Below are 144,179 nucleotides of genomic sequence, written 5' to 3' on the forward strand. Positions count from 1 at the left end.
CAATAAGTGATAGTTTGGGGAGCCATGTCATCTGCTGGTGTAGGTCCACTGTCTTTTATCAAAACCAAAATCAGCGCAACCGTCTACCAAGAAATTTTAAAGCACTTCATTTTTGGAGTTAGCAAACTTAATTCTCCAGCAGAACTTGGCACCCGTCCACACTGCCAAAAGTACCAATACCTGGTTTAAAAAAATAGTATCACTGTGCTTGATTGGCCATCAAACTCGCCTGACCTTACCCCTTAGAGAATCTATTGGACATTGTCAAGAGGAAGATGACAGACACCAGACCCAACAATGCAGACGAGCTGAAGGCTGAGTTCAAAGCAACCTGGGCTTCCATAACACCTCAGTAGTGCCACAGGCTGATCGGCTTGATGCCACCTTGTTGCAGTAATTGAGGTAAAAGGAGCCCTGACCAAGTATTGAGCGCATTTACTAAACATACATTTCAGTAGGCCAACATTACCGATTTTAAAATAATTTTTCAAGCTGGTATTATAAAATATTCTAATTTACTGAGATAATGACTTTTGAGTTTTCATTGGCTGTAAGCCATAATCATCAACATTAACAGAAATAAACACTTGAAATAGATCACTCTGTTTGTAATGACTCTATATAATATATGAGAGTCACTTTTTGTATTGAAGAACTGAAATAAATTAACTTTTTGATATTCTAATTTTGTGAGAAGCACCTGTAAGTGATTGCCTTAGTGATATTATTGTGCTTCTATGTGCTCATGCTCAGAGAGTTGGCAGTAAAAACGCTGTGTATTTTTTCCCCCATTAATTTGGGTGAAACACATTGCAAACACACTGAAACAACTGCTGTTTTTTCAGATTTGAAAAAACAATGGTTTAAATCTGCAAGTAAAATAATAAAGTCTTGGGAAAGTATTCGGCCCCCTGGAACTTTTCAACCTTTTCCCACATATCATTCTTCAAACATAAAGATACCAAATGTAAATTTTTGGTGAAGGAATCAACAAGTGGAACACAATTGTGAAGTTGAACGAAATTTATTGGTTATTTAAAATTTTTGTGGAAAATCAAAAACTGAAAAGTGGGGCGTGAAAATTGAGTGCCGATTGCAACAATGAAACATGGAGATTACTTCAGATCACTGGATCTGTATTAGGGTATGTCCACATGGTGTCTTCAGGAAGCCAAAAACGTCCATTTTTCAAGCAGAATACACTTCAGGAAACGCTCTTTTTCTGTGACGTTTTGCAAATCTGAAGCCTCTTTTCTAGTGTTTTTCAGTAGTTTCTGAATGGTTTTTTTTGACCCTCTGGTGGCTTTTTTTTAGCTTTATTTCAATGTTTTGGAGGTGCCTTTAGTACTGGTGTTTTTTGGATTTTTTTTTAAACTCCATTTAGCAATTAAGGAACTGCTAATATTTCTTTTTTTAATTAATAACTCTGACGATATGCTGAAAAAGATGTGTAGGTGTTCTTTTTAGCCTTCTCATTGACTTGTATTGTAAGTAGGGAGCGTCTTCATAGCAAACGCTGCCTGAAGAATGATTAAGTCACTTGACCTCTTTGCGTCTTTGGAAATCTCAAGTGGTTAAAACACTCTCATGGACAGGAATTAATTTTTACATAGAAATTAATATGTTCATTCTTTAGAGCAGACCTGGGTAAATAGTGGCCTGCAGGCTACATCTGGCCCTCTGTCTATTCCAGTCCTGATTATGGATCAAGACAGCCGAAGGGCTGAAAATGGTGACTGAAGGGCCGCACCGTGCCCTCACCTGCTGCCAGTCCATTGCCACCAACGTCTATAAGTTATATAGGGGATGACAGTATACTTAATTCTGTTCAATATTAACACCTTCGCGTCGCAGCCCATTTTCATGCTTCTGTCAATATGGCTATGTGAGGGCTGTTTTTTTTCTGAGACAAGTTGTACTTTTGAACGACACCATTGGTTTTACTATATTGTGTACTCAAAAACGGGAAAAAAATTCCGTGTGTGGTGAAATTTCAAAAATAAGTGCAATTCCACAACATTTTTTTTAATTTTTTTTTACCATGTTCACCAAGTGCTAAAACTGACCTGCCATTTTGATTCTCCAGGTCATTACGAGTTCATAGATACCAAACATGTCTAGGTTCTTTTTTATTTAAATGGTGAAAAAAAATCCAAAGTTTGTTAAAAAAAAAAAAAAAATTGTACCATTTTCAGAGAACCGTAGCGTCTCCAATTTTCGTGATCTCGGGTTGGGTGAGGTCTTACTTTTTGCATGCCTAGCCGACATTTTTATTGATACTCTATGGGTGCAGATATGATCTCTTGATCATCCGTTATTGCATTTTAATGCAATGACGTGGTGACCAAAAAAATGTAATTCTGGCGTTTTGACTTTTTTTTCTCGCTACGCCGTTTAGTGATCAGGTTAACCTTTTTTTATTGATAGATAGGGCGATTCTGAATGTCGCGATACCAAATATGTGTATGTTAGATTTTTGTTTAATTGTTTTATTTTGAATGGGGCAAAAGGGGGGCGATTTAAGCTTTTATATATTTTTTTTTATATAATTTTAAAAACTTTTTTTTTTTCTTTTGGCATGCTTCAATAGTTTCCATGGAAGACTAGAAGCTGCCATAACCCGACCGATTCTGCTACATAGAGGCGATGATCAGATCTCCTCTATGTAGCAGAATACCTCACTTGCTATGAGCGCCGACCTCTGGGCGGCACTCACAGCAATCCGATAGTGACAACCATAGAAGTCTCCAGAAGGCCTCTGGTTGTCATGCCAATCCACCGATGACCCGCGATCACGTGATGGGGTCACCAGTGGGCGGATTTCCAGCCCGATGGCCAGAAGCACGTGTTAAATGCCGCTGTCAGACTTTGACAGCGGCATTTAAAGGGTTAATAGCCGTGGGTGGATCGCGATTCCATCCGCGGCTGTTCGGCGCACATGTCAGTTGTTCAAAATAGCTGACATGTCCTGGGAAAGAAGCGACATGCGCCGTACTAGTATTAAGTGATACAATTAGTAATATGAAATAATAATTATAATCATGTTAATATTAATTTTGTCAGTCTATTGGTTCGACAGTACATAACAGCCATGATCTCTCATTCTCTGGAAAATTAATTGCTCAATCCAGGCTCAGAGCATTTTCTGAGCACTTTTTGGGCAGTTTTCAAGGAGATATGCTTCAAATCCACCTCAAAAAGATCTATGAACATATCCTTACTGTGATAGTTACTCCCTAGTGGAGGAAACTCATTACCCCTTTAATGCCATCTTGACATCTGCCATACATGTACGGCATAGTAGGTAGTAGGTTCCCACAACTGTTTCAGCTGTGCACCATTGTTGAAATCCTGTTGTAACGGCTGTGATCTGTGATAGCATCGATCATGGCAGTTCAATTCCTTCGACACTGCTGCGAATTCTGACAGCGGCATCAAGATGCACATTTGAAGGAGAGGGTGCTTTATCCCCACCAACCCAACACATTAGCGATTGTGCGGTACCGATGATAGCCGTGTTGACACCAGTATGAATAATTGCCTCAACAGGTCTACTGTCCTGCAATGTATTTGTTATCAGATAACTGGACGTTGATGTCACATACTTGGACTGAGTAAAAAAGTTTAATAAATTTTGCGAAGATATGAAAAAGTCATAATAAAAAAATGAAATTTTCAGCAAAAACAAAACTGAACAAAAAAAGTACACAACTGCAATGGCCGCTTCCAGATTGAACCAATCAATTAAACTGTCCTATTATTTAACCAGTACGGTGAACACCCCCCCAAAAAAAGAAAAAATTATTTATATAGCGCCAACATATTCCGCAGCACTTTACAATTAAGTGGGGACATGTACAGACAATAAATTCAATACAAGTTAAGACAATTTAAACAGTGACATTAGGAGTGAGGTCCCTGCTCGCAAGCTTACAATCTACAAGGCAATGGGGGGACACAATAGGTGAAAAGTGCTTGTTATTTCAGGTCTGGCAATAATAATACATAGGAATTTTCATATAAAGCTGCACGATCCGGTCATCAGCCCGTGTGTTTAAGTGCAATAGTCAAGTATCAAGTGCAGTTATCGTGTGCATGGAGGGTGTGGAGACAGATGAATAGTAGGGTGCAGATTCAGAATAATATTTGGAAGGAGGGAACAGGGCAAAGTTAGTTTACCGAGTAGTTGGTGTGGTAGGCTTGTTTGAAGAGATGGATTTTTAAAGCGCGCTTGAATAGGTCGGGGCTAGGTATCAGTCTGATCGTCTGGGGAAGTGCACTCCAGAGAGCTGGCGCAGCACGAGAGAAGTCTTGTAGACGGAGGTGTGAGGTTCGGATTACGGGGGATGTTAGTCTTAGGTCATTTGTAGAACGGAGGGCACGTGTAGGGCGATAGACAAAGATGAGAGAGGAGATATAAGGCGGTGCAGAACTGTGGAGAGCTTTGTGGGTGAGAGATGAGTTTATACTGGACCCTGTAGCGAATGGGTAGCCAGTGTAATGAAAAAAACCCTCATTAAAAATATGACTTTTTCATCATAGAGAAACACAAAAATGTAAGTAAAAAGTTATCAAAAAGAATAAATGTATATATAAAAAATGGTAACGTTGAAAATGTCATCTTTTCGCACACAAAAACGAATACTTGTATGGGTCTGTTGGCAAAACGATAAAATAGGATATAACTAAGAAAAAAATAGTAATTTTATTAGTTTTTTTATGTTTTGCACATTAAAAACTATGTGGCATAACTGTAATCGTCCTAACCCGAAGAATAAAGTTTAATTATTTTACTGCAAGATTAATTGCTTTTTTTTTTTCAGAGACTATTGGTGAATTGCTGGTTTTTCTTCACTCTGCCGCTGAAAAAGAAAATAAAAAACTAGTTGGCCCGTGCTAAATTTTCGCACATTGGTCGTCGAAATATAAAAAATTACAAAACTTTTAGTCCAAAATGATATCAATGAAAACTACAGTTCATCATGCAAAAAAACACATCTTCATAAAACTCTTTCGTAAAAAAAAATAAAAATGTTATAGTTCTCAGAAATATCGTGATCAAAAAAGAAGTTTTGGTAAAAAGTGCTTTTAGCCCCTTGACAGAACCAAGGACCAACAGAACAGTGATAGAACCAATTTTGTACTTAATGAACAAGCCAATTTTTACAATTCTGAAAACTATCACTTTATGAGGATATAGCTGTGGAACGCTTCAACGGATCCCATTGATTATGAGAATGTTTTTTTCGTGACATATTGTACTCCATCTTAGTGGTAAAATTTCTTCGATATGATTTGCATTTATTTAGGGAAAAAAAAGGAAATTTGGCAAGTATTTTGAAAATTTTGCAATTTTCAAACTTTTAATTTTTGTGCCCTTAAATCAGAAAGTCATATCGAACAAAATAGTTAATAAATAATATTTCCCACATGTCTACATTACATCAGCACACTTTCGAAAACATAATTGTTTTGTTAGGACGTTATAAGGGTTAAAAGTTGACCAGCGATTTCTCATTTTTCCAACAAAATCTTTACAAAACCATTTTTTAGGGACCACCTCACATTTGAAGTTTGGGGAGGTAACAGAAAATACCCAACAGTGACACCATTTTAAAAACTGCACCTCTCAAGGAGCGCATAACCACATTCAAGAAGTTTATATTAACCCTTCAGGCGCTTCAGGATAACTCAGGCATTGTGGTAGGAAAAAATGAACATTTTCCATTTTTCACTAAACATTTACTTTGGAACCAAACTTTTTTATTTTCACAAGGGTATCAGGAGAAAATGGACCACAAGATTTGTTGCTCAATTTCTCCAGAGTACGCCGATACCCCGTATGTGGGGGAAAGCCACTGTTTGGGTGCATGGCAGGGCTCAGAAGGGAGGGAGCCCCGCTTTACTTTTTGAACGCAAAATTGTGTGGAATCGATGGCGGGCGCCATGTCACGTTTGGAAACCCCCCAATTCTAATTCCAATCCTAACACAGCCCTACAGCTGACCCTAATCCCAACCCTAACTATAACCCTAACCCCACCTCCTACACCACCCTAACCCCAACACAAACGTATCCCCAACACAACCGTATCCCCAACACAAACGTAACCCCAACACAACCCTAACCCCAACACAACCCTAACTCCAACCTTAACCCCTAACCTGAACACAACCATAACCCCAACACAACCCTAACTCTAGCCCCAACCCTAGGTCCAGCCCCAACCCTAGCCTCAATTCTATCCCTAGCCCCAACTCTAACCCTACCCTCAACGCTAACCCTAGCTCTGACCCCAACCCTAGCCTCAACACTAACACCAGCTCTATCCCCAACCCTAACTGCAAATAATGGAAAAAAAGATCTCGGCAGGTGCACTGCACATGCTCCCTCCATTTTTTTCCCAGAAGATGATGACGGAGGGTCCAGGGACACAGGAGGTAATGGGGGGGGGGGCACGAGGGACCCCATTTCTCTCTCCTCTGGTATGATAGATCATATCAGAGGAAATGAATGGTTAATCTGACTTTTTTTTTGCGATTGCCATTTGATAAATAACGGTGATCACAAGACTAGGGATGGTAAAAACCGACCTGAATCATGTTCTCCAAGATTTTCCAATGCTGGGGGGTGCAATAACCTTATTTCTCAGCGCCGTTAAAAGGAATAAATACCCTTAACTGCCGCAGTTATCGGTGGTTGTTAAGGGGTTAATGGAGAGTCCCTTTACGTTTATATTTAACTTGAGAGCATGGGTGCTATATGGATTTACTCCAGGGGGGTAGATAGACATGCTCCGCTTGAAGGCTGTAAGCACAATCGATACTGTGAGTGTCACAAGCACAACCGGATTCAGATGATGCAATCATGGTTGCTATGGAGAAGCGTATATCATAGGGTTCCAGAGTTGTGAGAACACATCACATCCAGCCGCATGCGCTCCAGTGTGACCCGCAGAGAGTCACGGACATGTGTCTCGGAACATCATTTCCTGTTTCCCAGATACCTCTACTATCTTTGGGATAACGCATGTGCAGACAAAGAGGAGACAGGAGACACCCACAGGGCAGCGTACAATGTTTATGACTCGCACCAATTACCTTCTTGGGAGGGGAGGAGTGGCTTTAATGAAGCAAGGGACACTTAAAATGGTTCCGTGGACATGAGAGCATACCATATCAGACATCAACATGACCTGACATCCTTATCTAAGCCTCCTGATGAGCCAAATGGTGAAATGTGTAGAGGCAGTCTAATCTACCATTACCAACAACCTACAGTCTAGATGAGTTCTACCTACCTTACCAGGTTTCTTTGCTTATATTGTTACCCTGTCTATTTATGACCTATCTCAATATGAATAGTCCTGGACAACTTTTAACGGTTTAAAGAATGCATGTCTCCAGAAGCACAAGCTGGGCACTATGTATTAGGCACTTAAGTGGCAAATTACATTTACAATTTTCAGCCACTGCACACTAATTTCTGCAAACTGCCAAACAGGGTTGCCGAGAATTTTTCTCACCACTAAAAGAAGTTAGGTAGCCTGGCATTGTAAGCATTTTTTGTCTAATGTGAGAAACAACGAGCCATCATATCACAATGCTCTGTATTTCCGTGGTCGGTCTAGGTATTTTATAATTATGTAAGGAAAATTTATATTCCGACCACAATCATATGGCTTATTTTGGGTTAAATTGATGTCTTTTGTCAGATTGTAATAATAATAATAATAATAATTTTATTTCTATAGCGCCGACATATTCCGCAGCACTTTACATTATACAGAGGACTTGTACAGACAATAGACATTACAGCATAACAATAAACACAAAGATCAAAACAGATACCAAGAGGAATGAGGGCCCTGCTCGCAAGCTTACAATCCATGATTCCATGAGAAAAAGGTGGATGGTAACAATTGCTTTCATTGTTTGGACCAGCCAAAGTGTAAGAATCAAGTGTTCATGTAATACTGTGTAGGGGACAGGGACCTGGTGAGCTGTGCAGACGGGTGGAACCATTGTTGCCGGGAGTCGGGGTTCCGGGGGACGGATTTGAGGGGTGCATGGGAAGCCAGGCTCATGTGACAGGAGGCAGAGTGACGCAGGGAGAGGAGAGGATAAAAAGAAAAACGCGCGAAAGCAGGGGCAGAGAAGCGCGGGAAATCTCTGAGGAGAGGAAACTGCAGCGCAGTTGTTGTGAGTGTGCAGGCCGCAGTGAGACTTGCTGGAAGCAGGGGGAAAACGTGCAACAGACACTGTGGGCAATTACTGGAGCCCCCAAAAAGAGGCGCATTCGTCGTCAGCGACCCCCCAGGCAGAGGGGTAGTGCTGATCAGCTCAGGGACAGTATTACCGCGCTCCCCGGGAGCATCTTGCCACAGAGTGCTCCGGACCCTCCTGAGTTTTTCTTAGCTGTGACTGATACTGATAATTCTGCTAATTCTCCTCAAAAAGACTCCTCTCTGGACGTGGAAACGGTTATCCCGGATCAACGTCCGCCTGCGGGAGGTAACGCAGCACCGCAAAAGACATTCTGGACTCGAATCTACACCTGGGCTCGACGTCGGAGGACACCGCCTTCCCTCACCACTAGGACTACGTCACTGACGGAGCCTCACCACCGGGACTACATCGCTGAAACAGCACTGATAAGTGAACGTTGTTGACTTTACCTTAGTAGGGGAGGTATTAGTGAGGCGCTGCCGCGTTCTTCGGGTATAGTTCAGGCCTCCTATATAGTAGTTAGGATTTACTGTGATATTGTATTCTTGTACTCAAGTTCCCTGCGTGGAAAACTGTTGTTATATTTTTGGTTGGAAGTTAAAAGAAAAGTTAAAAACGCTGTTTGCTTTCTGGCTCCCATTTGTCCCTGCATCCTTCTTTACCTGCGGTCTCTACATTTGGCGTAGTCGGCAGGATGCAGGATCCAAAGAGGGAGCCAGAAGATACGGAGGATGGGGCTGGGCCGAGAGCGTCTCTCTCATTGGGGGCCATGTTAAATAATCTGCCCAAGTTTAATGGGAGCAACATGTTGTTGTGGAGCTGGACTGAAAGGATGCGGGGGCTGCTGAGAATGCATCCTATGACCCCAGCCCTGGAAGCAGAGGTGGCCATTATGGCCTTAGACGGAGAGGCTCGGGATTCAGTGATGTTGAGACCCCCCACAGAGCGGAATACTTTTACCGGTGTGTTAAATGTGTTAGAGGGGACACACGGGGATCCCACCGACGTGGGAGAGCTGCGGGCCCGGTTGTTTGGACGGCGACAAAAAGAGGGCGAGTCTGTCACTCAGTACATGAATGCTCTGCAAGAACTAAACATTGCAATCGTGCGGAAAGATGGTATGGGGATGGGACATGTTGACGTGACCCTGCGCGACCAACTGGTGACGGGACTGCGAGATGAATTGACCAAACAGGCTCTACGTGAACGAGTGCGGGTCGACCCGCGCCTGACTTTCTCCGACATAGGCAATGAGGCCCGCACCCGGGAGCAAGAGAGGGGGGTGACGGTCCTGACAGGAGAGACTCGGGTTATCCAGACCGCTGCACCAGGAGGGGGTGAGCCGTCGTGGGTTCAGGAGATGCGGCAGGAGCTCAAACAAATCAGAGACGAACTGGCTGAAGTTAAAAAGAATGCGCGAAGCCCAAGGGAGCTACCCCGGGGGCAAGGGTCTGGGAGTCCAGCTCGTGGCGCTCGTCCAGGATATTATCCGGTCCCCGGTGCTTGCTATGGTTGCGGGGAGGCAGGACATTTCGCACGGGAGTGCCCCCGGAGAGGGAGGGCCTCGTCCCGTCAGGCGTTAAACTAGAGGGCTCCGAGCTAAGGGGACGACGCTCGGAGCCAGAGTCCCCGCGGATGGGTGGTGAAAGTCCCGGAAATTTGGTGGCCAGCTGCCCCCTGGTTTGGGCAGAGTTTGAAGGGCGGGCTGTCCGTTGTCTGGTGGACACCGGGTCCCAAGTCACGACTATGCCCGAGGCTTATTTTAGAAAACACTTTCCTTTGACAGTCAGACCCCAATGGGGTCCCGTAATTCGGTTACAGGCCGCCAATCAGCTGCCCATCCCAGTGGAAGGGGTCACCTGGATGCAAATATCTTTATGTGGGAAGGACCTGGGCCGCCGGGGGGTTGTGTTAACACGGGGAGATCCCGGCCCACAACATACTGTGACCTTAGGGATGAACGTATTGAAAGATTTTGGCAGTTTTCTATTAGGGGAGACTACGCAAGAGACACTCAATCAGTGGGGGACCAGTACACCTCAGGGCTCCGTGTTCAGACAGTTAGTGAGGGAAGTCCGGGTACAAGAGACCTGTCAGGAGGGAGACATACTAGGGAGAGTAATTACTTCCCCGACAGCAAAGGTGACGTTCCCTCCAGGACAGACTGTTATATCCCTGCCCATACGAGCTCGCATCCCTCTAGAAGGAGTACAAGTACAGATTGAGCCCACCTTTACATCCCCTTTGCCCACAGGACTGCTGGTGGCCCGATCCCTGGCTACTGTTAAAAATGGGGCCGTACCAGTGCGATGTGTGAATGTGGACGAACACGATGTCGTGCTACGGGTCCGAAGTGAGATGGCCAAAGTGTTACGACCTTTAGAAGTGATGCCCCCTCCAGATACTTTGCAGTTAACGGTGGATTCCCCTGATCCCTGGATGGTCAGTGTCCGGTCTACGCAGGATCCTGAGCCAATAGCGTTTCGAAAGGGTCAAACTATTCTGGAGCACATGCGGACGGAATTGTCGGGCCTGGATCCATCACAGATTTCACAAGTGCAGCGACTCCTTGGACATTATGCTAAAGTGTTCGCACAACATGAAGATGATTTTGGCTGTACCACGGCCATCGAACATGGAATTCCGACCGGAGATACAGTGCCCATCAGGGAGCGGTACAGACAGATTCCCCCGCAGATGTACCAGGAAGTAAAGACGTTGTTAGGCCAGATGCTACAAAAGGGAGTGATCCGCGAGAGTCAGAGCCCGTGGGCTGCCCCGATCGTGCTGGTGCGGAAAAAGGACGGCACGCTCCGGTTCTGTGTGGACTATCGTAAGCTAAATGCATGCACCGTCCGAGACTCTTATCCACTTCCCCGTATCGAGGAGTCTCTCTCCGTGCTGGGTCGGGCCAAATATTTTTCCACCTTAGACCTAGCCAGCGGATACTGGCAGGTCCCGATGACAGAAGCAGATCGTCCTAAGACAGCGTTTATCCTTCCCATGGGACTATTCGAGTTCAATCGAATGCCGTTTGGGCTGGCCAACGCTCCAGGCACCTTCCAACGATTAATGGAGCGGTGTCTGGGGGATTTGAACTTCGAGGCCACTCTCATTTATCTGGATGACATCATCATCTATGCTCCAACATTCGAGGAACATCTGTGCCGACTGGAGCAGGTACTAGACCGGTTGCTGAAATACGGGCTTAAGGTGAAGCCCCAGAAGTGTCACTTGTTCCGGGAACAGATCGAGTACCTGGGGCATGTGGTGTCCGCCGAAGGAGTCCGGCCATCGCAGGAGAAGATTGCCGCAATCCAGGAGTGGCCCACACCGGAGACCGCCAAGGATGTACGGGCGTTCTTGGGCCTCGCTGGGTACTACCGGCGCTTTGTGAAGAACTTTGCTCGCCGTTCTCACAATCTACAAGTCCTGCTGAAAGGAAGCTCCCCCAAGGAACGGGGAAAGAAGATACAATGGCAGGAGCCACAAGAAGCAGCGTTCCGGGACTTGAAGACAGCTCTCATGGAGCCGCCGGTGTTGGCTTATGCGGACTTTTCGCAACCGTTCATCCTACACACCGACGGCAGCTCTCAGGGATTGGGGGCTGTGTTGTCTCAGGTTCAGGATGGGCGGGAGAGAGTGATCGCCTATGCGAGTCGGTCTCTTCATGACTCTGAGTTGAACCCGGACAATTACAGTTCTTTCAAGGTGGAGCTGCTGGCCGTGGTGTGGGCTATGACGGAGCGATTCGCTGAGTACCTGGCCGGTTCCGAGGTGCTGATACGCACGGATAACAACCCATTGGCACATCTGGAAAATGCGAAATTGGGTGCCCTGGAACAGCGCTGGGTAGCCCGGATGGCCAAGTACAGATACCGTATCCTCTACAAGCGAGGAGCGGAGAATGTTCATGCTGACGCATTATCTCGTCTGCGGAAGAACCCCCCAAGAACTAACCGAGATGAGGAGCTGGAGGGAGAAGAAATCCCCTACGCCATCGGGGGCGCTACTCGGACGGCTGTGAGCCGGGAACAGACCGGGAACGGAACGGCTACAGGACTGTTGGTTCAGAGTCGGGACGAATGGATACGGCTGCAACAGGAAGACCAGGAACTAGCTCCATTGCGACAGTGGATAACGAATGGTCTATTGCCCGTGAGAAGCCCTGGACAAACTCTCCCGTCAGACCTGAACCTTCTTCTGCGGCAGTGGGAGCGCCTAACTCTTCAGGACGGGCTCTTATGCCACTTAACCATGGCTCAGGCAGATTCCGAACCGACCTGGCAGATGGTCTTACCAGGGCCCATGGTGGCCGCAGTTGCTAAAGAAGCTCATGAGTCCGGGGCACACTTCGGAGTGAAGAGGACGTTTAAGTGGCTGCAAACTCGGTTCTATCATCCTCGGCTGCTTGCAGAAGTACAAACTGCCTGTAGACAATGTCGACAATGTGAGCTAACCAAGTCACCGGAGGAAAGGGCGCCTGTGCAGAGCATCACGACGTCTGCCCCTTTTGAAGTATTAATGATAGACTACATTACCATTGGAGTAGCGCATCAAGGCTACGAACACTGCCTCGTTATGGTAGATCATTTTTCAAAATTCGCGGTAGTCACCCCTACCCGTGATCAGACAGCTGAGTCGGCGGCGAGCGCTATCTGTAAGAACTTTATTCAAGTTTACGGCTGTCCGAGGCGAATACATTCGGATCAAGGCGCCTGTTTCTTGGGCAAAGTCATGGAAGAGCTGCATTGCCTCTACGGCATTGATAAGTCACGCACCACACCGTATCATCCCCAGGGAAATGGGGCTTGTGAGCGGTTTAACCGGACTTTGCTTCAAATGCTGCGTGCGCTAGAACAAGATCAGAAGGCCCGCTGGCCGGAGTATGTGTCGGACCTAGTGTGGGTCTACAACAATAGAGTTCATCAAGTCACAGGACGCACCCCGTATGAAGTGGTCTTTGGGCGCCCAGGAAAAGGCATGACAGATCTGGAACTGTCTTCGGAGGAAGAAGGCCCCCGAACAGGGATGGCTTCGTGGGTGCGTGATCATCGGCATCGGCTGCAGACCTTACACCGACTGGTACACACTCGAATTCGGGAAGTGGAGCATCGGAGCATCCCTACAGCAAAACCCCCAGAGTTCCGGCCAGGTGATCGAGTACTCGTTCGAGAGCAAAGACCGCAAAACAAGTTAGACCATCGTTGGGAAAAAACACCCTATCGGGTGCTTCGCCGTATAGACCCGCATGGACCTGTATATGAAGTGCAGTCTGAGGCCCTCGGAAGTACAGGTACTCGCATTCTTCATCGCAACATGCTCCGGTTGTGTCGCTCTGTTGACTCGGACACCCCGGAATCCGCAATCAGGGAAGAGCCACCTACGACTGAGTCCCCCAACAACCATTGGTGGGATGAAGAAGATGATGAAGAAGAAGAACGGCGTCAAAATACTCCCCCTATCTCGACTACTACACTACCCCTGACCAGTCACCCTTCCGCTGACGACATTCCCCCAACACCCCCTACACAAGGACCCGAGCCACGACGTTCTGAACGTTCTACTGCCGGTAGACCCCCAACTCGCTACAGTCCTGACTTACACACTAGACAGACCCAAGTGTGGAACAATCCGTCAGGTGGGCGACCTGTCAGTGCGAAGGCCTCGCCCAGGGACTGGCGAGCATACAGGGTGGGGGAATGTAGGGGACAGGGACCTGGTGAGCTGTGCAGACGGGTGGAACCATTGTTGCCGGGAGTCGGGGTTCCGGGGGACGGATTTGAGGGGTGCATGGGAAGCCAGGCTCATGTGACAGGAGGCAGAGTGACGCAGGGAGAGGAGAGGATAAAAAGAAAAACGCGCGAAAGCAGGGGCAGAGAAGCGCGGGAAATCTCTGAGGAGAGGAAACTGCAGCGCAGTTGTTGTGAGTGTGCAGGCCGCAGTGAGACTTGCTGGAAGCAGGGGGAAAACGTGCAACAGACACTGCGGGCAATTACTGGAGCCCCCAAAAAGAGGCGCATTCGTCGTCAGCGACCCCCCAGGCAGAGGGGTAGTGCTGATCAGCTCAGGGACAGTATTACCGCGCTCCCCGGGAGCATCTTGCCACAGAGTGCTCCGGACCCTCCTGAGTTTTTCTTAGCTGTGACTGATACTGAAAATTCTGCTAATTCTCCTCAAAAAGACTCCTCTCTGGACGTGGAAACGGTTACCCCGGATCAACGTCCGCCTGCGGGAGGTAACGCAGCACCGCAAAAGACATTCTGGACTCGAATCTACACCTGGGCTCGACGTCGGAGGACACCGCCTTCCCTCACCACTAGGACTACGTCGCTGACGGAGCCTCACCACCGGGACTACATCGCTGAAACAGCACTGATAAGTGAACGTTGTTGACTTTACCTTAGTAGGGGAGGTATTAGTGAGGCGCTGCCGCGTTCTTCGGGTATAGTTCAGGCCTCCTATATAGTAGTTAGGATTTACTGTGATATTGTATTCCTGTACTCAAGTTCCCTGCGTGGAAAACTGTTGTTATATTTTTGGTTGGAAGTTAAAAGAAAAGTTAAAAACGCTGTTTGCTTTCTGGCTCCCATTTGTCCCTGCATCCTTCTTTACCTGCGGTCTCTACAACTGCATGAACTGGTTATCAGCCTCAGTATGTAGCAGTACAGACACAGAGGGCTATTAAATGCATAAAGTATGTGAGAACATGATGCGAGGAACCTGGTTATGGTAACATTTTTTGAATGGGCAACACAGGGATAGTTAATGTGTTGAGACGTAGGCCAGTCTGAACAAATGCGTTTTTAGGGCACGCTTAAACTTGTGGGGATTAGGAATTAATCATATTAACCAGGGTAGTGCATTCCAAAGAATTGGCGCAGCACGTGAAAAGTTTTGGAGACGGGAGTGGGATGTTCTGATTACTGAGGATGCTAACCTGAGGTCATTAGCAGAATGGAGGGCACGGGTAGGGTGGTAGCAGGGCCGGACTGGCCATAGGGCACTTCTGGCAAATGCCAGAAGGGCCGGTGCCAGTGGTGGGCCGCTCAATCCGCCGCCCCCGCCGTCGCATTCAACTATACCGGCGTATAGACGCCGGTACAGTTGAATGCAATGATGGAGGAGAGAGCGTCTACAGACGCTCCTCTCCCATCATTCCCCGCTCTGCCTCTGACACTGCGGGTGCGCGATGATGTCATATCATCGCGCACCTGCTGTGTCCCGGGCAGACTGCAGCTGCTGAGACAGGAGCAGGAACCAGGAAGCAACGCTGGGCACGAGGAGAGGTGAGGAGAGTTTTTTTTTTTCTGGACTGTGGGGCCATTCTCGGAGGAGGTGAGGGGAGGAAGAGAAGAGATGTGGGCTGTATATAGTTCTCTGTGGGCTGTGCTCTGTGCTGTATACTGCTGTGGGCTGTATATAGTTCTCTGTGGGCTGTGCTCTGTGCTGTATACTGCTGTGGGCTGTATATAGTTCTCTGTGGGCTGTGCTCTGTGCTGTATACTGCTGTGGGCTGTATATAGTTCTCTGTGGGCTGTGCTCTGTGCTGTATACTGCTGTGGGCTGTATATAGTTCTCTGTGGGCTGTGCTCTGTGCTGTATACTACTGTGGGCTGTATATAGCTCTTGTGGGCTGTGCTCTGTGCTGTATACTACTGTGGGCTGTATATAGTTCTCTGTGGGCTGTGCTCTGTGCTGTATACTGCTGTGGGCTGTATATAGTTCTCTGTGGGCTGTGCTCTGTGCTGTATACTGCTGTGGGCTGTATATAGTTCTCTGTGGGCTGTGCTCTGCTGTATACTACTGTGGGCTGTATATAGTTCTCTGTGGGCTGTGCTCTGTGCTGTATACTGCTGTGTGCTGTATATAGTTCTCTGTGGGCTGTGCTCTGTGCTGTATACTGCTGTGGGCTGTATATAGTTCTCTGTGGGCTGTGCTCTGTGCTGTATACTGCTGTGGGCTGTATATAGTTCTCTGTGGGCTGTGCTCTGTGCTGTATACTGCTGTGGGCTGTATATAGTACTCTATGGGCTGTGCTCTGTGCTGTATACTACTGTGGGCTCTGTGCTATATATAGTACTCTGTGGGCTGTATATAGTTCTCTGTGGGCTGTGCTCTGTGCTGTATACTGCTGTGGGCTGTATATAGTTCTCTGTGGGCTGTGCTCTGCTGTATACTGCTGTGGGCTGTATATAGTTCTCTGTGGGCTGTGCTCTGTGCTGTATACTGCTCTGTGCTGTATATAGTTCTCTGTGGGCTGTGCTCTGTGCTGTATACTACTGTGGGCTGTATATAGTTCTCTGTGGGCTGTGCTCTGTGCTGTATACTGCTGTGGGCTGTATATAGTTCTCTGTGCTCTGTGCTGTATACTGCTGTGGGCTGTATATAGTTCTCTGTGGGCTGTGCTCTGTGCTGTATACTGCTGTGGGCTGTATATAGTTCTCTGTGGGCTGTGCTCTGTGCTGTATACTACTGTAGGCTGTATATAGTTCTCTGTGGGCTGTGCTCTGTGCTGTATACTGCTGTGGGCTGTATATAGCTCTCTGGGCTGTGCTCTGTGCTGTATACTACTGTGTGCTCTGTGCTATATATAGTTCTCTGCGGGCTGTGCTCTGTGCTGTATACTGCTGTGGGCTGTATATAGTTCTCTGTGGGCTGTGCTCTGTGCTGTATACTGCTGTGGGCTGTATATAGCTGTCTGTGGGCTGTGCTCTGTGCTGTATACTGCTGTGTGCTCTGTGCTATATATAGTTCTCTGTGGGCTGTGCTCTGTGCTGTATACTGCTGTGGGCTGTATATAGTTCTCTGTGGGCTGTGCTCTGTGCTGTATACTGCTGTGGGCTGTATATAGTTCTCTGTGGGCTGTGCTCTGTGCTGTATACTGCTGTGGGCTGTATATAGTTCTCTGTGGGCTGTGCTCTGTGCTGTATACTGCTGTGGGCTGTATATAGTTCTCTGTGGGCTGTGCTCTGTGCTGTATACTGCTGTGGGCTGTATATAGTTCTCTGTGGGCTGTGCTCTGTGCTGTATACTGCTCTGTGCTGTATATAGTTCTCTGTGGGCTGTGCTCTGTGCTGTATACTGCTGTGGGCTGTATATAGTTCTCTGTGGGCTGTGCTCTGTGCTGTATACTGCTGTGGGCTGTATATAGTTCTCTGTGGGCTGTGCTCTGTGCTGTATACTACTGTGGGCTGTATATAGTTCTCTGTGGGCTGTGCTCTGTGCTGTATACTGCTGTGGGCTGTATATAGCTCTCTGTGGGCTGTGCTCTGTGCTGTATACTACTGTGTGCTCTGTGCTATATATAGTTCTCTGTGGGCTGTGCTCTGTGCTGTATACTGCTGTGGGCTGTATATAGTTCTCTGTGGGCTGTGCTCTGTGCTGTATACTGCTGTGGGCTGTATATAGTTCTCTGTGGGCTGTGCTTTGTGCTGTATACTACTGTGGGCTGTATATAGCTCTCTGTGGGCTGTGCTCTGTGCTGTATACTACTGTGGGCTGTATATAGTTCTCTGTGGGCTGTGCTCTGTGCTGTATACTACTGTGGGCTGTATATAGTTCTCTGTGGGCTGTGCTCTGTGCTGTATACTACTGTGTGCTGTATATAGTTCTCTGTGGGCTGTGCTGTATATAGTACTCTGTGGGCTGTGCTGTATATAGTACTCTGTGGGCTGTGCTGTATATAGTACTCTGTGGGCTGTGCTGTGTATAGTACTCTGTGGGCTGTGCTGTATATAGTACTCTGTGGGCTGTGCTGTATATAGTACTCTCTGGGCTGTGCTGTATATAGTACTCTCTGGGCTGTGCTGTATATAGTACTCTCTGGGCTGTGCTGTATATAGTACTCTCTGGGCTGTGCTTTATATAGTACTCTGGGCTGTGCTGTATATAGTACTCTGGGCTGTGCTTTATATAGTTCTCTGTGGGCTGTGCTGTATATAGTTCTCTGTGGGCTGTGCTGTATATATTACTTTGTGGGCTGTGCTGTATATATTACTTTGTGGGCTGTGCTGTATATATTACTCTGTGGGCTGTGCTGTATACTACTGTGTGGACTGTGCTGTATACTTCTACGTGGGCTGTGCTGTATACTACTGTGTGGTCTGTGCTGTATACTACTGTGTGGTCTGTGCTGAATACTGCTGTGTGGGCTGTGTTATCTACTACGCGAGCTGTGCTATAGTATGCAGGCTGTGCTGTATACTATGCGGTTTGTGCTATATAATATGCGGGCTTTGCTATATACTATGGGGAGTATATTATATTCTATGGGGGAGGCCATGTTATGTACTATGTGGCTGTGTTATATACTATTGTGGGGGTATATTATATTCTATGGGGGAGGCTGCGTTATATACTATGGGGGGCTGCATTATATTCTATGGGGGGCTACATTATATATTATGGGGAGGTGGGCTGTATTATATTCTATGGGGGTTACATACTCTAAGGTGGCTGCATTATACTCTGTGGGGTGGCTGCATTATACTCTGGGGTGGCTGCATTATACTCTGGGGTGGCTGCATTATACTCTGGGGTGGCTGCATTATACTCTGGGGTGGCTGCATTATACTATATGTGGGCTGCATTATACTGTATCGAGGACTATGGGGAATATGTTATACTATATGAAGAACTATGGGGTGCATTATACTATGGGAAGTGAATTGTACTACATGGATGACTGTGGCGGTGCATTATACTATATGGAGCACTATGAGGATTGTATTATGCTATATGGAGGACTATGAGGATTGTATTATGCTATATGGAGGACTATGAGGAGTGTATTATACTATGTGGAGGACTGAGCAGTGTATTTTAATATATGGAGGACTATAGGGAGTGTATTATACTATATGGAGGACTATGGAGCACATTATAATATATGGAGGACTATGGGGTGTATTTTACTAAACAAGTAAAATGCTGCATATTCGGATTGTTTTTGCTGGAACAAAAAGCCTTGTTGTCAGCAGCACATTGCCAGTGTAAACTGTAGATGTGCTGCTGAAAACATGATACTGTATGGTGATCTATTAGTGATCGTTCTGTCTCATCATTATTCCTCAGCTGGTGGAAAGAGGCCGGGAAACAAGCGTTGAACAACTTCAGTATTGTCGATCAAACTCGTTTAGCGGCCTGAACTCAGCGCATGTAAATACAACAGAAAGGCTTCTGTGTGATGTGCAATATGTTAGCATTTGGGCCCCATTTTAAACTTTGCCTAGGGCCCCACTTTGCCTAAAACCGGCCCTGCCTACAAGTGTACAAAGATATTATACAGTCACCATGTGACAAGTGGGCCTGTGTAACTTCAAATGCCAGGGCTGAATTTTAGTCCCAGTCCGGCCCTGGGTGGTAGACTGAGGCGAGGTAGATGTAGGGTGGTGCTGAGCCATGGAGTGCTTTGTGGGTGAGGGTAATAAGCTAGTACTAGATTCTGGAGTGGATGGGTAACCAGTGTAATGACTGACACAAGGTAGAAATTGTGTATGCACTTGGATAAATAAAAATGCCTTTAATATTTGCAAATGTATTTGGTGTGACAGTGTCACTGGCATGTGTGTAAGGGGAGATACAGTGGGGCAAAAAAGTATTTAGTCAGTCAGCAATAGTGCAAGTTCCACCACTTAAAAAGATGAGAGGCATCTGTAATTTACATCATAGGTAGACCTCAACTATGGGAGACAAACTGAGAAAAAAAAATCCAGAAAATCACATTGTCTGTTTTTTTTTATCATTTTATTTGCATATTATGGTGGAAAATAAGTATTTGGTCAGAAACAAAATTTAAAGATTTCTGGCTCTCACAGACCTGTAACTTCTTCTTTAAGAGTCTCCTCTTTCCTCCACTCATTACCTGTAGTAATGGCACCTGTTTAAACTTGTTATCAGTATAAAAAGACACCTGTGCACACCCTCAACAGTCTGACTCCAAACTCCACTATGGTGAAGACCAAAGAGCTGTCAATGGACACCAGAAACAAAATTGCAGCCCTGCACCAGGCTGGGAAGACTGAATCTGCAATAGCCAACCAGCTTGGAGTGAAGAAATCAACAGTGGGAGCAATAATTAGAAAATGGAAGACATACAAGACCACTGATAATCTCCCTCGATCTGGGGCTCCACGCAAAATCCCACCCCGTGGGGTCAGAATGATCACAATAACGGTGAGCAAAAATCCCAGAACCACGCGGGGGGACCTAGTGAATGAACTGCAGAGAGCTGGGACCAATGTAACAAGGCCTACCATAAGTAACACACTACGCCACCATGGACTCAGATCCTGCAGTGCCAGACGTGTCCCACTGCTTAAGCCAGTACATGTCTGGGCCCGTCTGAAGTTTGCTAGAGAGCATTTGGATGATCCAGAGGAGTTTTGGGAGAATGTCCTATGGTCTGATGAAACCAAACTGGAACTGTTTGGTAGAAACACAACTTGTCGTGTTTGGAGGAAAAAGCATACTGAGTTGCATCCATCAAACACCATACCTACTGTAAAGCATGGTGGTGGAAACATCATGCTTTGGGGCTGTTTCTCTACAAAGGGGCCAGGACGACTGATCCGGGTACATGAAAGAATGAATGGGGCCATGTATCGTGAGATTTTGAGTGCAAACCTCCTTCCATCAGCAAGGGCATTGAAGATGAAACGTGGCTGGGTCTTTCAACATGACAATGATCCAAAGCACACCGCCAGGGCAACGAAGGAGTGACTTCGTAAGAAGCATTTCAAGGTCCTGGAGTGGCCTAGCCAGTCTCCAGATCTCAACCCTATAGAAAACCTTTGGAGGGAGTTGAAAGTCCGTGTTGCCAAGCGAAAAGCCAAAAACATCACTGCTCTAGAGGAGATCTGCATGGAGGAATGGGCCAACATACCAACAACAGTGTGTGGCAACCTTGTGAAGACTTACAGAAAACGTTTGATCTCTGTCATTGCCAACAAAGGATATATTACAAAGTATTGAGATGAAATTTTGTTTCTGACCAAATACTTATTTTCCACCATAATATGCAAATAAAATGATAAAAAAACCAGAATGTGATTTTCTGGATTTTTTTTTCTCAGTTTGTCTCCCATAGTTGAGGTCTACCTATGATGTAAATTACAGACGCCTCTCATCTTTTTAAGTGGTGGAACTTGCACTATTGCTGACTGACTAAATACTTTTTTGCCCCACTGTATGTGTCACAGAGATTGCTTTCCTCCATGATCTAGAAACCCATAAGTTAATTTTCAGCATGCTATGTGCTGAAGGAATATAGCGGCCAAGTTATGGGCGGCTTTTTAGGTGAGTAGGTAAGAGATGGGCGGCATGACTACTCACCATATCTCCACCTCAAGGGTGAGACTGGGTAAATAAATGTCCATCCAGGTTTTTTTTCTGTCTGTGTTGTGTGGAGATAGGAAGCCTCCTGACTGCTAGCTCCTGAGAGAACTGACATACGTGTTGTCCCAGAGGACCTGGGCAGGACTGTATATGAACTTTTTATTTTCATTTGAGCCAGACAGGCTGTTTTCTGTTACCAGTTTGTTTTTTTGGTTTATGATGCAATAAGCCACCCAGAGACATTAACCACACATGTGCCTGGGTCTACCTCGAGGAGCAGCTAAGTGAGCCGACCTTCCACATTGGATAGTAAAATATTTATATTAAGAAAAATAATACTTCCAACAGGAGATGTCTTTTATTACAATGAAGGGAAGAGACCAGGTTTTAGTACAAACATCCTCGGCTTGCCGGTGGCCTTAGTTTATAGGCCATTTTTGGGGTGACAGATTCCCTTTGTTTTTTTTACAACACGCTATGAATCTAGAGTTGTTATCCTCTATGGAGGAGTTACAGGGCTTTTTAGCCAAACTTAATTTGCTTAAATTGACAGTAGAACAAATTAATTTGTTAGACACTCTCCTTAATGTAGATGAGCTTGAAATGGCATTGAACTCGATGGCCAACAATAAATCCCTAGGGACAGATAAGATTACCGGAAGAAGTATTTAAGGAATTCAGTGATATATTAACCCCTTCCCGACCCATGACGCCTATGTGGCGTCATGGAATGATCGCGTCCCTGTAGATCGGGTGAAGGGGTTAACTCCTATTTTACCCGATCTGCAGGGAGAGGGGGAGTGGTACTTCAGCCCAGGGGGGGTGGCTTCACCCCCCCGTGGCTACGATCGCTCTGATTGGCTGTTGAAAGTGAAACTGCCAATCAGAGCGATTTGTAATATTTCACCTAAAAAACTGGTGAAATATTACAATCCAGCCATGGCCGATGCTGCAATACCATCGGCCATGGCTGGAAAACCTGAAGTGACCCCCCCCCACCCCACCGATCGCCCCCCCAGTGCTCCGTTATGGGGTCCGGTCCCCTCCGTCCTGTGCTTCTCTCCCCCGTCCTCCTGCCCGCTCTCCCCCTGCTCCTATGTCACCCCCCGGTGCTCCGACGCCCCCCCCCCGTGCCCCGATCTCCCCCCCCTTATACTTACCGAGGCTCCCGGTGTCGGTCCGTCTCCTCGCTGGGCGCCGCCATCTTCCAAAATGGCGGGCGCATGCTCAGTGCGCCCGCCGAATCTGCCGGCCGGCAGATTCATTACAAGTACATTTTGATCGCTGTGGTAGGTTCTATCACAGCGATCAAAATAAAAAAATAATAAATAAACCCCCCCCCCCCCTTTATCACCCCCATAGGTAGGGACAATAATAAAATAAAGAAAATATTTTTTTTTCTTTTTCCACTAGGGTTAGAACTAGGGTTAGAACTAGGGGTAGGGTTAGGGGTAGGGTTAGGGTTATGGGTAGGGTTAGGGTTATGGGTAGGGTTAGGGGTAGGGTTATGGCATGTGCACACAGAGCGGATCGGCCGCGGATCCGCAGCGGATGGGCCGCGGATCCGCAGCGGATCGGCCGCGGATCCGCAGCGGATCGGCCGCGGATCCGCAGCGGATCGGCAGCGGATCGGCCGCGGATCCGCAGCGGATCGGCCGCGGATCCGCAGCGGATCGGCCGCGGATCCGCACCGGATTGGCCGCTGCGAATTCGAAGCAGTTTTCCATCAGGTTTACAGTACCATGTACACCTAAGGAAAACCAAATCCGCTGTGCCCATGGTGCGGAAAATTCTTTGTGCGGATTCCGCAGCGTTTTACACCTGTTCCTCAATAGGAATCCGCAGGTGAAATCCGCACAAAAAAACCACTGGAAATCTGCTGTAAATCCGCAGGTAAAACGCAGTGCCTTTTACCTGCAGATTTTTCAAAAATCGTGCGGAAAAATCTCACACGAATCCGCAACGTGGGCACATAGCCTTAGGGTTAGGGTTGGAATTAGAGTTAGGGTTGGAATTAGGGCTAGGGTTTGAAATAGGGTTAAGATTAGGCTTGTGGTTAGGGTTACGGATAGGGTTAGGGGTGTGTTGGGGTTACAGTTGTGGTTAGGGTGGGGATTAGGGTTACGGTTGGGATTAGGGTTAGGATTAGGGTTGGAATTAGGGTTACGGGTGTGTTGCGGTTAGGGTTGTGGTTAGGGGTGTGTTGGGGTTAGGGTTGTGATTAGGGTTATGGCTACAGTTGGGATTAGGATTAGGGGTGTGTTGGGGTTAGTGTTGAAGTTAGAATTGAGGGGTTTCCACTGTTTAGGCACATCAGGGGTCTCCAAACGCAACATGGCGCCACCATTGATTCCAGCCAATCTTGCGTTCAAAAAGTCAAATGGTGCTCCCGCCCTTCCAAGCCCCGACGTGCGCCCAAACAGTGGTTTACCCCCACATTTGGGGTACCAGCGTACTCAGGACAAACTGGGCAACAACTGTTGGGGTCCAATTTCTCCTGTTACCCTTGCAAAAATAAAAAATTACTTGCTAAAACATAATTTTTGAGGAAAGAACAATTATTTTTTATTTTCACGGCTCTGCGTTATAAACTTCTGTGAAGCACTTGGGGGTTGAAAGTGCTCACCACACATCTAGATAAGTTCCTTCGGGGGTCTAGTTTCCAAAATGGGGTCACTTGTGGGGTGTTTCTACTGTTTAGGCACATCAGGGGCTCTGCAAATTCAATGTGACGCCCGCAGACCATTCCATCAAAGTCTGCATTTCAAATGTCACTACTTCCCTTCTGAGCCCTGACGTGTGCCCAAACAGTGGTTTACCCCCACATATGGGGTATCAGCGTACTCACAACAAACTGGGCAACAAATATTGGGGTCCAAATTCTCCTGTTACCCTTGTGAAAATAAAAAATTGCTTGCTAAAACATCTTTTTTGAGGAAAGAAAAATGATTTTTTATTTTCACGGCTCTGCGTTGTAAACTTCTGTGAAGCACTTGGGGATTGAACGTGCTCACCACACATCTAGATAAGTTCCTTGGGGGGTCTAGTTTCCAAAATGGGGTCACTTGTGGGGGGTTTCTACTGTTTAGGCATATCAGGGGCTCTGCAAACGTAACATGATGCCCGCAGACCATTCCATCAAAGTCTGCATTCCAAAACGTCACTACTTCCCTTCCGAGCCCCGGCATGTGCCCAAACAGTGGTTTACCCCCACATATGGGGTATCAGCGTACTCAGGAGAAACTGGACAACAACTTTTGGGGTCCAATTTCTCCTGTTACCCTTGGGAAAATAAAAAATTGTGGGCTAAAAAATCTTTTTTGAGAAAAGAAAAATTATTTTTTGTTTTCATGGCTCTGCGTTATAAACTTCTGTGAAGCACTTGGGGGTTCAAAGTGCTCACCACACATCTAGATTAGTTCCTTGGGAGGTCTAGTTTCCAAAATGGGGTCACTTGTGCGGGAGCTCCAATGTTTAGGCACACAGGGGCTCTCCAAACGCGACATGGTGTCCGCTAAAGATTGGAGCCAATTTTTCATTCAAAAAGTCAAATGGCGCTCCTTCCCTTCCGAGCCCTGCCGTGCGCCCAAACAGTGGTTTACCCCCACATATGAGGTATCAGCGTACTCAGGACAAATTGGACAACAACGTACGTGGTCCAGTTTCTCCTTTTACCCTTGGGAAAATAAAAAATTGTTGCTAAAAGATCATTTTTGTGACTAAAAAGTTAAATGTTCATTTTTTCCTTCCATGTTGCTTCTGCTGCTGTGAAACACCTGAAGGGTTAATAAACTTCTTGAATGTGGTTTTGAGCACCTTGAGGGGTGCAGTTTTTAGAATGGTGTCACTTTTGGGTATTTTCAGCCATATAGAACCCTCAAACTGACTTCAAATGTGAGGTGGTCCCTAAAAAAAATGGTTTTGTAAATTTTGTTGTAAAAATGAGAAATCACTGGTCAAATTTTAACCCTTATAACTTCCTAGCAAAAAAAAAATTTGTTTCCAAAATTGTGCTGATGTAAAGTAGACATGTGGGAAATGTTATTTATTAACTATTTTGTGTCACATAACTCTCTGGTTTAACAGAATAAAAATTCAAAATGTGAAAATTGCGAAATTTTCAAAATTTTTGCCAAATTTCCGTTTTTTTTCACAAATAAACTCAGAAATTATCGACCTAAGTTTACCACTAACATGAAGCCCAATATGTCATGAAAAAACAATCTCAGAATCGCTAGGATCCGTTGAAGCGTTCCTGAGTTATTACCTCATAAAGGGACACTGGTCAGAATTGCAAAAAATGGCAAGGTCATGAAGGGGTTAATGCCTCAGTTAAGATCTGTTTTTAATACCAACCTGGAAGATGCTGGAGTGCCACCCTCTAAGAATGAAGCCACTATTGTGGTTATTCCTAAGCAAGATAAAGATCCCCAGCTCCCAAAATCATATTGTCCAATTTTGCTACTAAATATGGAGATTAAAATACTACCTAAAGTCCTTGCAAACTGTCTTGCTAGAGACATTACGCATATCAAACATCAAGATCACACAGGATTCATGCTGAATAAGTCGACAGCAATTAATATCAGACTCAGTGGTGTAATTTGCAGCGAAGGTGTTTGACATTATAGAGTGGGAATACTTATGGCTGGTGATTTCAAATATGAGCTTTGGTGAGAGATTCATTTCATGGGTTAAGTTACTATACTCCGCTCCACAGGCTAAAGTAAAAGCAAATGGGTTAGTATCCGGTAGCTTCTCTTTGCACAGGGGAACGAATCAGGGTTGCCCCCTCTCTCCACTGTTATTCTCAATAGCAATTGAGCCTTTGGCAGCAGCATTGAGAATATCAACAATTTAAATATGGTTCTTTAATTGAAAAAGTAGCTTTTTATGCTACGATATATTACTAATTCTAAATGATTGGCCCATTTCATTAAAGGAGGCAATCTCCATAATAAATACTTTTGGAACCTTTTCAGGTCTTACAATTAATTGAGATATGCCAATAAGCCATGTCGTGACATTCCCCCTGACGAATCATGTGTAAAACGCGAGTTGGGGCTGGGACTATACACTACCGTATTGCATCACTTGATGTAAGTATTATGCCTGATCTGTGGTCCTTTTATCCTTAAGGTAGCTTCACACTAAGCGACGCTGCAGCGATACAGACAACGATGCCGATCGCTGCAGCGTCGCTATTTAGTCGCTGTTTGGTCGCTGGAGAGCTGTCACACAGACAGCTCTCCAGCGACCAACGATGCCGAAGTCCCCGGGTAACCAGGGTAAACATCGGGTTACTAAGCGCAGGGCCGCGCTTAGTAACCCGATGTTTACCCTGGTTACCAGTGTAAAATGTAAAAAAACAAACAGTACATACTCACCTTCGCGTCCCCCGGCGTCCGCTTGCCTGCACTGACTGAGCGCCGGCCCTAACAGCAGAGCGGTGACGTCACCGCTGTGCTGTACTTTTACTTTACGGCCGGCACTCAGTCAGTGCAGGAAGCGGACGGCGAGGGACGTGTGACAGACATCAGAGGGTGAGTATGTAGTGTTTGTTTTTTTTACTTTTACGATGGTAACCAGGGTAAACATCGGGTTACTAAGCGCGGCCCTGCGCGTAGTAACCCGATATTTACCCTGGTTACCATTGTAAAACATCGCTGGCATCGTTGCTTTTGCTGTCAAACACAACGATACACGGCGATCTGACGACCAAATAAAGTTCTGAACTTTAACCAACGACCAGCGATATCACAGCAGGATCCTGATCGCTGCTGCCTGTCAAACTCAACGATATCGCTATCCAGGACGCTGCAACGTCACGGATTGCTAGCGATATCGTTTAGTGTGAAGGTACCTTTAGTACATGCTACCCTATTTGTATAAACTAAAGGTACCTTCACACTAAACGATATCGCTAGCGATCCGTGACGTTGCAGCGTCCTGGATAGCGATATCGTTGAGTTTGACACGCAGCAGCGATCAGGATCCTGCTGTGATATCGCTGGTCGTTGGTTAAAGTTCAGAACTTTATTTGGTCGTCAGATCGCCGTGTATCGTTGTGTTTGACAGCAAAAGCAACGATGCCAGCGATGTTTTACAATGGTAACCAGGGTAAATATCGGGTTACTAAGCGCAGGGCCGCGCTTAGTAACCCGATGTTTACCCTGGTTACCATCGTAAAAGTAAAAAAAACAAACACTACATACTCACCCTCTGATGTCTGTCACACGTCCCTCGCCGTCCGCTTCCTGCACTGACTGAGTGCCGGCCGTAAAGTAAAAGTACAGCACAGCGGTGACGTCACCGCTCTGCTGTTAGGGCCGGCGCTCAGTCAGTGCAGGGAAGCGGATGCCGGGGGACGCGAAGGTGAGTATGTAGTGTTTGTTTTTTTACATTTTACACTGGTAACCAGGGTAAACATCGGGTTACTAAGCGCAGGGCCGCGCTTAGTAACCCGATGTTTACCCTGGTTACCCGGGGACTTCGGCATCGTTGGTCGCTGGAGAGCTGTGTGACAGCTCTCCAGCGACCAAACAGCGACGCTGCAGCGATCGGCATCGTTGTCTGTATCGCTGCAGCGTCGCTTAGTGTGAAGCTACCGTAAGAGTTCTGGCTGAAACTTTGTTGTCTGTGTACCTAGCACATTCTTTACAAATCATCTATGTATAGTTGTGGATACTCTGCATTTATTCACATCTTTATTTTCCTTGTATAATTTTAACATTTTCAATAAATTGTATATTTTATGAGACTTCTCAGCACTTGTGTTGCTTTCTGTTGGTATATGTGATCATAAGTGCCTTTACTGTTACAATGGTATGTTGTTTTTATGTACGCGGCAATGATTATCCTTATATTCTTATACAAGGATGTGGTTCCTAAAAAAAAAATGGTTTTGTAAATGTTGTTGGAAAAATTAGAAATTGCTGGTCAAATTTTAACCCATTAAACCCCTTCATGACCTTGGGATTTTCTGTTTTTCCGTGTTCGTTTTTCGCTCCCCTCCTTCCCAGAGCCATAACTTTTTTATTTTTCCGTCAATTTGGCCATGTGAGGGCTTATTTTTGAGGGACGAGTTGTACTTTTGAACATCATTGGTTTTACCATGTCCTGTACTAGAACGCTCTCATTTTTCATATTTCTAGTGCAGTAATGCAGTTCAGTTTTCATGTTTGCATGTTTCAGCGCTGCAGTGTACTGCCTTATTTACTTGACTGTACTTGAGTTGGTGACTCTAGGTTCAGCACCTCTTTACACTTAGTCTATGTTTGGATGTGACGGTCAGTTTTTTGAAACGTGTACTAGAAAACGGGAAAAAAATTCCAAGTGCGGTGAAATTGCAAAAAAAGTGCAGTCCCACACTTGTTTTTTGCTAGGTTCGCTAAATGCTAAAACTGACCTGCCATTATGATTCTCCAGGTCAGTACGAGTTCATAGACACCTAACATGACTAGGTTATTTTTTATCTAAGTGGTGAAAAAAAATTCCTAACTTTGCTATAAAAAAAAAAAAAAAAAAAAAAAAATTGCGCCATTTTCCGATACTCGTAGCGTCTCCATTTCTCATTTTCATGATCTGGGGTCGGTTCAGGGCTTATTTTTTGCGTGCCGAGCTGGCGTTTTTAATGATACCATTTCGGTGCAGATACGTTCTTTTGATCGCCCGTTATTGCATTTTAATGCAATGTCGCGGCGACCAAAAAAACGTAATTCTGGAGTTTCAAATTTTTTTCTCGCTACGTTGTTTAGCGGTCAGGTTAATGCTTTTTTTTATTGATAGATCGGGCGATTCTGAACGCGGCGATACCAAATGTGTAGGTTTGATTTTTTTTTTATTGATTTATTTTGATTGGGGCGATTTAAACTTTTATATTTTTTTAACTTTTGCCATGCTTCTATAGCCTCCATGGGAGGCTAGAAGCAGGCACGACACGATCGGCTCTGCTACATAGCAGCGATCTGATGTTCGCTGCTATGTAGCAGAAATGCAGGTGTGCTGTGAGCGCCGACCACAGGGTGGCACTCACAGCTACCGAGGATCAGTAACCATAGAGGTCTCAAGGACCTCTATGGTTACAATGTAGAAGCATCGCTGACCTCCGATCATGTGACGGGGGTTGGCGATGCGCTCATTTCTGGCCGGAAGTGCCGGTTAAATGCCGCTGTCTGCGTTTGACAGCGGCATTTAACTAGTTAATAGGCGCGGACAGATCGCGATTCTGCCCGCGCCTATTACGGGCACATGTCAGCTGTTCAAAACAGCTGACATGTCCCGGCTTTGATGCGGGCTCACTGCCGGAGCCAGCATCAAAGCGGGGCTTCTGACCTCAGACGTACTATCCCGTCCGAGGTCAGAAAAGGGTTAAACTCCCTAACAAAAAAATAATGTTTCAAAAATTGTGCAGATGTAAGGCTGGTTTCACACTTGCGTTTTTTTTTTTAAAACGCTGCAGATCAAAACGCAGGTGGTGAAAAAACGCATGTAAACGCGTTTACATGCGTTTTTCCTGCGTTTGCGTTTTTTAAACGCATGCTGAGAAGTGTGTGACAGCTGCCAATCATCAAAATCAACTAGAAAACCCACTATAAACAGAAATAGCTAGGGTTAGGATCCCTAGTAACCCTAGGGATCCTAACCCTAACCCTAGGGATCCTAACCCTAACCCTAGCTATTTCTGTTTATAGTAACCCTAGGGATCCTAACCCTAACCCTAGGGATCCTAACCCTAAGGGTTAGGATCCTAACCCTAAGGGTTAGGATCCCTAGGGTTACTAGGGATCCTAACCTTAGGGTTGGGATCCCTAGTAACCCTAGGGCTAGGGTTTTCTTGTGTTTAGGGTTAGGGTTTTCTTGTTTTTTCTTGTGCTTAGGGTTTTGTTTTTTCTTGTGTTTTTCTATAAAAACGCATGCGTTTTTAACGCAAGCAAACGCATGTGCTTAAAAACGCATGCGTTTACATAGACAGCAATACATTTTTTTGCCGCGAATAAACGCATGCGTTTTTTTTTGCGGCAAAAAAAACGCCGCTAGAAATTACTACAGGTTGCATTTCTGCAACTGAACGCACGCGTCAAAAAACGCATGCGTTGCCGAAAACGCGTCAAAACGCATGCTAAAAAACGCATGCGTTTTTTAATGGTAAGTATAGAAAAAAAAACGCATGCGTTTAGCGCTAAAACGCTGCAGATCAAAACGCAAGTGTGAAACCAGCCTATAGTAGACATGTGGGAAATGTATTAACTATTTTGTGTGACATAACTCTGATTTAAGGGCAAAAAAAAATGTAAAGTTTGAAAAATGCCTAATTTTAGATTTTTTCAGAAATTAACAAGTCATATCGAAACAAATTTTACCACTATCATGAAGTTTAATGTGTTACGAAACAAAATCTCAGAATGGTGGAATCCGGTAGTCTTCCAGAGTTGCTACCTCAAAGTAAAACTGGTAAGACTCGTAAAATTTGGTTTGGTCAGGAAGGTGAAAAATGAGAGAAAACTGACATACATTGCCTATAAAATATACCCTAGCTCATGACTGGTGAATATTTAATTTTTTATCTTACAGGTAGCCCAAAGATGTGTTAAACTTCGGTATGTTTCCTAATTTGGGGCACCTTAATCCGGCTCGCTTTTGATTCAAGACTAGCATGCATGAGAAAGCATTTTGGATAGATTTGTAGTGCTTCTGTGGGTTCTTCAATAGAAAAATAGTAAATACATATATGCAGTATGGTTTTGTATTGAGGGTCAGTGAACACATGCATGAATTTAGATATAGAATACGTAGCCATTACAAAAAAAACCTTTATTGCATTTAATTATTTCACTCAGTACATTTAACGGTTTCACAATAAAATATCGCTCACATTTCATCATTATATCACAGTCCACAAACATCCTGGAAGTAATCCATGTACAATCCACAAGTATTGAGGTAGTTTGATAATTCAACAATTGTAAAGTCAGAATTTTATGATAGATGCTAAATGTCTTCACTTTCCTCTTTGCATTACAACATTCTTCAATACATTCGTGCCTTTTATAAGTTACCCTTGACAGCGTACTTACATTATATTTATACAATGGGTGCACAAATTATTAGGCAAGCGAGTATTTTGACAATATCATTTTTAGGCCAAATTCACAAGACTGTATTTCTGGTGTGAGTGCTGTCTGTGAAAAAGCGGACAGCACATGGACAGTACTAGGACCAATGTTATTCAATAGGGCAGTGCAGATGAGCAGCATGACCTAGTGTTTTCCGTGTGTCGGATGAAACTCGCCTATTGGAGTCTATGAGTGCCCCAAAAAAAAAAAAAGTAAATCGGATGTCATACAGAACCTCCATATACACTCCAAACTGTATAAATTTGAAGGATTGTATAGTGTATAGTGAGTGTATAAAGCAAAGCAGGTGATGTGTATTTGTGTAATGAGGGAGGTTGCGGCCTAATGATATACCATCCTTTATCAAGGTATGTAAGCTTATTAGGCAGCTTGAGAAGAATGAAACGTGAAGCAACCTGGAACCCATGATCCTCAAGTACTGTCATATTACAGATCTGCAACCTCCCTGGAGGCCCAGAAATACAAGGTTTTCAGAGACCTGGCCAAGGTAAGGCTGAAACCCAACCACCATCAAGAATGGGCCAAGAAATATCTAAAGACAGCTTTTTCAAAGATTTTATGGACTGATGAGATGAGTGACACTTAAAAAGACCAGATGGATGGGCTTGTAGCTGGATAAATAAGGCCGGCGTCACACTTGGCGTAAGACAATACGCCACGTATTATACGTCCGTACTACGGCCGTAATACGGAGAAATGTTCCCAAAATATTGATCCGTAGTCAGGGTGTGTCAGCGTATTTTGCGCATGGCATCCTCCGTATGTAATCCGTATGGCATCCGTACTGCGAGATTTTCGCGCAGGCTTGCAAAACCGACATCTAATGGATTTATGTGCTCAAATGTTCGGGAAAACATATATACAGTGTGTATATATATATATATATATATATATATATATATATATATCATTGAGACACATATATATATATTCTGTATTTAGATTTTATTCAGCGCGATATCTGTGAAAAGCCGGTAATTCAATTGCCGGCTTTTCATTTCTCCTTCCCAAACCAGACAGGATATGAGACATGGTTTACATATAGTAAACCATCTCATATCCCCTTTTTTTTTGCATATTCCACACTACTAATGTTAGTAGTGTGTATGTGCAAAATTTCAGCGCTGTAGCTGCTAAAATAAAGGGTTAAATGGCGGAAAAAATTGGCGTGGGCTCCCGCGCAATTTTCTCCGCCAGAATGGTAAAGCCAGTGACTGAGGGCAGATATTAATAGCCAGGAGAGGGTCCATGGTTATTGGCCCCCCCTGGCTACAAACATCTGCCCCCAGCCACCCCAGAAAAGGCACATCTGGAAGATGCGCCTATTCTGGCACTTGGCCACTCTCTTCCCACTCCCTGTAGCGGTGGGATATGGGGTAATGAAGGGTTAATGCCACCTTGCTATTGTAAGGTGACATTAAGCCAGATTAATAATGGAGAGGCGTCAATTATGTCACCTATCCATTATTAATCCAATTGTAAGAAAGGGTTAAAAAACACACACACATATGATTAAAAAGTATTTTAATGAAATAAACACAGCGGTTGTTTTAATAATTTATTGCTCTCTCAATCCATTTGCAGGCTCTCGCTTGGCAAAATAATAAACGCACAAGATACATACCCTCAGCTGAACCGTCACGTCCCACGATGTAATCCATCTGAAGGGGTTAAAATAATTTACAAGCAGGAGCCCTGCTAATGCAGCGGTGTGCTCGTGCTTGTAATTCCCCGGCGAATGAAGGAAATGTAGGTCATTGACCTACATTTCCTTCAGTCGCGGTGATGCGCCCCCTGGTGGATGTCCTCATATGACCTGGAGCGTGGGAAAAAGTTCCCAGGCTGCAGTTCATGAGAACATCCAGCAGGGGCGCATCACCGCGACTGAATGTAAGTACAGATCCAGCTTTCCTTTCAGCACCCGGGGGATTACAGACACGAGCGAGTGGTTTATCGCAGCTCGTGCCTGTAATATTAGTTAACCCCTTCAGATGGATTACCTCGTTGGACGTGATCGGACATCAGAAGGTATGTATCTTGTGCGTTTATTATTTTGCCAAGCGAGGGCCTGCAAATGGATTGAGAGAGCAATAAATTAAAACAACCGCTGTGTTTATTTCATTAAAATACTTTTAAATCATGTGTGTGTGTGTTTAACCCTTTCAAACAATTGGATTAATAATGGATAGGTGACATAATTGACGACTCTCCATTATTAATCTGGCTTAATGTCACCTTACAATAGCAAGGTGGCATTAACCCTTCATTACCCCATATCCCACCGCTACAGGGAGTGGGAAGAGAGTGGCCAAGTGCCAGAATAGGTGTATCTTCCAGATGTGCCTTTTCTGGGGTGGCTGTGGGCAGATGTTTGTAGCCAGGGGGGGGCCAATAACCATGGACCCTCTCCTGGCTATTAATATCTGCCCTCAGTCACTGGCTTTACCACTCTGGCGGAGAAAATTGCGCGGGAGCCCACGCCAATTTTTTCCACCATTTAACCCTTTATTTTAGCAGCTACAGCGCTGAAATTTTGCACATACACACTACTAACATTAGTAGTGTGGAATATGCAAAAAAAAAGGGGATATGAGATGGTTTACTGTATGTAAACCATGTCTCATATCCTGTCGGGTTTGTGCAAGAGAAATGAAAAGCCGGCAATTGAATTACCGACTTTTCACTAACACCGCTGCGTATTTCTCGCAAGTCACACTGCTGGTCCGTGTGGAATCCGTATTTTTCTCGCCCCCATAGACTTTCATTGGCGATTTTTTTTGCGCAATACGCTGACAAACGCAGCATGCTGCGATTTTGTACGGCCGTAGAAAGCCGTATATTACGGATCCGTAATATACGGCTGATAGGAGCAGCCCCATTGAGAATAATTGTGCCGTATGTTATGCGAGTTTTACGGACGTAGTTTCTGCGCTCTTATGTCCGTAAAACTCGCATGTGTGACGCCGGCCTAACAGGCACAGACCTCCCACTTCGTCTCAAAACACGAGCAAGGTGGAGGTGGGACACTAGTACTCGTTGGTATTATTAAAGTTGAGCTAGTTGGACTCAAAATCAACTCCCAAAGCTACTACCTACTGCTACATCGCATGCATCGAAGTTCTCCTCTACTTGGCTAGTAAAGGCTTTAAAGATGAAAGAATAATGACATAACCCCTTCCTTGCCTGATCTAAACCCTATTGAGAACTTGTGGGCACTTTTTAAACGGATCATTTATGGTGAAAGAAAGCAGTCACCTCTCTGATCACTGTCCGGGGCTGCCCAAAAAGTTGATTGTCAACAGATCAAGAAACTGACAGACTCAATGGATGACTGTATTGAAAAGAAGGGTGGCTATATTGATCACTGATATTTTTCATGTAAATGTCAGAAATGTATGTCTGTACATTTTGAGTTGTTCTTGAACTACCAGGAACCAACAGTGACAATATTACGAGTGTTGAGGTATATCATTCCCTATTCTATGGTAGATTTTCAAAAAACATGGAAATCCTTCTCTACTGGTAGCTGCAGGTAATTAGTAAGCTATCTTAAAGGGTTATATAATCACTATGATTCCACAGCTAGAACCCCCACCATTCAATAGAAAGGGTGTTTTATGTTCCCCATTAAAAAAAGAGAAGCAGGAGCTCATGTGAGAAGCTGCTCCATTTATTAAGTATGAGACTCCTAAAAATACATGAATGCTTTCAACTCTCTTGCAATCAGTCTCATAAATTCAAATAAGGAACACAAGATACCCATATTCTAATCACTGGCAGGTGTCCCAGGACTGGGAACCCCCAATAATCAAATAGTTATCTTTGCTGAAGATGAATGATGGGATTTAAAGGGAATCTGTCACCTCATTTTTCGCATATACTGTAAGCTGCGGCCACCGCCATTAGGGGCTTATCTACAGCATTCTGTAGATAAGAATCAGTCCGATGGGCGTCAAAGGTCCGGCGCCTCCCATCTTCATGCGATGACGTCCTCTTCCTTGCTTCTGCCGTGGCGCCTGCGCAGGCGTACTTTGTCTGCTCTGTTGAGGGCTGCCCTAAACAGGGCAAAACAGTAAGCCTGCGCAGGAGCCGTGACAGAAGCAAGGAGGATGACGACATCGTATGAAGATCGGAGGCGTCGGACCCGGATCTGTTACACCCATCGGACCGGACCGCCCCTGGGTGAGTATAATCAAACTTGTTTTTCTTATCTTTCAGGTTACATGGGGGGCTTATGTACAGCATTACAGTAGATAAGCCCCTAATGGCAGTAGCCGCAGCTTATATACGAAAAATGAGGTGACAGATTCCCTTTATTTATGGGACAACCCATTTTTAACTTAAATTGAATATCCCATTTTTATCATCATGTAGTTTTTAACATCTCTTGACACCATTCAGCCCTCAATTTCTTGCTGCTGTGGATCTATCGTCATTATCCTTGGTAAAACAGCTCCGCAACGAGCGTTAACTTTAAGCGAGGCCAGGTGATCCGCTCTAGTGTCTCCAATGTTAAGTATAGCAACAGGAATGCCCTTTTCTTTGGCTTTTATTGCAAACCGGTATCCAGAATAAACCTGAACAAAAGCAAAAATCAGATACAAGAGTCATTACATTATGTTTGAACCCAATTTAAATAATTCATGGCTGTTTTTTTTTTTTTTTTTACTTTGTTCAGCTTTGAAGACTCTTATTTTTGAAGGCAAAAAGTTACACTTTACAAAAGGTTCATGGGAACCAGACATGGGTGTACTCAGTCTGTCATCTGACTGTCAGCTGATATTCACATTTCAACACAAGAGCTGCAGGCATAATTATTTGGAAATTAAGTCTATAAAACCAATACTTGCTTGTCAAGTGATAAACATATCATAAGGCGAATGCACTCTGTGTCATTGTGCAGAAACCACAGATACAACATAAGCGTGTGTAAATAGGTCGCACCCCATTTCAGCGTACACTACAAGCCTTTTTTTACTGCTCTTTGCTGAGGAAAAAGAAAGTTAGCAGGAAACCCGTGCTAACCGTCCCGACTCCAGCGTGGGATCGGCCACGTGGTCGGCGATCTTGGCGCCAAAGTCGCGTTTTGTATGACGCCTTCCCCGCCATTTTTTCAGCCAATTAAGGAGCGTGGGAAGCGTGATGACATAGGGAGAGAGAGAGGGAGAGGGAGGGAGGGAGGGAGGGGGAGAGGGAGAGGGAGAGGGAGGGGGAGAGGGAGAGGGAGAGAGATCCTAAAAAAGCAAAAGTCGCTCAACCCTAGTATCCATTATAGTCTAAAGGATGGTTTACAAGTCTTGGTTTTTTTTCAGGCTGTTTGTCTGCAAAATATACCGTAATATGTGGAGATGTCTGTTTTCGATCCGAGTCATGAATACAATTCTAAGAATCCATGAAAAATCACTGACACATTGCCATCTGACATCTACTAAAAGCGCGCGTTACTGTCTGTGTTTAACATTACAATGGACAGGATAAGTTTTGCAATTTTTTTCTTACTTTTAATTCCCTAATGGTAAAAATCGGACTCACTGACTAAATACTGTTGAAAATCTGATCCAGCTCACAGATGAAAATTGGTCGGTTTTTATTTTTTCCAACTAGAAAAAAAAAAGGACATCTGCATGAGAGGTTACCGATTATTAACCCGACCTCGGACATACCTAGTAGGCCATTTTTGGTACTAACCAACCAAGAACGTACTGGGAACAAGGTGTCTGCTGATTCTCACAACAGGGTATCTGAGCTCATCATTACAGGGGTTTTCACGCCATTCCCCGACAACTATGCGAATCACAGCGTTTTCGGCAATGGAATTGCTTGACTCACTGATGTCTAGCCTATAGGCTGGAGCCTAGCAACATCAGAGTCACCAGGGCCAGCTTTGATTGGTGCAACACTGTCCGATCGCACCAATCAGAGTGCACAGAGGTGATCTGACCTCAGCATGGCTGCCCTGCACATACTCATTCTAGCTTACGACATGTGCAGGGCATACCGTCGTTCTATGCTGGGCCTTGTGGTGCCACAGACTTTTTCAAGCATGTGCTGTCACTCCTTGTGTTCCTGCTGATTTAGAAAAAAGACGTTCCTGATCATTCCGATTTCTGATTTTTCCTAATACACCCCAATCTCCCTCTTTCCCCCCCTTTTGCGGCCGAGCACTGATAAGTACTTGACTGCTTGATTTTTGGGATATTTTTTTGTTTGTGCGTTGCTGACCAGTGACACAAATCACTGATCAATGTCCGTGCTCACAGTATTCCAAGACATTTTTAGTCCCTGTCTATTCCCCATTCCGTTCGTGCATCCTACAGCCACCGATCAGATGCACGTCACTGATTGGCACATGTGCTTACTTTTGGCCAGGACTTTTTTTTTCCTATTTTTTTTAATCTCCATTTTGCACCACATACGTAGGTGTGTCTTACAGCAATAAAGCGGTGACACAAATTACTGATCAGACTCCGGTTGTTACCGTATTTTTTGGCATATAAGACGCACTTTTTCCCCAAAAAAATTGTGAGGAAAATGGGGGGTGCGTCTTATATTCGGAACGCAGGCTTACCGGCATTGTGGCGGCGACAGAGGTGCGGGCATGATGTGGCACGGTGAGCTGTATGGCGTGAGCAGGTCCCATCCATATTTGAGGTGAATCTGCGGCCCGGTATTGATGGAGAGCAGCAGCGCTGGTGAGTTACGGTATTTTCCGGTGGCGGCGGCCATCTTGCTGAGGCCGCGCGTGCGCAGATTCACTACTCTGCGTCCCAGGGCTTCAGGAAAATGGCCGCGGGAGGCCGTGCGTGCACAGATGGAGATCGCGGCGGCCATTTTCCTGAAGCCCTGGGACGCAGAGTAGTGAATCTGCGCACGCGCGGCCTCAGCAAGATGGCCGCCGCCACCGGAAAATACCGTAACTCACCAGCGCTGCTGCTCTCCATCAATACCGGGCCGCGGATTCACCTCAAATATGGATGGGACCTGCTCACGCCATACAGCTCACCGTGCCACATCATGCCCGCACCTCTGTCGCCGCCACAATGCCGGTAAGCCCGCCGCCACCAGGAAAACCACCCAGCTCTGCTGCTCTCCTTCACTACTGCTGTGGCGTCACCTCAAATGTGGAAGGGACCCTGGCCGCTGCCACCTGAGGAAGTGACCGCACGTCTGCCACCGCCACAGCAACCTCCCCATGGACACCAGGCCATGGCGTCGCCCACCTAAGCAGGATGGGATCCTGCTCAGGTGCACGCCGTTCCGCCCACCACACCTCAGCATCACCTCACCTCTGCCACCACCATGCCTCCTGTGACCCTGCTCTGCCACTGCCTGCCCTCAGGTAAGAGATCTTAAATTCGGACAATAAGACGGACCCCCATCTTATAAAAAATCTTTTTTTCTGCATTTTTCACCCCAAATTTGGGGTGCGTCTTATAGGACGGTGCGTCTTATATGCCAAAAAATACGGTAATTTTTGCTAATTTTTTGTTTGTGCAAAAAAAAAAAAGAATTGAATAAAAAATAATTTAGATTAGTTGATAGGACTAGATTAGAGACAGTAAAAATATACTGTAGTAATCAGTGTCTACTACAGTAATTTTTACTGAATTTAGTCAGGGTTAGTGTCAGATAGACCGGAAAAAAGCTGTTGAGCACCAATCAACGATACACATCAATGATCGGCCTCCAGTTGTTGCTTTTCTTTTTTTGATTTGAAAGAAGAATAAAAAAAAAGTGTAGAGTAGTTGATAGGACTAGATTAGAGACAGCAAAAAATATACTGTAATGTATAGTAAAATTAGTGATCGCTGGTCAAATTTTAACCATTCAAACTTCCTAACAAAAATATTATGTTTCAAAAATTGTGTTGATTTAAAGCAGACATGTGGGAAATGTTATTAACTATTTTGTGCCACACCTCTGATTTACGGGCATAAAAATAAAAAATTTGAAAATTGCAAAATTTTCCAAATGTTTGCCAAATTTCTGATTTTTTTCACAAATAAACGCAAGTCATACTGAACATTTTTTTACCTCTATCATGAAGCACAATACGTCACAAAAAAAAAACCACTCAGAATCATTGATCCGTTGAAGTGTTCCAGAGTTATTGTAAAATGTAATCTGCTCATGAAAGTGAAAACAGGCTTGGGGAGTAAAGGGGTTAAATATATGTCAGTTCTTTATTAAACATTATTAGCTGCTTATCTAGTATTAAAGGGGTTGTCCACGTTCAGGAAAGTTGGCCCAAATTGAGTAAAATTCCTAAAACACTGCCAAAACAGCAGCCAAAAACTGAGACTGGAGAAAAGTGGGGGTGCCGACACTGGACCTAGGATGTGATGTCATGCTGCAGCCAAAATACTGGCTCTGGAGTTAGGGTGCCAACATTGGATGTAGGGAAAGTGAGTACCTGCTGAGTTTGTTATTTTAAGTATTTTACAGTTTGAGGCGGACTTTCCTGAAAGTGGATAATACTGTTAGAGCTCTATACATCTGGAGCATTACTGTACTGTTGGGATTCCCTGTCAGATTCCATATGAATCCAGTACAAGATAGAATTGAATCTTGTGGAAGTATTTGATCATATACAGCCACAATTGTGAAACGCAAATTGGGTCGATGATGGGTGAGACACTGCTCTAAGAGTATGTGCACACATTGCAGATTTCCTAAGGATCCGCAGCGTTTTCTGCAGTGCAGAAACGCTGCAGATCCGCAAGTGATTTACAGTACAATGTAAATCAATGGTAAAAAAAAACAAAACGCTGTGCTAATGGTGCAGAAACGCTGCGGATTAAAAGAAGTAGCATGTCACTTCTTTTTTGCGGATTTGCAGCGTTTTTGTACCCATTTCATTATAGAAATCCGCAGGGGTAAAAAACGGAGTAAATAAGCAATACCGCACAAAAAACGCGTCAAATCCGCACCTGCGTTTTCTGCCAAGAGTTGCAGAATCCGCACCAGAAATTCCTGAGCCTAATCAGCAACGTGTGCACATAGCCTAATGCTCTACTTAGGCACTTAGGCTACGTTCACATTTGCGGCTAGCGCCGCAGCGTCGGGCGCCGCAGCGGCGCCGCATGCATCATGCGCCCCTATATTTAACATGGGGGCGCATGGACATGCGGTGCACTTGCTTTTTGCGCCGCATGCGTCCCTGCGGCGCCCGCGTCGGGGCGCAGAGGACGCAGCAAGTTGCATTTTTGCTGCGTCCAAAATCAATGGAAAAAAGGACGCATGCGGCGCAAAAAGCAGCGTTGTGCATGTGTTCACATTTGCGCTGTGCGTTGCGGCGGCGACGCTGCGGCGCACACCGCAAATGTGAACGTAGCCTTATAGAATAAGTATCTTACCAGGGTGATCTTTCTTGTCCACAGTGACCTTTATTCTTCACATTTACACCCATACTTTTTTATCCTGCACATCTTCTTCTTGGTTTATCATGCAGAGCCACAGTAACGCCTCCACCCAGGCTCTGGTCATAGGGTCTCAAACCAAAAACTTCTGTCTCTGATTAAACTTTCAGGGGACATACTCTCCTTAAATGGGTTTTCTCAGAAACAAAAGAAAGGATACAGACATTACAGCAGGGGATCACAGCTGATCCTTTCTGTCAGGTAAAACATTTCACTTACTGTTTTTAACCCCTTTCTGACCTCGGACGGGATAGTACATCCGAGGTCAGATCCCCCGCTTTGATGCAGGGCTCCGGCGGTGAGCCCGCATCAAAGCCGGGACATGTCAGCTGTTTTGAACAGCTGACATGTGCCCGCAATAGCGGCGAGTGAAATCGTGATTCACCCGCCGCTATTAACTAGTTAAATGCCGCTGTCAAACGCAGAGACCTCTATGGTTACTGATCGCCGGTAGCTCTGAGCGCCACCCTGTGGTCGGCGCTCATAGCACAACTGCATTTCTGCTGCATAGCAGTGATCTGATGATCGCTCCTATGTAGCAGAGCCGATCGCGTTGTGCCAGCTTCTAGCCTCCTATGAAGGCTATTGAAGCATGGCAAAAGTAAAAAAAAGTAAAAAAAAATGTGAAAAAAGATTAAAAAATATAAAAGTTTAAATCACCCCCCTTTCGCCCCATTCAAAATAAATCAATAAAAAAAAAAAAAATCAAACCTACACATATTTGGTATCGCCGCGTTCAGAATCGCCCGATCTATCAATTAAAAAAAAGCATTAACCTGATCGCTAAACAGCGTAGCGAGAAAAAAATTTCAAACGCCAGAATTAATTTTTTTTGGTCGCCGCGACATTGCATTAAAATGCAATAACGGGCAATCAAAAGAACGTATCTGCACCAAAATGGTATCTTTAAAAACGCCAGCTCAGCACACAAAAAATAAGCCCTCAACCGACCCCAGATCATGAAAAATGGAGACGCTACGAGTATGGAATTTTTTTTCACCACATAGATAAAAAATAACCTAGTCATGTTTGGTGTCTATGAACTCGTACTGACCTGGAGAATTATAATGGCAGGTCAGTTTTAGCATTTAGTGAACCTAGCAAAAAAGCCAAACAAAAAACAAGTGTGGGACTGCACTTTTTTTGCAATTTCACCGCACTTGGATTTTTTTTCCCCGTTTTCTAGTACACGACATGGTAAACCAATGATGTCGTTCAAAAGTACAACTCGTCCCGCAAAAAATAAGCCCTCACATGGCCAAATTGACGGAAAAATAAAAAAGTTATGGCTCTGGGAAGGAGGGGAGCGAAAAACGAACACGGAAAAACCCAAGGTCATGAAGGGGTTAAACAATGTTTTACATCAAAGAAAAATTGTGCTGCTATCCCCCGCTGTCCTATCTGTATACTCAGTTGCTTCCTCCCCTGCCCAGGAGCTGTGGAATGATCAGACCATGTCCCTGCACGGTCAGACACGGCCATTACACAGTACACAGCAGGGGCACATTTATAAGATTATCTCAGCACAGGGACATTTTTATTTAACACATCCAATTGTGGAAGTTATTATTCCAAGATCTATTGAGTAAAATAAACTTTGTTTGTGGGACACCACCTTTAAGTAGCACCAGTATCTGTGATAGTCTATGGGGCTGTTCACATGTAAATAATTTCTAGAGGAATGAGTGGTCAGTGCAAAATTGTGGAAACATGTTCAATATTGATCTAAGTTTTGGATCAAACTTAGCAATTAAAATCTGAGTCCGTGAAAAAAAAAAAATAAGACAGCACTTGGATGCTATCTGTGTGCTGTCCATTTTTCATTGACTGATTGATAAGAAAGAGAAGGTGGAAAAACCGTTTTCTTCTCATCAGTGAAAAAACTGATGAAACTCTGATGACATTCTGATGTAACGCGGTCCATTTTTCTCGGACATCATAAAATCTGACTTCTGAATGAGGCTAAAGGTACCTTCACATGGAGCGACGCTGCAGCGATAGCGACAACGATGCCGATCGCTGCAGCGTCGCTGTTTGGTCGCTGGAGAGCTGTCACACAGACAGCTCTCCAGCGACCAACGATGCCGAGGTCCCCGGGTAACCAGGGTAAACATCGGGTTACTAAGCGCAGGGCCGCGCTTAGTAACCCGATGTTTACCCTGGTTACCAGCGTAAAATGTAAAAAAAACCAAACACTACATACTTACATGCGTCCCCCGGCGTCCGCTTCCTGCACTGTGTGAGCGCCGGCCCTAACAGCAGAGCGGTGACGTCACCGCTGTGCTGTGCTTTCACTTTGCGGCGCTCAGTCAGTGTGGGAAGCGGACGCCGGGGGACGCATGTAAGTATGTACTGCTGTGTTTTTTTTTACATTTTACGCTGGTAACCAGGGTAAACATCGGGTTACTAAGCGCGGCTTAGTAACCCGATGTTTACCCTGGTTACCAGTGTAAAATATCGCTGGTATCGTTGCTTTTGCTGTCAAACACAACGATACACGGCGATCGGACGACCAAATAAAGTTCTGAACTTTATTCAGCGACCAGCGACATCACAGCAGGATCCTGATCGCTGCTGCGTGTCAAACTAAACGATATCGCTAGCCAGGACGCTGCAATGTCACGGATCGCTAGCGATATCGTTACAAAGTCGTTTCGTGTGAAGGTACCTTAATTGGACGGGAAATATGAATGCTGCCTCTCCCAGGGGAAAGAAAACAATCTCACTAGTGTAACCTAAAGGACCTAGTGAAATGTTCTTTCCTTCTCGGTGAGAGCCAATTTGCCCTAGTGCCAGTGGCACAATGCCGGGGGCGGGTCCGACCCAGAGAGGAGGAGGAGGAAGAAAAAAAAAAAAAAAAAAGAGAGACGCGGGCCCTTTAAATCCTCGGGCGGCGCCGACCGCCGCCACGACCAGCCCCCCCCCCCCCTTCCGATACCAGCGCTGGCATTGGGCCCCCCTTTTGATACTCACCTCTCCTGGTCCCTGCGGCAGCTGCAGCGTCTTCGGCGCCCTCTGACTCTGCGACGTCTCACGGCAGAGGGTGCGATGACGTCATCACTGCGCGCTCAGCCTCTCTGTCCTGAGCGTTGCAGAGCCGGAGAGACGCTGAGTGCACCGGACCTGCGCTGGGAACGGGAGAGGTGAGGATTTTACTTTTTTTTTTTCTTTATGTCTGACTCAGACACACTGGGGGCAATGCTGGACACTGGGGCAGATTGCTGGACACACTGGGGGCAATGCTGGACACTGGGGCAGATTGCTGGACACACTGGGGGCAATGCTGGACACGGGCAGATTGCTGGACACACTGGGGGCAATGCTGGACACTGGGGCAGATTGCTGGACACACTGGGGGCAATGCTGGACACTGGGGCAGATTGCTGGACACACTGGGGGCAATGCTGGACACTGGGGCAGATTGCTGGACACACTGGGGGCAATGCTGGACACTGGGGCAGATTGCTGGACACACTGGGGGCAATGCTGGACACTGGGGCAGATTGCTGGACACACTGGGGGCAATGCTGGACACTGGGGCAGATTGCTGGACACACTGGGGGCAATGCTGGACACTGGGGGCAATGCTGGACACTGGGGCAGATTGCTGGACACACTGGGGGCAATGCTGGACACACTGGGGCAGATTGCTGGACACACTGGGGGCAATGCTGGACACTGGAGCAGATTGCTGGACACACTGGGGGCAATGCTGGACACTGGGGCAGATTGCTGGACACACTGGGGGCAATGCTGGACACTGGAGCAGATTGCTGGACACACTGGGGGCAATGCTGGACACTGGGGCAGATTGCTGGACACACTGGGGCAATGCTGAACACTGGGGCAGATTGCTGGACACACTGGGGCAATGCTGGACACTGCGCCTGTGCGGCCGCCCGGCTTGTGAATCCCAGCCCCACACTCTGCATAATGCATAACACACTGCGGGGCTGGGATTACCAAGGTGGGTGGCCGCACACGCACAGTCTGCAAGCCTGGCTGTGACATCAGACGGCCAGAGCTCTCTGCGCCTGCACCAAACAGCGATACACAGCGCAGGCGCCGGATTTCATGGGTAAACAGCGCTGAGGGGGCGGCGCCCTGTGTTGAGTGACGGCAATGGGGAGGGCGCCAAACACGGGAACAGCCCCGGGCGGCAAAAGCTCTAGCTACGCCAGTGCCTAGTGCTCAAATAAAAGCTCCATTAGCATCATTAACAATGAAAAACCACAAAATATCACCACTAACAAACTATGTTATGGGCAAACAGATGCTCACCTCAAGTGACGACCCAACAATGAGCATTGCATCCGCTTCACCTAAACAATCAAACAGAGAGTCCACCAATTCTCGGTTTACGTTGTCACCAAAAAGAGTCACATGTGGTTTTAGCGCACCTCCACATTTATCACAAGATGGCACATGGAAGTATGATACTTGCTCATCTGTTAGGAAGACGTCGCCATCTGGTGCCACTCCATATGCTTGCTCTTTCCACGATGGATTCAAAGCTATGAGCTTTTCTTGAAGTTCAGATCTCTTGATCACTGTGTGACAGCAGAGGCAAATCACCCTGTACAGAGAATTAATATTTCCTTATAGAGTATAGTATGAGAAAACTGACACCATTGAGAGGATTTGCATAAAAAGGTAAACATGAAGGAAATAATGTGAATATGGCCAAATAAGTGCAAAATGAAGGAACACAAACACCTACCTATGAATACAGCCATGCAACTCAGTCATGCGACACTGTCCAGCCTTAGTATGCAGGGCATCCACATTTTGCGTCACTAACCAGTGAAGCTTCCCAGTTTTCTCCCACTTAACTAGGGCCCTGTGTGCCAAATTGGGTTGACGTGAAGAAAATTGTGGCCATGCAGCAAAGTTCCGAGCCCAGTACCGTTTACGTGCTGCCTGACTCCCAACAAACTCTGAATGCTGCACGGGTCTCCGATTAGTCCTGGCATACAGACCTACACCCTGTGAGCGATAATCTGGAATTCCTGATTCTGTGGAGATCCCAGCGCCTGTCATGACAAACAGTCGCTGGGAACGAAGAATAAAATCCTGGAGATTCTGAACAGCAGTTGGGTCTGTAGGTGGGCAGGTTGGCACATACTCTGACACACTAAGATGGGAGCTGTGTCTGATCAAACCTAGGATTTGTATTTGATGTACAGGGCAACATTTTGAAACATAGAACCACATTATTCAGTATCTTCTATAAATCCAGACTGTACATCTGCAAGGAAAGAAGAGCATCCATTAAAGAATGTGGGTAACTAGAGTCCTAGTTTTTGTGTAGTGAAAGATGGGCGGAAAGGTTTTTAGATTTTAAGCTCCACAGTATTCATTTAGATATACATTTATTGCTGTAAAAGCATTCAGTACTGGATCAGTGAACAAATAGCATATGAAGGGGCCAGTTAGTAAGATTAGTGTCATAAAGTGCCCACATAATGCCAAATAGTACCCACACAGACAAGGCCAAACCGTCAATACATGTATCCATACTGCGCTCACATGGGCCCTGATGAAAAACACCGGTCTTGATAAGGGGGCATGCTGGAGTGCGAGTAAGGACTGGAGTAAGATTTGTGGAAGAATTTCATGAGCAATACCAGCTCCCAGCTGTCTGCTTTAGCAATGCAGGTTGGCAAAAATGGGGGGGGGGGGACCCCATGCCGTATTTTTTTAAATAATTAAAAATAAGGCGTGGGGACCCCTCTATTCTTGTTAGCCAACCTTGCTGAAACTGACAGCTGAGGATTGCAGCCCCCAGCTGTGAGTTTTGCCTGGCTGGTTATAGAAAATACGGAGGAACCCATGCCGGGTTTTTCATTCATTTATTTAGTTACGGAATATATCGCAGGCTGCGGGTGAGGAATACTCCCATCATCTGCTCAGTCACTGTTGTTAGCGGCAGCAGGTGTAGGTTGATGGAGTAATAGTCCAAAAAGCCCCCACCTGTTGTCATTGTTCTGACTTGAATATAAGGCTGCCGTCACACGATCAGTATTTGGTCAGTATTTTACATCAGTATTTGTAAGCCAAAACCAGGAGTGGGTGATAAATGCAGAAGTGGTGCATATGTTTCTATTATACTTTTCCTCTAATTGTTCCACTTCTGGTTTTGGCTGAGGAATACTGATGTAAAATACTGACCCAATACTGATAGTGTGACGGCAGCCTAACTCACATCATTCTCCTCTGCTCACGCCGATCGCCGGCAGAACATGGAAGAATGACGTGAGCCGTCTTCAGCACCCGGCCCTGGGCAACAGCGCTTACTGTAGCGCATATTCACTGGTGCCGATGCGTCACACAGATGACATCCATGCGTGTTCTCCGTGTGCACGACAAACATGTCTATGTGTGGGGCACACGGACACACGGTCCATGGAAATACACTGACAAGCACAGATCCATTCATTTGAATGGGTCTACATGTGTCAGTGTCTCCGGTTCATGTGAAAACTCACCACACGTACCAGAGACACGGATGTGTGAAAGAGGCCTAAAGCTGAGGAGGGAGAGAAGAGCGACTCTCCTCCTCCTCTGCAGGGATGGATAGTAATTGGTGGAGGGAACTGTTGCTGAGCTGCCTCCACCAATCACATCTGTCTCTGCACACTATTTAATATTGCAACTACGGTACTCACAAGTCCGAGTTCCTTAGAGGAAAGGTGAGCAAACCCCCATCATCCTTCAGAATATACTGTATCAATGGGTATATTCTGAAGGGTGATGGGGTTCTAGCCATATTTAGTGTAAATGTACAATGCAATGTAGTGTCCAATGTGTTTATTGCAAATGTGACTATCACCTCCCTCATCTTTCAGAATAATCCATGTATAAAGTAAGTGGGTGTATTCCTGACGATGAGGGGGGGTGACTCTTCCAGCCAACAGCAGGAGTGCGGCGCCGTGATGGAATCCTGCATGCTGGTAAAGTCCTGATGGTGCAGGACTTGTGTGACATAGGTGCTCGCGTGGGGCCTGTGTGACTTTTGGACGGTAAGAGGAGCTGAGAGGACCAATTATTCATACGTGTTTCGGAAAACTCCATTTTCCTTCCCCAGGGATGCATCGCACGCAGGATTCCATCGCGGTGCCCGCCCTCCTGCGGTTGGCCGGAAGAGTCGCACGGAGCACCTGTTACCGGCCAGGACAGCGCACTGATTCCATCTGCTCACAATTTGTCCCCACATCTAATAGAGTCGGCACGGAAGATGTTCATCCAGAGAGATCGGACTATAGACTTGGCATCTTCCATGGGAAAGGTAAACAACTTTTCCAACACCGTAGTCAGCACACACAGGTGTGCGAGACTATAATTACTTTTATGTGCACAAGATTTGCATTGTATCTTATTTATTTTAAACAATCTGCAGCACCCATTATCAGTTCGTTGGGGCACACTTGTACCCTATGTGAATGATCACCACTAGAGACACTGGATATTCAGGCTATATCTTGGGTATGCATAGACTCCCTAGAGTCCTAATGATTTACCTGGCACCCGAAGCAATTTAGGGGCTGAACTTATACCACGGTGTGGGCTCATCTATGGTTATACATCTTGCCTGCCAACCCACAATGGTTTTATCTCCCGCTGTGACCCACCTGTGGTGTCAATATGATCACTGCACCCCTAGATGAATTCATTGGGGAGTGTAGTTTGTAAAATGAGGTCAAATATCGGGGGTTTCTGCTTCTGGCACCTCAGGGGCTCTGTCAATGTGATATGGCACCCTCAAAGCAGTACAGCAAAATCTAAACTCCAATATGGTGCTTCTTCCCTTCTGAGCTTTGCCTCAAAAGTAGTAGTTTTGTTTTTTTTTTAATTCGTATATTGACCAAAACAAATAAAGATATACAATATACACATTTGTACTTGTTATCATTGCATATAATACAAAGCATACATTGTTATATGTAAGGTAGGGTGCTCGCCCCTATTCATATCCAGAATGACATTTAGTGTCTATGAAATTTTCAAAAAGAAAGAAAAAGAAAAGGGTTAACGACTGTGTATATCAGATCATTTTCATCACGTGAACCATATAAATGGAAACATGGAACTATAAATATATAAAGTTCCTAAACTACAACTAAAACTATATTTTCCTTTCCGCGTGATGCCCTCAGAAACAGGAAACCAATCCCCTTGCACCAATACCGGATCATTATGAATTTTATAGAGTAAGGTGAGAGGAATTCCACCTATCCTAGATTTTACCAAATTTACCCGGACATCCTCTATTTTGATACAATGTGCGTTCATATGGGATAACTGAGTTCACCAACTCAATCCAGGTTCTAAGGGAGGGACATGAACCCCCCCATCCACCGTAATGCCAGTGCCTTCCGTGCCATAAAGAGCGTCTCCCGTCAAAAAATCCCAACATAATGATCCCAAGCCTTCTCATCCCATACTCCAATCAAACCAGCGGCTCAAGAGGAACAGGGGCAGACAGCAAGGATGTTAATAATGACATTACCGCTTTCCAATATTGAAGGATAATGGGGCACCTCCATATCATGTGAGTAAAATCTGCGTCTGTTGAATGGCATCGTAAGCATTCTGATGATTGAAATCAGCCCATCCTGAAAAGTCGTATCGGAGTCAAATATGATTGATAGATTATATATAACTGGGTCATCCTATTAGTAATCGATGGGATTCTAGAATTTCTTCCCATTCCTCTTCTTGCACATCAGGGATAAGTCCCTCACATTTTCCCCTAACAGATCTTAAAGCGGACCCAGTTCCCACTGATAGCATATAGGTATACAAAGAGGGAAGAAGGCCCTGAGGACCTTGCGAATTAAGGATTCCTATCAGGGGTAAAGACGAGAGGGTTCGATCTGCGCCCAGATTTCTCATATACGACTGAAAAGCTGATCTCCGTTGTAAATAACGAAAAAATTGAGGTCTTGGAACGCAGTGTTTAGCCTGCAATTGTTCAAAAGACATGAAGGTCCCCCGGTCATACAGATCGCCTACCGAGGATATACCATAAAAAAATCCAAATATCAGTGGACGGGTGATTTAACAACACTGGAAAATAATTGTTTTTCCATAGAGGCATTTCAGCTATAATGTCTTTAAATCCAACAACTTTTTTAATTTGTCTCCAGATTGACGGTGCCAGTCGAAGCAAAGGTAGTAAGGAGGGACATTAATTTTTTCTGATTCCAGGAGGCTCAACGGACATTCGGTCTGGGCAGAATGAAGAAAATGATGTTCAGAATTAGGGAGATTATTAGGCATCCATTTACTTATTGCTTTAGCCTGTCTGGCCAGATAATACAGAAAGAAACCGGTAATGCCACTCCACCCCCGTTTAGGTCTCTGCAGAGCAGATAGCTTAAGCTTAGGCCTAGTTTTCCCCCATATAAAAGAGGTGATTTGGGAATTTTGTCAAGTTTGTAAAGAAGGATTTAGGTACTATTACTGCACTATGTTGAAGACAATAGCTGAGCTAAGGGAATAATATCATTTTAATTAAATTAATGCGGCCTGCGACGGATAGCAGGAGTTTGCTCCAAGATGAGAATTTAAGTTTGACTAATTCCAATAGTGGGTAAACATTAAGTTGTAAATCCAAATTGCTATATTGAAACATATAGATACCTAGATACTTAAAATTAGAAACAATAGGTAACAAGGAAAGAGTATCAAGATTAGATATTGGGGCATAAGAAAGAGGTAATAAAGCAGATTTGTCCCAATTTATGTATAGGCCTGAAAATTTACTAAATTTATCTATAGTGGCAATCACCTGTGGCAGTGTTTCTTCCGCCCTATACATGAATATTACCATGTCATCAGCATATAAACCAATAGTATCCATACGATCCGCTATATTTATACCTTTAACCCCTTCATGACCCAGCCTATTTTGGCCTTATGACCTTGCCATTTTTTGCAATTCTGACCAGTGTCCCTTTATGAGGTAATAACTCAGGAACGTTTCAACGGATCCTAGCGTTTTTGAGATTGTTTTTTCGTGACATATTGGGCTTCATGTTAGTGGTAAATTTAGGTCGATAATTTCTGAGTTTATTTGTGAAAAAAACGGAAATTTGGCGAAAAATTTGAAAATTTTATGTGACACAAAATAGTTAATAAATAACATTTCCCACATGTCTACTTTACATCAGCACAATTTTGGAAACAAATTTTTTTTTTGCTAGGAAGTTATAAGGGTTAAAATTTGACCAGTGATTTCTCATTTTTACAACAAAATTTACAAAACCATTTTTTTTAGGGACCACCTCACATTTGAAGTCAGTTTGAGGGTTCTATATGGCTGAAAATACCCAAAAGTGACACCATTCTAAAAACTGCACCCCTCAAGGTGCTCAAAACCACATTCAAGAAGCTTATTAACCCTTCAGGTGTTTCACAGCAGCAGAAGCAACATGGAGGGGAAAAATTAACATTTAACTTTTTAGTCACAAAAATGATCTTTTCGCAACAATTTTTTTATTTTCCCAAGGGTAAAAGGAGAAACTGGACCACGAATGTTGTTGTCCAATTTGTCCTGAGTACGCTGATACCTCATATGTGGGGGTAAACCACTGTTTGGGCGCACAGCAGGGCTCGGAAGGGAAGGAGTGCCATTTGACTTTTTGAATGAAAAATTATCTCCATCGTTAGCGGACACCATGTCAGGTTTGGAGAGCCCCTGTGTGCCTAAACATTGGAGCTCCCCCACAAGTGACCCCATTTTGGAAACTAGACCCCCCAAGGAACTTATCTAGATGCATAGTGAGCACTTTAAACCCTCAGGTGCTTCACAAATTGTTCCGTAAAAATGAAAAAGTACTTTTTTTTCACACAAAATTTCTTTTAGCCTCAATTTTTTCATTTTCACATGGGCAACAGGATAAAATGGATCTTAAAATTTGTTGGGCAATTTCTCCTGAGTACGCCGATACCTCATATGTGGGGGGTAAACCACTGTTTGGGTGCACGGCAAGGCTCGGAAGGGAAGGCGCGCCATTTGACTTTTTGAATGGAAAATTAGCTCCAATCGTTAGTGGACACCATGTCGCGTTTGGAGAGCCCCTGTGTGCCTAAACATTGGAGCTCCCCTACAAGTGACCCCATTTTGGAAACTAGACCCCCCAAGGAACTAATCTAGATGCATAGTGAGCACTTAAAACCCCCAGGTGCTTCACAGAAGTTTATAACGCAGAGCCATGAAAATAAAAAATTATTTTTCTTTCCTCAAAAATGATTTTTAGCCCGGAGTTTTTTATTTTCCCAAGGATAATAGGAGAAATTGGACCCCAAATGTTGTTGTCCAGTTTGTCCTGAGTACGATGATACCCCATATGTGGGGGTAAACCACTGTTTGGGCGCACGGCAGGGCTCGGAAGGGAAGGCACGTCATTTGGCTTTTTGAATGGAAAATTAGCTTCAATCATTAGCGGACACCATGTCGCGTTTGGAGAGCCCCTGTGTGCCTAAACATTGGAGCTCCCGCACAAGTGACCCCATTTTGGAAACTAGACCTCCCAAGGAACTATTCTAGATGTGTGGTGAGCACTTTGAACCCCCAAGTGCTTCACAGAAGTTTATAACGCAGAGCCATGAAAATAAAAAATTATTTTTCTTTCCTCAAAAATGATTTTTTAACCCAGAATTTTTTAATTTTCCCAAGGGTAACAGGAAAAATTTGACCCCAAAAGTTGTTGACCAGTTTCTCCTGAGTACGCTGATACCCCATATGTGGGGGTAAACCACTGTTTGGGCACATGCCGGGGCTCGGAAGGGAAGTAGTGACGATTTGGAATGCAGACTTTGATGGAATGGTCTGCGGGAATCATGTTACGTTTGCAGAGCCCCTGATGTGCCTAAACAGTAGAAACCCCCCACAAGTGACCCCATTTTGGAAACTAGACCCCCCAAGGAACTTATCTAGATGTGTGGTGAGCACGTTCAACCCCCAAGTGCTTCACAGAAGTTTACAACGCAGAGCCGTGAAAATAAAAAATCATTTTTCTTTCCTCAAAAAAGATGTTTTAGCAAGCAATTGTTTATTTTCACAAGGGTAGCAGGAGAAATTGGACCCCAATATTTGTTGCCCAGTTAGTTGTGAGTATGCTGGTACCCCATATGTGGGGGTAAACCACTGTTTGGGCGCACGTCAGGGCTTGGAAGGGAAGTAGTGACATTTGAAATGCAGACTTTGATGGAATGGTCTGCGGGCGTCACGTTGCATTTGCAGAGCCCCTGATGTGCCTAAACAGTAGAAACACCCCACAAGTGACCCCATTTTGGAAACTAGACCCCAAAAGGATCTTATCTAGATGTGTGGTGAGCACTTTCAACCCCCAAGTGCTTCACATAAGTTTATAACGTAGAGCCGTGAAAATAAAAAATAATTGTTCTTTCCTCAAAAATTATGTTTTAGCAAGTAATTTTTTATTTTTGCAAGGGTAACAGGAGAAATTGGACCCCAATAGTTGTTGCCCAGTTTGTCCTGAGTACGCTGGTATCCCATATGTGGGGGTAAACCACTGTTTGGGCGCACGTCGGGGCTTGGAAGGGAGGGCGCACCATTTGACTTTTTGAACGCAAGATTGGCTGGAATCAATGGTGGCGCCATGTTGCGTTTGGAGACCCCTGATGTGCCTAAACAGTGGAAACCCCTCAATTCTAACTTCAACACTAACCCCAACACACCCCTAACCCTAATCCCAACTGTAGCCATAACCCTAATCACAACCCTAACCCCAACACACCCCTAACCACAACCCTAACCCCAACACACCCGTAACCCTAAATCCAACCCTAACCCTAATCATAACCCTAATCCCAACCCTACCCACAACTGTAACCCCAACACAACCCTATCCTTAACCCTAACCACAAGCCTAATCTTAACCCCATTTCCAACCCTAGCCCTAATTCCAACCCTAAGGGTACCGTCTCACATAACGATTTACCAACGATCACGACCAGCGATACGACCTGGCCGTGATCGTTGGAAAGTCGTTGTGTGGTCGCTGGGGAGCTGTCACACAGACCGCTCTCCAGCGACCAACGATGCCAAGGTCCCAGGTAACAGGTAACCAGGGTAAACATCGGGTTACTAAGCACAGGGCCGCGCTTAGTAACCCGATGTTTACCGTGGTTACCAGCGTAAAAGTAAAAAAAAACAAACCGTACATACTCACATTTCGGTGTCCTTCAGGTCCCTTGCCGTCTGCTTCCCGCTCTGAGTGAGTGCCGCTGTACAGTGAGAGCAGAGCGCAGCGGTGACGTCACTGCTGTGCTGTGCTCTCACTTTCCGGCCGGCAGACAGTCAGAGCGGGAAGCAGACGGCAAGGGACCTGAAGGACATCGAAATGTGTTGTGAATCTGCTTTTGGGCTCCTTCTGGTGGTGGCTAGTGGTACTGGTTACTCGGGTGTGTTTTCTTTCTCAGTTCACCTGTTTTCATCAGTAGTGGGGAGTTCCTATTTAATCCTGCTCTTCAGTCATTGCCTTGCCGGCCATCAATGTAACCAGAGCCTTTCTGTTGCATGTTCCTGCTCCTAGACTACTGATCAGCAAAGTTGGACTCTTAGTCCTAAGTTTGTTTGCATTTTTTGTTCCAGTTTACAGTTATGTCATTTTCTGTAGCTGGAAGCTCTTGTGGGCTGAAATTACCACTCCGGTGTCATGAGTTGACACATGAGTCTTAAAGTAATTTCAGGATGGTATTTTAAAAGGGTTTTCAGCTGACCGTGCAGTTCCCTTTTGTATCTTTCTACTATCTAGTAAGCGGACCTCGCTTTGCTGAACCTACCTTCATACTGCGTATGTCTTTTCCTCTGAACTCACCGTCAATATATGTGGGGGGCTTCTGTCTCCTTTTCGGGGGAATTTCCCTAGAGGTAAGCCAGGTCTGTTTTTTCCTCTATTAGGGTTAGTTAGTTCTCCGGCTGGCGAGAGACGTCTAGGGATAAAACTTAGGCACGCCCCCCGGCCACTATTAGTTGTGTGGTAGGTTTAGCTCACGGTCAGCTCGAGATTCCATCACCCAAGAGCTCGTCCGTTATTTATGTGTCCTGACGTTCCCCTGCCATTGGGAACCATGACAGTATGGCCGGCCAAGTGTTAAAACTGTTGGCAGAAGAAAGGAGAGAAAAAGAAGTCTGCAAATTTTTTTTTTTTTTCCCTCTGTGCTTGCTCTATAGTTGAATCAGTTGCATTTCAGCTCTAATTGCAGTCTTTGTCTCCCTCTCCTTCTAACCCTTGAATGGCTCTGATCTCACCTGCTTAAAATGGATCCTCAGAGTTTGGCTACAGGTTTGAATAATCTTGCCACTAAAGTTCAAAATTTACAGGATTTTGTTATACATGCTCCTATATCTGAACCTAGAATTCCTATACCAGAGTTTTTCTCCGGAGATAGATCTCGTTTTCTGAATTTCAAATATAATTGTAAATTATTTCTTTCTCTGAGACCTCGCTCCGCTGGAGATCCCGCACAGCAGGTTAAGATTGTAATTTCCTTGTTGCGAGGTGACCCTCAAGATTGGGCATTTGCATTGGCACCAGGGGATCCTGCGTTGCTCAATGTGGATGCGTTTTTTCTGGCTTTGGGGTTGCTTTATGAGGAACCTAATTTAGAGATTCAGGCTGAAAAAGCCTTGATGGCCCTATCTCAAGGGCAAGATGAAGCTGAAATATACTGCCAAAAATTTCGTAAATGGTCTGTGCTTACTCAGTGGAATGAGTGCGCTTTGGCGGCGAATTTCAGAGAGGGTCTCTCTGATGCCATTAAGGATGTTATGGTGGGGTTCCCTGCGCCTACAGGTCTGAATGAGTCCATGACAATGGCTATTCAGATTGATCGGCGTTTGCGGGAGCGTAAACCTGTGCACCATTTGGCGGTGTCTTCTGAGAAGGCGCCAGAGAATATGCAATGTGATAGAATTCTGTCCAGAAGCGAACGGCAGAATTTTAGGCGAAAAAATGGGTTGTGCTTCTATTGTGGTGATTCAACTCATGTTATATCAGCATGCTCTAGACGCACAAAGAAGGTTGATAAGTCTGTTTCAATTGGCACTTTACAGTCTAAGTTTATTCTATCTGTGACCTTGATTTGTTCATTATCGTCAATTACCGCGGACGCCTATGTCGACTCTGGCGCCGCTTTGAGTCTTATGGATTGGTCCTTTGCCAGGCGCTGTGGGTTTAATCTAGAGCCTCTGGAAGTCCCTATACCTCTGAAGGGTATTGATTCTACGCCATTGGCTAGTAATAAACCACAATACTGGACACAAGTGACTATGCGTATGACTCCAGACCATCAGGAGGTGATTCGCTTCCTTGTGTTGTACAATCTACATGATGTTTTGGTGCTCGGATTGCCATGGTTACAATCTCATAACCCAGTCCTTGACTGGAAAGCAATGTCTGTGTTAAGCTGGGGATGTCAGGGGGCTCATGGGGACGTACCTTTGGTTTCCATTTCATCATCTATTCCCTCTGAGATTCCGGCATTTTTGTCTGATTATCGTGATGTTTTGAGGAGCCTAAGTTTGGTTCACTTCCTCCTCACAGAGATTGCGATTGTACCATAGATCTGATTCCAGGCAGTAAATTTCCTAAGGGTCGTTTGTTTAATTTATCCGTACCTGAACATGTTGCTATGCGAGAGTATATTAAGGAGTCCCTGGAAAAGGGACATATTCGTCCTTCTTCATCTCCCTTAGGAGCCGTTTTTTTCTTTGTATCTAAAAAAGATGGCTCTTTGAGGCCGTGTATTGATTATCGACTCTTGAATAAAATTATAGTCAAATATCAGTATCCTTTGCCACTGCTGACTGATTTGTTTGCTCGAATAAAGGGGGCTAAGTGGTTCTCTAAGATTGATCTTCGTGGGGCGTATAATTTGGTGCGAATTAAGCAGGGGGATGAGTGGAAAACCGCATTTAATACGCCCGAGGGCCATTTTGAGTATTTAGTAATGCCTTTTGGTCTTTCAAATGCCCCTTCAGTCTTTCAGTCCTTTATGCATAATATTTTCCGTGAATATTTGGATAAATTTATGATTGTGTATCTGGATGATATTTTGATTTTTTCGGATGACTGGGACTCTCATGTCCAACAAGTCAGGAGGGTTTTTCAGGTTTTGCGGGCTAATTCCTTGTGTGTGAAGGGTTCTAAGTGTATTTTTGGGGTTCAAAAGATTTCTTTTTTGGGGTACATTTTTTCCCCTTCTTCCATTGAGATGGATCCTGTCAAGGTTCGGGCTATTTGTGATTGGACGCAACCTACTTCTCTTAAGAGCCTTCAGAAATTCTTGGGCTTTGCTAATTTTTATCGTCGATTTATAACTGGTTTTTCGGATGTTGCTAAACCTTTGACTGATTTGACTAAAAAGGGTGCTGATGTTACTGATTGGTCCCCTGCTGCTGTGGAGGCCTTTCGGGAGCTTAAGCGCCGCTTTTCTTCTGCCCCTGTGTTGCGTCAGCCTGATGTTGCTCTTCCTTTTCAGGTTGAGGTCGACGCTTCCGAGATCGGACCTGGGGCGGTTTTGTCGCAGAAAAGTTCCGACTGCTCCGTGATGAGACCTTGTGCGTTCTTTTCTCGAAAATTTTCGCCCGCCGAGCGAAACTATGATATTGGTAATCAGGAGCTTTTGGCTATGAAGTGGGCTTTTGAGGAGTGGCGTCATTGGCTTGAGGGGGCTAGACATCAGGTGGTGGTATTGACCGATCACAAGAATCTGATTTATCTTGAGTCTGCCAAGCGCCTGAATCCTAGACAGGCGCGCTGGTCGTTGTTTTTCTCTCGGTTTAATTTTGTGGTCTCATACCTACCAGGTTCTAAAAATGTGAAGGCAGATGCCCTTTCTAGGAGTTTTGAGCCTGATTCCCCTGGTGATTCTGAACCTACAGGTATCCTTAAGGATGGGGTGATATTATCTGCTGTTTCCCCAGACCTGCGACGGGCTTTGCAGGAGTTTCAGGCGGATAGACCTGATCGTTGCCCGCCTGGTAGACTGTTTGTTCCTGATGATTGGACCAGTAGAGTCATCTCGGAGGTTCATTCTTCTGCGTTGGCAGGTCATCCTGGAATCTTTGGTACTAGGGATTTGGTGGCTAGGTCCTTCTGGTGGCCTTCCCTGTCTCGAGACGTACGAGTTTTTGTGCAGTCTTGTGATGTTTGTGCTCGGGCCAAGCCTTGTTGTTCTCGGGCTAGCGGATTGTTGTTATCCTTGCCTATTCCGAAGAGGCCTTGGACTCACATCTCTATGGATTTTATTTCTGATCTCCCTGCTTCTCAGAAAATGTCTGTCATCTGGGTGGTGTGTGACCGTTTTTCAAAGATGGTTCATTTGGTGCCCTTGCCTAAGTTGCCTTCCTCATCCGAATTGGTTCCTCTGTTTTTTCAAAATGTGGTTCGCTTGCATGGTATTCCGGAAAATATCGTTTCTGACAGGGGGACCCAGTTCGTGTCTAGATTTTGGCGGGCATTCTGTGCTAAGATGGGCATTGATTTGTCTTTTTCGTCTGCGTTCCATCCTCAGACTAATGGCCAGACTGAGCGAACTAATCAGACCTTGGAGACTTATTTGAGGTGTTTTGTGTCTGCGGATCAGGATGACTGGGTTGCCTTTTTGCCGTTGGCAGAGTTTGCCCTCAATAATCGGGCTAGTTCTGCCACTTTGGTTTCTCCTTTTTTTTGCAATTCGGGGTTTCACCCTCGTTTTTCTTCCGGTCAGGTGGAGTCTTCAGATTGTCCTGGAGTGGATACTATGGTGGATAGGTTGCATCGGATTTGGGGACAGGTGGTGGACAATTTGAAGTTGTCCCAGGAGAAGACTCAGCATTTTGCTAACCGCCGTCGTCGTGTTGGTCCTCGTCTTCGTGTTGGGGACTTGGTGTGGTTGTCTTCCCGTTTTGTCCCTATGAGGGTTTCTTCTCCTAAGTTTAAGCCTCGGTTCATCGGTCCTTATAGGATTTTGGAGATTCTTAACCCTGTATCCTTTCGTTTAGACCTTCCGGCATCTTTCGCTATCCATAATGTCTTCCATCGGTCGTTGTTGCGGAGGTATGAGGTGCCGGTTGTTCCTTCTACCGAGCCTCCTGCTCCTGTGCTGGTTGAGGGTGAATTGGAGTATGTTGTAGAGAAAATCTTGGACTCCCGTATTTCCAGACGGAGACTACAATATCTGGTTAAGTGGAAGGGCTATGGTCAAGAAGATAATTCTTGGGTAACTGCTTCTGATGTTCACGCCTCTGATTTGGTTTGTGCCTTTCATAGGGCTCATCCGGATCGCCCTGGTGGTTCTTGTGAGGGTTCGGTGCCCCCTCCTTGAGGGGGGGGTACTGTTGTGAATCTGCTTTTGGGCTCCTTCTGGTGGTGGCTAGTGGTACTGGTGACTCGGGTGTGTTTTCTTTCTCAGTTCACCTGTTTTCATCAGTAGTGGGGAGTTCCTATTTAATCCTGCTCTTCAGTCATTGCCTTGCCGGCCATCAATGTAACCAGAGCCTTTCTGTTGCATGTTCCTGCTCCTAGACTACTGATCAGCTAAGTTGGACTCTTAGTCCTAAGTTTGTTTGCATTTTTTGTTCCAGTTTACAGTTATGTCATTTTCTGTAGCTGGAAGCTCTTGTGGGCTGAAATTACCACTCCGGTGTCATGAGTTGACACATGAGTCTTAAAGTAATTTCAGGATGGTATTTTAAAAGGGTTTTCAGCTGACCGTGCAGTTCCCTTTTGTATCTTTCTACTATCTAGTAAGCGGACCTCGTTTTGCTGAACCTACCTTCATACTGCGTATGTCTTTTCCTCTGAACTCACCGTCAATATATGTGGGGGGCTTCTGTCTCCTTTTCGGGGGAATTTCCCTAGAGGTAAGCCAGGTCTGTTTTTTCCTCTATTAGGGTTAGTTAGTTCTCCGGCTGGCGAGAGACATCTAGGGATAAAACTTAGGCACGCCCCCCGGCCACTATTAGTTGTGTGGTAGGTTTAGCTCACGGTCAGCTCGAGATTCCATCACCCAAGAGCTCGTCCGTTATTTATGTGTCCTGACGTTCCCCTGCCATTGGGAACCATGACAGAAATGTGAGTATGTACGTTTTTGTTTTTTTTAACTTTTACGCTGGTAACCACGGTAAACATCGGGTTACTAAGCGCGGCCCTGCGCTTAGTAACTCGATGTTTACCCTGGTTACAAGCGAACGCAACGCTGGATCGCTGTCACAACGATCCAGCGATGACAGCGGGAGATCCAGCGACGAAAGAAAGTTCCAAACGATCTGCTACGACGTACGATTCTCAGCAGGGTCCCTGATCGCTGCTGCGTGTCAGACACAGCGATATCGTATGGATATCGCTGGAACGTCACAGAACGTACCATCGTAGCGATCAAAGTGCCACTGTGAGACGGTACCCTAACTCTAATTCCAACCCTAACCCTAAGGCTATGTGCCCACTTTGCGGATTCGTGTGAGATTTTTCCGCACCATTTTTGAAAAATCCGCAGGTAAAAGGCACTGCGTTTTACCTACGGATTTACAGCGGATTTCCAGTGTTTTTTTGTGCGGATTTCACCTGCGGATTCCTATTGAGGAACAGGTGTAAAACGCTGCGGAATCCGCACAAAATTGACATGCTGCGGAAAATACAACACAGCGTTTCCGCACCATGGGCACAGCGGATTTGGTTTTCCATAGGTGTACATGGTACTGTAAACCTGATGGAAAACTGCTACGAATTCGCAGCGGCCAATCCGCTGCGGATCCGCGGCCAATCCGCTGCGGATCCGCGGCCAATCCGCTGCGGATCCGCGGCAATCCGCTGCGGATTCGCAGCCAAATCCGCACTGTGTGCACATGCCCTAACCCTACCCCTAATTCTAACCCTAATTCTAACCCTAGTTCTAACCCTAACCCTAGTAGAAAAAAAATATATATATATTTTATTTATTTTTATTATTGTCCCTATGGGGGTGATAAAGGGGGGTCATTTACTATTTTTTTTATTTTAATCACTGTGATAGGCTATATCGTAGTGATCAAAATGCATCTGAAACGAATCTGCCAGCCGGCAGATTCGGCGGGCGCAGTGCGCATGCGCCCGCCATTTTGGAAGATGGCGGCGCCCATGGAGAAGCCGGACGGACACCGGGAGGCCCGGTAAGTATGAAAGGGGGGTGATCGGATCACGGGGGGGGGGGGGGGGGGGACCGGAGCACGGGGGCAGCGGACAGGAGGACGGAGGAGCGGACAGGACGACTTAGGGGGGCGGACCACGTAACGGAGCACTGGGGAGGAGATCAGTGGGTGTGGGGGGGGGACAGATTAGGTTTTCCAGCCATGGCCGATGATATTGCAGCATCGGCCATGGCTGGATTGTAATATTTCACCGTTTTTTTGGGTGAAATATTACAAATCGCTCTGATTGGCAGTTTCACTTTCAACAGCCAATCAGAGCGATCGTAGCCACGAGGGGGTGAAGCCACCCCCCCTGGGCTGAAGCACCACTCCCTCTGTTCCTGGAGATCGGGTGAAATTGGAGTTAACCCTTTCACCCGATCTGCAGGAGCGCAATCATTCCATGACGCATACGCTGCGTCACAGGTCGGATTGGCACCGACTTTCATGACGCAGCGTATGCGTCAAAGGTCGGGAAGGGGTTAATATCAGGGGAAGCTCAAAAGTAGTTTTTGATGACATATGGGGTATCGGCGTACAAAGTAGAAATTGCTCAACAAATTTTGGGGTCCATCTTCTCCTGATATCCTTGTGAAAATGAAAAAAAAATGGGGCTGAAACATTTTTATTTGAAAAATATTTTTCTTCATTTTTACAGATCCACGTTGTAAATTTTTGTGAAGCACCTGTGGGTTCAAAGGGCTCACCACACATCTAAATAAATTCCTACAGCAGTCTAGTTTCCAAAATGGGGTCATTTGTCAGCATTTTCCACGGTTTAGGCAATTCAGGGGCTATCCATACGAGACTTGACACCTCCAGAACATTGCAAAGTCAGCGTTCCAAACAGGGCTGTGGAGTCAGAGTCGGAGCCCATTTTGGTGGAATGAGAGTTGGAATAAAATGGACTGACAGACAATTATATAGTAGATTTTAGGAGTCAAAGGGTCACTTCCGTCTGTCTGTCTGTCCTTCTGTCTGTCTGTCACAGATATTCAATGGTCGCGGCCTCTGTCTGTCATGGAATTCAAGTCGCTGATTGGTCTCGGCAGCTGCCTGTCATGGCTGCCGTGACCAATCAGCGACGGGCACAGTCCGATTAGTCCCTCCCCTACTCCCCTGCAGTCACTGCCCAGCGCCCGCTCCATAATCCCCTTTCCCTCCAGTCACCGCTCACACAGGGTTAATGGCGGCGGTAACGGGCCGCGGTGTAACGCACTCCGTTACCACTGCTATTAACCCTGTGTGTCCCCAACTATTTACTATTGACGCTCCCTATGCAGAATCAATAGTAAAAATGTCATGTTAAAAATAATTTAAAAAAAAAAACCTGCTATACTCACATCCGCCGCCTTTCGCGCTCCTCGCGACGCTACGGTGACCGCTCCATGCAAGCGGCAGGTTCCGGTCCCAATGATGGTACGCCAGAAGGACCTTCCATGACGTCACGGTCATGTGACCGCGACATGATCACAGGCCCTGCGACAAGGACCTTCCATGACGTCACGGTCATGTGACCGCGACGTCATCACACCCTGGGACCGGAAGCTGCTGACTGCGGTCGTCACGGTCATGTGACCGCGATGTCATCACAGGTCCTGCGCGCCTGTGCTAGAAGGACCTGCCATGACGTCACGGTCATGTGACCGCGATGTCATCACACCCTGGGACCGGAAGCTGACGCCTGCACCGCGCACAGGACCAGGACTTCAACGGGCCTTCGGAGGGTGAGTATATGTTTATTTTAACTCTGTATACTACGTGGCTCTGTGCTGTATACTCCGTGGCTGGGCAATATACTACGTGCGTGGCTGGGCAATATACTACGTGCGTGGCTGGGCAATATACTACGTGCGTGGCTGGGCAATATACTACGTGCGTGGCTGGGCAATATACTACGTGACTGGACAATATACTACGTGGCTCTGTGCTGTATACTACGTCGCTGGGCAATATACTATGTCGCTAGGCAATATACTACGTCGCTAGGCAATATACTACGTCGCTAGGCAATATACTACGTCGCTAGGCAATACACTACGTGGCCGGGCAATATACTACGTGGCTGGGCAGTGGCTGGGCAATATACTACGTTACTGGGCAATATACTACGTGGACTGTGCAGGCAATATACTACGTCGCTAGGCAATACACTACGTGGCCGGGCAATATACTACGTGGCTGGGCAGTGGCTGGGCAATATACTACGTTACTGGGCAATATACTACGTGGACTGTGCAATATACTACGTGGCTGGCCAATATACTACGTGGACATGCATATTCTAGAATACCCAATGCGTTAGAATCGGGCCACCATCTAGTATATAATAAATTGGGTACAATAGTTCAATGCAGTTTTTGGGGAATATTTTTTTCATAAGAATTTGGAAAAGTTATGAAATGTCCTATAAATGTCTGCCCTATTCCTGATCTAAGGTCTAGACTTTTAGCTGAGAGGAATCTGTGCTGCAGTTTATGTTCATGGCAAGTAGTGAAGCTCCTCCTCTACAGATAAGGGGAACAAATAAACACACAGGGAAGGAAAGCCTACATTCATCTCAGAATTTCTGGAGTGAACAGGAAAGCAGGATTAAAGAAGGCAAGTACTTCCTAAAGCATATCTAACCTTTCAATAAACTGTGCATAAATCAATAGTCCAGTATATGTTGTCTCTGTATGCTTGATGTTTAAGGCCATGTGCACACGTCCGGAATTGCCGCAGAAATTTCTGCGGCAATTCCGCAACTGTGCCGCGGGTAAAACGCATGCGGAATTGGCATGCGTTTCCCCGCTAAATACTAGCGATTTACAAGAGTAATTAGCTTGCAGAATGCTAGCGTTTTCCAAGCGATCTGTAGTCAATATCTTATAAAGAAACAGGATACAATGCAGATATAACCATATATCATATGGCCTCTTTAATGCAAAACCCTCCCGGGATTAGGGATGTGAACAATGCCTATTTGAACCCCGGGTAAAGAAAAATCCGTCCGAAAGGCCCTTTGGGTGTTCTATATGGCTGGACCTAGGACCTTGATATACATCCTTCATTTATGGTAATTGCAGTCTCAGATTGGGGTACATAGTGTATCTGCATATGGTTTGGTATAGGTTCTGGCTTTATGTCGCTGCTTTATGCAGGCGGTTTGATAGGTACCTGTATGCCAGCGAACTATCATAGTTGCACCGAATAGTATTGGCTATTCAGCCTTTCGGATGGATTTTTCTTTACCCGGGGTTCAAATAGGCATTGTTCACATCCCTAATCCCGGGGGGTTTTCGCATTAAAGAGGCCATATGATATATGGTTATATCTGCATTGTATCCTGTTTCTTTATAAGATATTGACTAAACTTATAGGTCATGTGATATATTATCACTGTGCATTGTAAAGGATATGTGCCTTTGTTAACCACTGTTATTCTGGCGGATCATTTTGGGGATTGTGGTATTACATTCGTTTTAAATGTTTTTATTATTGGTGTATCAATAAAAGTTTGCCTTTTTTCACTCAAAATATATAGTGGTGTGCAGTTCCTTAGAGTGGTGCTTTTTTCTCCCTTGTTTTGCCACAAACAAATATATATGTCCTCATCAATCCTGTTACTGTATTTCCGAATTTGAGATGTCAGAAAACATTTTTTTTCCCCTTATATTCTATGTATAGTGTATATAAGTCATCAGAGCAGCTAATTTCTCCAAACATGAGCTAAGAGGAAAAACAAACTAAGGCTATGTGCACACGTTCATGTTTTTTCACGTTTTTTTTCGCTATAAAAATGCAATAAAACCGCAAAAAAAATATATACATTAAGCATCCTATTATTAGAATGCAAGCCGCAATTTTTTGTGCAAATGTTGCATTTTTTTTCCGCAGCGGAATCGAATTCTGGAATAAAATGCAGCATGTTCATTACTTGTGCGGAATCGCGGGGATTCCACACACATAGGAATGCATTGATCCGCTTACTTTCCGCATGTGGCTATGCCCACCATGCAGGAAGTAAGCGGATCATGTGCGGTTGGTACTCAGGGTGGAGGAGAGGACTCTCTCCTCCAGGCCCTGGGAACCATATAATTGTTTAAAAAAAAAAAAAGAATTGAAATAATAAATCGTGATATTCTCACCTCCCGGCGTCCCTCGCAGCATTCCTGCTCCTCGCGATGCTTCCGTTCCCAGTGATGCTTTGTGGCAATGATCTGTGCATAGTAATGGCTTGATTATTGTAGAATAATTTTTTGCGTTTTTTCGCTATAAAAACGTGATAAAAACGCGAAAAAAACGCTTACATATGCCTCCTATTATTTACAGTGTATTCCGCATTTCTTGTGCAAATGTTGCATTTTTTTCCGCGAAAAAAATCGCATCGTGGAAAAAAAAGCAACATGTTCATTAAATTTGCGGAATTGCGGGGATTCCGCACACCTAGGAATGCATTGATCTGCTTACTTTCCACATGGGGCTGTGCACACCATGCGGGAAGTAAGCAGATTATGTGCGGTTGGTACCCAGGGTGGAGGAGAAGAGACTCTGCTCCACGGACTGGGCACCATATAATTGGTAAAAAAAAAAAGAATTAAAATAAAAAATAGTGATATACTCACCTTCGATGGCCCCGGAGTCTTCCCGCCTCTCATCGGTGCATGCTGCCGCTTCCGTTCCTATAGATGGTGTGTGTGAAGGACCTGCGATGACGTCGCGGTCTTGTGATTGGTCGCGTGACCGCGACGTCATCGAAGGTCCTACACACACACCATCTATAGGAACGGACGCAGCTGAGGAGATTGGCTGTCTGCAGGTGAGCATAACCATTTTTTTTATTATTTTTAAACATTCTATCTTTTACTATTGATGCTGCATAGGCAGCATCTATAGTAAAAAGTTGGTCACACTTGTCAAACACTATGTTTGACAAGTGTGACCAACCTGTCAGTCAGTTTTTCAAGCGATGCTACAGATCGCTTGGAAAACTTTAGCATTCTGCAAGCTAATTTCGCTTGCAAAATGCTAAAAAAAACGTGAAAAAACAGGGGAAAAAACGCAAAAAAAAAAAATGCGGATTTCTTGCAGAAAATTTCCAGTTCTAATACCCTAAATGAATCACTTAAAGGGAATCTGTCACCCCATTTTAGGCCTATAAGCATTCTATAATGCTGTAGATAAGCCCTGATGTAACCTGAAAGATAAGAAAAACAAATTAGATTATACTCACCCAGGGGAGGTCCGGGTCCGGCGCCTCCCATCTTCATACGATGACGTCCTATTCCTGCTGCGGCTCCTGAGCAGGCGTACTTTGCCCTGTTGAGGGCAGAGCAAAGTACTGCAGTGCGCAGGCGCGGGCCTCTCTGACCTTTCCCGGCACCTGCGCACTGCAGTACTTTGCACCCCTGATGGTGGTGGCCTTAGCTTATAGGCTTATAAATGGGGTGACAGATTCCCTTTAAACATGAGCCATGTATGAGGGAGTCAGAGTCGTGGAGTCAGTGTCATGGGAATTGTGGAGCTGGAGTTTTGGCTTACCGACTCCACAGCCCTGGTTCCAAAACGTCACTCCTTCCTTTCTGAGCCCTGCCATGCACTCAAAAAATAGTTTTCCCCCCACATATGGGCTATCAGCATGTTCAGGAGAAACTGCACAACACATTTTGGGTTCATTTTCTGTTACCCTTGTGAAAATAAAAAAAATTGGGGCTAAAAACATTTTTGTGGGAAAAAGATTTTTCAGTAATTTTCATGGCTCAACATTATAAACATATGTGAAGCACTTGGGGGCTCAAGTTGCTCACCACACATATAAATATGTTCCTTGAGTTTCCAAAGTGGGGGTCACTTGTGAGCAGTTTACACTGTTTAGCACATCAGGGGCTCTACAAATGCAACATGGAATCTGCTAATTATTCCAGCAAATTTTGCATTCAAAAAGTCAAATGGCGATCCTTCACTTCCAAACAATGCTGTGCTCCTAAACAGTAGTTTTCCTTCACATATTGGTATACCCAGGAGAAATTGCACAACACATTTTATGGTGCAATCTCTTCTGTTATCTTTGTGAAATTTGAAAAATGTGGGTCTAAAGGTACCGTCACACTCAACGAGAACGACAACGATCAATGACGTTGCAGCGTCCTGGATAGCGATCTCGTTGTGTTTGACACGCAGCAGCGATCTGGATCCTGCTGTGATATCGCTGGTCGGAGCTAGAAGGCCAGCACCTTATTTCGTCGCTGATCACCCGCTGTCATCGCTGGATCGGTGTGTGTGACACCGATCCAGCGATGTGTTCACTTGTAACCAGGGTAAACATCGGGTTACTAAGCACAGGGCCGCGCTTAGTAACCCGATATTTACCCTGGTTACCATTGTAAAAGTAAAAAAAAAAAAACAGTACATACTCACCTTCTGAAGTCTGTCACGTCCCCCGGCGTCCACGTGCTGCTGCAGGGAGCTTTCCCTGCACTGACTGTGTGAGCGCCGGCCGGCCGTAAAGCAGAGCACAGCGGTGACGTCACCGCTGTTACTGCCGGCGCCGCTGACACATTCAGTGCAGGGAAAGCTCTCTGCAGCAGCGCGTGGACGCCGGGGGACGTGACAGACATCGGAAGGTGAGTATGTACTGTTTTTTTTTTACTTTTACAATGGTAACCAGGGTAAATATCGGGTTACTAAGCAATTTTCCAACTTTGAATTTTTATGCCCTTAAATCACAGAGATATGTCACACAAAATACTTAATAAGTAACATTTCCCACATGTCTACTTTACATCAGCACAATTTTGGAACCAACATTTTTTTTTGTTAGGGAGTTATAAGGGTTAAAAGTTGACCAGCAATTTCTTATTTTTACAACACCATTTTTTTTTTTTTTTTTTTTTTAGGGACCACATCACATTTGAAGTCATTTTGAGGGGTCTATATGATAGAAAATAACCAAGTGTGACATCATTCTAAAAACTGCACCCCTCAAGGTGCTCAAAACCACATTCAAGAAGTTTATTAACCCTTCAGGTGTTTCACAGGAATTTTTGGAATGTTTAAATAAAAATGAATATTTAACTTTTTTTCACACAAAATTTACCTCAGCTCCAATTTGTTTTATTTTACCAAGGGTAACAGGAGAAAATGGACCCCAAAATTTGTTGTACAATTTGTCCTGAGTACGCTGATACCCCATATGTGGGGGTAAACCACTGTTTGGGCGCATGGCAGAGCTCGGAAGGGAAGGAGCGCCGTTTGACTTTTCAATGCAAAATTGACTGGAATTGAGATGGGACACCATGTGACATTTGGAGAGCCCCTGATGTGCCTAAACATTGAAACCCCAAACAAGTGAGACCATTTTGGAAAGTAGACCCCCTAAGGAACTTATCTAGATGTGTTGTGAGAGCTTTGAACCCCCAAGTGTTTCACTACAGTTTATAACACAGAGCCGTGAAAATAAAAAATCTTCCACAAAAATTATTTTTTAGCCCCCAGTTTTGTATTTTTCCAATTGTAGCAGGAGAAACTGGACCCCAAAAGTTGTTGTCCAATTTCTCCCGAGTACGCTGATACCCCATATGTGGGGGGAACCACCGTTTGGGTGCATGGCAGAGCTTGAAAGGGAAAGAGCGCCATTTGGAATGCAGACTTAGATGGATTGGTCTGAAGGCGTCACGTTGCATTTGCAGAGCCCCTGATGTACCTAAACAGTAGAAACCCCCCACAAGTGACCCCATATTGGAAACTAGACCCCCCCAAGGAACTTATCTAGATGTGTTGTGAGAACTTTGAACCCCCAAGTGGTGTTTCACTACAGTTTATAACGCAGAGCCGTGAAAATAAAAAATCATTATTTCCCCTCAAAAATGTTTTTTTAGCCCCCCAAATTTGTATTTTCCCAAGGGTAACAAGAGAAATTGGACCCCAGAGGTTGTTGTCCAATTTGTTCCGAGTACGCTGATACCCCATATGTTGGGGTAAACCCGTTTGGGCGCACGGGAGAGCTCGGAAGGGAATGAGCACTGTTTTACTTTAACGCAGAATTGGCTGGAATTGAGATCGGACGCCATGTCGCGTTTGGAGAGCCCTGATGTGCCTAAACAGTGGAAACCCCCAATTGTAACTGAAACCCTAACACACCCCTAACTCTAATCCCAACCACACCCCTAACTCCAACACACCACTAACCCTAATCCCAACCGTAAATGTAATCCAAACCCTAAGGTCTCTTTCACACTTGCGTCGTTTGGCCTCCGTCGCAATCCATCGTTTTGGGAAAAAAACAGATCCTGCAAATGTGCTTGCAGGATGCGTTTTTTTTCCCATAGACTTGTATTAGCAACGGATGGCCACACGTCGACGTCCGTCGTGTGACGGATCCGTCGTGTTTTGGCGGACCATTGTCACAAAAAAAGTTCAATGTAACTTTTTTTGTCCGTCACGTCCATTTTCTACTGCGCATGCTTGGCCAAAACTCCGCCCCCTCCTCCCCGAACTTCAGAATGGGCAGCGGATGCATTGAAAAACTGCATCCGCTGCCCACATCGTGCACAAATTTCACAACGTGCACAAATTTCACAACGTGCGTCGGTACGTCGGCCCGACGCATAGCGTGTGAAAATAGCCTAACCCTAACTTTAGCCCCAACCCTAACTGTAGCCCCAACCCTAACTTTAGCCCCAGCCCCAACTTTAGCCCTAACCCTAGCCCCAACTGTAGCCCTAACAGGAAAATGGAAATAAATACTTTTACATTTTATTATTTTTCCCTAACTAAGGGGGTCATGAAGGGGGGTTTGATTTACTTTTATAGCGTTTTTTTTAGCGGATTTTTATGATTGGCAGCTTTTTATTGCAAAAAATAGTTTTTGCGTCTCCACATTTTGAGAGCTATAATTTTTCCATATTTTGGTCCACAGAGTCATGTGAGGTCTTGTTTTTTGCGGGACAAGTTAACTTTTTTATTGGTAACATTTGTCGGGCACGTGACATTTTTTGATCGCTTTTTATTCCGATTTTTGTGAGGCAGAATGAAAAAAAAAACAGCTATTCATGAATTTCTTTTGGGGGGGCGTTTATACCGTTCCATGTTTGGTAAAATTGTTAAAGCAGTTTTATTTTTCAGGTCAGTATGATTACAGCGATACCGCATTTATATCATTTTTTTATGTTTTGGTGCTTTTATAAGCTAAAAACTATTTTATAGAAAAAAAATAAATTATTTTTGCATCACTTTATTCTGAGGACTATAACTTTTTTCACTGATGATGCTGTATGGCGGCTCGTTTTTTGCGGGACAAGATGACGTTTTCAGTGGTACCATGGTTATTTATATCCGTCTTTTTGATCGCGTGTATTTCACTTTTTGTTCGGCGGTATGATAATAAAGCGTTGTTTTTTGCCTTTTTTTTTTTACGGTGTTCAGTGAAGGGGTTAACTAGTGGGACAGTTTTATAGGTTGGGTAGTTACGGACGCGGCGATACTAAATGTGTGTACTTCTATTGTTTTTGTTTTAATTTAGATAAAGAAATGTATTTATGGGAACAATATTTTTTTTTCTTCTTTATTTAGGAATTATTTTTTTATTTTACACATCTAATTTTTATTTTTTTTTCACATTATCACATTGTCCCAGGGGGGACATCACTATATAGTGACAGATCGCTGATCTGACAGTTTGCAGAGCACTGTGTCAGGTCAGCGATCTGACGTGCACTACTCCAGGCTTACAGGCGCCTGCTCTGAGCCACCTCCTTGCAGGACCCGGAAGTAGCCCTGTGGCCATTTTGGATCCGGGGCCAGCAGGGAGGAGACGCTTGGTACAAGGTGAGCACATCGCCTTCTACCGAGGGTCTCAGGGATGCTTTCCTATGCCCCCAGGATGCTGCGATCATGTTTGATCGCAGTGTTCCGGGGGTTAATGTGCAAGGAGCGGTCCGTGACCGCTCCTGGCACATAGTACCGGATGTCAGCTGCGACCGATTGCATATGACGTACTATGCCGTCACTGGGAATTAAGTCCCAGGTCACCTCGACGGGATAGTACATCATATGGGATTAAGGGGTTAATGATACCATTTTGGTGGAGATATGATCTTTTCATCGCCCGTTATTGCACTGTAATGCAATATCGCGGTGACCAAAAAAAAATAATTCTGGCGTTTTGATTTTTTCCTCGCTACGTCGTTTAGCGATCAGGTTAATTTTTTTTATTGATAGATCGGTGATTCTGAAAATGGCGATACCAAACATGTGTATGTTTGATTTTATTTTTATTTTGAATGGGGCGAAAGGAGGGCGATTTAAACTTTGTTTTTTTATTATTTTCATATTGTTAACCCCTTCATGACCTTTTCCGTTTTTACGTGTTCGTTTTTCACTCCCCTCCTTCCCAGAGCCATAATTTTTTCATTTTTCCGTCAATATGGTCATGTGAGGTCTTACTTTTTGTGGGACGAGTCGTACTTTTGAACGACATCATTGGTTTTACCATGACGTGTACTAGAAATTGGGAAAAAAATTCCAAGTGCGGTAAAATTGCAAAAAAAGTGCAATCCCATGCGTGTTTTTTGTTTGGCTTATTTGCTAGGTTCACTAAATGCTAAAACTGACCTGCCATCATGATTCTCCAGGTCAGTACGAGTTCATAGATAAAAAATAACCTAAACATGTTTGGTGTCTAACTAGTGAAAAAAAATCCAAACTTTGCTAAAAAAATAAATAAATAAATAGCGCCATTTTCTGATACCCGTAGCGTCTCCATTTTTCGTGATCTGGGGTCGGGTGAGAGCTTATTTTTTGCATGCAGAGCTGACTTTTTAGTGATACCATATTGGTGCAGATACGTTCTTTTAATCGCCCATTATTGCATTTTAATGCAATGTCGCAGCGACCAAAAAAAACAATTTTGGCGTTTCGAATTTTTTTCTCGCTACGCCGTTTAGCGATCAGGTTAACCCCTTCCCGACATTTGACGTACTATCCCGTCGAGGTGGGGTGGGCCCGTATGACCGCCGACGGGATAGTACGTCATCACCGATCAGCGGCGCTCACGGGGGGAGCGCGGCCGATCGCGGCCGGGTGTCAGCTGCATATCGCAGCTGACATCCGGCACTATGTGCCAGGAGCGGTCACGGACCGCCCCCGGCACATTAACCCCCGGCACACCGCGATCAAACATGATCGCAGTGTACCGGCGGTATAGGGAAGCATCGCGCAGGGAGGGGGCTCCCTGCGGGCTTCCCTGAGACCCCCGGAGCAACGCGATGTGATCGCGTTGCTGCGAGGGTCTCCTACCTCCTTCCTGGCTGCAGGTCCCGGATCCAAGATGGCCGCGGCATCCGGGTCCTGCAGGGAGGGAGGTGGCTTACCGAGTGTCTGCTCAGGGCAGACACTTGGTAAGCCTGCAGCCCTGCACAGCAGATCGTCGATCTGGCAGAGTGCTGTGCACACTGCCAGATCAATGATCTGTGATGTCCCCCCCTGGGACAAAGTAAAAAAGTTAAAAAAAAATTTTTCCACATGTGTAAAAAAAAAAAAAAAAAAAATCCTAAATAAATAATAAAAAAAAAATATATATTATTCCCATAAATACATTTCTTTATCTAAATAAAAAAAACAAAACAATAAAAGTACACATATTTAGTATCGCCGCGTCCGTAACGACCCAACCTATAAAACTGCCCCACTAGTTAACCCCTTCAGTAAACACCGTAAGAAAAAAAAAAAAAAAACGAGGCAAAAAACAACGCTTTATTACCATACCGCCGAACAAAAAGTGGAATAACACGCGATCAAAAAGACTGATATAAATATCCATGGTACCGCTGAAAACGTCATCTTGTCCCGCAAAAAACAAGCCGCCATACAACATTATCAGCAAAAAAATAAAAAAGTTATAGTCCTGAGAATAAAGCGATACGAAAATAATTATTTTTTCTATATTTTAGTTTTTATCGTATAAAAGCGCCAAAACATAAAAAAATGATATAAATGAGGTATCGCTGTAATCGTACTGACCCGAAGAATAAAACTGCTTTATCAATTTTACCAAACGCGGAACGGTATAAACGCCTCCCCCAAAAGAAATTCATGAATAGCTGGTTTTTGGTCATTCTGCCTCACAAAAATCGGAATAAAAAGCGATCAAAAACGGTCACGTGTCCGAAAATGTTACCAATAAAAACGTCAACTCGTCCCGCAAAAAACAAGACCTCACATGACTCTGTGGAGCAAAATGTGGAAAAATTATAGGTCTCAAAATGTGGAGACGCAAAAACTTTTTTGCTATAAAAAGCGTCGCTGGTTTCACACTTGCGTTTTTGTCTGCAGCGTTTTTTGCACAAAAAAACGCATGCGTTTTTTCCCTATATTTAACATTGAAAACGCATGCGGTTTTTTTGTACGCGTTTGGTCGCATTTTCAAACGCATGCGTTTTTTTTCTGCATGCGTTCATTTTCAGAAATACAACCTGCAGTATTTTCTTGCGTTTTTAAGCACATGCGTTTGTTTGCGTTAAAAACGCATGCATTTAAACACACTGAAAAGCCACCCACCACCATCAAGGTGATAAAGGGATCCAAACCCTAACCCTACCCCTAACCTCACCCCTAACCGTTTAATGAACATTTTCTGACAGTCATAGTGCCACGTATTTCAGTGCCACGTATTTCAGTGCCACGTATTTCAGTGCCACGTGTTTCAGTGCCACGTATTTCAGTGCCACGTATCACATATTTCAGTGCCACGTATCACGTATTTCAGTGCCACGTATCACGTATTTCAGTGCCACATATTTTAGTACCACGTATTTCAGTGCCACGTATTTCAGTGCCACGTATTTCAGTGCCACGTATTTCAGTGCCACGTATTTCAGTGCCACGTATTTCAGTGCCACGTATCACGTATTTCAGTGCCACGTATTTCAATGCCACGTATTTCAGTGCCACGTATTTCAGTGCCACGTATTTCAGTGCCACGTATTTCAGTGCCATGTATCACGTATTTCAGTGCCACGTGTTTCAGTGCCACGTATTTAAGTGCCACGTATCACGTATTTCAGTGCCACGTATTTCAGTGCCACGTATCACGTATTTCAGTGCCACGTATTTCAGTGCCACGTATTTCAGTGCCACGTATTTCAGTGCCACGTATTTCAGTGCCACGTATTTCAGTGCCACGTATCACATATTTCAGTGCCACGTATTTCAGTGCCACGTATTTCAGTGCCACGTATTTCAGTGCCACGTATTTCAGTGCCACGTATTTCAGTGCCACGTATCACGTATTTCAGTGCCACGTGTTTCAGTGCCACGTATTTAAGTGCCACGTATCACGTATTTCAGTGCCACGTATTTCAGTGCCACGTATTTCAGTGCCACGTATTTCAGTGCCACGTATTTCAGTGCCACGTATTTCAGTCACGTTTAGGGTTAGGGTTAGGGGTAGGGTTAGGGTTAGGGCTAGGGTTGGAGGTAAAGTTAGGGTTGGGGCTAAAGTTAGGGTTGGGGCTAAAGTTAGGGTTGGGGCTAAAGTTAGGGTTAGGGTTTGGATTACATTTACGTTTGGATTAGGGTTGGGATTAGAATTATGGGTGTGTCAGGGCTAGGGGTGTGGTTAGGGTTACCGTTGGGATTAGGGTTAGGGGTGTGTTTGGGTTAGGGTTTCAGGTAGAATTGGGGAGTTTCCACTGTCCAGGCACATCAGGGGCTCTACAAGCGCGACATGGCGTCCAATCTCAATTCCAGCCAATTCTGCGTTGAAAAAGTAAAACAGTGCTCCTTCCCTTCCGAGCTCTCCCGTGCGCCCAAAAAGGGGTTTACCCCAACATATGTGTTATCAGCGTACTCGGGACAAATTGAACAACAACTTCTGGGGTCCAAGTTCTCTTGTTATCCTTAGGAAAATAAAAATTTTGGGGGCTAAAAATCATTTTTGTGGGAAAAAAAAGATGTTTTATTTTCACGGCTCTGCGTTATAAACTGTAGTGAAACACTTGGGGGTTCAAAGTTCTCACAACACATCTAGATAAGTTCCTTGGGAGGTCTAGTTTCCAATATGGGGTCACTTGTGGGGGGTTTGTACTGTTTGGGTACATCAGGGGCTCTGCAAATGCAACGTGACGCCTGCAGACCAATCCATTTAAGGCTGCATTCCAAATGGCGCTCCTTCCCTTCCGAGCTCTGTCATGCACCCAAACAGTGGTTCCCCCCCACATATGGGGTATCAGCGTACTCAGGACAAATTGGACAACAACTTTTGGGGTCTAATTTATCCTGTTACCCTTGTGAAAATACAAAACTGGGGGCTAAAAAATCATTTTTGTGAAAAAAAAAAAAGAATTTTTATTTTCACGGCTTTGCGCTATAAACTTTAGTGAAACACTTGGGGGTTCAAAGTTCTCAAAACACATCTAGATAAGTTCCTTGGGAGGTCTAGTTTCCAATATGGGGTCACTTGTGGGGGGTTTGTACTGTTTGGGTACATCAGGGGCTCTGCAAATGCAACGTGACGGCTGCTGACCAATCCATTTAAGTCTGCATTCCAAATGGCGCTCCTTCCCTTCCGAGCTCTGTCATGCGCCCAAACAGTGGTTCCCCCCGACATATGGGGTATCAGCGTACTCAGGACAAATTGGACAACAACTTTTGGGGTCTAATTTATCCTGTTACCCTTGTGAAAATACAAAACTGGGGGCTAAAAAATCATTTTTGTGAAAAAAAAAAAAGAATTTTTATTTTCACGGCTTTGCGCTATAAACTTTAGTGAAACACTTGGGGGTTCAAAGTTCTCAAAACACATCTAGATAAGTTCCTTGGGAGGTCTAGTTTCCAATATGGGGTCACTTGTGGGGGGTTTGTACTGTTTGGGTACATCAGGGGCTCTGCAAATGCAACGTGACGGCTGCTGACCAATCCATTTAAGTCTGCATTCCAAATGGCGCTCCTTCCCTTCCGAGCTCTGTCATGCGCCCAAACAGTGGTTCCCCCCCACATATGGGGTATCAGCGTACTCAGGACAAATTGGAAAACAAATTTTGGGGTCCAATTTATTCTGTTACCCTTGTAAAAATACAAAGCTGGGGGCTAAAAAATCATTTTTGAGAAAAAAAAAAAAAATTATTTTCACGGCTCTGCGTTATAATCTGTAGTGAAACACTTGGGGGTTCAAAGCTCTCAAAACACATCTAGATAAGTTCCTTAGGGGGTCTACTTTCCAAAATGGTGTCACTTGTAGGGAGTTTCAATGTTTAGGCACATCAGGGGCTCTCCAAACGCAACATGGCGTCCCATCTCAATTCCAGTCAATTTTGCATTGAAAAGTCAAATGGCGCTCCTTCCCTTCCAAGCTCTGCCATGCGCCCAAACAATGGTTTACACCCACATATGGGGTATCAGCGTACTCAGGACAAATTGCACAACATTTTTTGGGGTCCAATTTCTTCTCTTACCCTTGGGAAAATAAAAAATTGGGGGCGAAAAGATCATTTTTGTGAAAAAATATGATTTTTTATTTTTACGGCTCTGCATTATAAACTTCTGTGAAGCACTTGGTGGGTCAAAGTGCTCACCACACATCTAGATAAGTTCCTTAGGGGGTCTACTTTCCAAAATGGTGTCACTTGTAGGGAGTTTCAATGTTTAGGCACATCAGGGGCTCTCCAAACGCAACATGGCGTCCCATCTCAATTCCAGTCAATTTTGCATTGAAAAGTCAAATGGCGCTCCTTCCCTTCCAAGCTCTGCCATGCGCCCAAACAATGGTTTACACCCACATATGGGGTATCAGCGTACTCAGGACAAATTGCACAACATTTTTTGGGGTCCAATTTCTTCTCTTACCCTTGGGAAAATAAAAAATTGGGGGCGAAAAGATCATTTTTGTGAAAAAATATGATTTTTTATTTTTACGGCTCTGCATTATAAACTTCTGTGAAGCACTTGGTGGGTCAAAGTGCTCACCACACATCTAGATAAGTTCCTTAGGGGGTCTACTTTCCAAAATGGTGTCACTTGTAGGGAGTTTCAATGTTTAGGCACATCAGGGGCTCTCCAAACGCAACATGGCGTCCCATCTCAATTCCAGTCAATTTTGCATTGAAAAGTCAAATGGCGCTCCTTCCCTTCCAAGCTCTGCCATGCGCCCAAACAATGGTTTACACCCACATATGGGGTATCAGCGTACTCAGGACAAATTGCACAACATTTTTTGGGGTCCAATTTCTTCTCTTACCCTTGGGAAAATAAAAAATTGGGGGCGAAAAGATCATTTTTGTGAAAAAATATGATTTTTTATTTTTACGGCTCTGCATTATAAACTTCTGTGAAGCACTTGGTGGGTCAAAGTGCTCACCACACATCTAGATAAGTTCCTTAGGGGGTCTACTTTCCAAAATGGTGTCACTTGTAGGGAGTTTCAATGTTTAGGCACATCAGGGGCTCTCCAAACGCAACATGGCGTCCCATCTCAATTCCAGTCAATTTTGCATTGAAAAGTCAAATGGCGCTCCTTCCCTTCCAAGCTCTGCCATGCGCCTAAACAATGGTTTACACCCACATATGGGGTATCATCGTACTCAGGACAAATTGTACAACAACTTTGGGGGTCCATTTTCTCCTGTTACCCTTGGTAAAATAAAACAAATTGGAGCTGAAATAAATTTTGTGTGAAAAAAAGTTAAATGTTCATTTTTATTTAAACATTCCAAAAATTCCTGTGAAACACCTGAAGGGTTAATAAACTTCTTGAATGTGGTTTTGAGCACCTTGAGGGGTGCAGTTTTTAGAATGGTGTCACACTTGAGTATTTTCTATCATATAGACCCCTCAAAATGACTTCAAATGAGATGTGGTCCCTAAAAAAAAATGGTGTTGTAAAAATGAGAAATTGCTGGTCAACTTTTAACCCTTATAACTCCGTCACAAAAAAAAATTTTGGTTCCAAAATTGTACTGATGTAAAGTAGACATGTGGGAAATGTTACTTATTAAGTATTTTGCGTGACATATGTCTGTGATTTAAGGGCACAAAAATTCAAAGTTGGAAAATTGCAAAATTTTCAAAATTTTCGCCAAATTTCCATTTTTTTCACAAATAAACGCAAGTTATATCGAATAAATTTTACCTTTAACATGAAGTACAATATGTCACGAGAAAACAATGTCAGAATCGCCAAGATCCGTCAAAGCGTTCCAGAGTTATAGCCTCATAAAGGGACAGTGGTCAGAATTGTAAAAATTGGCCCGGTCATTAACGTGCAAACCACCCTTGGGGGTGAAGGGGTTAATCCTTTTTTTTATTTTTTATTAATAGATCGGGTGATTCTAAACGCGGTGATACCAAATATGTGTATATTTGATTTTATTTTTTATAGTTTTTTTATTTTGAATGGGGCGAAAGGGGGGTGATTTAAACTTATTTTTTTTTATTTATTTCTTTTTTTTTTTTTACTTTTGCCATGCTTCAGTAGCCTCCATGGGAGGCTAGAAGCTGGCATAGCCTGATCGGCTCTGCTACATAGCAGCGATCATCAGATCGCTCCTATGTAGCTTAATTACAGGCTTGCTATGAGCGCCGTCCACAGGGTGGCGCTCACAGCAAACCGGCGTCAGTAACCATAGAGGTCTCAAGGCGCAGGCGTACTTTGTCTGCTCTGTTGAGGGCAGAGAAAAGTACTGCAGTGCGCAGGTGCCGGGCCCCTCTGACCAGGACCGCCCCTGGGTGAGTATAATCTAACCTCTTTTTCTCATCTTTCAGGTTACATCGGGGGCTTATCTACAGCATTCCAGGATGCTGTAGATAAGCCCCTGATGCCGGTTGGCTCAGCTCACCTTCGATTTTGGGGGGTGACAGGTTCCCTTTAAAGTCAAAATTGGCTCGGCCACTAAGGGATTAATGCAAAATGACTGGTATCACTGAAAACTACAACTGGTCCTGAAAAAAAAAAAAAAAAAAAAAGTGTCATACGGATATGATGAAAGAATTTTTTTTTAATAAACGTTATGGTTCTCAGAAGCAAAAAAAAAATAAAAATGGCTAAACGTCTTTAGAAAACAATGATAGTAACAATAATAATAGCAGCAGTAGTATTAATAAAAACAGCAAAAAAAAATGTAAAAAAATAATAGAAGCAATAATACTAGTAAAAATAATAGTGTTAATAAAAAATAGTAATAATAATATAAATAGTAGTAATAGATAATATGGGGAACTCATCAGTTCTGGAGGGTGAAGGAACATGGAAGCCACAGAGCATGCGCAGTACGTACTATGTGCGCCACCAGAGAAATGGACCCTCGTGATTTCGGAGGTTATAAAGGTTACATAAGCGGCCTGCACTCCATTACCCGCCCGCTCCTCACCCGGAGAACAGCGGCCGCCGTACACAACCTGCCCGCAGAGCCGCGGTGTCCGAGGACGGGAGACGCATACATTAGTACCACACAGCGCGCCATATTCCCACATCAGACACACTCACCCAGTGCCGCCGCCTATCGCCACACAGGAGCGATATATAACTTCCCACAGTGCTTTGCGCAGGTGAGAGGGACTTCCGGTACATAGGTGGTACAGGGGGCGAAGAGTGTAGTTACAGGGAAGCTCCTGTAGCCATGGACACAGCCTGGAAGGATAGCACCCTAGCAAATACATTCCCTGCAGCGCCAGGTTTAAGTACAGGATTGATTGTGGGGCGGATGTATAACTACTGGGGTTATCCAGTGCGAGCAATAACACGCTGCTCAGTAGGGGTGCAGCTGCTCGGAGCTGTACTGACCCCATTAGGATGGAGCGGCAGTGCAGGGGCTGCCATTCCCTAGGTGGCTGCTGACAGTGCACTCTGCTTTTTCGCAGCAGCCCTGCAGAGAATGAATGGAGCGGCTGTGTGGCGTCCGACGTGCTGCTGCATATTGCAGAGGAGGCTATGTGCACACGTTGCGGATTCATGTGTGGATTTTTCCACGCAGATTCAGAAAAATCCTGTGGATTTCCTGCGGATTTCACCTGCAGTTTTAGGCTATGTGCACACACTGCGGAATGGTGTGCGGATTTTTCCACACTGATTTTGATAAATCCGCAGGGCAAAAACACTGCGGATTTACCCCGGTTTTTGTGCGGATTTTACTGCGGTTTTACACCTGCGGTTTTCTATATGGTCAACCAAAAAGAAACGCACTATCCTAAAAGAATACTTTATTAATAATATCTAAAATTCTCATAGACAATTAAATATACTGAAATGTATGCTACCAACATCAATCAACTGGGTTCGGGTAAGCTAGAAAAAGTAGGAAAGTATTCCTGACACAGTCCCTGTTAGGTGGCCCTAAAGTAGCTACCACCTACCTAACAGCGGAGGTTGGCACCCTAGATTACGATATGGCGCCCCCGCTCCACGTCGACTGTCCCTTCTTGCCCTAATAGGTCCTACCAGCTACCCACACCCAGGTCCCCACAAACATACACACAAATTGACCAAAAGGTCACACTAACCAAAAAGGTGTAAAAAAAAGTGAAAAAAGGTGTGACAAAAATTACTAAAAACAACGCAGCAAGAAATATTGCTGCGTGAAGTTCCACTATATTGCACGTACCCCAAGGCTATGTCTGCAAAACGGTGTAGATGAAAAACTGTTCTTAGATAAATATCATAGTACTCAGGCAATAGTCAAGAACTATGGGGTACAGTAGAGCACGAATATGATGTGCTCAAAAATACTCAGAGGTCAAAAACAATAAGAACCTCTAGTATATACCAATGTGTCACTGTCTTTGTTAGTAAATCATGACCTACGTGTCATAAAGGGCAGACCTATACATAAGACCTATATACAGAGTGGATACCTAGACAGGATGTCTCAAATCTGAAATAGCAGATATATCGGTTCACTAATTGGTTTTCTATATGGAGCAGGTGAAAAACCGCTGCGGAACCCGCACAAAGAATTGACATGCTGCGAAAAATAAACTGCTGCGTTTCTGCGTGTTTTTTTCTGCAGCATGGGCACAGCGGTTTTTATTTTCCATAGGTTTACATGGTACTGTACACCGCATGGAAAACTGCTGCGGATCCACAGTAAAAACCGCAACGTGTGACCATGGCCTTACACCTGCGGATTCCAATTATGGAACAGGTATAAAACGCAGCGGAATCCGCACAAAGAATTGACATGCTGTGGAAAATAAACGCAGCATGCGCACTGCTGATTTGGTTTTCCATAGGTTTACATGGTACTGTACACCACATAGAAATCCACTGTGGATTGGTTTTGTCGATCAGTGCGAGTCCCAGCAGTCTGACCCAGTGCTGTGGAGTCTGTAAGCCAAACCTCCGACGCCTCAATTTCCCCGACCCCACAGCACTGCCCCCTACAGAGCATGTAGATAAAGTGCAACACAGGTTCATCTCACCTAAAAGCTTACATCAGGGGTGAGGAAACTCAGGCCCGAGGGCCATTTATGGCCTTCCATGACCTTTTAACCAGCCCCAGGGCAGATTCCCGGGGACTGCAGTACCTAGGCCGGCATATTAATTTCTTCTTAGGGTACGTGTCCACTTTCAGGATGGCCAGCGGTTTGGACGGAGCGGCAAACCCGCCCCGCCCCCTTCTGTGACGCGATGATGCCGGATGTGTTAACTGCACACATCCGGCATCATCGCACCCCACACATAGGGCCCTGTGATATACCTTGCGGTGGCACAGCGTTGCCGCAAGGTACACGGACATGCTGCGATCTTAAAAGACGCGCAGCATGTCCGGAATCGCAGGGCTGCCGGATGCGTGTTACCACGCATAGTGGAGACGGGATTTGGTAAAATCCCCCCCACTATGCTGTAACATCTGGACGCTGCGTGTTTGACGCTGCGGCTCTGCGCAGCGTCAAACACGCAGAGTTTCCTGCACGTGGACACATACCCTTACTCTGAGCTCGTGCATACAGTGCTTTACTACTGAGAACTAAGGGCATGCAATGAAAGATTACAACCTGAAACCAAGCACAGCTTCAAGATGTTCTTTGTGGGCGCAATTTGTACAGCCCCTGAAGGATGGTAAAAATATCCAAATGGCCCTTGGCAGAAAAAAGGTTCCTCACCTCTGGCCTAGATGCTTAGATCAGAAACCAAACAGACATTTATAGGACATTTCATAACTTTCTGAATTCTTCTGAAAACATTTCCAGCACATCCTGCATTCTACTACTGGACCCAATATCTAATATAATAATCGCCAGTGGGACTTCCGGCCGCTGTCCCCGAATCCCATAAGGCACCTCGGCAGTGTCACTTTCGCCTGCACAAGTGACATACACGTCTCCGCTATTCCCACGCAGGCGCAGTAACAGCCACAACTGCGCGCTCTACCTGTGCATGCGCGGTAACGACGCGGCTGTTACTGCGCCTACGTGGGGAATAGCGGTGACGTCTATGTAATTTCACCGCACTCCCGATGCGACAGCATCGGGCCTATTTCTAGTATTATATATTTTAGGAGTTGATTTCTGTTCATTTTATTCCGATTCCACCATAATGGACTCAGACTCCACAGTCTGGTCGGCCCCTCACCATTTGACAAGTTGATAATCACTTGATGACCCCTGTCTGACATCGGTCGTAATATTCCATCCATGTGCCCTGGGCCTATTTGACAAGTGACGGAATATTACATCATCGTGATCGCCTGCACACAGAGGGTGCGTGGGCGTTTGCCGTGGGTGTCAGCCGATTCTGACAGCTGGTACTAGGTGCTAGGAGTGGTCATCGACAGCTTCCGGTACTTTAACCCCGAAATGCTGCGATCAAAAATGTTCACAGCATTCCGGAAGCTGGCATAGGGCTGACAGCGCCTCTGCCTTTGGGGTCCCCATCGTTGCCATGGTGACCAGATGCTGGTCAGATAACACCTTATCCTAGCATGTTCGCTCATTACTACTTAAGATATAACATAGGAATACCTAGCATGTTCGCTCATTACTACTTAAGATATAACATAGGAATACCCTTTCTCCTTGTGCATGTTAGTGCATGTGCTACATATATTCCAGTACAAGGGGAATAGTCCAAGATCCCATTTTACACTTATTTTAGAAGATTAGGGATGAAAGGTGCAATAACACCATTACCCATTCTTCCCAGAGACATGGGACAAGGCACTGATGACAAACATTCCAGCTTTCCTTCTGCTGTGCAGTGGGTGGAATGGGAATACTGTCAGCTCCCCTGGCTGCTGCGATCCATCCATCCGTCAAATGATCCGCACTAAATAGTTATGTCATGCACAATGCATTCAGTGAGGAGTGTTTGTTCATTGTGCTTACTGTGGGTCAGTGTGAGATCACCAGCAAATCCTTCCCATGTATGGAAACTGCAGTCCTCACTTCTCCAACACTGCACCCCGATTAGGAAAATGTGACCGTCTACAGAATCTCCGTTACGTCACAGATTAGGGGCTTTCCGGACCTGAACATGAAACCTCTCAAATCTTTATTACTCCTTTCCAAAAGAACCGAGTGTAAAATAATAAAACATTTCAAGGGAATCAGCAGACACCTTTTATTTAAAGAGCATTTAAAAGGATGCCATGTGTCAAGGTCCCCCCAGGACAAACACCTGCCCAGTTTCCTGCTCTCCTTTAGGTAAGAATTCGAACATCAGTTTCTCTTTTTAAACCCCTGCATCTTGGTATCTACTGCCTCTGCGCAACCCACCAACTCGTCTACCTCGGATTTCACACTTAGGGCTCATGCAGATGTCCAATTTTCATGTATGAGTGCTATCTGTGGTTTTCGAGGATAGCACTCAGACCTATTTTAGTCTATGGGGCCATTCATATGTCCGTGATTTTTTTGAGGACAGAGCAGTCCAAGGAAAATCGTGGAGACGTGTCCGATTTTCATCAGAAGGTTGGATCAAAATCGGGAATGCAAGTGTATGGGTCAGTGAAGAAAAAAAAATCGGACTGCACTCAGATGCCAAAATGAAGGTTTAGCGGCTGACAGCACTTCTGACAATACAGCAAGTAGAGGCGGATGCACGTCCTAATTCCACTGGAGCCAAGTGGAAGAGTACATACCATAGGTTGAAGTGAAGGACAGCATCCAGTCAGGGTGAAAGAAATTCTTCTTTATTAAGCCATAAATGCGACGTTTCAACCTCAAGGGTCTTTATCAAGCATACATAACAATCAAACTGGCAGCCTTAAATAGGAAGTGGGTCATCACCCACCAATCACCTCATCATAGACCGCCCACACAACTTACATAAAAAAGTTCAGTGATCTACCAAAACAATACAAAATATGCATTCTATAAAAACAATATAGTTAAAAATGTGACACCATATTATATACAACCCACTTAACCCATAGCGTAACATGTAGTAAAAATAACTAGCACATGTATGGAATCAAATGTCTATACACAAAGCTGCCTGTCATGTCAGAACCAATCATCAGATCTATAAAAGACCAACCCACGTTGCTCAACCAATGGTATAGCCTGTTCCTCACTTCCTATTTAAGGCTGCCAGTTTGATTGTTATGTATGCTTGATAAAGACCCTTGAGGTTGAAACGTCGCATTTATGGCTTAATAAAGAAGAATTTCTTTCACCCTGACTGGATGCTGTCCTTCACTTCAACCTATGGTATGCACTCAGATGCCATCCGAGTGTGGCCCAATTTTCGGGTACTGTCACATAGCAAGTGGAGAAACTTTTTTTTTTTCCTCCACTTACACGAGAAAAACGGATGAAACTCGTACTATACTCTGATCAAAATAATTAGTACGTTTTTCTTGTACTGGAAAAAAAAAATGGTCGCCAGACTGAGCCCTTAGTCAAGTGGAAGAAATTATGTTGGCAACTCCCTACCCGCCTTTTCTACCCACACATCCTAGTGCCACGGACAGTGTTTCTACTGCCATATTAGGGTCGTAGTATCTGTGACTGCGCCATGTTCCCCTACCTATATACTCCTAAGTGCAAGAGGTGAAGACATTTAAAAAAATAAATGGTATTCTTTGTATAATAAAAATATATAAAGATTCAAGCTTTGTGTATTAATTCCTTACAGTTTAAGACATCTGCTTGCTGTCGTTAAATAGGAACCTTCACAGCCATCTATCAGATAGAAATCTGTCCTGTATTTGTGGTAGACACGCAAGTCCATGGGTAGATACAACACAGATCTGATAACTGTAGTGTAAGGGTACCGTCACACAGTACCATTTACATCGCTACAACGGCACGATTCGTGACGTCGCAGCGTCGTATGATTATCGCTCCAGCGTCGTAGACTGCGGTCACACGTTGCAATCACGGCGCTGGAGCGATGCCGAAGTCCCCAGGTAACCAGGGTAAACATCGGGTTACTAAGCGCAGGGCCGCGCTTAGTAACCCGATGTTTACCGTGGTTACCAGCGTAAAAGTAAAAAAAAACAAACAGTACATACTCACCATCTGATGTCCGTCAGGTCCCTTGCCGTCTGCTTCCTGCTCTGACTGAGATCCGGCCGTACAGTGAGAGCAGAGCGCAGCGGCGACGTCACCGCTGTGATCTGCTCTCACTTTCCAGCCGGCAGACAGTCAGAGCGGAAAGCAGACGGCAAGGGACCTGACGGACATCAGATGGTGAGTATGTACTGTTTGTTTTTTTTTACTTTTACGCTGGTAACCACAGTAAACATCGGGTTACTAAGCGCGGCCCTGCGCTTAGTTACCCGATGTTTACCCTGGTTACAAGCGAACGCATCGCTGGATCGCTGTCACACACAACGATCCAGCGATGACAGCGGGAGATCCAGCGACGAAAGAAAGTTTCAAACGATATGCTACGACGTACGATTCTCAGCTGGGTGCCTGATCGCAGTAGCGTGTCAGACACTGCGAGATCGTAACGATATCGCTAGAACGTCACGAATCGTGCCGTCGTAGCGATAAAAATGCCACTGTGTGACGGTACCCTAAGGGCTAATTCACATTACTGTATAGCGGCTGTAATGTCTTGTCCATATTACTATCACGCTGGGTGTGGGAGAAGCACGGTGCACAACAGGGAGAGGGAGGGGAATCCCAAACCCTAGGGAAGGGGGGAGTGTACACCCCTAGGCAAATCTAACAACACCCTGTCTCACCTGACGTCCCTAAATAGGTTTCGTACCTATCTCCGAGCAGTAACCCAGTCCCTGCCTGACCCTAGCGATAGGCCCTGGATAGGGAGGGGACAAGGTAAACCCTAGTCAGCAACCACTACAACTAAAGACAGGGAAGGTGGACAAACGAGGGGATACACTTAGCGAACACCACAGAGATATCATGCCAGCAATCCTCCAAGAAGACACTAGCCAACTGCTAGTACTTCCAACCAGATGGGGAAATTGAGCTAACACCAGCACCCTGCTGAAGAGACTGAAGGTATTTAAACCTTCAGCAAAGGTGTGTTAATTAGCAGCAGAAGGTGGAGGAAACTATAGGGTCCTAGAGGGAGAAGGAAATCGCTCCATAACAAAGATACAAAAATCAAGAAGATGCTTAAAGGGAACCTGTCACCCCCAAAATGGAAGGTGAGCCAAGCCCACCAGCATCAGGGGCTTATCTACAGTATTCTGTAAAGCTGTAGATAAGCCCCCGATGTATCCTGAAAGATGAGAAAGAGGTTAGATTATACTCACCCAGGGGCGGTCCAGTCCGGGGCCTCCCATCCTCATACGATGACGTCCTCTTCTTGTCTTCACGCTCCTGCGCAGGTGTACTGATTTGCCTTTTTGAGGGCAAAGTACTGCAGTGCGCAGGCGCCGGGCCTCTCTGACCTTTCCCAGCACCTGCGCACAGCAGTACTTTGCCCTCAAAAAGGCAAATCAGTACACCTGCGCAGGAGCGTGAAGACAAGAAGAGGACGTCATCGTATGAGGATGGGAGGTCCCGAACTGGACCGCCCCTTTTTCTCATCTTTCAGGATACATCGGGGGCTTATCTACAGCATTACAGAATACTGTAGATAAGCCCCTGATGCTGGTGGCCTTAGCTCACCTTTGATTTTGGGGGTGACAGGTTCCCATTAAGCTAATCGAAATGACCTACAGCTGAGTCCAGAATGATTGTCTGACACACCCGTGACAATTACCTCTGCAAATCTTGACCCATGGTCTTCTGACCAGAACTAACGCCATAATCATAGGCACGTGTAATGCTTCTTCAGGTCACGAGATCTGTGATAAAACTGGTACTTGTGACTGTAACATTAAAAAACAAATCCACCCGCTTTACGGTCCTGAGTCAGCGGTGCGGTCCTGTGCATATGTCCAGCACAGAGGGATTGCTACCCAAAGGAAGAAAGCACGAATGGTCCTTGGAGTTTAATCTTTTATATGTGACCAAATAAAAAAATTTCCAGTGAGACTGTCACGTTCTGTAGGGGTGATCATCTCTGATTTTTTCTCTGATTTTTTTCAATTTTCTGGAGGATTTTTAAGTCCTTTTTCTGTGTCTGTGAGCTTTTACTTTATGTAGGGGTGGAACCTATATTTTATTTTTGTCTTAATACATTGTCAATTCCTGTAGCCAGAGAGAAGCACGGCTGAACGGGAAGAATTTGGTGAGGCGGCTGACCATCTAATGTGTATGTGGCGCCCCCACTCTTCCCTGACGGCAGACAGTGGGTGAGGAGCAGGCATGTCGGGGGCCAACTCGGAGAGAAGCCACTGCCAAAGATGACTGGCAGCCACTTATTTCGCACGCTCCACTGAGATCACAGCCACACTTGGTTGCTAGTGAGGAGCAATGGCTGCTATCTCAGATGTACACCGCCCTTACATGAGACTGACGGCTATCACAAAAGCTGATTGGAAGGTTACATTGTGCAGACCTTCTCTATTGTAATGAGTGCAAACCAGTTCTGGCTCCTAAAAATGGGCTGAGGTCAGCCGCTGAACGGCTATCTAACAGGACTTCCCTTTAGCTGTAAGCGCGGGATTGACGCTGACCCGGATCGCTGCAGTGCGCTGCTACCGCCTAATGCCAGCCAGCTTCAGCACAGTGCTTCCACGCTAGACAGCAGTGGTGGTCGGTCTCCTAGGCAACCAGCTGTAAACCAAAGTATTAATAGCTCTATAATGGCCACAAATGTTACTAAGCAGAAAATGACTTGTATTTACAAGCACTATCGGACTGTAACCCCTAGGGAAGATGGGGAAAGGAGCATGGTTCATTATTGGGCGACTTGTCGCGGTCGCGTCAGCTTGCAGGTAGCAATGCGAGTCTATTAACGTACTGCTGCGAGGGGGCCACACAGAAATCAGGGGGTCTCATATGATCGGCCCCAGGAAACAACCCCTCCAGTGCCTGCGGTCACAGTGGGGCCCAAAGAGGCTGATAAAGGCCTCTGACCCGTGTGCTACTGCGGCTCACCACAGCATGGAAGGGGTTAACCGTGAGCAATCCCAGCTGTGCAAAACAGCCAGCATCCCCAGCAGTTTCCATACAGGGAGAAATGGGACTGTAACCTGCGCGTCGCTCACGTTGCCACAAAGCAAAGGCTCCTGGATGACCTGCAAGTCACAGCAGCCGCCGCCGGCTCGGATTATTCTTGAATTCCGCTAGGTGGCGCTGGTGAGTACTAAATCGGGATTCATTTACAGCAGTGTAGATCCTGACGCAGACGCTCTGGAGACTGGGAACAGAACCGAGCACCTCTATGATCCCCGCCACGCCGATGACACCATGCAGCTCACGCAGCCATCACCACGCTCCTCCTTATTAGTGTCCAGAGGTGAATCCTGGGTAAAGGGGCGGATGACGTCACGAGCCGCCTGCATCATTTCCATAGGATACCCATGATGCCCCACTCGTTGCTATCATGTATGTGATTATAAATACATATGCCGCTGTGTATCAGTGCAGCACATGGCGCGGGCGGGCTGGGAGGAGAGCAGGGGGGCAGCACGTGAGGAATGAGAAGATCAGGGCTGGGCGGTGCAGTCGCCATAACCTAGCCACGCACGCCGGGGATGTGGGAGCCCCGGCCGGACAGTGCTCGGTAGCTTTGCGCAGTGGCAGTATCGTAGCCAATGAGGTTTATCCGAGGCGCGATTATTGCTAATTGAAAACTTTTCCCAATACCCCGCCGTGACGGCTTGAAATATAGCCGGCACCGGCAATTTTTGACAGTCTCTACGGAGACTGAACTTCGCTGGTTAAAGGTAGAAGCAAGAGGGAATTTCAGGGTAACTATACCTATATGATGTGTTGTTTAGTTGTGATGGTGCTCTCTGTGTGGCGTCATCATCAGTGGTCTGTGGGCAGTGTGTGCTCATGGTGTGTTATTAGGCTGTGATGTCACTGTGTGATGTGTGCTCATGGTGTGTTATTAGGCTGTGATGTCACTGTGTGATGTGTGCTCATGGTGTGTTATTAGGCTGTGATGTCACTGTGTGATGTGTGCTCATGGTGTGTTATTAGGCTGTGGTGGTCACTGTGTGATGTGTGCTCATGATCTGTTATTAGGCTGTGGTGGTCACTGTGTGATGTGTGCTCATGGTGTGTTATTAGGCTGTGATGTCACTGTGTGATGTGTGCTCATGATGTGTTATTAGGCTGTGATGTCACTGTGTGATGTGTGCTCATGATGTGTTATTAGGCTGTGATGTCACTGTGTGATGTGTGCTCATGGTGTGTTAGGCTGTGATGTCACTGTGTGATGTGTGCTCATGGTGTGTTATTAGGCTGTGATGTCACTGTGTGATGTGTGCTCATGATGTGTTATTAGGCTGTGGTGGTCACTGTGTGATGTGTGCTCATGGTGTGTTATTAGGCTGTGATGTCACTGTGTGATGTGTGCTCATGGTGTGTTATTAGGCTGTGGTGGTCACTGTGTGATGTGTGCTCATGGTGTGTTATTAGGCTGTGATGTCACTGTGTGATGTGTGCTCATGGTGTGTTAGGCTGTGATGTCACTGTGTGATGTGTGCTCATGGTGTGTTATTAGGCTGTGATGTCACTGTGTGATGTGTGCTCATGGTGTGTTATTAGACTGTGATGTCACTGTGATGTGTGCTCATGGTGTGTTAGGCTGTGATGTCACTGTGTGATGTGTGTTATTAGGCTGTGATGTCACTGTGTGATGTGTGCTCATGGTGTGTTATTAGGCTGTGGTGGTCACTGTGTGATGTGTGCTCATGGTGTGTTATTAGGCTGTGATGTCACTGTGTGATGTGTGCTCATGGTGTGTTAGGCTGTGATGTCACTGTGTGATGTGTGCTCATGGTGTGTTATTAGGCTGTGATGTCACTGTGTGATGTGTGCTCATGGTGTGTTAGGCTGTGATGTCACTGTGTGATGTGTGCTCATGGTGTGTTATTAGGCTGTGGTGGTCACTGTGTGATGTGTGCTCATGGTGTGTTAGGCTGTGATGTCACTGTGTGATGTGTGCTCATGGTGTGTTAGGCTGTGATGTCACTGTGTAATGTGTGCTCATGGTGTGTTATTAGGCTGTGGTGGTCACTGTGTGATGTGTGCTCATGGTGTGTTAGGCTGTGATGTCACTGTGTAATGTGTGCTCATGATGTGTTATTAGGCTGTGATGTCACTGTGTGATGTGTGCTCATGGTGTGCTATTAGGCTGTGATGTCACTGTGTGATGTGTGCTCATGGTGTGTTATTAGGCTGTGATGTCACTGTGTGATGTGTGCTCATGATGTGTTATTAGGCTGTGGTGGTCACTGTGTGATGTGTGCTCATGGTGTGTTATTAGGCTGTGATGTCACTGTGTGATGTGTGCTCATGGTGTGTTATTAGGCTGTGATGTCACTGTGTGATGTGTGCTCATGGTGTGTTATTAGGCTGTGGTGGTCACTGTGTGATGTGTGCTCATGGTGTGTTATTAGGCTGTGATGTCACTGTGTGATGTGTGCTCATGGTGTGTTAGGCTGTGATGTCACTGTGTGATGTGTGCTCATGGTGTGTTATTAGGCTGTGGTGGTCACTGTGTGATGTGTGCTCATGGTGTGTTATTAGGCTGTGATGTCACTGTGTGATGTGTGCTCATGGTGTGTTAGGCTGTGATGTCACTGTGTGATGTGTGCTCATGGTGTGTTATTAGGCTGTGATGTCACTGTGTGATGTGTGCTCATGGTGTGTTAGGCTGTGATGTCACTGTGTGATGTGTGCTCATGGTGTGTTATTAGGCTGTGGTGGTCACTGTGTGATGTGTGCTCATGGTGTGTTAGGCTGTGATGTCACTGTGTGATGTGTGCTCATGGTGTGTTAGGCTGTGATGTCACTGTGTAATGTGTGCTCATGGTGTGTTATTAGGCTGTGGTGGTCACTGTGTGATGTGTGCTCATGGTGTGTTATTAGGCTGTGATGTCACTGTGTGATGTGTGCTCATGGTGTGTTAGGCTGTGATGTTACTGTGTAATGTGTGCTCATGATGTGTTATTAGGCTGTGATGTCACTGTGTGATGTGTGCTCATGGTGTGCTATTAGGCTGTGATGTCACTGTGTGATGTGTGCTCATGGTGTGTTATTAGGCTGTGATGTCACTGTGTGATGTGTGCTCATGATCTGTTATTAGGCTGTGATGTCACTGTGTGATGTGTGCTCATGGTGTGTTATTAGGCTGTGATGTCACTGTGTGATGTGTGCTCATGGTGTGTTATTAGGCTGTGATGTCACTGTGTGATGTGTGCTCATGATGTGTTATTAGGCTGTGGTGGTCACTGTGTGATGTGTGCTCATGGTGTGTTATTAGGCTGTGATGTCACTGTGTGATGTGTGCTCATGGTGTGTTATTAGGCTGTGATGTCACTGTGTGATGTGTGCTCATGGTGTGTTAGGCTGTGATGTCACTGTGTGATGTGTGCTCATGGTGTGTTATTAGGCTGTGATGTCACTGTGTGATGTGTGCTCATGGTGTGTTAGGCTGTGATGTCACTGTGTGATGTGTGCTCATGGTGTGTTATTAGGCTGTGGTGGTCACTGTGTGATGTGTGCTCATGGTGTGTTATTAGGCTGTGATGTCACTGTGTGATGTGTGCTCATGGTGTGTTAGGCTGTGATGTCACTGTGTGATGTGTGCTCATGGTGTGTTATTAGGCTGTGGTGGTCACTGTGTGATGTGTGCTCATGGTGTGTTATTAGGCTGTGATGTCACTGTGTGATGTGTGCTCATGGTGTGTTATTAGGCTGTGATGTCACTGTGTGATGTGTGCTCATGGTGTGTTATTAGGCTGTGATGTCACTGTGTGATGTGTGCTCATGGTGTGTTAGGCTGTGATGTCACTGTGTGATGTGTGCTCATGATGTGTTATTAGGCTGTGATGTCACTGTGTGATGTGTGCTCATGGTGTGTTATTAGGCTGTGATGTCACTGTGTGATGTGTGCTCATGGTGTGTTATTAGGCTGTGATGTCACTGTGTGATGTGTGCTCATGATGTGTTATTAGGCAGTGATGTCACTGTGATGTGTGCTCATGGTGTGTTATTAGGCAGTGATGTCACTGTGTGATGTGTGCTCATGGTGTGTTATTAGGCTGTGATGTCACTGTGTGATGTGTGCTCATGGTGTGTTATTAGGCTGTGATGTCACTGTGTGATGTGTGCTCATGGTGTGTTATTAGGCTGTGATGTCACTGTGTGATGTGTGCTCATGGTGTGTTATTACGCTGTGATGTCACTGTGTGATGTGTGCTCATGGTGTGTTATTACGCTGTGATGTCACTGTGTGATGTGTGCTCATGGTGTGTTATTAGGCTGTGATGTCACTGTGTGATGTGTGCTCATGGTGTGTTATTACGCTGTGATGTCACTGTGTGATGTGTGCTCATGGTGTGTTATTACGCTGTGATGTCACTGTGTGATGTGTGCTCATGGTGTGTTATTAGGCTGTGATGTCACTGTGATGTGTGCTCATGGTGTGTTATTAGGCTGTGATGTCACTGTGATGTGTGCTCATGGTGTGTTATTAGGCTGTGATGTCACTGTGTGATGTGTGCTCATGGTGTGTTATTAGGCTGTGATATCACTGTGTGATGTGTGCTCATGGTGTGTTATTAGGCTGTGATGTCACTGTGTGATGTGTGCTCATGGTGTGTTATTAGGCTGTGATGTCACTGTGTGATGTGTGCTCATGGTGTGTTATTAGGCTGTTATGTCACTGTGATGTGTGCTCATGGTGTGTTATTAGGCTGTGATGTCACTGTGATGTGTGCTCATGGTGTGTTATTAGGCTGTGATGTCACTGTGTGATGTGTGCTCATGGTGTGTTATTAGGCTGTGATGTCACTGTGTGATGTGTGCTCATGGTGTGTTATTAGGCTGTGATGTCACTGTGTGATGTGTGCTCATGGTGTGTTATTAGGCTGTGATGTCACTGTGTGATGTGTGCTCATGGTGTGTTATTAGGCAGTGATGTCACTGTGTGATGTGTGCTCATGGTGTGTTATTAGGCTGTGATGTCACTGTGTGATGTGTGCTCATGGTGTGTTATTAGGCTGTGATGTCACTGTGTGATGTGTGCTCATGGTGTGTTATTAGGCTGTGATGTCACTGTGTGATGTGTGCTCATGGTGTGTTATTAGGCTGTGATGTCACTGTGTGATGTGTGCTCATGGTGTGTTATTAGGCTGTGATGTCACTGTGTGATGTGTGCTCATGGTGTGTTATTAGGCTGTGATGTCACTGTGTGATGTGTGCTCATGGTGTGTTATTAGGCTGTGATGTCACTGTGTGATGTGTGCTCATGGTGTGTTATTAGGCTGTGATGTCACTGTGATGTGTGCTCATGGTGTGTTATTAGGCTGTGATGTCACTGTGTGATGTGTGCTCATGGTGTGTTATTAGGCTGTGATGTCACTGTGTGATGTGTGCTCATGGTGTGTTATTAGGCTGTGATGTCACTGTGTGATGTGTGTTATTAGGCAGTGATGTCACTGTGTGATGTGTGCTCATGGTGTGTTATTAGGCTGTGATGTCACTGTGTGATGTGTGCTCATGATGTGTTATTAGGCTGTGATGTCACTGTGTGATGTGTGCTCATGGTGTGTTATTAGGCAGTGATGTCACTGTGTGATGTGTGCTCATGGTGTGTTATTAGGCAGTGATGGTCACTGTGATGTGTGCTCATGGTGTGTTATTAGGCTGTGATGTCACTGTGTGATGTGTGCTCATGATGTGTTATTAGGCTGTGATGTCACTGTGTGATGTGTGCTCATGATGTGTTATTAGGCAGTGATATCGCTATGTGATGTGTGCTATTAGGCTGTGATGTCACTGTGATGTGTGCTCATGATGTGTTATTAGGCAGTGATATCGCTATGTGATGTGTGCTCATGGTGTGTTATTAGGCTGTGATGTCACTGTGTGATGTGTGCTCATGATGTGTTATTAGGCAGTGATATCGCTATGTGATTGCTCATGGTGTGTTATTAGGCTGTGATGTCACTGTGTGATGTGTGCTCATGATGTGTTATTAGGCTGTGATGTCACTGTGTGATGTGTGCTCATAATGTGTTATTAGGCAGTGATGGTCACTGTGTGATGTGTGCTCATGGTGTGTTATTAGGCAGTGATGTCACTGTGTGATGTGTGCTCATGGTGTGTTATTAGGCTGTGATGTCACTGTGTGATGTGTGCTCATGGTGTGTTATTAGGCTGTGATGTCACTGTGTGATGTGTGTTATTAGGCAGTGATGTCACTGTGTGATGTGTGCTCATGGTGTGTTATTAGGCTGTGATGTCACTGTGTGATGTGTGCTCATGATGTGTTATTAGGCTGTGATGTCACTGTGTGATGTGTGCTCATGGTGTGTTATTAGGCTGTGATGGTCACTGTGTGATGTGTGCTCATGATGTGTTATTAGGCAGTGATGGTCACTGTGTGATGTGTGCTCATGGTGTGTTATTAGGCAGTGATGTCACTGTGTGATGTGTGCTCATGATGTGTTATTAGGCAGTGATGTCACTGTGTGATGTGTGCTCATGGTGTGTTATTAGGCTGTGATGTCACTGTGTGATGTGTGCTCATGGTGTGTTATTAGGCAGTGATGTCACTGTGTGATGTGTGCTCATGATGTGTTATTAGGCAGTGATGTCACTGTGTGATGTGTGCTCATGGTGTGTTATTAGGCAGTGATGTCACTGTGTGATGTGTGCTCATGGTGTGTTATTAGGCAGTGATGTCACTGTGTGATGTGTGCTCATGGTGTGTTATTAGGCAGTGATGTCACTGTGTGATGTGTGCTCATGATGTGTTATTAGGCTGTGATGTCACTGTGTGATGTGTGCTCATGGTGTGTTATTAGGCAGTGATGTCACTGTGTGATGTGTGCTCATGGTGTGTTATTAGGCAGTGATGTCACTGTGTGATGTGTGCTCATGATGTGTTATTAGGCAGTGATGGTCACTGTGTGATGTGTGCTCATGGTGTGTTATTAGGCAGTGATGTCACTGTGTGATGTGTGCTCATGATGTGTTATTAGGCTGTGATGTCACTGTGTGATGTGTGCTCATGATGTGTTATTAGGCTGTGATGTCACTGTGTGATGTGTGCTCATGATGTGTTATTAGGCTGTGATGTCACTGTGTGATCATGATGTGTTATTAGGCTGTGATGTCACTGTGTGTGTGCTCATGATGTGTTATTAGGCAGTGATGGTCACTGTGTGATGTGTGATCATGGTGTGTTAGGCTGTGATGTCACTGTGTGATGTGTGCTCATGGTGTGTTAGGCTGTGATGTCACTGTGTAATGTGTGCTCATGGTGTGTTATTAGGCTGTGGTGGTCACTGTGTGATGTGTGCTCATGGTGTGTTAGGCTGTGATGTCACTGTGTAATGTGTGCTCATGATGTGTTATTAGGCTGTGATGTCACTGTGTGATGTGTGCTCATGGTGTGCTATTAGGCTGTGATGTCACTGTGTGATGTGTGCTCATGGTGTGTTATTAGGCTGTGATGTCACTGTGTGATGTGTGCTCATGATGTGTTATTAGGCTGTGGTGGTCACTGTGTGATGTGTGCTCATGGTGTGTTATTAGGCTGTGATGTCACTGTGTGATGTGTGCTCATGGTGTGTTATTAGGCTGTGATGTCACTGTGTGATGTGTGCTCATGGTGTGTTATTAGGCTGTGGTGGTCACTGTGTGATGTGTGCTCATGGTGTGTTATTAGGCTGTGATGTCACTGTGTGATGTGTGCTCATGGTGTGTTAGGCTGTGATGTCACTGTGTGATGTGTGCTCATGGTGTGTTATTAGGCTGTGGTGGTCACTGTGTGATGTGTGCTCATGGTGTGTTATTAGGCTGTGATGTCACTGTGTGATGTGTGCTCATGGTGTGTTAGGCTGTGATGTCACTGTGTGATGTGTGCTCATGGTGTGTTATTAGGCTGTGATGTCACTGTGTGATGTGTGCTCATGGTGTGTTAGGCTGTGATGTCACTGTGTGATGTGTGCTCATGGTGTGTTATTAGGCTGTGGTGGTCACTGTGTGATGTGTGCTCATGGTGTGTTAGGCTGTGATGTCACTGTGTGATGTGTGCTCATGGTGTGTTAGGCTGTGATGTCACTGTGTAATGTGTGCTCATGGTGTGTTATTAGGCTGTGGTGGTCACTGTGTGATGTGTGCTCATGGTGTGTTATTAGGCAGTGATGTCACTGTGTGATGTGTGCTCATGGTGTGTTATTAGGCAGTGATGTCACTGTGTGATGTGTGCTCATGGTGTGTTATTAGGCAGTGATGTCACTGTGTGATGTGTGCTCATGATGTGTTATTAGGCTGTGATGTCACTGTGTGATGTGTGCTCATGGTGTGTTATTAGGCAGTGATGTCACTGTGTGATGTGTGCTCATGGTGTGTTATTAGGCAGTGATGTCACTGTGTGATGTGTGCTCATGATGTGTTATTAGGCAGTGATGGTCACTGTGTGATGTGTGCTCATGGTGTGTTATTAGGCAGTGATGTCACTGTGTGATGTGTGCTCATGATGTGTTATTAGGCTGTGATGTCACTGTGTGATGTGTGCTCATTATGTGTTATTAGGCTGTGATGTCACTGTGTGATGTGTGCTCATGATGTGTTATTAGGCTGTGATGTCACTGTGTGATCATGATGTGTTATTAGGCTGTGATGTCACTGTGTGTGTGCTCATGATGTGTTATTAGGCAGTGATGGTCACTGTGTGATGTGTGATCATGATGTGTTATTAGGCTGTGATGTCACTGTGTGATGTGTGCTCATGATGTGTTATTAGGCAGTGATGGTCACTGTGTGATGTGTGCTCATGGTGTGTTATTAGGCAGTGATGGTCACTGTGTGATGTGTGCTCATGATGTGTTATTAGGCTGTGATGTCACTGTGTGCTCATGATGTGTTATTAGGCAGTGATGGTCACTGTGTGATGTGTGATCATGATGTGTTATTAGGCTGTGATGTCACTGTGTGATGTCTTCCATGTGATGACGTCCAGGTCCGCTCCACTAGTCTCACCACTATGTCTGCTCTATCATCTATCCGTTCCCATTACAGTGAGGCCCATCTCTCACATGGACACGTGTCCTTCTGGTCTGACTTTGATCAGTGACAAGATCTCTTTTTTTTTTTTTAAAGCATACGTAGTATTCCATACAGAGACAGCTAGTAATGAAGAATCATTCTATGCAGCGGGTTTGATTTATTTTTTTATACGAAAGCACGATGGTGACGGATGGCATTTGCTGACATTCATTGATGGGGTTTTCAGCAGAAGGAAAGGCCTAAACGATAACAATAAGCACACCTGACACCTCCATATTTTACTAGATACAAAGTGCCAAAAACAATTACAAACCCCAAATAGCCAACAACAACTGCATCCAAAAATAATCAAGTAAGGGTGGACCCCAAAAGTAGTATAAATGACAGGAATAAGATGTAAGTATATTGACGGTATATAAGAAAGCCCAAAGTCAGTAAGAAAAAAATATAACATGCAATGCCAATATCATAAAGAACATGAAAGATAATAATCAACCTATAAAGTGCAATTGGAATATACAGCAAATATAACTAACAAGATAGCAAGTCCACAGATATTGGAAGAAAAATATGGATTTAGGTACACTGATCTGCATCACACATGAGGGGCTAAGATACAAGGCAGCATCACATATGAGGGGGTAAGATACAAGGCGGCATCACACATGAGGGGGTAAGGTACATGACTGCATCACACATGAGGGGGCTAAGACACAAGGCGGCATCACACATGAGGAGCTAAGATACAAGGCGGCATCACATATGAGGGGGTAAGGTACATGACTGCATCACACATGAGGGGGCTAAGACACAAGGCGGCATCACACATGAGGGGGTAAGGTACATGACTGCATCACACATGAGGGGGCTAAGACACAAGGCGGCATCACACATGAGGAGCTAAGATACAAGGCGGCATCACATATGAGGGGGTAAGGTACATGACTGCATCACACATGAGGGGGCTAAGATACATGACTGCATCACACATGAGGGGCTAAGACACAAGGCGGCATCACACATGAGGGGCTAAGATACAAGGCGGCATCACACATGAGGAGATAAGATACACGGCTGTATCACACATGAGGGGCTAAGATACACGGCTGCATCACACATGAGGGGATAAGATACACGGCTGCATCACACATGAGGGCTAAGATACAAGGCGGCATCACATATGAGGGGATAAGATACACGGCTGTATCACACATGAGGGGGTAAGGTACATGACTGCATCACACATGAGGGGATAAGATACACGGCTGCATCACACATGAGGGGATAAGATACACGGCTGTATCACACATGAGGGGGTAAGGTACATGACTGCATCACACATGAGGGGATAAGATACACGGCTGCATCACACATGAGGGGATAAGATACACGGCTGCATCACACATGAGGGGATAAGATACACGGCTGCATCACACATGAGGGGATAAGATACACGGCTGCATTACACATGATGGCCTTAGATTCGTGGCTCTGCTCAGTCAGTGATAAACCTCATTCAGATGTCTGTAATGCAGGAGCATCTGAATGAGGCTTACACTGACATAGCAGAGCTCAGCCAGTGGTTAGAGAACAGCAGCCTGATGGTTACACTACTGTGCACTAAACTCTGCGATGACAGCGTCGGTGAGTACAGATCGGACAGTCTGACATTGTACTACTAATAACACTGCTGTCACCACTCAGAGCAAAGCTGAGTTGTTGCATTCTTGCAGTGGTGAGAACAGTGTCACGATGCTTCCTCCGTGCCACCCTTCTCATTGTGGTCACTGTGTGGCTTCTCCTTGTGTCATCCTGTCTCTGTGAGCTTGCCTCTTGCAGCAATCCTCATCACTGCTGCATTTGCATGTTGTTTACATTTGGCTTTAGGGGCTGTGGTCATCTCTGCAGGAATTTAACCCTGCTGTGTCCTGTAGAGATTAGGTTCCCTGGACTATCCCGTGCCAGCAGAGTCTATAAACGGCAGCTTTTCCCACCACTCCTTGCCTGCACATTGATTCCTAACTGCTTATGCATGTGTCTCGATTTTGTTTCCCATTATCGATCCAGCCTGTTTACCTGCTCAGTTTGACTTCTCCATCTCTGACTCCGGCTTTGTATTGTGAACCCGTACTGCCGTCTGACCAGTACTGTCTGACTACGCTTCAGTCTCACCCTCCTGTACCTAGTACCCACGTCTCTTACCCTCTGGTCAGCTGCTGCAGTCCCATGGACTTTCCTGGAGTGGCATCTTGTGTCTACCAGCAGCTCAGCCTATCCTCACCATAAGGCCGGGATCACACATGCAAGAAATACGGCCGAGTCTCGCATGTTAATACCCGGCATTGCCGCCGTCACTCAGGGTCGGAGCGTGCGGCTCCATGTATTGCTATGCGGCCGCACGCTCCGCTCCTGAGTGACGGCGGCAATGCCGGGTATTAACATGCGAGACTCGGCCGTATTTCTCGTATGTGTGATTCCGGCCTCACAGGTCCTAGTGAGGACCCTTTGGACACTTAGTCACACACCTCCAGGGTAAGTCCAGTCTGTGGTGCTGCGCTCATCGATTGCCGCCCTGATGCTTTGCTCATTGCAGCTGCCGACCTCCCGTCACTGTTTGCCACTGAACTCAGTGATCAGTGATAGGGGAGAATGATAGCTCAGAGCACAGCTGTGGGATACAATAAGATGGTGCCTACCTGCCCCCACAGTTGTGAACTGGACAGCCCGGGGGTGTTCTCATGTCACAGCTGAGGCAGCGTGGGCTTAGTAGATGTGGTTGGACAGTGACCAGTCTCCTATCACCAGGGGCTGCCTTATTTGTGGTGTGTAAGTGTTGTGTTCAGATTGCTCCTAAATTGTGACTCTTGCCATTTTCACCCGTTTCCAGCAAGTCCGCGAAACTGAGCAGAACTGGAGAGGAGCCGGGGCTGGGCATGGCTACACCTGCCGATCAAATTAATAGAAACTAGTGGCATTTCTTATTCCAGAAATGTTGCTTGTGAAGCCATCCCTACTGATAAGATGGGTCAAATTCACCAAGTGGCGTGGGACTCTTAATAAACTCTGTACATCTTATTCCTGTGTTCTGCTCATTAAGGCTACTTTCACATTTGCGGTTAAGTCCGCAGCGTATCATCCGCAACCGCAAACGCATGCAAAAACACATGCAAACGTCTGTTAACGTAGCATTTTTTATCTGCATCAGCTTACGCATGATGGTAAAAAAAACGCAGCGTTTGCATGTGTTTTTACATGTGTTTGCGCTTTTTATGCGCATGCGTTTGATATTTCCAGGAGGGTGTGTCTTTAATAGGCATGCGCAATCCGAAGTACGCAAGCGCATCAAACGCATGCGTACGCAAAGACATGTGTACGCATGCGTTCCCATAGATAGTAATGCGTTTTTTAGCCGCATTCCTTGCGCTAACAACCGCATACGTTTCTAGGCGGCAAATTGACGCCTCTAAAATTACTACATGTAGCGTTTACCGCATCAAACCGCAGACGACGAAACGATGCATGCGTCATCAAATGCGGCAAAACGCAACCGATCGCAGACTCATGCGTCCCTAATGTTAAATATAGAAAAACACAACGCATGCGGATAATTGCGGAAGAAACGCTGCGGACACAACCACAAATGTGAAACCGGCCTAAGGCACCACTCCAGGATTTGTTTTCTTTAGCGCTGGAGTGATGCTTTAAATATCTTTTTGCAGATATACAGAATATACCTGTTTGTCATTGTACATACAGCTATTTCATCCAGTGATATCATCTTATGTGACCCCATTCATATCTGTTTTCCATTGCACATGCAGCTATATATTTGGTAGCACAGCACTAGTTCCTTCACCCCATCTACTGTTGCATTGGCCTTTCTTACATATTTTTATATGTGTACACAATACTTTAGGTTGTTGGTTTGGTTTTTTTTTTGTGTTTTACTTATTTATACACTTTCGTATATACTCATATATAATAACCATTGTTGTTTTTATTGTTACATGGGTACCCGCCTTCTACAGGGCGGCCATCTAACCATTTGTCAATAAAGGGGTTTTTTTATCCTTGCGATCTCTTATCTGACTCTTCTTATGACCTCAGGTTTGGTTTTCTCCTTTGGGCACCCACAGAGTCAGTCTGGGATTACATAAAGATACAGAAGGATTTGCACAGGCCTACATCCACAGCAGATCTGTGGTTAGTTGGCCAAGATATTTGGAACAACCTGCTGAGTTCCTTCAAAAGCTGAGCGCAAGTCTACATAGAAAAACTGATGCTGTTTCGAAGGCAAAGAGTGGTCACACCAAATATTGATTTGATTTAATTTATATTTTGGTCACTCAGGCCGGTTTCACACGTCAGTGGCTCCGGTACGTGTGGTGTCAGTTTTCTCACGTACCGGAGACACTGACACACGTAGACACATTAAAATCAATGTGTCTCTGCACATGTCAGCGTGTTTTCACGGACCGTGTGTCCGTTTGAAAAACACGGAGACATGTCAGTGTTCGTGGGAGCGCACGGATCACACGGACCCATTTAAGTCAATGGGTCCGTGTAAAACACGTACCGCACACGGATGCTGTCCGTGTGCAGTCCGTGTGCCGTGCAGGAGACAGCGCTACAGTAAGCGCTGTCCCCCCAGCTTGTGGTGCTGAAGCCGCCATTCATTTCTTCTCTCCAGCAGCGTTTGCTGGAGAGAAGGAATGAAAAATCATTTATTTTTTTATTTTTGTTGTGTTTAAAATAAAGATCCTTGTCACCAAACCTGTGCGCCCGCCCGCTGGAAATAAAATACTCACCTGGCTCCCTCGATGCTTCCTCTCAGCGTCGCAGCTCTTCCTGTATGAGCGGTCACGTGGTGCCGCTCATTACAATGATGAATATGCGGCTCCACCTCCCATAGGGGTGGAGCCGCATATTCATCACTGTAATGAGCGGTACCACGTGACCGCTCATACAGGAAGAAGCTGCGGCGCTGAGAGGAAGCATTGAGGGAGCCGGGTGAGTATTTTATTTCCAGCGGGCGGGCGCACAGGGGGTGGGAGGGGGGTGGTGACAAGGATCTTTATTTTAAACACAAAATTTTTTTTTTAAAAAATGATTTTTCATTCCTTCTCTCCAGCGAACGCTGCTGGGAAGAAGGAATGAATTCCGGCTTCAGCACCAGATGCAGGGGACAGCGCTTATCTCTAGCGCTGTCTCCTGCACGGTCCGTGTGGTACCCAGTCGGCACACGGCTGCCGCACGTGTGCCACGTGAGCACACGGACACGGATAACTCCGGTACCGATTTTTCCGGTACCGGAATTATCTGGACGTGTGAGACTGGCCTCACTTTGCATTTTGTTAATTGATAAAAAATAAACTCCCACTTTTTATTTTCTAAAGCGTTATTACTTTGCAGCATTTTTTCACACCTGCCTAAACATTATTCACAGTACTGTATGTAAAAAATAGACATCTGAATGAGGCCTTAGCCTACGTGCACACGTTGCGGAATGTCCTGCGGATTTTTCCGGACTGATTTTGGTAAATCCGCAGGTAAACCGCACTGTGGATTAACTGTGGAATTACCGCGGATTTTGTGCAGATTTCACCTGCGGTTTTACCCCTGTGGATTCCTATTATAGGTTTACATGGTACTGTAAACTCATGGAAAACAAAACCAGTAGTGCACATGCTGTGGAGAAAAACGCGCGGAAACTTTGCGTTGTTTATTCCGCAGCATGTCAATTCTTTGTGCGGATTCAGCAGCGGTTTACACCTGCTCCATAATAGGAATCCGCAGGTGAAATCCGCACAAAATCCGCAAAAAAAAAAGCGCTAATTCTTCAGGTAATCCGCAGTGCGGTTTACCTGCGGATTTACCAAAATTTGTCCGGAAAAATCCGCAGGACATTTGTGGTGGCCGTTTAGTACATTTGATAACTGTTCATTGATCCTAAACTATGATTATTTGTATACATTTTCCTCCGTTGATAGGTGATAAATATCATTTTTGGGAAAACCTTTTTTCCCCAGGGTCATGTGCTTTAGCTGTTACCACGATCAGTGTCTATTGGAATAGGTTTATTGAAGACAGGAATTTTTAGGCTAATGGACATAACCTAGTTGAGACTTTTTATACCTAAATAGTATCTACTCTGAAAAGAAAAAAAAAAAAACCTAAACAATCCAACCACAATTTGTAGACTCATGGACTTAGACACAGGTGCCATTTATGACCGTCTTTTCATATGCTGAGGATAAGATTTGTGGTCTGAAATAGCCCCCTGTGTGTGAGACCCTGTTGTGGGTGGGCACCTTCCTGATATCTAATCCACACCAAAACCACAATAAAAATAGACATGTGCTGTGCGGCTTATGTATGTTACTAGAGATAGGCGGCCTCCTCCAGGCTAAAAATACCTAAAACAACTGAAAGCTAACTTGGGATGTGCCAGTACAGACTCCTCTTTCTCTGCTTCTAAATGTGCTCGCTCTCTTCTTCCCTCTTCTCTATATTTTCTATGTCTATTAGATTTCTAAAGAACGTGGTGTCTGCCTAATAAAATTATCAACTGGATAACAACCAGGTGAAAAAGAGAGCGCTTTCTGTAATGTCTACCACAGCTATATGAATTTATATGTGGGATATACAAATGGAAAATACAAATGTATATTTATTAAAACAGCATTGTGGAAAATTAAAATGTAATGGGGCAACTGGGGCGGACACTATTTTATTGGCCACGTAAGAAGTGCACATCATTCCCTGAAGTTCAGCTGTATATTTGGCACGTTGTCTATCAGATCTTGCAAGCACGGTGTGTCCGAATCCTGTGCACTTCGTATAAACCATGAATAGTGCATGCGCATTTCCGCAGGGGAATGCAAAAAAAAAAAATCCTATTTCCGTAATATCACATATAGTGGGGAAAATAAGTATTCGATATAGTGCTGCTTTTGCTAGTTTTGCCACCTACAAAGAATGGAGAAGTCTGTAATTTTTATCGCAGGTTCACTTCAACTATGAGAGACAGAATCTAAAAGTAAAAAGAAAAAAAAAAAACAGAGAATCACATTGTATGATTTTTACATAATTAATTTGCATGAAATAAGTATTTGATACAATAGAAAAACAGAAGTTAATATTTGGTACAGAAACATTTGTTTGTAATTACAGAGGTCAGAAGCTTCCTGTATTTCTTGACCAAGTTTGCACACACTGCAGCAGGGATTTTGGCTCACTCCAACATACAGATCTCCAGATCTTTCAGATTTCGGGGCTGTCGCTGTACTAACACACAGTTTCAGCTCCTCACAGATTTTCTATTGGGTTCAGGTCTGGAGACTAGGTGGCTAGGCCTCTCCAGGAACTTGCTTCTTACGGAGTCACTACTTAGTTGCTTTAGCTGTGTGTTTCGGGTCATTGTCACGCTGGAAAACACAACCACGACCTATCTTCAATGCACTTACTAAGGGAAGGAGATTGTTGGCCAAAATCTTGCGATACGTGACCCAATCCATCCTCCCTTCAATATGGTGCAATCGTCCTGTCCCCTTTGCAGAAAAGCATCCCCAAAGTATGATGTTTCCCCCACCATGCTTCATGGTTGGGACAGTGTTCTAGGGGTTGTACTCATCCTTCTTACTCCAGACACGGTGATACCAAAAAAATTCCCTCTTCTGGATCATCCAGATGGTCATTGGTGAACAGGCCTGGCATGTGCTGGTGTGAGCAGGGGAACCTTGTGTGCCTTGCAGTTTTTAAATCCATGATGATATAGTGTGTTACCAATCTTAATGTTTGAGGCTGTGGTCCCAGCTCTCTTCAGGTCATTGACCAGGTCCTCCCATGTAGTTCTGGGCTGACTTTTGAGCTTTCTCAGACTCATCCTTATCTCACAAGGCAAGATCTTGCATGGAACCCCAGACCGAGGAAGACTGACAATCATCTTGTATTTCTTCCATTTTCTAATAATTGTGCCAACAGTGGTTGCATTCTCACCAAGCTTCTTGCCTATTGTCCTGTAGCCCATCCCAGCCTTGTGCAGGTCTACAATTTTGTCCCTGGTGTCCTTAGACTGCTCTTTGGTCTTGGTCATGGTGGAGAGGTTGGAGTGTGGTTAATGGTGTGTGGACAGGTGTATTTCATACAGGTAATGAGTTCAAACAGGTGCAATTAATACAGGTAATGAGTGTGGAGTAGAAGGGCTTCTTAAGGTAAAACTAACTGGTCTTGCTGGATGGTTGATAATCAAATACTTTTTTTCATGCAATAAAATGCAATTTAATTATTCAAAAATCTTATAATGAGATTTTCTTTTCTTTGTTTATTTGTTTTGGTTTTTTTAGATTCTGTATGTCACAGTTGATGTGCAGTACATAAGATAAAAATTACAGACCTCTCCATTCTTTGTAGGTGGAAAAACTCACAAAATTGGCAGTGTAACAAATACTTATTTTCCCCACTTTAGGACACTGTAGTGCAGGACACAAAGCAATGATCATCAAAATAAAGGAAAACTAGACCAGCAATTAATTAATGGATGCAAGTCTTGATTTAGACCCTAGGGCCTAACTATTGTGGGTGGACGGGCTGTAGTTGCACCTGGACCCTGGAGCCTATGAGGCCCAAAAGGTCCCTTTGCCCCACATGAGGAAATCTATATTATAGAACCATAATAGTTGGGGGCACTATTAGAGATTTGGCCTTGGTGCCCACAAGCTTTCAAGTTACACCATAGCCCAGACTCCAGCAGAAGTCTGATGTTATCAGCAGGTAAAATTGTGGGCAGTCACTCATTATGTACTACATGATGGACAATCAAGTAGATTTCCATGTAACATCGATCCAAGTCAGCTAGGGCTAATATATCCATAAGTCATCCTTTGGCCTCACACAATGGTCCTCCACAGTCACTCACACAAACAGACATACACTAGACCTCATCTTCACCCACCTCTATTCTCTATCTAACCTTACAACCTCACATCTTTCCCGGTCTGACCACCATCTACTCACATTCTCATCCCTGGCCTCTTCACCTTCCTTCCAAGTCCAGCAATTAGCACACTAACACAGAAACCTATATCTTCACTCCCAAGACATAGCCACTTCTACAACACCACACTAGCATCAGTGATTGATTTGGCCGCCCCCCCTCTTGTATAGCAGAAGGCGACAGATCAATAGATAACCGTGGCAAACTAACCTCACACAAAACTACAGCAAGGGTCCATGGTTGATGAGCAACGACGGAAGAAAACTCACTCCCAGGAAGACTTTACCACATTAAAAAATTCAATTTCCACATTCAATTCGGCCCTTGCCTTTGCTAAACAGGACTACTTAATAATTCTCATATCTTCTCTACCCTATAACCCGAAACAATTATTTACTTTTCAATTATTATTTAACACTTTTAATTCCCTCCTCCAGCACCATTGCCCCCTCCTCCGACTTCTCTCATTTTTCTTCCTAAATCCCACTTCACTACTTATGCGATTGACCCTGTCCTATCTCCCCAACCTCACCACTCTGCTTATCCCAGCCCTAACCCATCTCTTCGACCTATCATTTACCTTTAATGTCTTCCTTTCTGCTTTCAAAACTGCAACACGCCTATCCTGAAGGAACCATCCCTTGACCGAATCTCTACGTCCAGCTATCGGCCCATATCCTTACTCCCTTTTGCTTGAAAACAACGTGTCCACCTTCTACCTTTAATACAACACTCTTCTACAACTTCACCATCACTAGAGCGGCGGCAACCCCCAACACAAATGTCTCCTTTTCCATTACTACATAGATTGAAAGCCCGTGATGGCAGCATCTTCTCCCCTTCTGCATCAGTCACTGCTTATTCATTGTAATTTATACATGTATATTTCATGAAAACCTTTCCCTAAAAAAAAATCATGCTTTAAAAAGAAATAATATTAATGTCTAATTAATGAATGGGAATTTTGTGACTGCAACTTATAAGGAAACTGAAATTGCAATTAAAAAGTTTGTGCCGATTGTTGGGGGTCTGACTACTGGGATTCCACTGCTGGGACTCCAACTGATCCTGAAAACGATGATCTAAAGAGCATACACAACTCTGCTCCATTCATTCTCTGTTGGACTGCCAGAGATAGCCCAGAGCTGCACTCAGAGAATGCATGGAGCGAAAGTGTGCATACACAACCTCTGCCACATCCAGACAAGTCTCTTAGATTCAGGGATTCATGGCGATCCTTAAGGCCCCGTCACACATAGCGAGATCGCTGCTGAGTCACAAGTTTTGTGACGCAACAGCGACCTCAGTAGCGATCTCGCTATGTGTGACACGTACCAGCGATCAGGCCCCTGCTGTGAGATCGCTGGTCGTGTCGGAATGGCCTGGACCGTTTTTTGGTCGTTGAGGTCCCGCTGACATCGCTGAATCGGTGTGTGTGACACCAATCCAGCGATGTCTTCACTGGTAACCAGGGTAAACATCGGGTTACTAAGCGCAGGGCCGCGCTTAGTAACCCGATGTTTACCCTGGTTACCAGCGTAAATGTAAAAAAAAACAAACAGTACATACTCGCCTTCTGATGTCCGTCAGGTCCCTTGCCGTCTGCTTCCTGCTCTGACTGAGATCCGGCCGTACAGTGAGAGCAGAGCGCAGCAGTGACGTCACCGCTGCGCTCTGCTCTCACTGTACGGCGGCACTGTCAGAGCAGGAAGCAGACGGCAAGGGACCTGACGGACATCAGATGGTGAGTATGTACTGTTTGGTTTTTTTTGGTAACCAGGGTAACATCGGGTTACTAAGCGCGGCCCTGCGCTTAGTAACCCGATGTTTACCCTGGTTACCCGGGTGCTGCAGGGGGACTTCGGCATCGTTGAAGACAGTTTCAACGATGCCGAAGTCGTTCCCCTGATCGTTGGTCGCTGGAGAGAGCGGTCTGTGTGACAGCTCCCCAGCGACCACACTGCGACAAAGCAGCAACGCTGCAGCGATCAGCATCGTTGTCTGTATCGCTGCAGCGTCGCTGTGTGTGACGGGGCCTTAAGGGTCAATCCTCAATGTATGATAAGTTATCCCTATCTTTTGAATAGGGAATTACTTCCTAACTTGGTAGAAACCCTTTAAGGGAGACTATGGCTAGCAGCGTAAGGACTGTTACTATTATGGGGGCACTAAGAGAAGTCATTATTACATGGGGAAAAAACCCACCAAGAAAAATACTAAGGGTCTCCAGATCAATTTTAACACCACAAAAAGCAAAATAAAAAAACCCTCTAAAATATACCTTTTATTGATATAGTTAAAAAATATTCACTAGGGTGAATATAGTGGCCCTCAAATATACACAAAAAAGTCAAATGACTAATATTTTGTAATAAGGGGACTAATCTCACACTAGTAGGCCCAGACAGAGGCCCTACCTGTCTGCGGAGGTTGGCACCTTAGCTGTTGACGATGTGGCGCGCCCGCTCAACGTCGGTGTCCCTAAAGTCCCTATATCACCCTAAAGGACATACCAAAAAATGAGACACACAGAAAAATACACACACACGAAGGACCGGCAAAAAAACCCTATTGGGGAGACAGTAGATGTCTCATATCATGTTGTAAGACTTATCTCGTAGTATCTAAGGTGCTGTATGTCAACCTCACTTCCTGTGTGCGTTCCACACACCGCTCTGTATCCTGGGACAGGAAGTGATGTTCTCCTGTGACCGGTGTTTTCCCATTTAATGGCGGCGCATACAATCTGAACACGTCGCACATCGCATTTGTCTTTTATATCAATAAAAGGTATATTTTAGAGGCTTTTTTCTTTTGCTTTTTGTGGCATTATTACATGGGCACATGGCTTGCCCTGTTATATGACACTAAAGCATACACTTTTATGGCGAGATTTTGCCGGTCACTGGCGGGGTGTACTGAATTTGTCAGTGTTAGGTGATATGTGGCGGCTTTTTTATGGGAGAACATTGCTCACTCATTTATAGGGTACTGTAGCTGTCACCCTTATAGGAGCACTATGGTTTGCTCAGTTAATAGTGACTAAATTAGGTACATGTGAGAAATTTGCTGCAGCATTCTTCACACACTCGATGCGCTACAAATGACCGTCTTTCCTATTTTTGATTTTCATAATCCCAGTCTCTATGATAACTTGGATGTCTTTAGTTAAGGTGCACCTGCCATGACAGATGCACTTCAAAGTTTCTCCAAAAAGAACATACTTTCATTATGAAAAGCAGTTGAGCGAGGTTTTATGAAATCTAGAAATCAGCTATTAGCAAGTTCATAAAGAATCGTGCACAGCAAGACATCATCATTCCAACCACGTGTCTACTGCATGGAATAGGAAAGATCGCTTTCCACCATAAACACTGATGCAATAAAATGTGGGAGAATTATAGGTGGTTCAATGGAAATAAGATTAGGGGATTGCTTTCACAGATATCCATCTTTATACACGTCTCCATATAACAGTGATGCTACGTTATTCTATTAACTATTGAATTCCCATGGCACATACACAATTATTAGTGCTGTAAAAATGCATTTGTAGTAGGACATGTAGCTGGTGCCTTTCTAAATGGTCTCCCTGCTCCTTCTTTTATATTTCTGATATTTCCAAATGGGGATGGAATTTATGGACTATTTTAATATATCTTCCTAATAGCAATTTAAATATTACCGGAATTGTATTTTTTTTTTTAAATATTTGTAAAAGTGTTGTGTAAAGTATCTCTCTCCAACAATGAAGAAAACTGTCTGGTTAGTGCTAGGTACCCCATAAATTAATGCACTATCTTTAACAAGCCTCACAACATGATTAGGATTATTAACCAGACAGTTGCAACACTTTGTTAAAGGGCCAGACACTGACTTATAGGACAGTTATGTCCAATAGGTGGCACTAGTGAGGTAGTTTTTCTCCTCTGGAAGAGAGCTAATTTTCTTGTGTTCTATTTTCCATGGATCATTTGTAATAAGACTCCAAACATTACTGGTTTCCCTAATGAGAGCCAGTCCCACCATTAAAAAAAAAAAAAGTCATTATGTACAGGGTCAGTCACTGACAGCGACAGACCCCTACGTATGACATATGTCTGACACCCACCCTGTTATGCTCCAGTCACTTATACACACGCTAATACATTACAAGTGCATTTATACATTGTAAACACAGGCACGGGAACATGTATAAAATATGCACATACACATAACACATGCATATAGGCATAATACATGCATATAGATAGCCATGTTGTGTGATGCACTTGTTCATAATGATAAATGGAGGATACCACTCCTTGGAAAAAATGTATGTATCGTGCTCAGAAGGAATTTCCAAAATGCAAAGCAGTTAACCTTCGGCACAGAAGATAAGAGAATTAACGTATGAATGAATGTCTGAAATTTTATTGATGAATTTGCCAACCAAAAGGTTGTACAGGCAAAATAATCCTTTCCAACGGTTCGGCCTGTGGCCTTTATCAAGGATATCTGTAAATCATACAATAATTAGAATAATCTGATCACATTCTAAGAATGATAATACAAATATATTACATTAGAATAGAAAAGTGACAGTCACTGACTGTCTACAATGAAGGCTGTTCATGTGTATGCATGTTTATCTAAACACATTCATTAATCAATGATTGCTTTTTTTATGCTGATAACTAGTTAGAATTATATTTTCTCTATATTATACGGATTGTTACAATTTCCCAGTATGTTGCTTACTGATTAGTGACATTTATTTTTAAATAACTTATTAAAAAAATAGATTACTGTAATTGTTTTTATGCCATTTTGTAGGTATTTTATGGGGAAAAAAAACATCTCAGGTTTATACGTTTCTGCTTTTATTTATCTATAATGTGCTGGTATAAACAGAAGTATTTGTACATACCAGCACAATATGCCTGTAAAGAAGATAAGTACCATTTTGATGTTTAGGCATAGAACATACTTTCACACATATGCAGCCTGTAAGGGTATGTGTCCACGTTCAGGATTGCATCAGGATTTGGTCAGTATTTTTCATCAGTATTTGTAAGCCAAAACCAGGTGTGGGTGATAAATGCAGAAGTGGTGCATATGTTTCTATTATACTTTTCCTCTAATTGTTCCACTCCTTGTTTTGGCTTACAAAAACTGATGTAAAATCCTGACCTAATCCTGATGCAATCCTGAACGTGGACACATAGCCTAAGGGTATGTTCATGCTGTGTTTTTCCCCAGTTTTTTATGTTCAGAAAAGGCCACAAAAAGTGCTGGCAGAATTCTGAAAAATGGATCTATTCATTTCTATGTAACGACAGCTTGCTATTCATATATTTATATATAAACATATATATATTTATATCTGCAGTCAATGGGAAAGCTAAAAAATAGCCTGTAAAATGCCTTCACATTTTTTTGTTGCTTGTTTTGTAAGTGTTTGCGTGCACTGTGTTTACTGAATTAAAATACATGCTAGCAATTTCTTCATTTGGCTAATGGATTTCAAAAAATGTCTTGAAAACAATGGCCCAAACAATGCTGATGAAAAAGACTTGAAAAACCCTGGCAGAGAAAAACGTCAAAAAATCCACATGAAATGAACAAAAATATACTAAAAAGATGCGCCAGATTTACAAAACTCCAAAAAAATTGAGTAACGGAAGCGTTTTCTGCTTAAGGAATGGATGTTGTTAACCATCAGTAACAGACTGTCACGGGAAGACTAGGTGGGCAAGAGCTAATGACCCGGGCCCCTGCAGTTTCCCTCAGACTAGGGAAATCCTGACTGGCCCTCTACCTAGAGTTTACACTGATGGTGTGCATGTCTAGGCCTCGAACCTCACCCTGTCTCCTGTTTCAACCCTAGGCTGAAACCACCGCACACCACCCAGTGAAAAGATTATACACCAATACCCACAACTAGCACAGGCAAGGATAACGGAAAATATGCACCACGCCACAGTCACTCAGGAATACACAATAAGTGCACAGGGCAAAATAAATACAAATATAGGTAGGAGTAAATAAGACAAAGGGAAATACACCACCAGCAACGATACTCCAACTACTAGCTCACCACTCCAGACCGAGATAACAACACACAAGACAGAAGCTATAATCGGCGACGCCCAATGTTCAGGAGAACTATTTAAAGGCAGTGGGCATGGCCCAGCTTCCAATCCGAGCACCAGGTAAATTAACCCCGGACCAGCTAGATAAAATCTAGCCGAGGCCAATGAGCGCATAGTGGTCAAAAGCGGAATTACCGCTGTCTGTCAAACGACCTGGTCTGAACAGCGTCCGACATGACACAGACGCAGTGTGAGCATATCCTTAATGTTCTGTCTTCCATACTAGAGGTCCTGAGTTTGAGTAATGGGGGAAAAAACTGCTAAAAGAAAAGCAAAAAACATCTGCTGAGCATCAAAAATGCCCGGTGGGCCCCTCTGCTGAAAGTCCTGTGTCGTCGTTGGAGAAATTACCAACCCAAAACACACACCGCACCATCCTGTATCGTATATAGTGAAAACATCATAAGCACAGGTTCGCTTCCTCGGTGCCCCCTCTTACCTAAGGACCCTTATGCAGCTGGTACCTATTGGAAGTCTACTGTTCCCTACTCTAAGAACTACAGGTTTCAGGATGCAAATTGCCCAAATGTCCAGCTGTTTAGCTCCTTTTATAGAATGTGTCACCATTTTATATCTCTAAGGCCAGGGTCACACCTGCGTGTGCAATGCGAGAAACTCGCATCAATACCCGGCACTGACCGGAGCGTTCAGCTGCATAGAAATACATTCAGCCGCACACCCCAGTCCTGAGTGCCGGCGGCAGGGCCTAGTATTGATGGGAGAGACTCACGCGAGTTTCTCGCATTGCATGCGCAAGTGTGACCCCAGCCTAATACTGGTTATATGCACTGTGTCCCCAAGATTTGCACCACTGCATTTTTCCCTTCAAGGAGTTGTCCGGTTTTCTAGTAAAGGTATGCAGTCACTCAATTTTTCTGCAGACTTCTGAATACTTACAGCATCTGCACCATGCCAGTGAGAGCAGGCAATCATGTCTGCAAGTTCCTGATTTGCATAGTTCCGTCTACATTCCTGCTAAACATGTGCAGCCTCACTTGTATTGAACTAGGCCGATTCTATCTAGCTTACATGTGACTGTATGTATGCAAATCAAATACTTGAGGTCACATGACTGTCCGTTCTATCCAGCAAAACCAGAGAGCATGCTGTAAAGATTCTCGAGTCTACAGTGAAATATAGCAATATAGTGACCGCAGACTTCTAATAGAAGACCGGAAAACACCTTTAAGGCTATCTCCACATTGATTTTATTATACATGGATTTTGGACCGTAATCTATTCAAAAAGCCACATGATAAAAATGCTTCAAATACTCTTAGAATAAGCTCCCTATTGATTTCAAATGGAAAACATGTATATAGTGCACAGAATACTGTATTTTTCAACTTAGAAAAAGCAACGCGTCATTCATTGTAGACTTTCTATTTGAAAAAAAATCCTCCAAATTTGACTATAAAATGAATAAAAGCAGAAAAAAACAGCCCATACACAAAAACAGCATAAGATGAATAAAAAAAACCTGGTTAAAAAGAAACAAAGTTGTCATAAATGGTACATTCTTAACCCCTTCATGACCCAGCCTATTTTGGCCTTAATGACCTTGCAGTTTTTTGCAATTCTGACCAGTGTCCCTTTATGAGGTAATAACTCAGGAACGCTTCAACGGATCCTAGCGATTCTGAGATTGTTTTTTCATGACATACTGGGCTTCATGTTAGTGGTAAATTTAGGTCGATAATTTCTGCGTTTATTTGTGAAAAAAATGGAAATTTGGCGAAAATTTTGAAAATTTCGCAATTTTCACATTTTGAATTTTTATTCTGTTAAACCAGAGAGTTATGTGACACAAAATAGTTAATAAATAACATTTCCCACATGTCTACTTTACATCAGCACAATTTTGGAAACACATTTTTTTTTGCTAGGAAGTTATAAGGGTTAAAATTTGACCAGTGATTTCTCATTTTTACAACAAAATTTACAAAACCATTTTTTTTAGGGACCACCTCACATTTGAAGTCATTTTGAGGGTTCTATATGGCTGAAAATACCCAAAAGTGACACCATTCTAAAAACTGCACCCCTCAAGGTGCTCAAAACCACATTCAAGAAGTTTATTAACCCTTCAGGTGTTTCACAGCAGCAGAAGCAACATGGAAGTAAAAAATGAACATTTAACTTTTTAGTCACAAAAATGATCTTTTAGCAACAATTTTTTTATTTTCCCAAGGGTAAAAGGAGAAACTGGACCACGAATGTTATTGTCCAATTTGTCCTGAGTACGCTGATACCTCATATGTGGGGGTAAACCACTGTTTGGGCGCACGGCAGGGCTCAGAAGGGAAAGAGCGCCATTTGACTTTTTGAATGAAAAATTGGCTCCAATCTTTAGCGGACACCATGTCATGTTTGGAGAGCCCCCGTGTGCCTAAACATTGGAGCTCCCACACAAGTGACCCCATTTTGGAAACTAGACCCCCCAAGGAACTTATCTAGAAGCATAATGAGCACTTTAAACCCTCAGGTGCTTCACAAATTGATCCGTAAAAATTAAAAAGTACTTTTTTTCACACAAAATTTCTTTTAGCCTCAATTTTTTAATTTTCACATGGGCAACAGGATAAAATGGATCCTAAAATTTGTTGGGCAATTTCTCCTGAGTATGCCGATACCTCATATGTGGGGGTAAACCACTGTTTGGGTGCACGGCAAGGCTCGGAAGGGGAGGCGCGCCATTTGACTTTTTGAATGGAAAATTAGCTCCAATCGTTAGCGGACACCATGTCGCGTTTGGAGAGCCCCTATGTGCCTAAACATTGGAGCTCCCCTACAAGTGACCCCATTTTGGAAACTAGACCCCCCCAAGGAACTTATCTAGATGCATAGTGAGCACTTAAAACCCCCAGGTGCTTCACAGAAGTTTATAACGCAGAGCCATGAAAATAAAAAATAATTTTTTTTTCCTCAAAAATGATTTTTAGCCCGGAATTTTTTATTTTCCCAAGGGTAATAGGAGAAATTGGACCCCAAATGTTGTTGTCCAGTTTGTCCTGAGTACGATGATACCCCATATGTTTGGGTAAACCACTGTTTGGGCGCACGGCAGGGCTCGGAAGGGAAGGCACGCCATTTGGCTTTTTGAATGGAAAATTAGCTCCAATCATTAGCAGACACCATGTCGCGTTTGGAGAGCCTCTGTGTGCCTAAACATTGGAGCTCCCCCACAAGTGACCCCATTTTGGAAACTAGACCTCCCAAGGAACTAATCTAGATGTGTGGTGAGCACTTTGAACCCCCAAGTGCTTCACAGAAGTTTATAACGCAGAGCCATGAAAATAAAAAATAATTTTTCTTTTCTCAAAAATGATTTTTTAGCCCACAATTTTTTATTTTCCCAAGGGTAACAGGAGAAATTGGACCCCAAAAGTTGTTGTCCAGTTTCTCCTGAGTACGCTGATACCCCATATGTGGGGGTAAACGACTGTTTTGGCACACGTCGGGGTTCGGAAAGGAAGTAGTGACATTTTGAAATGCAGACTTTGATGGAATGCTCTGCAGGCGTCAGGCTGCGGTTGCAGAGCCCCTGATGTGCCTAAACAGTAGGAACTCCCCACAAGTGACCCCATTTTGGAAACTAGACCCCCAAGGGAACTTATCTAGATATGTGGTGAGCATTTTGAACCCCCAAGTGCTTCACAGAAGTTTACAACGCAGAGCCGTGAAAATAAAAAAATCATTTTTCTTTCCTCAAAAAAGATGTTTTAGCAAGCAATTTTTTATTTTCACAAGGGTAACAGGAGAAATTGGACCCCAATATTTGTTGCCCAGTTTGTTGTGAGTACGCTGATACCCCATATGTGGGGGTAAACCACTGTTTGGGCGCACGTCAGGGCTCGGAAGGGAAGTAGTGACATTTGAAATGCAGACTTTGATGGAATGGTCTGCGGGCGTCACGTTGCATTTGCAGAGCCCCTGATGTGCCTAAACAGTAGAAACCCCCCACAAGTGATCCCATTTTGGAAACTAGACCCCCCAAGGAACTTATCTAGATGTGTGGTGAGCACATTCAAGCCCCAAGTGCTTCACAGAAGTTTACAACGCAGAGCCGTGAAAATAAAAAATCATTTTTCTTTCCTCAAAAATTATGTTTTAGCAAGTAATTTTTTATTTCTGCAAGGGTAACAGGAGAAATTGGACCCCAATATTTGTTGCCCAGTTTTTCCTGAGTACGCTGGTACCCCATATGTGGGGATAAACCACTGTTTGGGCGCACGTCGGGGCTTGGAAGGGAGGGAGCACCATTTGACTTTTTGAACGCAAGATTGGCTGGAATCAATGGTGGCGCCATGTTGCGTTTGGAGACCCCTGATGTGCCTAAACAGTGGAAACCCCTCAATTCTAACTTCATCACTAACCCCAACACACCCCTAACCCTAATCCCAACTGTAGCCATAACCCTAATCACAACCCTAACCCCAACACACCCCTAACCACAACCCTAACCCCAACACACCCCTAACCACAACCCTAACCCCAACACACCCGTAACCCTAATCCTAACCCTAATCCCAACCTTAACCCTAATCCCAACCCTAACCACAACTGTAACCCCAATACACCGCTAACTCTATCCGTAACCCTAACCGCAAGCCTAATCTTAACCCTATTTCCAACCCTAGCCCTAATTCCAACCCTAAATCTAATTCCAACCCTAACCCTAAGGCTATGTGCCCACGTTGCGGATTCGTGTGAGATTTTTCTGCACGATTTTTTAAAAATCTGCAGGTAAAAGGCACTGCGTTTTACCTGCGGACTTACAGCGGATTTCCAGTGTTTTTTTGTGCGGATTTCACCTGCGGATTCCTATTGAGGAACAGGTGTAAAACGCTGCGGAATCCGCACAAAGAAATGACATGCTGCGGAAAATACAATGCAGTGTTTCCGTACGGAATTTTCCGCACCATGGGCACAGCGGATTTGGTTTTCCATAGGTTTACATGGTACTGTAAACCTGATGGAAAACTGCTACGAATTCGCAGCGGCCAATCCACTGCAGATCCGCGGCCTATCCGCTGCGCATCCGCGGCCAATCCGCTGCGGATCCGCGGCCAATTCGCTGCGGATCCGCGGCCAAATCCGCACTGTGTGCACATGCCATAACCCTAACCCTACCCCTAGTTTTAACCCTAGTTCTAACCCTAACCCTAGTGAAAAAAGAAAAAAAAATATTTTCTTTATTTTATTATTGTCCCTACCTATGGGGGTGATAAAGGGGGGGGGGTCATTTACTATTTTTTTTATTTTGATCACTGTGATAGGTTATATTACAGTGATCAAAATATACCTGGAACTCATCTGCCGGCCGGCAGATTCGGCGGGCGTACTGCGCATGCGCCCGCCATTTTGGAAGATGGCGGCGCCCATGAAGAAGACGGACGGGCATCGAGAGGCCTGGTAAGTATGAGGGGGGGAGATCTAAGTATGGGGGGTGGATCGGAGGATGGGGGGAGCCATCGGAGTACGGGGGAGCGGGCAGGAGGACGGGGGAGCCGACAGGAGGACGGAGGGGAGCGGAGAGGAGGACGGGGCAGAAAGGACAACTGGGGGGGGCGATCGGTGGCAGTGGGGGGGGGTCAGATTGGGGTCTCCAGCCATGGCAGATGCTATTGCAGCATCGGCCATGGCTGGATTGTAATATTTCACCATTTTTCATAGGTGAAATATTACCAATCGCTCTGATTGGCAGTTTCACTTTCAACAGCCAATCAGAGCGATCGTAGCCACGGGGGGGTGAAGCCACCCCCCCTGGGCTGAAGTACCACTCCCCCTGTCCCTGCAGATCGGGTGAAATCGGAGTTAACCCTTTCACCCGCTCTGCAGGGACGCGATCATTCCATGACGCCACATAGGCGTCATGGGTCGGATTGGCACGGGTTTTCATGACGCCTACATGGCGTCAAAGGTCGGGAAGGGGTTAAAATTGGTAGGGTACGATGAGGATCTGTCTTAGGACCAATTATTTTTATGTGATTGAGAGTAAAGTGACAGTCTTTGCTAATGACACAAAACTATACAGAATAATACAAAAAATAGCAAGATTTTGTAATATCACAAAAAGATCTGGATAAGAGGTATGCATGGGCAAACATATTGGAGATGAAGTTTAATGCTGATACTCTAAATGTAGAGTAATGCACCTAGGATGGAGTTATCCTATTGCTGCATATACATTAAATGGGAGGATACTCGGGGACTCTGGTTACAAGTAAGCTGAGCAGCAGTACTCAATATCAAGCAGCAGCTGCAAAAGCATGCAAGATTTTAGGGTGATAAAGAGAGATATAAAATCCTGTGATACTAACATATTGTTAAATACAATATGCGCACGTGCACCTTATTGCATTTAAGGTTGATGTATATTTCATACAGGCTAGGGTAGACATAATTCTTGAGCACCTTAAAGTAAGTACAATGGGGAGAAAAAGTATTTAGACAGCCAGCAGTTGTGCAAGTTCTCCCACTTAAAAAGATGGGAGTGGCCTGTAAATGACATCGTAGGTAGACCACAACTATGAGAGTCAAAATGAGAAAACAAATCCATAAAATCACCTTATCTGATTTGGCAAGATTTATTTTTCAAATTATGATGGAAAATATTTTTTTTGTCACCTAAAAACATGCAAGATTTCTGGCTCTCACAGACCTGTAACTTCTTTTTTAAGAGGCTCCTCTGTCCTCCACTCATTACCTGTAGTAATGGCATCTGTTTACAGTTGTTATCAGTATAAAAGACACCTGTCCACAATCTCAAACAGTCATGGTCCAAACTCCACTATGGTGAAGACCAAAGACGTGTCGAAGGACACCAGAAACAAAATTGTAACCCTGCACCAGGCTGGGAAGACTGAATCTGTAATAGGCAAGTAGATGGGTGTGATGAAATGAACTGTGGGAGCAATAATAAGAAAATGGAAGACATACAAGACCACTGATAATCTCCCTCGATTTGGGTCTCCATGCAAGATCTCACCCTGTGGGGTCAAAATGATCACAAGAACGGTGAGCAAAAATCCCAGGGCCACCATTAAAGCATTACTGCCCTTACAGATGTATGGGGCCCGGTGAACAGAAGTAAAAAAAAAGGGGGCCCAGGCCCCCCTCTTGTGCTTCTGCTCATCGGACCCCAGGGTATCCAAGGGAGTCCCATAGCCTCCTCTGTGACACACTGCTGATGGCATGTATGCGCCGTCATGCAAGAGCGCCAGGATGCCAGTCCAGAAGTGAAGCTGCAGGGAAATATATGAGGGGTAAGTATAGCATATTCTTTTTATTTTTTTTACAGAATTAATTAAATGAGATTGGTGGACTAAGTGATGAATTGGGAGCGGGGGTGGTTAGAGCAAATTACGTATTAGAAGTGAGGGGAGAGAAAATGCTGAATTAGATGTGGGGGTGGGGAGAGTAAATGACGAATTGGGAGTGGGGGGAGAGCAAATGCTGAATTGGGAGTTGGAGGGAGCAGAAGATTAATTGGAAGTTGGTAGAGAGCAAATGAATTGGCAATGGAGGTTGCAAATGCTGAATTGGAAATGGGGGTGGGGGGAGAAAATTATGAATTGGGATTGGGTGGGGAGAGCAAATGCTGAATTGCGAGTTGGGGGAGAACAAATGATGAATTGGGAGCTGGGGGGAGCAAATGCTGAATTAGTGTTACAATTCGGCCGACGGGTCCAGTCTCCAAAGTACAGGGAGATTGGTTCCCGCCGATTCGTGGACATTCCTCTGGTCCCTGCAATCCTTCTTACCCTGTCCACGCTCCGGCGGTGCGCCTTCCATCTGTGGCGTCTGCTCGGCATGTCTCCTCCGCTCCCTCGCTTCGTGGTGGCAGGGGAGTGTGCCTTCCATCTGTGGCGTCTGCTCGGCATGTCTCCTCCCCTCCCTCGCTTCGTGGTGGCAGGGGAGCGAGCCTAGGGCATGACCGCGCGTGCCGCTGTCAGAGCATTTAAAGGGCCAGCACACCCTTTTTCCTGCTGAGTCCTCCCAACCAATCGCTGAGAGATCTGTGAGTATTTAAGGTCCTCACTTCCTTTTAGAAGTGCCTGGGCAATTTTGTGTCTTATTCCAAGTTGCCATCCCCAGGTCTCGGCCTTGCGCTTGCTTGTGCTGTTTTAGCTTCTCCATGCATTTACACTCTGTTTTTCTCCTACCCTTCCACTATCTGTCCTCGGATCTTGGCAGTATTCTCTGGATCTCCTGGTACCTCTCCTCTGGTTTCCTGGACCTCTCGCTTCCTACCTTGGTGTGTCTTCATCCCAATCGGGTCTGACCTCTGTTCTTGAAATCGTTTCACTCGAGCCTCCTTGGCTGTCTCGGGACAATCCCTGTATAGGGGTTCACTCGCCATTGCTCCCTTGGAGGTATTCGGTGTCTCGGTCCGGGGTGTCCTCTGTTGTGCATTCCGTTCTTGGGCTCCATCCTGTGGTCATGAATGGTATTTTTGGGAGTTCTGCTCTTGGGCTCCCTCTGGTGGTTTTGAGTGGAACTTAGCAGCTGCCTTCACTAATCGGTTCCCTGGCCTTGTTATTTAACTGGGCTCTAGTCTGTAGTCGATGCCAGCTGTCAATGTTTTCCTGTTGGATTCAGTCCTCTCCTGGAAGTACTCTGTTGGCCAGTCCATTTCAGCTTAAGATAAGGTCTGCTAGTTCTTGGGTGTATCCCTGCTTTTGACCTTCTGTTCAGGTTTAAGTTATGTCTCTTTTGTCCAGCTTGTCATTATGAAATATTCAGGCTAGTTGGAAGCTCTGGGGTGCAGATTTGCCCCTCCACACCGTGAGTCGGTGTGGAGGTTATTTTTGTAAACTCTGCGTGGATTTTAGTTTTTATACTGACCGCACAGTATCCTTTTCTATTTCTGTCTATTTAGATAGTGTTGGCCTCCTTTGCTGAAATCTATTTTCATTTCTGAGTTTGTCCTTTCCCTCTCCACTCACCGTTAATATTTGTGGGGGGCTATCTTTCCTTTTGGGGGTTTCTCTGAGGCGAGATAGTTTTCCGTTTCCATCTTCAGGGGTAGTTAGTTCTTAGGCTGTGTCGAGGCGTCGAGGCAGAGATAGGAACGTCCCACGGCTATTTCTAGTGTTGGTGTTAGGAGTAGGGATTGCGGTCAGTAAAGCTACCACCTCCTCAGAGCTTGTACATTTTACCCACCAGGTCATTTCTGTGCTGCTCCGTAATCACCAGGTCATAACTGTGATTGTTGTCGGTTGAGCTGCCACCTCCTCGGAGCTTGTCCATGATTGGTTTTACCCACCAGGTCATCTCAGTGCTACTCCGTAACCACCAGCTCATAACAGTACAGCTGGCCCACAATGTGTTAAATGCATGATATTTTCCGGGAGTATCTGGATAAATTCATGATTGTATATTTGGATGATATTTTGTTTTTTTCCAATGATTGGGAGTCTCATGTGAAGCAGGTCAGGATGGTATTTCAGATTCTTCGTGCTAATGCACTGTTTGTGAAGGAGTATAAGTGCCTTTTTGGAGTTCAGAAGGTTTCTTTTCTGGGGTTCATTTTTTCTCCCTCGGCTATTGAAATGGACCCTGTTAAGGTCCAGGCTATTTATGATTGGACTCAACCCACATCTGTAAAAAGCCTCCAGAAATTTTGGGGCTTTGCTAATTTTTATCGCCGCTTCATTGCTAATTTTTCTACTGTGGTTAAACCTCTGACCGATTTGACCAAGAAAGGTGCTGATGTGGTGAATTGGTCCTCTACGGCTGTGGAGGCCTTTCAGGAACTTAAGCGTCGTTTTACTTCTGCCCCTGTGTTACGTCAGCCAGATGTTTCTCTCCCTTTTCAGGTTGAGGTTGACGCTTCTGAGATTGGGGCAGGAGCTGTTCTGTCTCAGAGAAGTTCTGATGGCTCTGTGTTGAAACCGTGTGCTTTCTTCTCCAGAAAGTTTTCGCCTGCTGAGCTTAATTATGATGTCGGCAATTGGGAGTTGTTGGCTATGAAGTGGGCATTTGAGGAGTGGCGACATTGGCTTGAGGGAGCTAAGCATCGTGTTGTGGTCTTGACCGATCATAAGAATCTGATTTACCTAGAGTCTGCCAAGCGGTTGAATCCTAGACAGGCTCGGTGGTCTTTGTTTTTCTCCCGTTTTGATTTTGTGGTCTCGTATCTTCCGGGATCTAAGAATGTGAAGGCTGATGCCCTGTCTGGGAGTTTTTTGCCTGATTCTCTGGGAGTCCTTGAGCCGGCTGGTATTCTCAAGGAGGGGGTGATTCTTTCTGCTATCTCCCCTGATTTGCGGCGGGTGCTTCAGGAGTTTCAGGCTGATAGACCCGACCGCTGTCCTGTAGGGAAATTGTTTGTTCCTGATAGATGGACTAGTAAGGTGATTTCTGAGATTCATTGTTCTGTATTGGCTGGTCATCCTGGGATCTTTGGCACCAGAGATTTGGTTGCCAGGTCCTTTTGGTGGCCTTCTTTGTCACGGGATGTGCGTTCCTTCGTGCAGTCCTGTGGGACCTGTGCCCGGGCTAAGCCCTGCTGTTCTCGTGCTAGTGGGTTGCTTTTGCCTTTGCCTATCCCTGAGAGGCCCTGGACGCATATTTCCATGGATTTTATTTCTGATCTTCCTGTTTCTCAGAAGATGTCTGTCATCTGGGTGGTTTGTGACCGATTTTCTAAAATGGTCCACTTGGTACCTTTGCCTAAGTTGCCTTCCTCCTCTGATTTGGTTCCTTTATTTTTTCAGCATGTGGTTCGTTTGCATGGTATTCCGGAGAATATTGTGTCTGATAGAGGTACCCAGTTTGTTTCTAGGTTTTGGCGGTCCTTTTGTGTTGGAATGGGCATTGGTTTGTCTTTTTCTTCGGCATTTCACCCTCAGACAAATGGACAGACGGAGCGAACCAATCAGACCTTGGAAACCTATTTGAGATGCTTTGTGTCTGCTGATCAGGATGATTGGGTTACCTTTTTGCCGTTGGCCGAGTTTGCCCTTAATAATCGGGCTAGTTCGGCTACCTTGGTTTCGCCTTTTTTTTGTAACTTCGGTTTTCATCCTCGTTTTTCTTCAGGGCAGGTTGAGCCTTCGGACTGTCCTGGGGTAGATTCTGTGGTGGATAGGTTGCAGCGGATTTGGACTCATGTGGTGGACAATTTAACATTGTCTCAGGAAAAGGCTCAACGTTTTGCTAACCGCCGTCGGTGTGTTGGTCCCCGGCTTCGGGTTGGGGATTTGGTCTGGTTGTCTTCTCGTCATGTTCCTATGAAGGTCTCTTCCCCTAAGTTCAAGCCTCGTTTTATTGGTCCTTATAGGATTTCGGAAATTATCAATCCGGTGTCTTTTCGTTTGGCCCTTCCAGCTTCTTTTTCCATTCATAATGTGTTCCATAGATCTTTGTTGCGGAGGTATGTGGTGCCCGTGGTCCCCTCCGTTGACCCTCCTGCTCTGGTGTTGGTTGAGGGGGAGTTGGTATTTGTGGTGGAGAAGATTTTGGATTCTCGTCTTTCAAGGCGGAAACTTCAGTATCTGGTCAAGTGGAAGGGTTATGGCCAGGAGGATAATTCTTGGGTTTTTGCCTCCGATGTCCATGCTGCCGATTTGGTACGTGCTTTTCATTTGGCTCGTTCCGATCAGCCTGGGGGCTCTGGTGAGGGTTCGGTGACCCCTCCTCAAGGGGGGGTACTGTTGTGAATTCCGTTCTTGGGCTCCATCCTGTGGTCATGAATGGTATTTTTGGGAGTTCTGCTCTTGGGCTCCCTCTGGTGGTTTCGAGTGGAACTTAGCAGCTGCCTTCACTAATCGGATCCCTGGCCTTGTTATTTAACTGGGCTCTAGTCTGTAGTCGATGCCAGCTGTCAATGTTTTCCTGTTGGATTCAGTCCTCTCCTGGAAGTACTCTGTTGGCCAGTCAATTTCAGCTTAAGATAAGTTCTGCTAGTTCTTGGGTGTATCCCTGCTTTTGACCTTCTGTTCAGGTTTAAGTTGTCTCTTTTGTCCAGCTTGTCATTATGAAATATTCAGGCTAGTTGGAAGCTCTGGGGTGCAGATTTGCCCCTCCACACCGTGAGTCGGTGTGGAGGTTATTTTTGTAAACTCTGCGTGGATTTTAGTTTTTATACTGACCGCACAGTATCCTTTTCTATCTCTGTCTATTTAGATAGTGTTGGCCTCCTTTGCTGAAATCTATTTTCATTTCTGAGTTTGTCCTTTCCCTCTCCACTCACCGTTAATATTTGTGGGGGGCTATCTTTCCTTTTGGGGGTTTCTCTGAGGCGAGATAGTTTTCCGTTTCCATCTTCAGGGGTAGTTAGTTCTTAGGCTGTGTCGAGGCGTCTAGGCAGAGATAGGAACGTCCCACGGCTATTTCTAGTGTTGGTGTTAGGAGTAGGGATTGCGGTCAGTAAAGCTACCACCTCCTCAGAGCTTGTACATTTTACCCACCAGGTCATTTCTGTGCTGCTCCGTAATCACCAGGTCATAACAGTAATTGTTGTCGGTGGAGCTGCCACCTCCTCGGAGCTTGTCCATGATTGGTTTTACCCACCAGGTCATCTCAGTGCTACTCCGTAACCACCATTGATAGTAACAACAGACACACGGACTAAAAGTAGATGACAATTGCATTCAACACACTGATGAAAAATTATCAATTTTTTTTCTTGAATAAAAAAAAAACCCAGATGTGTGAATGAGGCCTGAGACAGGAGAGTGTACAGAAAAAGTTTTCAATCCAGGATTGCATTCAAAATAAATAAGGCAAGTAGAATCTTTCTTAGGGCCCATACTCACTTGTGAGAAACTCGGATGAGTCTCGCACGGCAATACCCGGCACTGCACACGGCACTCAGATCGGAGTGTGCGGCCGCATAGCAATACATGCCACCGCACGCTCCGCTCCTGAGTGCCAGGTGCAGTGCCGGGTATTGCCGTGCGAGACTCATCCGAGTTTCTCGCACGTGATTATGAGCCCTTATATACTTTCCCTTCTTGAATTTTTTGCAGGTTTGTGTAATTTTTTTCCCCTGCATCTACCTCATTTCTCGTATATTACATACAGATGCTGCACAACATAAAAAGAAGTGAGACACATAGTCCAGTGAGCGCTCTGCACATCTGCTCACCACATGCGAGTATTCGCAGACATTATCCGGTTTGAGCAATCCTCTAATTACTGTTATTGGAACTCTTCTGAAACCTGACGAATATATTTTTGCCTACTTCAAGGTTTCCAGAAATGTCATGATCAGAAATGAGTTTGGACATCATAATGATATTAACATGGATGTCTTCCTAAAGAGAGCTTATTATATGTATGTGTGGAGGAAGGTGATGTAGTGGTGCTCAGCAGTTAAAGGGGTGTTCTCAAGTTTTGAAGTTGTCCCCTATCCTATGGATAAGGGATAACTTTTTGATCACTGGAGTGCTTTTCGATCACTTTTCCAGAGCACAAAGGCTCTGAAAAAGCGCAACTGCTCCTCACCACCAAAAGGAATCCAGCAAATTCTGCGCTCCCAAAACCAAATTCCCCCTCCATTCTGAGAACCAGTGTGCCTAAACCACATTTAGCATCCCCATGTTTGGCATTTCTGGAGTTATGAGAGCCCATCTAATTTACGAGGTCAATGTCTCCAGAAGCATGAGCTGGGCATGATGTATGGGCACTACAATGTATGGGCACTGCAATGACAGATTTGCAATTTTCACTCAGGAACATCCTCTATTGCTTGTTTCTGGAAAGCACATATGGAGATAAATTGTTCCTACATCTGTAGATAAATTCCCAGAGGGGTGTAATTTCCAAAACGGGGTCACTCGAGAGGGGATTCTACTCTTCTGGCACTTAGGGGTTCTGTATATGGAGTCTACAAACTATTCTATAATAATTTGTTCTCCAAGAGTCAAATAGCGCTCTGTCCCTCCCAAGTCTCTCTTACTGTACAGCCACATATGAGGTATTGCCATATTTAGCAGAAATTGTGGGACAAATTTTGGAGCCATTTTTACCCATGTCACAGTGTGACAATGTAAAATCTGGGGCTAAAACAAAATTCTTGTGGTAAAATTTTTTTCTTCATTTCCCAAGGTTATAAAATGATGTGACCCACCTGTGGTGTCAATATCATTACTGTATCCTTAGACGAATTCATTGAGAGGTGTAGTTTTATAAAATGGGGTCACTTATGGGGGGTTCTGCTGTTCTAGCATCTCAAGGGCTCTTCCAGTAGGTCATCGCACCTGCAAACCTTAACATCAAAATCTTCACTACATTAAAGGCATTCCTTCCCTTCGGAGCTTTCCTCTGGGCCTGAAAAGTATTTCTTGATTACATGTAGGGTATTGGCGCACTCAAGAGAAATTTCACAACAAACTATGAAGTCCAGTTTTTTGTATTAACCCTCATAAAAATTAAAAACTTGGGGTTGGGGCTTAAACAACATTTTAGTGGTAAAAATGTCATGACAGTGGTCAGAATTGTAAAAAATTAGCCCGGTCAGCAAGGAGAAAACAGGCTCAGGGGTGAGAAAGGAAAACGAGAGCGGACTAACTGCAGTGTGTTCCTCCAACTATCAGTCCACCACATGGAAAATCCGAACACTGGCAAATAAATTAAGAAAGTTACGTGCCTCAGAAAACGGCGACACAGACCACATTTTTTTTTAAATCTTTTATTTTTGGCAGTTAAAGAATAAATACAATGTTGGTATCTATGTAATCACCTCAGCAGGTCATTTTTATGGTTCTATGAAAGCCGTAGCAAAAATGAAATATATATATATATATATATATATATATATATATATATAATGGCTGAATGATGATTTTTTCCACAATTTCACCGAGTGGATTATTTCCCCGCTTTCCTGTACATTGTACGGTAAATGGTGTCGTGCCACAAAAACAATGGAGAAATAAAAGTGAGAAAGAGATGAAAAAATTGCCCTAGATAGAAGAGATTAAAAATCTAGAGGCATGAGGGCCATGCATTGCTGGACCTGCGATCCTATTGCTCCAAGCATTGTTTAGACTTGTAGTCCTAGTACTCTAGGGTCCCGAGTACGACCAACACTGCAAGAGCGCGCAGGGCACAGCCCGCCCACAGACGCGGAGACGAGCACAGCTAGGTGGGGTGTGGCTCGTCAGGTCTCGGGGACGCGCACGCAGGGGGCGGAGGCGCGTTCTTGCGTTGAAGTCAGAAAGTTGTGTCCGACTCCCGGAGACCGCTCCGGCTGAGCGGCAACATGGACGACCTGGGTGAGTGATTGCGGAGGGACGCGGGCACTTGTGTATGTGGGCAGCGCCGTGTGCTGAGCGGCCGGGCTTCTCTCACTGGGGTCCATGCCGTGTGCTGAATGGCCGGGCTTCTCTCACACTGGTCCGTGCTGAGTGGCCGGGCTTCGCTCACTGGGGTCCGTGCTGAGTGGCCGGGCTTCTCTCACAGGGGTCCGTGCTGAGTGGCCGGGCTTCTCTCACGGGGGTCCGTGCTGAGTGGCCGGGCTTCTCTCACGGGGGTCCGTGCTGAGTGGCCGGGCTTCTCTCACGGGGGTCCGTGCTGAGTGGCCGGGCTTCTCTCACGGGGGTCCGTGCTGAGTGGCCGGGCTTCTCTCACGGGGGTCCGTGCTGAGTGGCCGGGCTTCTCTCACAGGGGTCCGTGCTGAGTGGCCGAGCTTCTCTCACAGGGGTCCGTGCTGAGTGGCCGGGCTTCTCTCACGGGGGTCCGTGCTGAGTGGCCGGGCTTCTCTCACGGGGGTCCGTGCTGAGTGGCCGGGCTTCTCTCACAGGGGTCCGTGCTGAGTGGCCGGGCTTCTCTCACAGGGGGTCCGCGCTGAGTGGCCGGGCTTCTCTCACGGGGGTCCGTGCTGAGTGGCTGGGCTTCTCTCACAGGGGTCCGTGCTGAGTGGCCGAGCTTCTCTCACAGGGGTCCATGCCTTGTGGCTCAGAGCTCTCCTGCGCTCACGGCTGAGGAGGCATTCTAGCCCTGGCATGGAGCATGTGTGGCCCTGACTTCTGTAGACTCCGTACACTGGCAGGGGGGACCCCATTCTTCTGCCCTGGCTCTGAGGCCCCTATATACCCTTACACTATGTTGTAGTTCATTGTAACTTTCTTGAGACCGCTGCGGTCTCTGTGTATAGATGTCAGTGGGAGACATTACTATTGAGTTCCATGGAGCGTAAATGATAGGGGCCTAAACCCCACCAACCTGGCCATCATGCCAGCGATGCCAGTGATGCCCGTCATCCATTCCCATTGCACCACGAACACATTGCACACCAATAATTATAATAATTTTTATATAGCGTCAACATATTCCGCTTTGCTTCACTATTCAGCAAGTCATACACAACAGTCATAAGTAACAAAGTTAATGATATACAGTAATTAAAGCAAAGAAGGCGACCCCTCTGGTCAGAGAATACACTCTACATTCCATGGAAGCTGACCGCTGACTGTTAGAAGTTGCTTGGCATTACCTATGATCGTGCTGCTTTGCATTGTCTGTGCCCTCGCATAAGTCTTATAGACCAGTGTTTTATTGGCTCTAATGTGGGGCATTTGATGCCACTCACTCCCGGTGCCATGCCATGCCAGGCAAGCAGTGCTCTGTGCACAATGGTGGATTATATACAGTGTGTAAATGGGCGGCTATTGAGTTTGGAAGCCGCTGATGACAGTCACATTCTTGGTGTAGCTGCGTGAAAGGTCTCGGCACATCCTGTGTGTGACAGATTTGTTGGCATCACAAGTCCGCTAGCTGGATGCTTACATGACACTTTGCCTCTTTTAGGAGCACAATGTATAGCGCTACATCAATTTTCATTGGAATCTATTTTTAATGTGTATTTCTAGGATTCTCTAACCCTTGTTAGTCGCCTGTTTAGTTCTGACCAGGTGTAACACCAAGACACAAATGCCCAATGACACTGGCAGCTGTTCTAAGTTATTGCTGTAACACCTGGGAAAATCACACTTTTCTAAACCAACGGCTAATTTATATACGGTAATTCTCAGCTTATTGGGCTATAGGGATTTTTTTGGGTGAAGCTTGTGACGCTGGATAGATGACCAGGTATTATATAATTTCCATTGATCTAAATGGACAGCGTTTAATGCTGCATTTCTCTGCATGGGTCTTTGGGTCTTAGCAGTCAATATCTATGACAGTCTCATCATTGGGGAGCTATTTTAATAAAATGGTTTAATCCTTGTGAAACAAGCACTTTAAGGAGGGCTATCTGTGTAGTACTGGTCAAGGGACCTCTCCACTAATACATTTGCCTTAACTGACTAGATATTTAATTTTGATCTTCCCGGGTCATTTCCCATGTATCCAGTTACAATGATGTGCAGTCTGGACAGTAGTAAAGGTTCAGGGTCTTAATCGGTGTCCTGGGCCCTAGAGAATGTCAGCTGTAACAGGAGAAGGAGCTCGGTGTTATTTCAGGGATGGCTTGTATATTTCTTGGCCTTCCCCTCAGTGTTTGTTTTAAGTAAAGCGTAATGTAGGCTTTTAATCTTGGCAGGATACATCGCTGCTTTTAACCATGTCTGGTAGTAGCCTCGTGTTATACAGGGTGTAGTGTACTGTGCCATCCTGCCGTGTCTCACGTCGTACTGCTGGCTGATGCACATTCTGCTTGACTCATTAATTCTGCGTATTTATTATGCCTTTCTCATACAGCGCCGTTAATTCTGCATCGCTTTACAGACGTCACTTTCTCCATACTGGGGCTCACAATCTCAATTCCCTATCTTATGTCTTTGGCGTGTGGGAGGAAACCGGAGAACATACAAACTCTTTGCAGATGTTGTCCTTGCAGGGACCCAGGACCCTAACAGTGCTAACCACTGAGCCACCGTACCACCCCACGGTCTTGTAATCACAAGAAACAAATCATTGTATTGTCTAAAGTAAATCCTAACCCAATTCAGAAAGTAAAAATGCAGGGAAGACTCGCCGTGCCCTCTTATGCCCGCCTGATCACTAGTCTAGGAAGCTAATGCTGGCCATACTCATGATATAGTGGTCTTCTGCCCCAATTTACCCATAGACATGAGCGCTGTGATATCTTCCCTGACTACTGTCCCACAGAAAGATGAGGTCTCAGAGCTGTTTTCAGTTGGAGAAATCTGCTGCCGGACACCTGGCATCTGCTTCTCCAGAAATCAAAATGAGCAGAACATTGAAATTCCAAATTCCGAAGCTTCCCTACCTGTGTTTTATCTGTTGGAGGTTAGTTATTCCCAATGAAATTGGCATTTTCGGACCTCAAAACATCAATCGGCTTTGCCAGCCACCAGTTTTATGATGGATCAAGATCTTCATCAATTTTATTGTTATTATGGTAAATACAGACGTGAACAGACCTTGAAATGTGTGGTCATCTGTGGTTTAGATCTCTTTACTATGTAATAGAATCACTGCAATAGAGTAGAAAAATCACCTATAAGTTGTTGTAAACCCTGGAAAGGTACTTGACTTTTTTTTCCACTTATTGAATAGGCAATTAAGGCAGTAAAGGTGTATTCACATGTAGCAATTTTGTTGCACTAAATTCTACGACTCATGTATTTATCTGAATTAGGACAGTTTCACACATTGTAATGACTCAAATTTCATACACGCAGTCCATAAAACAACCTTAGCTAGAAATTGTGGATTATACATGGGGCTTAAAACTCATTCTTGCCGAGATCAGTGTGCCTACCACAAGCATTCCCATACCCTAGAATATACGGTAACTGAACCATTACCTATCCTGATCATACCTATGGCGTTTTCCGAAATGTATGCATTTCCTGCAAAAGTAATCCTATTCAGAGGACTGGAATGATTTCTGAAATCTGCCGTGTGTCAACATGCCCTTCAATAGTTCTCCCATGTAAGGACTCCTCCAAACATCTGCTCATACCTCAGCAACCAGGATGAAGGGAGAGCGGGATAGAAGTATTTGTCTGGAATTACTCATCCAGGTTTTGGTTAATTTCTTTTATCCAAAGAAAGAATAGATCCAAAAGAACATCTGAGGCCACATTGGATCTTGCCCTGAATATAAGTGACAATTTACAGTACAAATACATGTTGGAGACTTGTAAATGCCATTCACACAAAACAGGAAAATCTATGCAGGTTTCAGGACATGGATTTTTTTCATCTGTAGTTTTCCCATTTTGTTGCACTTTTGCAGTTTGCAATGTTAGGGCAAATGACAGCTGCTTGTAGACTCACCCAAGGTATTTCCTTTTTCCTTTTCCTTTCTTGATGATCCACTTCTTTTTCAGTTAACAATATCTGTTGATCCCAATTTTTCACATTGTGATTGTTTTTTTTTTTCAGCATTTTTAGTTTATTATGGTAATTTCATAAAGACAGTATACAATTTTCTGTTTCGCAAGAACTGCCGTGCTGAACACGTTACATGGTGAGCACTTATGGTGCCCAATCGACCAAACTTACCATAAAGGGGTCTGACTGGTCTTCATCATTATCTCTGACATTTACCAAAGTAGCTCTGTGTGCTGCTTTTTTTTTTTTTCTGTTCTTTTTTTTTCTTTCTTTTTTATGGAATCTGAAATGGAGGATTCTCTGGCGCAGATGTGAAGTAGCTGGAGACCGGTGCATGAGCTTCTTCATGCAATACAGGAGCCTAGGGGAATAATGCTATAGAAGTCATCACTTTGGACGCAGCGAACATGCACTGCATCCAAAGTGCCGCTATTTTCGGATCGTGAGCACCCGGCCATACTGGACTATTTGCTGTTAGGACGCAGTCAGACGGCCGTATAAATTGGAGAGAGAAAGGACTGCAGTTCTCCCAACCTGAGCGTGACAACTTCATATACTGAGAACTGTGACCAGTTGGAGCATTGCTGTTCAATCTCTGTCCAGTTTACACCCCCGTTAGACTGCGCCTTTATTGTGACAAAATGAGTGTTTTTTTATTCCATGCAGCTTTAGCAGTTCTCTGAATGCTGGACTCTGTATAACTCTTTCCTCACCACTGATTGGCAGATTTTTTTTGCCCATGAACGGTGTACACAGAAGTGGGGGCAGATTTATTGTGAGCTTATTGCTGCAGGTTTACGTGCCCTCTTGATGATCTCTGCTGATAAAACAGTGATTTTAATAAATATTACACTAAATAGCCCAGTAAGTGACACATCACTGGAATCAGGGTCTCTGTCTCTACTTTATGTTGCTCTGAGTAGGTAGAAAAAACCTGGTGACATTTTCTTAAACCAAAAAAAAGCATAGTATCTCAAGAAATGCCAGACAAAAAAGCGTTGTGTGAATGAGATTTTAGACATCACTTATTATACTGCTACTGCAAAAAGCTGCAGTTTTCCACACAAAAAAAAGCATTGAAAACAAAAAATGTATGAACGAGCCTTTGTTTCTGGAATCCTTTCTAAGATTAAAGCAGCAGTTTGGTTGCTATGGGAAACCACTTGCTCTTTGCACTAGATCTTTATGTACCTATAGTCTGATGGCATTATGTGCATGTAATTCCTATGTAACCAAGTGTCGCTTGTGATAACCCTATATTTGAAGTAGAATTGTGTGAAACAGAAGGTACAGTGAAGTAAAGTCGTTCTATGGGGCAGGATATATTCTCTTTACATCTTTGCATAATATCTGCTTAGTATCAATGTTGAGTAACTATTTGCCGGAGCATGTGTTCTGCCTTCTGCAACTGTAGAGCTCACAGCAGATGAACAACAATATCAGAGTTTCTTGCGACACATATTTCTGATGTATTTAGCTAGAAGATTGCAGAACTACCAAAGGGCAGACAATAAAGTTTTAGCATGCACACTATAGTTACCATTTTCAGTCATTGCTTAACCTTTCTGCTCTTTACTTGTTGTGAAGTTTCTGTGGCTGTGTTTGCAATCATTTTTGTGTATTTCCCTTTTTTCCGGAAGTACCCAGTAATTAGGGGAACTGCTGAGCAATGTGTTGTGTGTAAAAATGGGGTAATTGCACCACTACCTTATACCATGTAATATAGGGGATGTAGCCAGCTGTTTGCAAGAATGCAGAGGAATTGGAAGCGCTGTAGTCCTTTACAATGCTAAACCCATTTATGCATGGCCTGGCAGCATCAAAACAAAGGTTCTGCACAAGATAATTAAAATCCTTTTTTTTTTTTTCTCCACTATGGTGGCATTTTCTGAGAACTCATGCACAATTAGTTGCTTTCCTGTATATTTCTTAATCATGGAAAAAAAACAATATATTGAGTTATTGGTGACAGATCTTTCATGAAAACATCTGCTCCTGTGGTCATTGCTTATACTTGCATGTCTCCGGAAACTACTATACTGCAATTTATATTAGCTACACTTTGTATTCGCTATAGACGTTGCATACAAAGAGGTTCTCTCGTGACCCCTTCTGATTGAGATAGGGGGTCTCAAGTCCCCTGTTTGATTGGAACAGTCATTGAGAATGTGCACTGGCCCCACAATTCAAAATCTACTGGAATGCTGAACTCTGTACTTGGTTTTCTCTGTAGTCCCACAGACAATGACTGGAGCCGCAGTGCACAAGCTGCACTGCAACTCTACATCCTGGAGAATGGGCAGCACGGTGGCTCAGTGGTTAGCACTGCAGCCTTGTAGCTCTGGGATCCTGGGTTCAAATCTCAACAAGCACAACATCTGTAAGGAGTATGAATGTTCTCCCCGTGTTTGTGGCGGGTTCCTCCTGTTTCTCCAAAACATATTGATAGGAAATCTAGATAGTGAGCCCCAATGGGGACAGTGATGATAATGTCTGTGGAAGTGCTGTGGAATTATGTGCTATAGAAGTGACTAAAATATATAAATAAACCCTCTAGAGTTTTTAAGAGTAAGACTCCCATTGATCAGCAACTTGCCACCTATCCTGAGCATCTTTGACTTGTGATGGTGTGACAGCTCTTTTAACAAACAAATGACTATGTAAGGCTACGTTCACATTTGCGTTGTGCGCCGCAGCGTCGGCGACGCAACACACAACGCAGGAACAACGCATGCACAACGCTGCGTTTTGCGACGCATGCGTCCTTTTTTTGCTTGATTTTGGACGCACAAAAAATGCAACTTGCTGCGTCCTCTGCGCCATGACGCGTGCGCCGCAGTGACGCATGCGTCGCAAAATGCAAGTGCAACGCATGTCCATGCGCCCCCATGTTAAATATAGGGGCGCATGACGCATGCGGCGACGCTGCGGCGCCCGACGCTGCGGCGCAGAACGGTAATGTGAACGTAGCCTAAGAATGCTGATGAAAGCTGACTAACTGTTCCTATCTATGGCCTGTCACAAATTACTACATGTGAGGCACACAGGTACAATATAATTTCATTGCAAAATCTAGAGTAACCTAGAAAGGGTTTAACCTGGATCAGTACCTCCTTGTGTATGAGCCCCTAGCCAGACTTGGTGACTTCATCAGACCCTGAGCTCGTTCCGTAGGCTCCAGGAATGTAGCTCTCTAGAGGCCATGTGCATAGCTTTGGCTGCCCTTTTGGCCAACACCCACTATGGCGTTCACCCACCAGATCAGATGACAATTTGGCCCCTGCATGTTTGTTTTCTGATTTCTGCTATACTGTATAAATGGTAAAATCAGCAGCCTGTCCAGAGCGTGTGACGCTGCTCCATGTGCTGCTGTATTGCAAGGATGTTCTGCCCTGTAAAATTTACAGGATAATGTACGGCCCCTTACAAATCGGGTAGCCCTGTAAAGCGTTAGGTCACACGGAGCTGTAATACCGCCATGCACATGACGCCATATTGTCTGTGCAAAATCCACACCAGATATGCAACATGTGAACACAGCTCGAGAAGTGTTCCTGTGCGCTCCAGGATTTGCGCTTTTGCATTCGTGAAATAAGGTGTGTGTTGGAGCTGCATGACATAGCTCGGAGGTGGAATTGTAGGGGGAAGGGATTTTGGCTGTGAATAGATGGGTGTGGGAGGAAGGGCCAGCTTCCTTACTTTGCTTCATGTTGTTTCCTTTCATTTTCAAATATTTGCCCAGATGTTGAACCTCAAGGAGTTCCCTAGTCATGGCCACTACTCTTTATTTTGGTACATGCTGGAGATTGGGGGACCCCACTAACAAGCTGGTGTGTACATGTAATATATTCCTAATTGCACCCCCCTCGCCACATGCTCTGTGCATTCATTCTCTGATAGCCGGATGTCATTTCACTCATTTTCTGTGTAATTGCATGAGGATAAATGACTTCAATTAGAGCGCAGGCTCTGACCCCCAGCAGCCCCATGTCAGTGCTGTCAAATACTCCTCCATGCCACGCACCAGCAAACACACAAATCGTGTCTCCCGTGCAAGCAATGTAAGCGAGAAAATGCTATTGTTGCTTTTATGTTAGAGGGATTTAGTTAACCATCTTTCTGGTCCTCAATAATGCGCTCGGCCAATCGATTCATTGGTTATTTGCTATAAGCGTGTCCTGGGTTGTTTCATACACCATGTTCCAAATTATTATGCACATGACATTTTTCTCTGATTTTCCTAAATTGTCGGTGCAAATGAGTCAGTCTAATAAAAGTCATCACCCGTTAGAGTATACATCGAATTTTATTGAAGAAACCTCCCAATGATAACAGTATAATCTCCAAAATGAATAAAAACTCAAAATGCACTGTTCCAAATTATTAGGCACAGTAGAATCTCTAAACATTTGATATGTTTTAAAGAACTGAAAATGCTCATTGTGAAATTTGCAGCATTAGGAGGTCATATTCACTGAACAAAAAAACTATTTAACTCCAAAACATCCTAACAGGCCAAGTTACATGTTAACATAGGAACCCTTTGATATCACATTCACAATTATTGCATCCATTGAACTAAAGTTTTTGGAGAGTTTCTGCTTGTATTTCTTTGCATGAAGTCAGAATAGCCTCCCAGAGCTGCTGTTTTGATGTGAACTGCCTCCCACCCTCATAGATCTTTTGCTTGATGATACTCCAAAGGTTCTCTATAGGGTTGAGGTCCGGGGAAGATGGTGGCCACACCATGAGTTTATCTCCTTTTATGTCCATAGCAGCCAATGACTCAGAGGTATTCTTTGCAGCATGAGATGGTGCATTATCATGCATGAAGATGATTTTGCTCCTGAAGGCACGTTTCTGCTTTTTATACCATGAAAGAAAATTGTCAGTCAGAAACTCTATATATTTTGCAGAGGTCATTTTCACACCTTCAGGAACCTTAAAGGGCCCTACCAGCTGTTTCCCCATGATTCTGGCCCGAAACATGACTCCACCTTCTTGCTGACATCGCAGCCTTGTTGGGGATATGGTGGCCATCCACTACTCCATCCATCTGGACCATCGAGGGTTAGACACTCATCAGTAAACAAGACTGTTTGAAAATTAGTCTTCATGTATGTCTGGGCCCACTGCAACCATTTCTGCTTGTGAACACTGTTTAGGGGTGGCCGAATAGTAGGTTTATGCACCACAGCAAGCCTTTGAAGGATCCTACATCTTGAGGTTCGAGGAACTCCAGAGGCACCCGCAGCTTCAAATAACTGTTTGCTGCTTTGTAATGGCTTTTTAGCAGCTGTTCTCTTAATCCAATGAATTTGTCTGGCAGAAACCTTCACCATTATGCCTTTATCTGCATAAACTCTCTGTGCTCTGTTTGTCATAAATCTCTTCACAGTATGATGATCACTCTTAAGTTTTAGTGAAATATCTAATGTTTTCATACCTTGTCCAAGGCATTGCATTTTGAAGCTTTTCAGCTGCAGAGATCCTTTTTATTTCCCATATTGCTTGAAACCTGTGGCCTGCTTAATAATGTGGAACATAATTTTTAAGTAGTTTTCCTTTCATTAGAATCACCTGGAAAACTAATTATCACATGTGTTAATTGATTTCAGTGTTCAATTAAGCCCTGAGATACAATACCATCCATGAGTTTATGTGAAAAACAAAACAATTAAATCTGACACTTTGTTCCAAATTATGCAAATTGGATTTCAGTGTAGAGCAGGGTACACTACATATTGATCTCTTAACTGGTGACACGAATGGGACAAAGATTGTTTTCCTATCTGGCATTAGAGATGAGCATTCTTGCCGTGATGTATTACATATGTACTGTGAGGGCTGCTTTACTACAGGTCATGTACAAGTGACCTGTTTGCTAATGTGTATGGCTATGTGCAGATGTTGCGGATTTGCCTGCGGATCTGCAGCGGTTATCCGCTGCGGATTCTCAGCAGTTTTCCTCCATCAGGTTTAAAGTACCATGTAAACCTATGGAAAACCAAATCCGCTGTGCTCATGGTGTGGTAAATTCTGCGCGGAAATGCTGCATTGTATTTTCCACAGCATGTCAATTCTTTGTGCGGATTCCGCCGCGTTTTACACCTGCTCCTCAATAGGAAACCGCAGGTGAAATCCGCATAAAAAATGCAGTAAATCCGCAGGTAAAACACAGTGCATTTTACCTGCAAATTTTTAAAAAACGGAGCGGAAAAATCCGCACATGAATCCGCAACATATGCACATAGCCTAACTGTTCCGCAGCCAATGGGTTAACATGGGCAGTGCGTGTACTTCCTGATCACCTTTTGGAATATGGAGTAAATTGTCATTTCATCTGAGCCCCTCGTTATTATCTGCAGTGTATAGACTTGCCATTCCTGTGCAGTTACTCACTGAGTGTATGAGGTTACACAGGATTGGATTACAGTAGAGCTGTGTGTAATGAGTCCACTGGGCATGGAGACACTGGGGGCTCTGTTTCACTTCTCAGGACTGCAGAGCTCTGCTTCATGCCGTTGTACGGAGGTTTTAGGTCCTATTTAAGCAGAAGTATGTACATCTGTGTATATATTTGTGTGTGTATATATTTGTGTATGTATATACAGTATATGCGTACATATGTACATACAAGTGCGTTCCATATGCATACGGTACAGACCAAAAGTTTGGACACACCTTCTCATTTAAAGATTTTTCTGTATTTTCATGACTATGAAAATTGTACATTCACATCAAGGCATCAAAACTATGAATTAACACATATGGAATTAAATACTTAACAAAAAAAAGTGTGAAACAACTGAAAATATGTCTTATAATCTAGGTTCTTCAACGTAGCCACCTTTTGCTTTGATGACTGCTTTGCACACTCTTGGCATTCTCTTGATGAGCTTCAAGAGGTAGTCACCGGGAATGGTTTTCCAACAATCTTGAAGGAGTTCCCAGAGATGCTCAGCACTTGTTGGCCCTTTTGCCTTCACTCTGCGGTCCAGCTCGCCCCAAACCATCTCGATTGGGTTCAGGTCTGGTGACTGTGGAGGCCAGGTCATCTGGCGTAGCACCCCATCACTCTCCTTCTTGGTCAAATAGCCCTTACACAGCCTGGAGGTGTGTTTGGGATCATTGTCCTGTTGAAAAATGATGGTCCAACTAAACGCAAACTGTATAGAATAGCATGCTGCTGCAAGATGCTGTGGTAGCCATGCTGGTTCTGTATGCCTTCAGTTTTGAATAAATCCCCAACAGTGTCACCAGCAAAGCACCCCCACACCATCACACCACCTCCTCCATGCTTCGCGGTGGGAACCAGGCATGTAGATTCCATCCGTTCACCTTTTCTGCGTCGCACAAAGACACAGTGGTCGGAACCAAAGATCTCAAATTTGGACTCATCAGACCAAAGCACAGATTTCCACTGGTCTCATATCCATTCCTTGTGTTCTTTAGCCCAAACAAGTCTCTTCTGCTTGTTGCCTGTCCTTAGCAGTGGTTTCCTAGCAGCTATTTTACCATGAAGGCCTGCTGCACAAAGTCTCCTTTTAACAGTTGTTGTAGAGATGTGTCTGCTGCTAGAACTCTGTGTGGCATTTACCTGGTCTCTAATCTGAGCTGCTGTTAACCTGCGGTTTCTGAGGCTGGTGACTCGGATAAACTTATCCTCAGAAGTAGAGGTGACTCTCGGTCTTCCTTTCCTGGGGCGGTCCTCATGTGAGTCAGATTCTTTGTAGTTCTTGATGGTTTTTGCAACTGCACTTGGGGACACTTTCAAAGTTTTCCCAATTTTTCCGACTGACTGACCTTAATTTCTTAAAGTAATGATGGCCACTCGTTTTTCTTTGGTTAGCTGCTTTGTTCTTGCCATAATACAAATTCTAACAGTCTATTCAGTAGGACTATCAGCTGTGTATCCGCCAGACTTCTGCTCAACACAACTGATGGTCCCAACCCCATTTCTAAGGGTATGTTTCCACGGTCAGGATGGCCGGCGGTATCGCCGCAGCAGCGAAGCCGCTCGGCGCTAAGCCCCGCCCCCTTTCTGGGACGCGATCATGCCGGATGTGTTAACTCTTCACATCCGGGATGATCGCTCTCTCCCATAGGGCCCTGTGATATGCCTTGCGGGGACGCTGCGTCCCCGCAAGGTGTACGGACATGCTGCGATCTGAAAAGACGCTCAGCATGTCCGGAGTCGCAGGGCCGCCGCGTGCGGGTTTCCACGCATAGTGGAGACGGGATTTCATAAAATCCCCTCCACTATGCTGGAACATCTGGACGCTGCGTGTTTGACGCTGCAGCTCTGCGCAGCGTCAAACAAGCAGCGTTTCCTGACCGTGGAAACATACCCTAAGGCAAGAAATCCCACTTACTAAACCTTACAGGGCACACCTGTGAAGTGAAAACCATTCCCGGTGACTACCTCTTGAAGCTCATCAAGAGAATGCCAAGAGTGTGCAAAGCAGTCATCAAAGCAAAAGGTGGCTACTTAAAAGAACCTAGAATATAAGACATACCGTATATACTCAAGTATAAGCCGAGACCCCTAATTTTGCCACAAAAAAACTGAGAAAACTTAATGACTCGAGTATAAGCCTAGGGTGGAAAATGCAGCAGCCACTGGTAAATGTCAAAAATAAAAATAGATACCAATGAAAGTAAAATTACTTGAGACATCAGTAGGTTAAGTGTTTTTGAATATCCATATTGAATCAGTAGCCCCATATAATGCTCCATACCGGTCATGTTGGGCCCCATAGTGCGCCATACAAAATACGCCCCCATATCATTCTCCATACAGTTTGATGGGCCCCATAAGATGCTCCATATTAAAATATGCCCCATATAATGCTGCACAAATGCTGATTATGGCCCCATAAGATGCTCCATACAGACATTTGCCCCATATAATGCTGCACATGGCCCCATAAGATGCTCCATAGAGATATTTGCCCCCATATAATGCTGCACATGGCCCCATAAGATGCTCCATAGAGATATTTACCCCATATGCTGTTGCTGTGATTTAAAAAAAAAAAAAGACATTCACCTCCTAACTATGCTCCATAGTAACTATGTTACTATGTCACCTCTCGTCGCTCAGGCCCCCGGCACTTGCTATATTCACCTGTCCTCCGTTCCACCACCGAGCGTCGCTGTGTCTTCCCCGTCCTCCGCACTGACGCTCAGGCAGAGGGCGGCACACACTGATCGCGTCATCGTGCCCTCTGACCTGAGCGTCACTACAGAGAAGACACAGCTGCGCCGACTGTGGAACGAGGAACAGGTGAATATGGCGCACCGCCCCCACTATACTCACCTACTCCCAGCGTGGTCCCTGGATGTCCCTGGTTCTCCGGACGCCGGCAGCTTCTTCCTCTAGTGAGCAGTCACATGGTACCGCTCATTACAGTAATGAACATGTGGCTCTGCCCCTATGGGAGTGGAGTCCATATTCATTACTGTAATGAGTGGTACCATGTGACCGCTGACTACAGGGAGAAGCTGCCGGCGCCCGGAGAACCAGGGACGTCCAGGGACCGCACAGGGAGCAGGTGAGTATTATTAGACAGCTGCCTCTCCCCCACCCCTGCCGACCATGGGAATGACTTGAGTATAAGCCGAGAGGGGCAATTTCAGCCTAAAAAAAATAAGCTGAAATTCTCGGCTTATACTCGAGTATATACAGTAATTAGTTTTCACACTTTTTAAGTTAAGAATATAATTCCACGTGTTAATTTATAGTTTTGATGCCTTCATGTGAATGTACAATTTTCATAGTCATGAAAATACAGAAAAATCTTTAAATGAGGTGTGTGCAATTGTTCCAACGCTCTGAAAACTTCCAATAAAATCAGACTTGTTTTCTTAAGAGACTAAATTAAAAACCGACACCAGTGAAAGATACGATTGGAACGACACGATGGGTAGGGGAGTGGGAGCATTACACGTTTTACACCTGATACTCCCCAGTTCTTTATCGTATGTGCCTGTATGTGAAAAGGTTCACCTTATAAAAAAACATGAACTTGAAAGAGCTGTGTGGGTTAAGGCAATTCTGTCAGTGGCAACATGAGGGTGAGCTAAACTTTTATTTGCTATATGTGATAAATTAGTTTGTTAGTGAGAATAGAACAAGACCGAAAGTGATCACTTCGGCATTTGTTTACCTAAGCCATTTTGTTGCATTAAGAGGAACAAACATCCATCCCAAAATGTGCTTCATATTCACTGGCCTTATTATAAGCTTGCCTTTAGTTGACAGCTGTTTTCTCTGCATATTTTTTTTTTGTCCCCTAGACAATCCTGGCAGCAACTATTCTCTTAAAGCCCTTTAAGATGAGACCAAAATTCTGAAAAAAATGTTTCTAAGGACGCTTATTCCCGATTATCATCAGTCTGTGTAAACCTGCTGCCGGTCATCAAACTGTTAATGTTGTTGTGTTTTTTTTGTTTTTTTTTTTACCCATGCTATGGGGGCAAAACAAATGTATTTCCCCATGCAGTTTTTGTTGGCTCCTGATCAACTTTTATAAAGACTCATTGATGGGCTTTCTAAATGGGCCCTTATCTGAACAAGCGAACTTTGCATGGTAAACCAGAAAATACCTGATCCATGTTTCCCCCAGTGTGTGCTATGACCCCACACACGTTAAGATATTAATAATTACGTGTACCAAATTCCTATTTTCCCGCTTTATGTGATGTACAGAGGTTGTAATTACCCACATTGGGAGCCAAATCTAGATTCCTGATTTCCTTTTCAGCTTGTTCTTGGAGGTTCCTATTCCCATATCTGCATTTATTTTGCTCGTCATATGTAAATCTTAGTATGAGATGTGTAAGGTTTTCTTCCTGCCTGGCACTGCACGTTGATTTCTTTATAGTGGGTCATGAGCTCTTCCGTTGTTTTCTGCACCGTGCTTGCGGAGGTGCAGCGAGTGCCAGCATGCAGGGAATGTCAGGATTCTTTCAGACTGTACTTGGCAAGCTTTACATTTTTCTCCTGCGAAAGGAACAGGCCCTAGGGGCAGAACTGCAAAAATCACTCAGGAATGTGATATTACTGTAGCTTTTGTTTTTGTGTTGAGCTCCTCCTGGTCTGTTAACATGACATTAGTGTGCTTGGCAGATGCCTTCAGATATTGTCAATGGTAATAATGTAGTAATATGGATGATTATTCAAACTAGTAAAACCTTATTAGGCTCTGTTCACATGTTACGTTTTTGCTGCAATTTTTTTTTCTGCAGGCGCAACCTGCAAAAAAAGGCAGCTTTTCCTGCGTTTTGTTATCTCTTGTGCATGCTGATTAAAGTTTAGTGCCGCCTCAAAAACCATGATGCAACATAAGACTTTTGAAACAGAAACGCAGCAAAAACTTATATGTGCGGTTTTTGCACCAATCCATTGTTTCCTATAGGGAAAAAACCCTGCAAATAAGCAGAAAAAAAATGAAAGTGACATGCTGCAGTTTTCCAAATCAGTCAGGAAAATAAAACCAACGTGTGCGTGAGATTTCTGAAATCTCAGAGACTTTGTTGGTGTTGTAAAAAGCAGCTTAAAATTTGCATAAAATAAGTAGAAAAAACACAATGTGTGAACATAGCCTTGGTGCAGCATTATTACATAAATGTGTGCCAGTAGACTCCTTGATGTTATACAACACTGACTGGGCTCCGGCCTCTTAAAATAATTAATTAGGTGCTGCTAGTTGTGAACCAAGTGATGTTGGTTTTTATTCCAATAATGGGCTCCGTTCTCACCAGCCTTCTGTGTACCCTGACCATAGAAAAACTACATTTCTTAGGCTGTTCACACGCTCCGGGTTTTGCTGCGGACCCGCAGCTGTTTTGCAGCTGCGGGTCGGCATCCTTTTTCCATGTAGGTTACAGTACAATGTAACCTAATGGAAAACAAAACCCGCTGTGCCGACGATCCTTTTTTTCTGTGGAAAATCCGCGCGGATTTTCTGCAGAAAAAAAGGACCATGTCACTTCTTGGTGCA

The 144,179-nt window shown here is 44.9% G+C and overlaps 2 protein-coding genes and 1 non-coding gene across 11 annotated transcripts in view; 2 read left to right on the forward strand and 1 right to left on the reverse strand.

Moving 5' to 3' along the window:
• Positions 1-35,753: 35,753 nt before the first annotated feature.
• Positions 35,754-79,915, reverse strand: SIRT4 (sirtuin 4). 8 transcript variants are annotated; one of them, XM_077294694.1, is made up of 5 exons: positions 79,644-79,748; positions 45,841-46,368; positions 45,521-45,696; positions 45,402-45,442; positions 35,754-36,278 (listed from the first exon to the last, which is right to left on the reverse strand). In XM_077294694.1, exons 2-5 carry the CDS (start codon positions 46,332-46,334, stop codon positions 36,099-36,101), a joined length of 891 nt encoding a protein of 296 aa, XP_077150809.1. In that variant the 5' UTR covers positions 46,335-46,368; positions 79,644-79,748; the 3' UTR covers positions 35,754-36,098. The 8 variants fall into 8 exon arrangements, with proteins under 8 accessions (XP_077150809.1, XP_077150785.1, XP_077150791.1 ...); XM_077294670.1 differs by lacking the exon at positions 79,644-79,748 and adding exons at positions 65,433-65,504; positions 79,760-79,915 and having other exon boundaries at positions 35,757-36,278; positions 45,402-45,696; XM_077294676.1 differs by adding an exon at positions 65,433-65,504 and having other exon boundaries at positions 35,757-36,278; positions 45,402-45,696; positions 79,644-79,674.
• A 9,395-nt stretch (positions 79,916-89,310) lies between these two features.
• On the forward strand, positions 89,311-89,451 carry LOC143797431 (U4 spliceosomal RNA). Its single transcript, XR_013220463.1, has one exon. It is a non-coding gene; the product is annotated as a U4 spliceosomal RNA (small nuclear RNA).
• A 38,487-nt stretch (positions 89,452-127,938) lies between these two features.
• Positions 127,939-144,179, forward strand: part of PXN (paxillin) — a 63,749-nt gene continuing 47,508 nt past the window's right edge. For both annotated transcript variants that reach the window (XM_077294712.1, XM_077294704.1), the window contains exon 1: positions 127,939-128,138. In XM_077294712.1, coding sequence (XP_077150827.1) covers positions 128,126-128,138 — 13 coding nt within the window. In that variant the 5' untranslated portion in view covers positions 127,939-128,125. The remainder of the gene's footprint in view (positions 128,139-144,179) is intronic.

The sequence above is a fragment of the Ranitomeya variabilis genome, chromosome 1 (assembly GCF_051348905.1).
Source record: "Ranitomeya variabilis isolate aRanVar5 chromosome 1, aRanVar5.hap1, whole genome shotgun sequence".
Classification (NCBI taxonomy): Eukaryota; Metazoa; Chordata; class Amphibia; order Anura; family Dendrobatidae; genus Ranitomeya; species Ranitomeya variabilis.

What these genes read in the sequence shown, in the direction of transcription:
- SIRT4 (XM_077294641.1), bottom strand. Translation starts at nt 46,334, where the DNA reads ATGTGGTTCTATGTTTCAAAATGTTGCCCTGTACATCAAATACAAATC. An exon ending in TTGCATGGCTGTATTCATAG is followed by an intron (nt 45,697 to 45,840) that starts GTAGGTGTTTGT and finishes TTCTCTGTACAG; the next exon opens with GGTGATTTGCCTCTGCTGTC. An exon ending in TTGTTGGGTCGTCACTTGAG is followed by an intron (nt 36,279 to 45,401) that starts GTGAGCATCTGT and finishes GCTTTTGTTCAG; the next exon opens with GTTTATTCTGGATACCGGTT.